Below are 144,179 nucleotides of genomic sequence, written 5' to 3'. Positions count from 1 at the left end.
TAATGGGAAGGAAAAAGAGGAGAGTAGAGAATCAGACACATTTAGACATTAGATTTGCTGTGGCATTGACTGTAACATTTATATTTCTATGTATTTTATTATGCTATTCTGGTTCTAAAAAGAGCTAAAAAATATATGTATAGCCCATTTCAGAATCATAAATACCTAATGAACTATACACTAAAAAAGAAAAATCTTAAATATGTACAATTTTGTTTTATTAATTGGTTTAAAAAATAAATTTAACATTTTAAAAAATGATGTATATGTTCAAAAATTAGAAACAAATAAATAAAGACATTTTACTTCCAGGACCCTTGAAAAGGAAAATTCTTAAAACTCATTTTAGAAATCTTCTTTAATTACAGAGGAACAAAACAATGATACATCGAATGTCTTTAATTATCAAGAAAATTCAAGTCAACAAGTTTTGTTTTTTAAGTATTTTTAAGGAACCACGTCATGTGCTATAAGAAATACAAGAATGGATTCCATACTTTTAACAATCTTTAAATCTAGCAAGAGAGAGAAGAAATCCCAAGTAACCCTAAAGGAAGATAATATAAGACAATGAGAAAGAGGTAAAGTGCCACAGAGATTCAGAGAAAGGAGAAATTATATATTGTTCAGATTTAAGGAAGTCCTCATGAGATGATGTTATTTGGGATGATCAGAAATACACAGGAAAAAAATTAGCATATGTAAAGATGGAGGGCAGAACTTTCAAATAAAACCAAACTGCATGAAGAAAATCCCAGGGAAGACACATGGTACGCATCTAGGCTAGGATGACGTGTCCAGTTGATAGATACAGAGCCATATAGGATGGAAGTGGTCACAGTGCTTGGGAGGGGGCAACACCACTCTAGTTAAGGTGGTAAGCTGAACTCAAGGACAACAGAGACTCAATGAAGGTTTCCCTTGGAGTGGTATATCTGGAATTTTCTTTAGAAAAAGGCACCTAGTTATCAGAAGGATAGATTTAAAAAAGAGAATTCCAACTTCATGTAAGAACTCATCTTTTCACCACATTTCTTTCATAAAATTGAAACTCACAAATAATTTAAAGGCACTTGTTCCCAAACGTCAACATGATCAGAACTCTCTGAAAGGCTAATTCACACATAGATTGCCACAAATATATCTGGGGACTTCAACACCCTCCTCATCAACAAACAGAACTACTCAACAGATATTCAGCAATGACGTGGGAGAGCTGAAGAATGCCCTTAGCCAGCAGGACCTCAATGGCATTAGTAGATCTCTACGAACAAAAGCAGAAGCACATTCTTTTCAAGAGGCCATGGAACATAGGCCAAGGTAGACCAGATGCTGGGTCACAAAACCAACTTGCACAGAATTAAAGGAATTGAAATCATTTATATATATTCTCTGACAAAAAAATAAAATCATACTGGAAGTTGATAAAGACAGACAACAGATAAAGCTCCAAACACTTGGGGAAAAAAAAAAAAAAAACATATTTGAAACAATCCATAAGTGAAAGAGAAAAACCTAAAATAAATTTTTAAAAATTCACAGAACTAAATTGAGTGAAAAAATACAACAAAACAAATTTGTAGGATGCAGATAAGCAGTGCTGAGAGGGAAACATAAGAGTACATTAGAAATTCCAAAGATCTCAAATCAACTATCTAAGCTCCCACCACACACACACACACACACACACACACACACACAGAACAGAAAAAAGAAAGGCAAAATAAAGCAGCAGAAAGAAGGAAATAATAATGAAAGAGAACAATGAAATTGAAAACAGGCAAATGATAAAAGAAATCCATAAACAAAAGTGTTTCTTGAAAAAAAAGAAAAACAGTAACATTCACAAACTTCTAGCAAGACTAAAAGAATGAAGACACAAATCACCAATCTCTGGAGTGAAATACAAGATCCTGCAGCTATTAAAAGGACAATAAACAGATAACACAAGGAACTTTTCTCTCATAAATTTGACTACTTAGAAGAAACGGAACAACTTCTGAAAAATAACACAGTACTATTTCTCAATCAAGATAATAATGTGTATAGTCCTTTAACTATTAAAGAAATTAAATTTGTAATTTAAAATTTCCCTCAAAAAAAAAAAGATAAACTACACCCAGATAGTTTCACTTGAAAATCGTACCTTCTGTTTAAAAAAAATGAATACTTTCTTGATTCAACCATTTTCAGAAAATTGAAGGGAACAACTCATTTTATGAGGGCAGTATTACCCTAATACAAAACCAAACAACACCAAGAAAGAACCTACAGACAAATATCTCTCATAAACTTACACATAAAGTGTCCTCAAGAAAAGTTTAGCAACTGGAATCCCATGATTTATAAAAGAAATTACACACCACAACCAGGTGGGATTTAGTCTAGGTATGTAATGCTGGTTCCTTGATGCACAAATCAAAGAATATAATCCAACAAATCAAACAGCTAAAGAAGAAAATCATGTAATCATATAACATATTATAAATCATATAAATTGATATAGGAAAGGCATTTGACAGAATTCAACACCTATTTTTAATAAAAACTCAGAAAGGGGCTAGGGATATAGCTCAGTGGGTAGAGTGCCTGCCTCGCATGCACAAAGCCCTAGGTTCAATCCCCAGCACTGCAAAAATAAATAAATAAATAAATAAATAAATAAATAAATAAATAAATAAATAAATAAATAAATAAAGGCATTCTGTCCATCTACAACTACAAACAAAATTTTGGGGTTGGGGTTGTGGCTCAGTGGTAGAGCACTTGCCTAGCATGTGTGAGGCACTGGATTTGATTCTCAGCACCACATATAAATGAATGAATAAAATAAAGGTCGATCAACAACTAAAAAAATATTAAAAAAATAAAAAATAAAAACTCAGAAAACTAGAAATAGAAAAGAACTTTATCAACTTGATAAGGGCATCTACAAAAACATCTACAGCTAATGTGAAACTCCATAGAAGACTGACTACTGTCTTCCCAAGACTGGGAACAAAGTAGAGCTGTCCACTGTGAATTCTTACTTAACATACTCAACTCAGAAAGGATCACAGTCTTAGGTGTAAAATAGAAAACTATAAAACTTTTAGAAAAATAATATAAAAAATCTTTGGAACCTAGAGCAAGAAGCACAATCCATATAAAAGAAAAAAAAAAAATCAATGAATTTGGAGACTGTCATAATTTAAAACTTTCACTCTGCAAAGACCCAGGTAAGAGGATGGAAAGATAAGTTAAAGATTGGGATAAAATATTTGCCAAGAACCTATCTGAAGAACTCCTGAAACTCAACAGTAAAAAGCAAGCATTCCAAGCAGAAAACAGGCAAAAGACAGCTCAGCATTTCACCAAAGATACACAGATGGCAGAGAAGCACATGAAAAAATGTTCAAAATCACTACCTACTAGAAAACTTCATATTAAAACCACAAGAAGATGTCTCTACACACCTATCAGAATAGATGGTTAACACTGAAAACAGTGATAACAGGAAGTGATGACAAGACACTGATTGTGTGGATGTAGAATAGAAAACAGTTTGGCAGGTTGGGTTTTTGTTTTTGTTTTTTTTAACTAAATGCAGAACTATATGTAATCTAGTAATTATACTCTTAGACATTTATTGCTGAGAAGTGAAAATTTATGTTCACACAAAAAATCTATAAGAATGTTGATAGTTTTTACTTTTATGACTTTATTCATAATACAAAAACCAGAAACAGCCCAAGTGTCCTTCAGTAAGTAAATGATTAAGCAAACTGCAGTCCATCCTCACCATGGAACGTCACTCAGAACTACAAACAAACTATTGATCATGCAGCAACGTGGATGAATCTCTAGGGGTGGGAGGTTATTCCAAAAAGTTACATACTCTACAATTCCGCTTAAATAATGTTTTAGTCAGCTTTTTTACTGCTATGACTAAAAGGTCCAGACAGGAACAATTGTAGAGGAGGAAAAGATTTGGGGGCTCACAGTTTCAGAAGTCTTAGTCCATAGAAGGCTGCCTGCATTCCTCTGGGCTCCAGGTGACGCTGAACATCATGAAGGGAGAAGGTGGAGGAGGGAAGCAGCTCACATCATGGTGATCAGGAAGCAGAGAGAATCTCCACTCTCCAGATACAAAATATATACCCTATAGCACACCCCCAATAAACCACTTCCTCCAGCCACACCTCACCTGCCTCTAGTTACCACTCAATTAATCCCATCAGAGATTAAGTCACCAATCATTTTAAGGCTATAACACAATCATTTCTCCTCCAAACCTTCTGGCATTATCTCACACATGAGCTTTTGGGGGACACCACATCTAAACCATAACAAATTATGGAGATGATGAGCACACTAGTAATTGCCTGTGGCCAAATCTGGGAGTACAGGAGAAGGGGATAGAGAGCTACAAGAGAGAGCCACAAGAGACTTTGTGGTGATAGCATAGTTTGGTATCTTAATTAGGATAATCATTACACAAATTGGTATATGTGATAAAACTGCATAGAATTTTACACACACACACATACACACAAGTGTGTGTAAAACTGTGAAACCTGAATAAACTCTGTGGACTGCACCAATGTCAATATCCTGGCTTGACATTATACTATAGATATGCAAGATGTTAGCACGGAGAGAAACTGGATAAAGGGCACACAAGACCTCCCTGGACATTTTTGTCGACTTCCTGTGAATCTGTAATTGCTTCAAAAAGAAAGTTAAATAAACCCTTTTATTTAAAAAAAAAAAAAAAAAAAAAGGCATCCAGGAAAGTGGAAATGGGCAGTTGGATGGACTTTTTCTACTTTGTACATTTCTGTGAATGACTAAAATGAATAAATGAGTAAAAATGCAGATCTCAGGGGAGAAAAAGCCCACCCAGATTGTTGGGCTCCACTCAAGAATTTCTGATCCAGGAGATCTGGAATGGAGTCCAAGAACATGCATTTTAATCAGTTCCAAGTTGAATTAATACTGCTGGTCTGGAACCCACACTTTGGGAACCACTGATTTTAAAAAACGGAAAAATCAATTCAATTTTGCTTGTCTGATCTCATCTAAAAGTGCTTCTGGTTCTGGTGGGTAAACAATGCAGAAAGTAATCTTGAGCTATCATTTCAAATTTCATTTCTTTCAAATAGATAAATATCAGTTCAGATAAAATGTCTTCCAACTCAAACACATAGTTACTCAACCTGATCTTAAAAAGAAAGAAACAAAAGAAAATCAGTTTGTAAAAGGAGATATCCCCATCTGATCTGTATCTTAAAATGAATCAGCCCTTCCAAAATGCCATGCAGAGGCAGACTCTGTGAATCTCCTATTGGACCTACGCTTGGTGATTTGGGACACCATATTTTTATATCTGCCCCCAGGGAAGGACACCACCTTCTCAAGGAGACAGCAACCCAGGGTAGCACAGTGAATAAAAAGTGATTTTCTTTTCCAGTTCCTTTCTCAGTCACATTTCATGCCCTCTTCTCTGAATGTTTATCACCACCAAGAGTCATATTTCTGTTTGAGTGTCTGGCAAGTGATTCCCTGCTGAACAGGCAGGAGAAAAAGCCCATAAATCAGAGTTCTGCAGTCCACATTGTAGCCTCCCTGACCAGTAGTGGGACCCTTGAAAATTCTTCAAAGCTAAGTGTTTCAGGACAACACTCTTAAGAATATTCAATTATTCAGAACTGGATGGCACTAGAAATACCCCAAATCCCCAAGTGAGCAGAACCTGGAAGAGCTGTGAGTTGTTCCCTTGGCTTTCTAAAAGTCCTAATTGGCCACTAACCTAGAAGTTCAAGGAAAACTTGCCTGTCTGCCATGGCAGCCGTCTCCAAAATGAGAACGAGGTACACACTGGGACACCAGGAGATGGAAATAGAGTGCAAAATCATGGGCCTACAATCACCAGTAAGAGATAAGATGTGTTGATTCAAGGAACATTGGCACATTGGCACATTGGCAGCACTTTCACCTTTAAAAACAACACTCTGTAACATGAACACATGATTCTCAGGACTCCCAAGTCCTTACAACTCAAGGTGTGCCTCTGACCCAAGCAGCATCTGCACAAAGCAGGAGCTTCTGTAAAATGAAAATCTCTAGACCCACCTAGCCCTGCCCAATCAGAATCTGCATGTTTATCAAACCCCAGGTGGTTCCTGGCTCTAAATTTGGAGTACTGTTATTCTAAGGAAAATTTAGCACATACCTGTGAATGGCAGCCGGGCAGAGGCTGGCAAAGGAGTGACTGTGGAGACAGTGTCTCATGACTGACTGGGTTAGCTCCACAAATACTGCAAGACCTTGCTGCAGAGCTAGGTCCAGGCCTCACCAATCAGGACAATTGCTGAATCCGTGTGCTTCTCCCTCATCAAGTGTTCATCAAAGCTAGAAAGTTCTAAGATAAATTCAGACCTCACATGCTCCCAGAGAAGCACTAATTTAACCCCATTTATCATTTCCTAGTTGAATTTCTCACTTTCCAAATAACTGATAGCTTGGTAGTTTGCAGAGATTTATTGTTGGGGAAAGTTTGGAATAACTGAACAAATTACCAAGTCTGGTATTCTGGAAAAACTGAAAATCTATCAGAGAATCATTATGATTGTTGCCTGTTCTTTCCACCCTTTCATTGTTAGTGATGAAACCATAGTACATTATATATGCCTTTATGTAAAAATAAAACTTTGTACAAGTCACAGTACTCAGAAATATTTTTGAATGACTAATGTAATATGAACATATTCAAATGTATTTTGAATAACTAAATTTTAGATGTTAGTTTCAGCATATGGTTTAAAACATTAATTACACCAATATTTTTAAATATATGCCAAATGATGTTTTTGAGATCATTAGGATGATCCTTCCATCTCCTTTTCTTTTGGAAAGTTATCTTTTGATAAGAAGATACATTATCAAGACATATTTGCTTACAACTTTGCAAGAAAATTACATTCACACATGCACCCTGTCTTTCTGGCCCTTGCCATCAAGATGATGAGGCAGGCATATGAACATGAGATACTTTACAGGAAGAACGGATAGAACTTTAAGTCAGAATATCAGAGAGCAGGTAAAGGGGACACAGGCATCTGCCTTGGAGATTAGAAGTGCTACCAAGAGAAACTGGAATAAGTGAAGAAAAGAGAGAGAGATCGTGAATGGGCAGATGATGGATCTGGCTTTGGACCAATGAGTTGTAGATGGCCACAAGGCATGGAGTAGTACAAGTGGTGGAAAATTAAGTATGAGATGGATAATTCATACTAGAGGAACAAAAAGGCAGAAACTAAATGACACAGGAATGAATAGTGAGTCAAAGCTTCATGAAGGAGTTGTGAGTTGTACCGAACCTTAAAAGAAATAAACTTGTTCAAGGTGAAGCAGGGTCAGATAATGGAGGGTTTGGAAAATACACTAGGCATTTTAAATTTGAATGGCTAGGAAATAATCACTGAGGATATTTTAGGAAAGAAGTGGTGCAAACTGTGTATAAGGAATTTTGGAGCAGGGAGAGTTTTTGTTCAAGGCTTCCAGGTTTAAAATCCCTGTTGGGAGTAATTAGAACAAACCTAAAAAAGAATAGAAGAGATAAAAGTCATAATTTAAAGGAAAAAATAGATAAAACTTTGAGTCAGATTATCTGGGAGCTGGAAAAGGTGAGAAATGAATCTGACAAGGAAATTAGCAGTGACAAGGACCAGAACTAGAGGTAGGGAAAGAGGGAAGGATTGTGAACAGAAAGATGGTCAACTAGGTTTGAGATGTTTTAAGTTGGAGGTGAAACTGAGATAGCCTAGGTGGAAATGGATATATGGTAGCAGGACTAGGATTCAGGAGGGGAGAGTAAAGTAACTAAGGGGTCAAACTTAAGGAGGTACTTATGCTCAGGGTATCAGGTGGCACTATCTGAGAGAGGGTGCCTCCTGGAATTTTGCATTATGAGCCTCAATTGCTTCTGGCTCATCTCTGCCCTACTGGGCAGGTGGAAGTATGGAATTTGAGTTTAGGTGAAAAATAAAATCGGAGATACAGTCTTTGAGATAAGCAGCATGAAAGCAAGTATTACATTCCTGAAGTCTTCAAAGTAGGCACCAAAGAGAAAGGAGAACATAAGGCTGAGCCTTAAGTAACTCTCCTTTAGGAACCAGAGAAGAAAGAAGAGAAACCTAACCTAAAGACAACCAGAGATGGAAATATGGACATTTCCATGTAAACATGATAGATCTAACAGGTTCTCTTACTCCCTTCCAAATCACCATTTAAATGGAAATTAAATGATTTTTGCAAAAGCATTCATATACAAGGAGTAAGAGAACAGCTGAGGAGATGGAAGCAATAAAACTGTGGAAGCTGGGGCACAGGTGGGCAAGTCATAAATGTCTAGGTAGCATCGAGAAAACAGAAACTGGAGGCAGCATTGAGTGAAAGTCCAGAGGCAGACCACAGAACCCAAAAAGCTTGGACACTCGAGGCACCTGATACCTCTGCAGGCAGGGCTGGGGAGTAACTGAAACAAAAGGATTGGTTTACAATCCATCTGTTATATAGCAGTTACACACAACAGATATTCTCCAGCCAGTACTGTTAAGCACTAACTAGCCTCTGCCTAACCTGGGAGGGTTCTAGAAATGTACACTCTAGAAAGTTAAATTTGACTGAATTTGAACCCCAAAATACAGGTCACAACAAAGGGTCTTCTTACTGCAAACAGAAGGTTGTAGTGAAAGTCTCCACATGGGACAACACGTTTCCCCTACTGAAGTCCAAGAATTCTGGGAGCCTGGCTTATGGCTTCCAGGCAGCATTCCTCCCTGAGAAAAACAAACCACACTAAAGAAAAGACTAGTAAATACAAGCAGCTTTGATACTCCCTCAAATGAAATCATGTACTCAGGTCACCCGATAGTGAAGCCTTGTGGGGACTTGAGCACACAAGCATGTGCATATAGCTTTTTTGTTGGAGACTCACTCTTACAAATAGCCGAAGGGGTCATTCAATAATTTGTGTGTGTGTGTGCGCGCGTGCCAAGGATTGAACCCAGTGGGCTGAGCCACAACCCCAGCCCTTTTTATATTTTATTCAGAAACAAGAGCTCATTAAGTTTATTAGGCCTTGGTAAGTTGCTGAGGCTGGCTCCTGCCTCAGTCTCCGGAGCTGCTGGGATTATAGACGTGCACCACTGTGCCAGGCTGGGTCATTTGACATTTAAAAATCACTTCTAACATGAGAGATAGAAAAGGAAGAAAGGAAGGAATGGAGGTAGGTCGAGTCTGTCCGACTTGGAGAAAATAGAAACAATGTATAAACAAACAAACAAAAAAAACCATATTAAAATGAACAAGAAAGATCCTCAAAAATATTTTCTTTTAAGAAAAGATGAAAACTTCAGATAATCTGCATAGGAAGTCCAACATTTGACAACAAGCAGCTTCACAAAGAAAAAAATGGGGCAGGAGGTGAGAGGGAATCATCAAAGAAATAACGCAAAAATAACTTTCAGAAGAAAAAGACAAGAGCTTCTATGTCAAAGGGACACTTTAAAAACATAAGCATAGTAATTGAAAGTGTCTGATGTCAAAGCCCATAATCATAAAATTTCAGAACTCTGAAAACAAAAAGGACACCCAGAAAATGTTTGTAATTCAGGGAAGGGACACATGTAAGGGAAGCATAGGAAATCTTAATGGCAACATAGGACTTTAGAAAACGATGGAATAATGCCTTCAAAATATTGAGGGGAAATCATTTGCATATGAGAATTCTCCTCTTGATCAAATGTAAGGATAAAATAAAATCATTTTTGGAAATGCAAAGCTAAAAAAAAAAAAAAAGAAAGCATCTCCTCCTCATCTTTTTATTAGAAAGCTCATTGAGCAGATGTTTCCTACCCAAAACAATGGTAAGACACAAAAGAGGAAGATATGGGACCCAGGAAGCAAGGCTCTGAGGAGAGAGGCTAAGAGAATCTTGGAGATGACGGTAAAGGGAGCTTCAAGGGTAGCAGCAAGCAGTCAGTCTAGAGCAGAACAGGTGCAAAGGAACTCCGGGGGTGTTGTTCAGAAAAAGGGGCTTGATGTGCTTGATTATAGTTGGGAGATTTGTCCCTCTGCCCAAGATTTGGGGATAAACTAGAGAAAAACGAAAGGAAACAAATGAAAAGAGTTATTACTTCCAGGGAAAATGATAACGTATGCAATAAAGGAAGTGGTATCCTTCCCTAGGGCTGGCTTGAGAAAAAAGGAAGGGTGCAGAACAACACTGACCATCACCACAGGTAGGAAACCAATACATGACACCTACAGCCATTTAATAACATAGGAAGTGTGTTTTTCAGAAAAATGATCACAAGTACTGACATTTTTGCATTTGAAGTTCAAAGTTAAAAATAGTTGCCATTGAAGAGAACTCAGAAGAGAGGAAGGAAGATTATTAATTAAAAGTCTTTAAAATACTTTGCCTTTTAAAATTGTACATTGTATACCTTTATAGAGTATAGCTTTTTAAATAAAGGGATAAAAATTAATAGTAGTGATATCAAAATAAATTTATATTTTAAAAGCAGATACATTCACAATAACATATCTCAATTGTAATGGCAAAACTTGTTAAATTATCTTTCAAGTTTTATAACTTTAATACTATTTTTCAAAGAAAAAAATAATGTGGCCGTGATGGGTGTGTATACACACAGTGTTGAAAATTCATTTTAAGATATTTTCAATTGGGTTGAGTATGCTTCAAAATCTTAAGTATTTTCTATTGTTTGTAACATGTATCAATTGCTCTTTCCTAAGCATGTGTTCATTCTTGTGTGCAAAACCGACAATGGACAGATGACGTCTAAATACAAGATCCCCAATGCTCAGAGGTTTAAAAAATTCATTTCTCATGTTTTCCAGATGTCTATCTGGTAGAATCCTGCACTGATTTTTTTTTTTTTTTTTCAATTCAGGATTTGAATAGTTTTTCCCATGTGTAGTTGTATCTCCAAACAGTGGCTCACAGCACATTTCAACTTAAATGCATAAACATTTCAGTGGGACAGGAAACTGCACTTTATTCAAACAATAGATTAGGGATGAAATAGTAGTTTTAAGGTTGTTTTTGACATTTAAAAAGGGCTGGAGTATTTTTATCCCTTTGCTGCCTATTGTTTTGCTATATAGCTAATAACTTTGAAGAGACAATGCCAGCACATTATATGCACTGAAACCCTGTCCGATGCACAGTGATATTTTCCTTTCTATTTTTCATTTCTGGATGCTGGCTCCAGTCAACAATATAATCATTTTCTTTTATTGATTTTCTTATAAAATGTATCCTTGTTAGATTCATTGATGACTATACATTACTGAGGCACCTGATAAAATTTCATTGTGCTATTACACTGCACAGGAAATACATTTTGCTAGATGAAAATAACTACTTCTCAAGGTGCCAATGAAACTGGGTTTGAGGCAAAATTCCAGAGAATGGCATTCTTATTTGAAAACTAATCATCAAGAACTCCCACCCTCCCCTCAAATCAATTCAATGTTATTCTCTGTTGAGGGGACGTACTTTATCACTCCAGCATGACATCCACTTTCTCATTAAAAAAAAAAAAAAAGTTTTCCCACTTTAGATACTTAAAAATTAAAGCTTTAGCTATTCAAAAGAATTCAGATTCTCTCATGACTGGCCTGGGTAAGTGCATCCCCTATATCCCTCTAGACAGGTTTTGGTGGTCTGTAGCTGATAGCTTGAATTAATGTGAGCCAAAAGTTTAATTTTAAGACAAAGTTTTATTTTCTTAAATCACACTCAATAACTCACACAGAGCAAGGCTCTGCTAAACTTATTTAGGGATCTGGTTAACAAACAAATAATTCATACTTAGCATGTCAATTATACTTGTGGCTCCTTCCCCAGACTTAAAGTACACTGAACTTTTCTCCTTTGTGGATTACTAATTTGCTTGGCAAATCCTTTCTCCAGTCCAGAGGCAAGAGCCTGGTTCTTAGCTCACCTCTTAATCACTTCTTCTGACTAAGAAGTTTTCACCATAGTTTATAGTCAGTCAGCACAGGCTAGGTTTTCAAATAACCTGAATTGTATTCCTAATAACCCAGTTTCCCTTGACTTACACTGGGGCAAGTTATTTGTATATCAGCAAGCCTTAGTTTCTCCACTTGAAAAATGGGGCTGGGGTCTTTGCAAGTTCAAGTGAATTAACTATTATAAAAAGAACTTGATCCTAAAAAAGACAATCAGGCAGATAGGACTTTTCTCCATGCATCATTTTAAGGGATTTCTGACTGCCATAACATTCCCCTTGGCCATTGTAGTAAATGTGTGTAAACAAAGCTACTCTTTCAGCCATTCTAAGAAATATGCACTTAGGGACTTATAAACAGCATATTTTTACTCATTAAATCATTTTTAAAATAGGCTGTGAATGACAACTTAAAAGTGCTTAAGAAAATATTATTCATTCTGCAAAAGAGTTACTGTGGCCTAGGATGTAAACTGGTCATTTGGGACTATTTTAAAACTACAAGCAGGAAGAGGCAGGGGTCACTGCCCTCCTCCCTCTATGACAAGCCAAAGCTCCGCAGAATTGGCCTGTCCATACCTAAATGAGATTGGGTTATCCACTGGGGCTTTTGCAGCCAGGACATGAGCAAGATTTTTGATTCAAACAAGGCAGACAATCACAAAACGAAAAACAAATTTGCAGTAAGGAAAAAGAGCATACTTTGTATTCCAGCTTTTATTTTAAAACATTTATTTGGGCTTCTCTATGATTTCAAGCCCCACAGCCCAAAGGCATTAAACTGTATTGAAGCTTAATGGCCTGAAAAGTTTCCTTTTGAATTAAAGCACATTCGGTTACGAAAGTGGGGGATGTGGAGGAGGGGGCATCTGTAACTAATCTGAGAATTTTATTTCTGATCTTGGACTTTGAGGACATAAAAATTTCACAGTACTTTCAAGTCATATAGGGGAGAAACACATTTATGGGACCTGTGTTTCTATACCGGCGTCCAGTTAAAGAACTTTTCCATGAGGAAGGATGGCCTATAGCTCAGACAGATTTAGAGGGATGTTGAGGAGGAAAAAGGATAACTTGCATATGTTTCTCCAGACCCTGTTATTCTTTACAAGTGCTTCACTTACTGTAGGTCATTTCATTTTATAAATGAAATGGTGCCCTTGATTCCAGACCTGTGTATTCCAAAATAGGACTAATTCACTTAGGTTCGGGTAGAAATGTCTAATTTTTTTATTCACATTTTCCGTTTAGACCATGTTTAATTTTCTGTTTGGTTTATGTAATATACATGTGACATAAAGTACATTAGCATATGTGCATCCCTTAACTAAATATATGTACTTGTGTTGAGGTTCTTAGTCATCAAAATCCAGAAAAAAACTTCTATAAACACTATGCCTAAGGCACAGCCTAGACTGGCCATGAACTGAAGGCAGGCTAAAACTGGAAGTTGTTCTCTTGGTCTATAAAGGTGTCCCCTGAACACTGTAGGCACAGCCCCACTGCCTGAGAACCTGATCAACAATAGCTCTACCCAGATGAATTTTTCTGCTCTTACATCTTGTTCTTGTTCTTTCATTAAAAATTAAAATTACTACTTTGCATTAGTAACAATAGGACTTTAACTGAAGTATAAAGAGCTGGGACCTATGCAAATCTTTATTATCAACTCTCACTATAAAACATGGGTATTTGTGTTATTATGGAAGCAACAGTTATCTCACGTAGAAAAACACAAACGTACTCCCTATCAAAGTGGTCATTTTTAATATCCACTTCAACCTGCTATTTTTAAACAGCGCTTTTTGTCTCCAGGCAAACAGGATATCAAGTACAAACTTTCTTTTGTTGATTGTCAGTGTTTCCTTTCTTCTTAAGTCTTTGTTGCCTGAATAGTTGTTTAGTAAAAGGAGCATGAGGTAGTCTCTGAGAAATATGGACTCTCTCACTAAATTTTGGGATGGTCAAAGGAAGAAAGAGTAACACAAACTACTATTTAAGGATTTGAAAAATTTATTTTTAAGTATTTGGATAACCTAACATTTCAAAGTTAAGAAAATCTCTACTCTCCAAAAACATAACTTTGTGTTAAAGCATTCCAATGTTCATTGCCAATTCATATTGTGTTTAAATAGGTTTTTCTTTCTCACGAGTTTAATGCATATTATTTTAAGGACAAAATGCCAGCGAAGTCTCTCAAGGCTCAAGGAAAACTAATATCAAGATGATCAGTTTGCATCTTGGGTAACAATTCATGTACATTTCTTGCTCACCTTACCCTCCTTGCTCAGGTGACACACATTGGTAGGTTCCTGGATTATAAACCCTCTTAACATATTTCTTAAAACCCTTATCATATAGCCCTTATCTAGAAAATCATAGTAATTGATATGAGTATATGATATGAAATATATTTAAGTAATTGTACCAGTTTGATTTGATATGTGATATACACTTAAATAACTAGTCATCCTGATTTTGAGCTATTATAGACTGACTTGTTCTTCCCCCAGTATCATTTTTGAAAACCATCCCCATAACAATAGGAAAAACAAGAAATACAAGCTCCATCCTTGATGAAAGTAGAGTTATCTGAAAGTCCCAGTCATAACAGACACATGGAAAGCAGATAGAAGAGGGAAGAGATCCAACTGGGTGGAAAGGGTAAAAGCTAAGACTGTGCAAGGGGCATACCAAGAAGAAGCCAGTCAGCAAAATCCCCAAAGCAGGAAAGCCTCAGGAATGGGAAGTCCAGATGCCATAGAGGTGGGGAATAAATATCAGGTCAATCTACACATGGAGCAGTTGTTCACCTACCCCTGGATCCTGGATCACCACCTCTGGGTTGAATACCAGAGAAGGGAAGTATATTCCCTGAAGAAACAGAAACAGACTTAGGGACATACGACATGGCAGAGAGCAAAGGAGAGATGGGATCAACTGTTCATTAACAATGGGATGCTCCTTTCTAAACTTCCTTTTGAATGCCAAAGTTACACTGAACAAGAGATCATACCCCCTTATGTGTCCATCTGTTCTGTCCAGTGCACAGATCAGATACATGTATTTGGAGGTTCGCCAACGAAAAAGGCAGCTCACAGTTGGATTAGTCTACAGTAATTCTCCATCAATTGATAGGCTCCTTACGTGCAAACGGTGCCACCAATCATAAATTCATACCTAGTTTTCCTAACAATCTCCCTTTTCCTAAGGGAGAAACGCATGGACAGAGATGTGTACACAATGATGCCTAGTACAATATTCTTTTTTCCCCCAGTACCAGGCATTGAACCCAGGGGTGCTGACTACTGAGCCACATTCCCAATCCTTTTTATTTTTTGAGTTAGGGTCTCACTAAGTAGCTTAGGGCCTCGATAAGTTGCTGAAGTTGGCTTTGTACTTGCAATCCTCCTACTTCATGAGTCGCTGGGATTACAGTGTATACCACCACACCTGGCTCCACATTGTTACTTTTAACAGTGACAAATCAGAAATCTGAATTTTCCAGCACTAGATGATTGGTTAAATAAATATCATGGCCATTAAAAAGAATATGATACATGTATTGACATGAAAAGATATTAATGCTGTAGTGATATGGAAAATGGCAGATGTCAAATAGTGTATATTATGATTCCATTTATATAAGTGTACAAAAACTTTACCATAAAAACTATTTTAAGAAAAATAATGGTTAGAATTCTGAAGGAACTTCAATTCTTTCATATTGTTTGAATATGTTATCAAACATGTCAGAACACTAAGATAATTCCTGTTTAGGAAAAATAAAATATTATAATTTATAATATGGCTCTTGCTCTTTATTATAAACTTACAACCAAGAAGTACTAGACATTTGAAGAAATTCTCCAAATAAAGGACAGAAATCTAAACCAATAAATTTGATAGAGAATGTTAGCAATAAGAGAAACAATGAAGAGAGAAGAAAATATCCCAACACTACAATTCATATCCTCAGGAGAATAAAAGAAAACATTACATCCATGACATGAAAAGGAACTATAAAAAGGAAAAAAGCAAATAATAAAGAAAAGCTTTTGGAAGTGAAAAATATAATAGCCAAAAGAAAAATTGCAATAGAAAAATGTAAAAAACAAAAACAAAAAAAAAACTCTCTTAAGGAAATAAACAACAAAAGAAGAATATAAGAAAATTAAGAGTATCAATCCCAAGTATTGATAGCTCATAAATAGAGCTGTCAAAAAAGAAGAAAAGAGAAAATGGTTGGTAGAAAATTGTCAAATAAATAATATAAGAAAGATTCCCAGAACGGAAGTATATAAATCTAAAGAACGAAAGGCCCTCTGAGAGCCTAGCATAATTAATGAAAAATGTCCACATCAGGAAATTTTAGAATGCTGGAGATAAAGAGAAAATCCTAATAACTTTCAAACGGAGAATGGGAGACCAAGTGCATACAAATGATCAGGAATGAGAATGTGTTCGACTTCCCAAAAGCTACATAGGAACCTAGAAGACAATGAAGCCATGAAGATCATTTGCAATGTAGAACCCCATAGCCAAGCTACTATTCCGATGTGAGGATGGAATAAAGAGATCTTAAGAGCTACAGGATATTAAAATAACTACCACCCCTGTCCTTTTTTCTCAGGAATTCTTTTCTTCCCCCCTTACTAAACAAGGCAGGAAAGAGGAAAATAGGTGCTTCAAAAAAACAGGGATCCATGGAGGAAAGAAGTAAAGGAAAATTCCAGAACTACAGGCCTGTAAAGCAACCCAGCTAGATTGGAGCAAGAAGACACAGGATCCAGGAGAGAGGTTTTCAGGGAGAAAAAAAACAGGGCAAGGGTGTAAGGGTGGGGGATTGGTATAGGGGAACCTAATGGAGCATCAGATAAGTGACCCTGAAGGACATTGTACTGAGAGTGCATTAGAGTGTGGAAAGACATACTGATGGGTACAAAGAAAACAAATCCAATGAAAATGGAGGAGAGTGAAAGCTCCACAATTAGAGGAGGGTGCTTGTGGTGCACTGCTTTGCTCAGGCATCAATAAACTCTGAAATACTGATAAAAAAAAAAAATAAAATAAAATAAAACGTGGGGGAAAGGCCTGGGGAGAGGTAGAGGAGAGCCACATTCTCAGATATAGCAGATCTGCACTGCGTGATGAGTAAAACAGATGACTGGAGAAAGAGCAGTAAGCATTCCTATAGAAATATGGAAGGCACACAGAAGAAACCGCTAACTAACCCAGCTAAAGAGCTAAGGTAGCTTAGGGATAAGGTGCAGAGCTTCGCCATGTAGTGAATGAAAGAACTCCTCTTCACGGGAGATTTTTGACAGTCTCCGCCTAAAGATGAACATCAGTTCTGATAATCTAGTACCAACTGCCTCAATTCTATACTTTTAAAGTTGATTATGTCTTTGTTAAACATGCAATCTCAAAAGGCATGGAAATTCGTCGCACCCAACCCTGTTCATCACAGGCCTGAAAAGTCCTCTCTGCCAAGATGAATTGGATCAAATTAGACTCTTTACTGGCCCACATAAAATATGGACTGTCTCCAACTTGCAAGTAGATTTGTTTCAGAAATTTCTGAGCTAGTTGCTTGGAACATGGGCGCGGTTTATCTTCCCCACCCTATCCCAAGGTATGGGTCTTACTTAGACGGTTACTCAGCACAGAATTCTGGAAGACAACTTCCTCGGGTGGTAAAGCCAGGGACAAGGGATGGGAGGAACTAAAGTGAGATGCAGGTGATTCTTGAGATCTGAGCTTTTGTGTTGGATATGGGGATGGATACTAATTGCTTCCTAATATTATACTGTAGTTAATACGTAACCAAAGCAGGGCCAGGGCTGAGGCTGTAGCTCAGTAGCAAAGCACTTGCCTACAATGTCTGAGGCACTGGATTTGATTCTTAGCACCATATAAAAATAAACAAATAAAATAAAGGCATTCAGTCCATCTACAACTACAAAAAATATTTTTTTTAAGTAGGGCCAATTATGAGAGTGTTTCATGAACTAAAACTTAATCCATTTCTATGCACCTGAAGATGAATGGAGATAAAAGAATCCTGCAGAGGATACAACAGATGGAACCATTTGCCTGTATATTTAGCAATTGCATATGATAAATATTTATTAAGCCTCTCCTAAGGATAAGACAGTAAGTAGGTACTATGGTTATGGTAATTAACAGAAACAGAGCCCACGACCTGTGGATATTTGGAGAATCATTTTGACAATTCAGAAATTTGAAATCATATTTAAGTGTATGGACCATTTCAAAATATTTTTAAAACACACACATAGTAGTGTCAAACAAAAATGAAAGGCAACTATAAAATGAATAAGGAAAAGTATATTTTATCTTAGGTGTCAGCACTTATAAAAAGCAGATTTAATAGAAATATGGAGCATTCCAAGACAGTCTGAGCGGGTTCTGAAGGCACACAGGGCTGGTCAGGGCTCTGTCGGATTTGGTGCTGGGCCTGGCCTCTCCCAGACACATGAATCCTTGGGGACAAGTTTATACTGGTTAGTCAAGTTTAAGGATATTGTTAGATCACAAAATACACTGAGTGCATGTTGTCAGTACTAAGAAAAGTGCTGAAGTCTCTAAATGTTCTCCAAAAACCAGTTTTTCCATTGTTTCTTGTCTTCCTCTTTTTTCACTGATGTTTTTCTCGAGTTTCTGTCCAGCTCTCCAAATTGCTTTCTTTCTTTCTAAAAGTGTCTCTGGTTGTCTCTAATACAAAACACACTTTAACCCAGAGAGACACACTCATGCATACACACCTGACGGCTCCCTTTGTCAGCAGGACCCTAGGCTGGGAGGACCTAGATCTGAAGTTCATGGTTATACTTCAGATCCAAGGTGGGGAAAGCATACTAACCCTACAGTTGCATCTTTGCCAGGGGCTGGGAACCACAGACAACTGATGCTTGGTTCCTGAAGCCCAAACACTCAGCCTCATCCCCTTGCTGCCCAGCATAAAATGCATAGCAAAAAGCAAGGTACCTAGAGGAAGGATTGAGGGGAAATAATTTCTCACGGACTAGCACTCACATTACACTTCTGCCCAGGCTGTTCTAAGTCCTATACTTATATTAACTGATTAAAACCTTACTACAAATCTATGAGGTAGATACCATTATTCCCATTGAAAGATGAAAAGGTAGAGGTCAAAGAGGTTAAGTTACTTATCTAACATCAACAGCTAAAAGTGATGAAGCTGGAATTTGATCCAAGCAGTCTTCTTCCAGAGTCTGTGTTCTTAATTATGACTCAGTCAGCCCCTTAAAGCCTGAGCTAGAAAACTACTCTCTACCCTTCTGATCTCTAGGGTAATTAATAAGTTGATTTTTCTATCCAAAGCTATGAAGAACATGAGTGGGAAAAACCGCTTCAGAAAAGCAGATGCTTCTTTTCCAGTCAAGCAGAAGGCAGAAGCAAGAGCAGGGGAGTCAGGGAGGAATGGCCCCCAGGAACAGTATCTTCAGACCCTGAGGATTGTGAGAATTGGGCACTTCCTGGCCAGTACATGGATGGGGATGAATAGTGCTGGTAGCCACGGTAGAAACATGTGACTCCAGGTCTGGAAGCCACTCAGAAACAGAAATGAGCCAGAAGTAAGATTGAAGACTGCCTGTTTTAGTAAGAGGTCGCTCTGGTTATATGTGGATAGAGTACATTTGAACATGATGCCGAATGACTCTCATCAGAAAAGAACATAAATAGCTTTTGCAGACCTTGATTTCTTTTCCCATTCAACTCAGCAAATGTTCACAAAAGGCATACTGCAGGAGAAATTAGCATGCAACCAAATGGAGTATGAAACATGGGACAGGTGTTTGCACCTCAGTGGAGTTCTTCCATGTAACTGGGCTGTGGGCTTTGTACACAGGAGATGTCTCATGGGGCCCTCAGCTACTAAGAAGCCTTGAGGGAGCCTGATGGTACAGTCTCCAAGACCAAGGCTTCTCAGAAGCACCACTGGTTGAGGCATAAATAAATAGGGAAAAGGCAGAGGAGCCAACATTAGCCATGATAAAAGAAATCCACAAAAGGAAGGTCAGCCATACTAAGAATAACTGTCCTGCAAAAACAAAACCAGGCCAAATATAACATCTTCTACCTCAGCCAAAATCATCTGCCTTTTGAAGTCAGTGTTATGTTCCAGTATTTTGTTTTCTCCGTTATTCCCTATAGGTTCTTCTAAGGTAGGTCATTCTCTGTGAGAAGATATATGTGAGAAAGGTTTTATTTGACATCTGTTTGGGGTCTATTAAATTTGAAGTGGTTATTTTTAGAACATAATACAGTTTAAGATATAATTAGGTGCCCATATGTGAGATAGGCTAGATAGTAGCCAGGATTTTTATAATCATGTCTAAAATTTTCAAGCTGACTGAAAAGTAAGAAAAATCATGTGGATTTGGAATTTATTTAAAAGATCAATTTTTTAAAATCAAGCAATATAATGTATCTGTACCTCAGTTTCCCAAACTGCATATTATGCTATTGTTTGCATAAAGAGATTCACTGTCTCCTGCCCCCAGTCTGGGAGGCTGTCGTAATCAGTTGAGTTTCCAGTACTGCTGATAGATTTGCTCTAATCCACCCTCACCCCTTCTCCTGTTTCCACCCATGATGAATGGACACCATTACAAGATGGCGACTGGGGTTAGGCGGGCAGCCTGGGGGAGCTCACCCCCACAGGGGAATCAAATGCTGGACCTTGGCCTTTCTTTTGTGATGCTTTAACCTACTGAACTAATCAGACACAGAAAAATAAGGAAATAAGGATGCTTGTCACCGACTTGCCAAATTGAAGTGCTATGAGAATATATTAAAAAATGGAAGAAAGAGATGTTAGAAGCTTTGCTTCCACAGGAAAACAGCTATTTAAATATCAACTAATATTATTATAAGTCAGGAACAGAGGCAGTGGCAATAAAAGCTGTTTCTCTAAGTCAACAACTGGCTAGAGACTACATGTGTCTACAAAATGAGTTTCATAAGATTATGCTTATTTTAGAAGCATCAATACTAAAGCAGCAGTAACAGTTTTTCCCCTTAGTTTAAGCACTGCCTGGATATGCATTATATCCAGCCAAGCAATAACAGAACAAATTCCTCTCTTAAAATTCCTGAAGTTCAAGTATATGGCTTTGAATATGCCACAAGCTTTATAAAACAGCCTAGTTGTAAGTATGCAATAATCGCTCATTTCCTGGTCATTAATTCAGACATCATGCAATCACTCAAAGGCATCCATTTTCCTTTGCTGCTATTTTGGGGACTGCTGCCCTATTGTCATCCCTGCCTTAGACCCCTGACTTAGTCGTCTTTTAATTAGAGCCAGCGAGAACGACAGGCGGAGTCAGCCTGCTGTGGGTGATCCATCACATGGCTCACTTTGCTCCCTGGCCTCTTAGACGATTGTTTATAAACAGGACATCTTGGGTACCAAGATAGCTGCTTAAGGAAACAGAAGAACAAATGGTGACCAATTTGTAAACTGCTTCCCTGAATTATAAACTCTGGTTCAGGCCTATGTTTACTGACACTATTAGGTTAAATATCCAAATAGACTTTACCTATGACCATTCTTTGGAAGACATTTTATCTAAATGTGCCCTCAAAAACACTGATGCCATAATCTAAGAATTGCACAAGGTATTAACTAATAAACTTACAACTTAGCGGTTAGGCCTATTCTTAATGCATATGCTGTTTAGCTGAATCCTTTCCCCACTGTTCAATAGCAGTAGTCCCAATCCTGGAAAATGGGGAAAAAATCCCCTCAATACTGCTTTTTTCATTGTCATAACAGAAAGCACTACAGAGTATTACTATTCAATATTTTCCTGGTAAAACTGATTTATGCCTGCTGAGATCTAAACCTATTATCCTGGGGAGAAGACACATAAGACCCAAAGTTATATTAGACTGTAATTCAAATTTACACCCATGTGGTGAGCTGGTGCACATGCTAGGTGCTGGGGTTACAGACATCCAGCCCCGTGCCGCTGGAGAAATTTTTGAAGCAGTGGTGCTCCCGAGACTGCTGACAGCATGACCCAGGCAGAAGCAGCAGGTGTCATGCAGAAGATGTTTCAGCTAGAGCTAGGCAGTCCAGACTCCACACAGCTCCTCCACTGAGCAGCTGTGTGACCACGGGCAGTTTACTTAAACCATCTGCTTTTCAGTTTCGTTACTATTTTAATGTGTTTCGCTCCAATTTTTTCAAAACCTCACGACAAAGTCAAAATCATATTTTTGCATATTTATATATTATTTTACATACTTACAATATATTAGAAGCATTTTCCCATGGTAATAGTTGACCCTCTGTATCACAGTTTACACATTGAAAATATTCAGAAAAAGATAATGGTGTCTGTTCTGAAAAAGCTGAGACTTTTTTTCTTGTCATTATTCCTTTAAAAATACACTATAACAACTATTTATACTGTATTAGGTATCATAAGTAATCTAGAGATGATTTAAGTTATATGGGAGGATATGCATAGGTTATAAGCAAATACTATACCATTTTATAAATGGGACCTGAGATCCTTGGATTTTGGTATACAGAGAGAATCCTGGAACCAATAACTTGGGAATATTAAGGGATGAATATTATTTTTCATGACCATGTAAGAATACAGTGTATGGATATACATTAACTTTTCAAGCAACTTCTTATTGTTAGACATCTGCATTGTTTCCACCTTTCATTATAAAAAATGATGACAAATATTTTCCTAATCTTCTAAAAGTTCTTCATAGTACAAGATTGAAATATATGATGAAAGATTTTAAAATCTCAATAATAATCTAAAACTCAGTAGTTTAGTAAGGCAATGATTCTGTAACATTTTTATTCTTCCATAGCTAAGTTCTATTCCATTTTTTATAATAATGTAGATTTTACAAATACTGAAGAATAGAACTTAATTCATTATTGATCAATGAGTATTATTAACTGACCTTCTAGTCTATTGCCAAACATTGGCCTATGTGCTAAAGGTACAGCAGGGGAAAAGACAAAAGACTTCACCTTCATGGAGTTTACCTTCTGGCAGAGGAGACAGACAAAACACACAGATAAATGAACAGTGTATCAGAAGGTGACCCGTGCTTTAGAGAAACATGAAGCCTGAGAGCAAGCTACATAGCATCTGATAGAATGGGGAGGTGATTTTCTTAAAAAGTCAGGTGGCCAAGATGTAACTCACTGAGAAGATGATAAGCGAGCAGAGATTGAAGGAAAAGAAGTGGGAAAGTGAAACCAGGTTGAGTGACTAAGAAATTTCACAGAGGCTAGAACTGAATGAGTGAGGGGAAGATGCTAGGAAATGTAAACAGAGAAGTATCAGGGGTCAGACCAAATAGTCTAATGGGCCTTTGTAAGAACTTTAAGCTGGTAGATATATGTTCTTAATAGATTCTTTCATGCACATTCTAAAAGTACTTCTTTCTTTCTAAGGTGCAGTTCCTAAAATAACAATCCCAATCCTTACATTTGTATATTCTTTCTTCCCATTCCAAACCACCAAAATATGTTCTATTGTAATCATTCATATCCAAATGCTATTAATGAATTTAAGAATTCTGTTCTTAAAAACCTGATTTTTTTTTTTTTTTTGGTTTTTTTTTTGTTGTTGTTTTTTTGGTTTTTTTTTTTTTTTTTTTTTTTTTTTTTTTTTTTTTTTTTTATCAAGGAGGGAAATGTATGAAGCATAAAAATTAAAAACCAATAGATTATCTTTCTGGGTCCAGAAGTGGGTTTCCCCAGAGATCAGAATTTGGGCCATAAGTATCCTGCAAGAGAGCACAAGAGAAAGCTCCCAGATTATAGGTGATGCCAAGAAATCCAAGATGTGAAATACTGACAGGGACAGGACAGCAGAAGGACCTCTCACAATTGTGATTTGATATAAAATTGAGAAATGAGTGTCAGCATTTAGGAGTAGTCATGAGAAGTGTATCTATGAGACTCCAGGATGTGGACTTTTAGTTCTGTCAGATTTCAAGGGCATTCTCCACAGGCGTGCCCCTGCCATGTTTCTGCAACCTAAGAAGCACTTAAATGTTGGAAGACATTTAAAAATATGACAAATAAACATTGTTTCTTTCAATAAATATACATTGAGCACAGACCACATACCAAACACTGTGTTTGCTGTTGGAAATGCAAAGCTTATAGTGTAATAGGGTGAAGGAATTTAAAAAATTGGATTAAATAAATTTCATCCATAAACTGATGGAATCTGGTGAATTCTGTCCTATGTATGAATTCCCTCTCCACATGATGCGTTATAGAAAAAGAACACATAGGACGAATGGAAAGTTCAAGTCACTTAAAAAAAAAAAAAAGTGGTGGACGTTAGCTGGATGTGGATGGAATAAGAGGATTTGTTGTCCCAGAAGGAAAAATAACAAAGGCTCAACAGGAGTCCATGAGTCTTGAGGCCCTTGTGTGTGGTTAGAAAGCAGAGAAGGAGAGATGAATTCTGAGTGATAGGGAAGAGAGGGGAAGACTTCGCTCACCCTCCTGTGCACGACTTACATCCAAATCTGGGAAACAGCGTTGTCATTCCAGTTCTGGTCCTCACTCTCAATAGCCACACATGCCAGAAACTTAAACAAAAAGCAACTAAAATGATTACATGGGGAAGTAGTTTCACAGGCAGAAAGACTAAAAAAGAGTTTGGCTTCCTAACCAATAAGAGATCAAAGGGAAAATGTACCAATGTCTACAAATTTAAGGTAGGCAATAGAATAGGGTAACATGATATTGTTCATCAAATTCTAGCAACTGAATTCTAGCCGAAATTCATCCAACTAAGCATTTATACATGAACCCCTTCTAAAGGAAATGCACTTAAACTTGGCCAGCCGAAGAATTCCCTGAGGTGTTTGTTAAATACACACATCCCCATGCCTCACCCTACTTGATCACGGCCCCACCTCACTCTCCTACCAATCTCCTGAATCACTCTCTCCAAGAGACAGTCTGAGAATTTGTATTTTAACAAACATCTCCAGTGTTTCTTATGCTTTGGCAAGTTTATGAAACACCATTCTAAAAAAGCATAGGCTGGAAGTTCCTAGGGCCAATAGTATGAATTGCTAAAGGGGGTCTCACCTAGCCAGAAGTGGATTTTGCACATACCACTTGGCAGTACCCCAGAGAGCTTTAATCCCATTGAAGGGTGGCACTGATGAAAAGCACCGATGTTCACTGAAATGGGAGGTCCCATGGTAGCAGGGGCTAACCCCCGACCTCACCAGCTTCGATTGTGGAGACCGAAAAATTCAAGTAACATTAACATTTGACTGTGGCCAGCTCAGCATTCCAAGGGCTTATGCAAAACCTTCATTCAAAACTGCCCCCTATTGTTTCCCTAGTCTCTACTTCCAGGATATAGTCCATTCCTCTTTGAGGTCTTCCTCTCAAAAATCATCAGGGAAGTTGCACAGCCATTCAAGGGAGTGACCACATGGTGGTTACAGCTCCTGCTGCCCTCGAATCCTCTTCCTCTCTCCCTCCAAATGCCTTTTCTACCCCCTCTTCCTCCTCACCACCGGTAACAGCTGGAGGACGGTCTTCCCATTCTGGCTTTAACTTATCCAGGACTTGCTGCTACAGGGCCATCCCCCCTACAAAGGTGTGACTTTCACCTGCTTGTCATTTAAATAACGAGTTTCACATCCACCACTGTCATTATTTAGATAGCATCTCCAAGGACATTGAACAGGGAAAGTTTTAAAACCTATCTAGAGAAGATATTGTTTTGCCAATTTTTAGTTTGATCACATTTGAAATACTTTAAGTCAGAATCAATAAAATTATGGAACTTCAGCATCCTAGGAATCACTACAAGTTCTGGGAAGGAAAATGCCTTTTCCTGGGATTGACATAAGTCACCAGCATGTGGACAACATATGCAGCTTAATGAATATGGTGCAGAGATGCTTCTAAAATGCTCTTGCATTTTAATAGTTTATAATAAGTGAATGTATTCTAAGTAAGTGATCAATTAATTCAAACCATAAACACGTATGTTTCACAAACCAAATCCAAAACTCCAAAGGTTTAGGATAAGGATAAGATTTTTATTAGTCTAAGTCAAATTAGATTCCTTACTCTTTGGTCATTTCGCTGCTTGCTATAACCTTCAGCAAAACACAGAAAAATCATAAATCAATGAATGACAGATGTTGGTAACTATATGGTGATATTGACAGCCCGAAATGTCTAGAAGTGGAAGGACTCCTTTCTAAGTGATATAGAAGACCAAAAGAAGTTTCTTTGACAGAAAAAAAACAAAAAGTTCCATATTCTGGACTCGGACAATTATAAAAATCATGTTTACAACTTATTAAAGGTTGCCAGCAATTTGGTTCAAACCAAAATCAGCTTACTATAGTCTATAGTGACTTCTTAGAAGAATTCTGTGAAGTTCTTGCAGAGAAAGAAGCCATCACTAAATCAGAGGCATTCATGAAAACACCCATGCTCTCATGAGATGGTGCACAGGCTCCTATGCGGAAGCTCGCCCAGGGGTGGGCTATGTTCCCTCCATCACTTCTGTTTAGCCATGTGCTTAAGGTTTGGCCACTTGTAGATGAGACCCTTATTTAGAAAAGGGGGTAGTTCTCTAGAGAAGATGTCAGCCCAATTCATAAATATCAACCTCTTTTCATTATTCAACATTTTATATTACAAGACCTTTTTCAAAATAAATTATGAGCCAATATATTTGTCCATCTGGCATACTTGTGAACCCTAAACACACAACAATGTTATTTTTTTTATTTCCCCTTCAATTTACTGAATAATAGATCTTAGTGCTGAAATGTTTCTTTCAATTAAACTTGCGCTAGATCTAACAATTTGGATTGTACGCTCATTACAATGGGAGCAACATAGAACAATACCATTGCTGGTGGCCCTGACTACCCAGACCTAAGAGAGAGAACTCTTTATTACAAGTTTCAAACTGAATCTTTGTGTGAGTGGATTTAATTCCTATGAAGGAGACAGATGCAAAAACATCAAACCGCAATAAAAGAAACCTTTGAGCCTGAAAAATCAGGAGTTGTTGAAATATTTAACAAAAGTCAAATATTAAACTTCAGCTTGAAATTTTGTTCTTATTGTGACCTGTTGGAGGTAAAATGGAATAACCAGTCTCATGATGAGCCAGACAACCAAAAGAAGCTGTGAGATTAACTTCTTGTGACCTGGGGTGAGAGAAAGGCAGGGAATCTGAGGGTGTTTTCATTCACAGAATATTTTATTTTATTTAATATTCTAAAGGTTCTAATGCCCAATAGATAAGATGCACCAAGGACTCTGATCAATATTTACAGACCGATGTTTATAAAAATTAAATAAATAAACACACAGGTCTGAGCTTACTTTAGAAATACTTCTGTGCTAAATTTCATAGGTATGTAAATAATGAATAGTGTAAAAAAAGATTCCATAAAGCCCAACAACTAGGGTTGCCAGATCTATCAAATAAAAATTAAGAACATCTTCAGTTAAACAGAAGGAATAAGCTTTTTTGATATCTATTGCACAGCATGGTGACTCTGGTTAATAATAATGTGTATTTCAAAATTGCAATCATAGAAAAGCTCAAGTGTTTTCACCATAAAAATAAGTATTTGAGGTTACGAGATATGTTAACTAGTTTGATTTGATCATTCTACTTTTTATATCTTAACATCATTTCCCCCTATAAATTTACATAATTGATCCATTCACAATAAAATTTTTAAAGAAAAAAATTATAATGAAATTGTATAGAACATCAGTAAAATTTGAATTTTGGTATCAGTACATTCCATATAATATCTGGGACATAAAACATGTGAATTCTTTATCTGAAATTCAAATTTAACTAGGCATCTTATAATCTTGTTCCTCTATTAGCTCACCACTGCAAAAGAAGACTACACTTGAATCTACAGATCAGAAACTAAATTTGAGCTATTTTTTCTGTCCACTGCCACTGCAGACCATGATTGCTTAGACCAAGAGCGAAAGATCGAGTACAGAGGAAAAGCCCCAGTGATAATCTTGTTCTTGCTTAAAATAGAAGGACATTGCTTGTCGTGGTTATGCTTTTACCTTTGTTATATTCCCTGGAGTTAATGGAACATAAAATCATAAGACTTGACATTTTTTAGTAGCCTGGGTAAAATAGGAAGAAAGTTACTTCCGTTGCATCTCTAATAAGACTTCACTTATCAGTGTAGCCTCCATTATTCTTAAAACAGGGAAAAAAGAGATCACCAATGTGACCCTTAGGCTTAGAAATGGGGAAAATTTGGGTGGTCATATTTGTTTGTAGAATCTGGGCTTTGATATGTCTGCATTTGAGGGCTGGGGTTGTGGTTCAGTGGTAGAGCACTTGCCTAGCACGAGTGAGGGACTGCACATGTGAGGGACTGGTTTCGATCCTCAGCACCATATAAAGTAAATAAATAAATAAAGCGAAGTTATAAAAACAATTGATGAAAAATATTTTTTAAAAAATGCATTTGAGGGTGTCACTCCTTACCAAAGGGTACATCACAGAAAGCCACTGAATATTCCCCGATCTGAAAAAGTTATTTTTTAAAGTCAACAATAAGATTATAAATATTTAGGGCTACTGCAGAACCTATATTTATCTTTTCATAAATAGGTACCTGTAAAAATCACAGAACACCTCCAATTAAACACTTGTTTAAATTAAAAAATTAATTTATAGCAAAAATATCAAGGTGACTCAATATTAAAGATTCTCATGTATCCATTTCCATATGCATGGGATATCTGAGGACAAGGAAATTATTTGATCATCAGCTATATTTCTTGAGTATGCTGAGGGTTTTCAGTATATGCAGAATTCTATTATTTCCCATCAGGCAACAAGAAATCAAAAACTGATTTCAAATAAGAACCTGAAACTTAATCTCTTTATTATATGCTTTAGTCTCCCCATATTTATTTGGAAGTTGTTAAGCACAAGAACTTACCCTGCATTGCTTTTTACGTCCCTGCAGCTTGGCAGTGTTGACTTACAGTGGGTGCCCAGTAGTGATTCCAATAGGTTTATTTTTTTGGAAGAGTTCACATATTATCTGTAGTACTAGAATGTGTCAACTGTCTTTTAGCTTGGGTTTCATCAGATCAGATTTGAAGGGGAAATTTTTTTTTGAATCTCTATAATTTGAATCTGAGAAACTGAAGTCAATCCCTAGCTTGGCTTTAGGCTCCAGCTCTAAGACCTTTGAAATAGTGTCCTGGTTTTCTTTGCACCCAGAAAGGATTCCAGTGCATCTGCAGGAGGAGAGTCACAGATATCCCTGGACCTATTCAAGTCCTCAAGGAAACTCATCCACAAAAGGAGAAGGCTTGCCTACCACTCTACTTCTCCACATCTTGTTTCTAACACCATTCTATCAAAAAGACAAACACATTCTGTTTTACATACTAACTCTAAAAAGAATGAGATATAAATTAAATATGTGTTTCTTTAGAAATTCAATGATGATAAAACCAGGATCACAGCAGTGACCCCTGAATATATTTGCTGGCATACTACAGAGAAACACCAGAGAAAGACAACACTGATGTTTTCATAAGAGACAAGGATGAGAAGGGAGAGACTGCCACACACTCCACGTTTAACCACTCAGCACCTATAATGTAAGCATTTGTATGCTCATTTTATAAATAAGGAAATTGACTTCCCCAAGGTCACATGACTATGAAGCAGTGAGGCTAAGATTTGAACCCAGATCAAATAAATCCCAAAGGTTGAATTTTTACTACAGCATCATGATTCTCCCAGGGCCACCCCCTCCTCCACCTCCACCCCAAGCAGATGGTTACAGCAGGCATCACTGCTAGTGACTAGTCATTCAGTACACATACCTAAGACTGGGCCAGGTGGGTCTTTTCTTGTATAAAAGGTCAGCAGAAAATGTTGTTCTTTCATGTGACAAGAAATGCCAAAGTTAGGACAAAACTCCTCTCACTAAGAATTGCAAGGGGGTACATAAAATCAGATTATTACAAAAAGAATAAGATATATCATCATTTCTTTTGTTGTTATTTTTGAATTTCTGCTCTCTGCATTTTTCTTACTAGGTTGCTGAACCATCAAGGTTAATGTCTCAGTCAGGTTCCAACTTCCCAAATGACCTTTATCCCAATTACCCCTCCATGCAACACCTGCTTCAGAAAAATTAACCTTCAAAATACTCCTGAAATGGAACTTTCTCTATAGATCTTTACCCTCTGAATAGTAAGTGCCTCCTACCCATTCTTCATTCATGTCTAGAGTTAAATAAGTTGATTATGAAGTTCATTTGAGAGAAAAACAAACCAAAATAGCCAGAGAAACAAAAAACAATGTTGAGGTAGCTAGTTCCACTAAATAACAAGTAGCAAAAAGCCTCAAATATCAAAACAGTGCAGTTGTGGTGCACAACAGGACAATTAAACAATATTGAAAATTCAGAAGTAGACTCAATTGCACATGTAAATTTAGTATAAAATGAAGGAAGATAGCATTTCAAATCTCTGAGGGAAACATAAGACTTTTAATAAGGTAGTATTGAGATAACTGGACAGTAATATGTAAAAAATATAAAACTGAGTACATTCTTCATACCATACACCAGAGTAATTTCCAAATAGATAAGAGATTTTATAATATCAAAAAATAAAGATATACAAACACTAGAGGAAAACATGGATGGAGTCCTCCATAACATGGGTAGGTTTGGTAAACTATATATGTTTACCAAATTATGTATCTTTGAGCAAGATTTCCCATAGTAAACAATACCATCAGAAAATAAAGATATGAATAAGAACATAGGGAGAAATTAGCAACTTATTCAATAAAGGGTTAATAATCCTCATTTTAAGCATATGTTTAAGCGTGTGTGTGTGTGATTTTAAATTACACACGTCAACGTGGGTATAAATAGAGGGGTTGGGGAGAAATGTCCAAAAACATGATAGATGAATGGGCTTCCAAAAGAAAGGCAAATCGCCCTTAACCATATGAAAAAGTGTTCAAACTCACTCATACTAAGAGAAGTGAAAGTTAAAAGTAAATGAGAGAAGAATTTCCTGTTTCTGACCCTAAGAAGTGTCCTCCCACCATAAACAACTAGAAAAGTGAATAAAAATATGAATCAACTGTTTTCAGACACTGTCACTCCAGTATCATGTGAATATGATCCTGGGGAGACAGGAAGCAGTGAGGGGAGCCACTGTTGCCTGGAGACACATCAAGGAGTGAATCACAAGGACAGGGAGCCAAGCAGAGCAGAGTGGTTTCACCAGGTTAAAAAGACAAAGACCAGAGGTCAGAGAGGTAAGGAAGCAAGAATTGGTGGTCCACTATCCTTAAGAGGCAAGAGTTGTGCAGAAGAGTTTTGAAAATTTCCCAGGGATTCCCCTGAGTCTTTACTAAGTACACATGAGGAGGGTAAAAAAGGCAAGACCAAGCAAAGAACTAATGGGGAGTTGTAAGCACAATTTTAGAGCTTCAAAAGAGCTAAGAGATTCAAATCTAACCATAGAATTTGAAACCCTAGGCAATTCAGTAAAACCTCCAAAGGGTCACAATTTTTAAGTCACATACTAGCCCTAAGGTTAAGACTATCTCTGGAACTTCCCTAAGCAAGCTTAAAAATAAACCTCAAAAGGATCAAGCTGATCCTCATTCACTTAACTTTGTGCCAAATCAAAATTTAAAACTCCTTAGAGATTGGCAATAAAATCCACACACTTAATAATGCAACATTCAAAATATTCAACATTCTGTCAAAATTTGCAAGAGATGTAAAGAATACAGAAAATAAACAGCCACTAGAAACAAGACCACTAATGACAGAGATGATGAAATTAGCAGAGAATTTTTTTTGTCATAGATTCCATAAATTTTTTTCTTCATTTCAATAAAAGCACTAGTTAAGATGTTATATTCAACATTTTTCATAAAATGTGTAATCTACAGAGATATGTCGGAAGAGTTAAAATATTGATACAATTATATTCAAACATCTACAAAATTTAAAATTTTTATTTTTACAGACTGCATTTTGATTCAATGTACACAAATGGGATACAACTTTTCGTTTGCACAATGTATAATGATGTCTGTCTCATTTCACCATCTTTCAGAGAATGATTTTAAAAAGCAGGTCTTACAAAAAGGTTCAAAAAGATTAAAACTATGAAAGTGATGAAGAAGAATAGTAAAGCTATTTTTCAAAAGGACCAGGAAAACTTCTACAGCTTAAAACTATAATACCTGAAGTATTAATTCACTGAATGAGATTAGTAAAAAAATTGATTTGCTGAATGGAATTAACAGGAAATTAGTAAACTCAAAGACACAGAAATAGAAGCTACCCACATTGGGGTATAAAAAGAAAACTGAGGAAAAAATTAACAGGATGTTGACTTAAATATCAAAAAATTCAACATACATGTATTTTGACCCCCAAGAAGGGAAAAAAAAAAAGGGAAAACAAAAATCATTATTTGAAAAACAACATATCTGACATTTTTCCAAACTTGAGAAAATGATAAATCCGGAGATATTAGATGTCCAATAAACCCCAACAAAATTAAGAAAGCTTGTGCAAGCATGCATGGGTGCATAACATACACACACTCTACAATCCATAACAACATGAATACCATCACACTGTACACAAAAATAAGTGTAAAATCCAAGACTCGACAACTTCCAAAAGAAATCAATAAATAAAAACTTTGTGAACTTTGAGTAGGGGAAGATTTTAAATAGGACACAGAAACCATGAACTTAGAAAAGATAAACTGAGGGCTGGGGAGATAGCTCAGTTGGTAGAGTGCTTGTCTTGCTTGCAAGCACAAGGCCCTGGGTTTGATCTCCAGCACTGCAAAAAAAAAAAAAAAAAAAAAAAAAATTAAATTAAATAAATAAATAAATAAACTGAATTTCATTAAAACATAATTTTTGATATTTTGAATACAATTTTTATAGTATGAAAAGGCAAGTCACAGCTTTCAAAGTATTCAAAACACAGACAAGAACTTATGTCTTGACATTGTCTCTAAAAAATGAACTCTTAGAATCCAACCGAACCTAGGCAAAAAATTTAAAAAAACACTTCACAGAAGAAGACATATAATTAGCCAATAAGCCCATTAAAGACACCCAGTATCACTGTCATCAGAAAATGCAAAATGAAAGCATAGTGAGACTCCAGAACTCATGCACCATTATTATTTAGCTATTAGAGCTAAATTTTAAATGGTTGCCAAAATCTGATAGTAAAGTGCAGCAATTGCAAAGCTCATATGTTGTCATAGGAATGCCATATGGTGCAACCACTTTGGAAATTTTTTTTTAGTTATTCATAAAGTTAGACATACATTAACCATATGAATGAGCAATTCTAATCCTAGGTGTTTTCTCAAATGAGAATATGTCCACATGAAAACTCATACATGAATGTTCATAACATATTTTTCTCAAAATAGCCCAAAATTTGAAGCAACACAAATGTCAATCTATGAGTGGATGGATAGACTATAGCATATCCATATAGTTTATAAAGGAATGAACAATTGATATGTGAATAAACATGGGTTGATTCAAAAACATAATGTTAAGTGAAAGAAGTCAGATACAAAGGAGTGCATTTAGTTATGAGTCCATTTATATGAAATTCTACAAGAGAAAAATTAATCTATAATGATAAAAAGCAGATTAGTGGCTACTTGAGTTCAGAAGTGATGGGTGAGGATTGACTGCAAAGAGTCATGGAGGACTTTTGGAGATAATTGGAAGGCTCTGTTGATTTGGGTAAGAGTGACAGAGTTATACACATTTTTCCAAACCTGAATAATATATACTTAAAATTTACATTTACTCTATATAAATTATATATCAATAAAGTTGATTTTAAAACTGGACTAAGATACTATTTCTTACCTATTAGTTAAAATAAAAAATTTAGAAAACATACTTTGTTGGTGAGACTTTGGGGAGACAGGCAACACTCTCACATATTACTAGTAGCTATGCAGTATGGGACTATTCATAGGGAATTTGTTAATAAAATCACACATGCATTTACCCTGTAACCCATTTATTTCACTTCTAGGAACATAACCCAAAGATATATATGCAAAAATATGGGGAAAATATACATGAAGAGTTCTTGCCTAGTGTGTTTAAGGCCTTGGGTTTGATCCCCAGTGCTGAAACAAAAGCAAAACTGGGCTCAGTGACACACAACTGTAACCCCAAATTATTTGGGAGTTTGAGGCAGGAGGATTGTTTGAGCCTGGGAGTTCAAGGACAGTTTTTTTGTTTGTTTGTTTGTTTGTTTCGTTTTGTTTTTTTGGTTTTTTTCCTCCAAAACAATTACACACACACAGATACAACTTTTCACTGAAGCACTGTATGTTCTGCAATGGAGTGCAGAAGAATGGGAAAAAAACCTAAACACCTAAGGAAACATGGTATATTCAAGACAGGAACACAAACTAGAGTTCTCTAAATGTGCCTCAATTTAATTTACATATACAAATACATTCATGCTCCTAGAAACAATGATCAATTTCAGTAGCAATGAGTATCTGAACTGTGATAGCTAAATAATATTTTCCATTAAAAAGATCCAGACTTTTAAGAGATATAGCTGATTCCAGTGTAGGCAAATAAATGTGTAAGACAGATCATAGAAAAGCTACCAAATAGTACCCCAGTGAAAAGCACTCAGAAGAAGTGAAAAGCAAACTGAAGAAGTTCTCACTGACCAAAGAGAGGACAATTTGGGCATCAATAAATATGAGAAATACAAGGATTGAACTAACATTTTAAACAATCTATGCATTCACAATAATACTATGAAAAAAACACTCATAATCACCTTTGAAGGGTGTTAGGGAACCAATTCATTTGAAAACTGGTGAATAAATGAAAAGAAGACACCTTTAGCAAATTCAGACTGCAGAAGAATCTACAGGACAAACGTCTGTTTTTTTTTCAATGACTGACTGCCAAGAGAAAAAGGGAGAGAGAAAGAGGAGTTCTCTAGAGTCTGTGTAGATAAGACTTAGAGACAAATCCACCTGACAGTAACTTGTGGAGCCTAGTTTGGATCTTTATTTGAACAAACTTAATTTTAAAAAAAATTTATGAGACAACTTAGGAATCTTTTGAATGTTGACTGATTATTAGAGGGCGGTAAAATGGTTTGCTAAGTGTTATAATAATATTTAAAGTTTCTTATCCCTTAGAAATACATATTACATTTGAAGTTTTTTTTTTTTTTGTTTTGTTTTGTTTTTGGGCGCTGGGGATCGAACCCAGGGCCTTGTGCTTACAAGGCAAGCACACTACCAACTGAGCTATCTCCCTAGCTCCTATATTTGAAGTTGCTGTGTGCTGTCCAGTACCTGATAAAGCACAGGGGAAAGAATGTTCAGATGAAATAAGATAGTCCACAGGTCATATTGGTTAAAGCAGGTAATGGATACAAGGAGCTCATTATACTATTTCCTCTATATACTATTCCTCATTATACTATTTCCTTTTTGTATGCTTAAAATTTTTCATAATAAAAAGGTTTTTTAAAGTATTTACTACATGCAAATAGTTGTAAGAATAAGAGAAGTCTAGATCTGGACATGTGAGCTAAAAATGGATGTCAAATACATGAAAGGTCAGACAAGTTTATGAAGGCAACACCTCAACGTAAAGAATTACACGGAAGGTATGAATCTACATCGTGTACAACCATAGAAACAAAATGATGAACCCCATTTGTGTTCAATGAATCAAAATGCAGTCCGTAAAAAATAAATTTTTTTTAAAATTACATCTAAAACTAAATCTATGCCAAAAGAAAAGCCATAATGAGGTTAACAATAAGATATTTGATACATTCTATTAAGTAAGAAATAAATAAGTAAATAAGTATATGGGAACATATATGAAGACCAAAAGGTCTCCAAAGTAGGAAGAAGAAAGCATCACATGAACCAGTATGACACATGAACCCAACTGGAGCAGAGGGCAGAAACAGGGAACTTATTATGGAAGGAATAGTTAACAATGAATAACAGAAGGAGGGTGAGGGTCTGAAACCAGGGAAAAGAAGGAAGACAAGGGAACACATTGTAGAGATGATTCAGAAGAATAATTGATAGTACTAGATATTGAGATGAGGAAGGAAAGGGAAACAAAGATGATTCAATTCAATTCAACAAATATTTACTGAGCATCTGTGTACCTGACATGGTCTCAAAGACCCAGAACTCTAATTGTGTAGATAATAACTAAAATAATTTGTTATAATAGTATGTATTACATATATGTAGTGGTGTACTTTATAACAAATTAGCATAAAATTTTGTAAGGAAACATCAAGGAGCAAGGGACTACATGGTGATATAACTGAGTTGGGGCAAATACTGTAAGAACTGCAGTTTAGAAAGGACATGCAGAATTTGAAATTTTTATGGGACATATAGTTGAACAGGTTCAACGGGAAGTTAGACATGGAGATATAGTGTTCCTATCAACATACAGGCAACAACTCCCAAAATAGATAGAATAGTTAAATTTGTTGGAAGACAGCAAAAAATAAATCCATCTTTACAGTGGTCCTATAAATATATTTACTTTATTTGCATTTCCATCAAAGTTGAATTTCTATTTATTTACATTTTTCCTGAGTTTTAAGCATATTCAAATTTAATGCTAATGTAAAGATCTTCTGAAATCATCTGAACCTAATATCAAATACCCTGATGTATCTTTTAAGTGTATCATTTAAGACAGATTAAAACAATTTATTTTTAAATACTTTCATCCCTGTTACTTATCATATAGATATAAGATAGCATAATGATAATGGCTACCTTCAATAAAAACAAACATTATTTCAAAGATGGAAATATAACAAATCTTTGTTTTAAGGATCATATAATGAGAAGAGGTAGATGCAGCTTTGTTGATATTACTGAATCAAAGTAACTTTTTCAAATGAAAACAAATCATATTTCTTTTCTGAAATTTCTGTACTCAATTTCTGAATGTCCAATTTTAGAATTTACAGTTTTCTTGGAAATGCTGGGAAAGTGAGAAACTCTAAGGGCCACTTACCAATTGGTCCAAATATATTCAATAGAGCAACGAGTTATACACATTTACAACATTTGCTATGTATGGTTAAACTGTAAAACACAGTTTTCAACATCAATTGGCATCAAGTACTTAATAAGTAAAACATGCCATATGGCATTATGTTCATACGATAGAAACAGGGACAAAACAGTCTACTATTTAATCATCATTTACAGTCATTTTCTCAGGTTGAGAAAGAAATCCAATAATACCATATATAAAATTTAAAGATGGCTATGATGTATCACTGAATGTTTGCATACTAACTACAATTTACTAGGAAACGTACTTAAGAAATATCCTCATGGCGGACCAAATTCAATCTTATACACATTCTATATAGCTCACTAGAAAGGAAAGTTAACATTCTCTGGAATAACCTCGCTAACTTGAAAAATGAACTAAAGTTGACTGATGGTATGGATGGGAAGTTTTATTTAACTACCGCCTCACAAAGATATGAAATGGAAGACTGCCTTGAGATCCCCATCCCATGGAACGCACGTTTTTATTTTTATCTAGGCAATGTGCATGATACAGTACATGACTAAACATAATCCAATATGATTTGTGTTGCTGTGGTTCTCCAAAGAACAAATCTGTAAAATTACAACATGTGAAAGCTTAACACAGTGATATAAAATGGCAGTGGCATGGTTCATATCTTAAACTGACAGACTGATGGTGATTATTGCAAGGACAATGCCCTGCATATGTCAAACGATTTGCAAATAATTTATGTCACCTTCCCCTCCATTATTGTTTTTGCAGAGGACATAAACTGTGTCACCAATATTAAACTGTCTGCAAAAAGAGCCGAGCTCAGCTTTCTCCTCTCTCAGAACGCAGAGCCATCTGCACCCAGACAAACATGCATATGGCCATCATTTGTCCAACATCTTACACAGTGTGAAGGTTTTTTACTTGAAATGCCAACCTGTGTGGCAGATGATGTATGTGTTTCCTCAGTCCTGTGATTACCAGGCCCGCGCCGCTGTGCTGCGCTCTCACCTCATCAGTTCCACAAGCCGCACTCCAAGGTGTGTGAAGCATTTGCAGCAATATGGCTTCTGACACACAGGGAGGTGGAGGCAATCCGGTGCGAATATCTGACTCCAGATTTTGTTCCAATCAGGGTCAAAGTCTGACCCACAGAAATTAGTGTGGGTAGAGATTTAGGACTCAAAAACATCAATTTGAAAACTAGAATGAATATATTTTGATAAAGGGGGAAAGCAAAGGATACCTTGTTGTCCCTGGTTGACTGGTGTGCCAAATGCCTTAGAAATGACCTGCATTTTGTTCCTTTGGAAGAGAACATAGTGTAAGTTGTATTTTTTATCACCAGTTGTAAACGGAAAAGGTTACAACTGCAACTAGCAGGTATAATTCATTTTAGGGATTTGCTATTACTATAGCAAGAGGGAATGGTCATTCTTACAAAATGACATGACAAGGCAGCCTTTCTACAGATCAATATAAAGTTTTAGGAACCCTTCAATAAGATTTTCTTTACACACACAACACACATAGAAGGAAAGAGTGAAATAAACATGATTTCTAAAATACCAAAATAGCAATATTTTGCTTTTCAGAGCTCTCCAAAATTCAGACATTCGATTCAGGTGGAGCACAATATTTTTCTCTTACATTAGGAGCCTGCTTTATTGGGGAGGGAACGGGAATGACAGAAGGACGACGACTAGGAAATTTGGAGTGTCCCAAAAGGATCTGTTTAAACATCAAATAGCTTTTACAAAAACCACAGATTTTTGATGAGTGAAGTGTAAATTCATCAGAAACATATGGATTTACTTTTCTATTTTACATGGAAACAAAAGTATTCCCCCACCTTCCTTTCTCCATGACAGAAGGGCAGGATGTTCATTTTCCTATAAAATTCACATGAACAAAAAATATCCCCTCACTTCCTTTATCAGAGATGAGAGGATGTGAGGTTTAGTTCTCATCTTCTACCTCCAATCATATTCAGACATAAACAAAAAGGTTTCCAAACATGCACTTTGAAGATCTGACCAAAAATATCTAACTTAATAAAAAAGTATAATTCCTGAAAATTAATTTATAAACAAAAAGCTATGTGTCCTAAAACAAAAGCATATCCTACTTAGGACCAATCATGCTTATAGGAACAAGAAAAAAATGAAGCCATGAAAGCCTTGGTAGTGACTCAACAAGACTTCTAGAAATTGAATACTCTCTATTGAAAATAACAGGCAGTTAACAAAATTTCCATCAATTCTTGCCACTTTTGATTATCTGCAACTCTTTCAATTAATGACAAGATGGGAGAAAATGGAACATACATACGCTAGCACGATAGATTTTTGTGTGTGTGTGGTGCTGGGGATTTGAACCCAAGGCCTTGTGTTTATGAGGCAAGCACTCTACCAACTGAGCTATGTCCCCAGCCCACATGATGGATTTTGTGAATTTACATTTGAAGAGTTTTGTTTTGTTTGTTTCTGGTACTAGGGATTGAACTCAGGGGGGCTTAACCACTGAGCCACATCCGCAGCCCTTTATTTATTTTATTTACAGACAGGATCTCACTGAGTTGCTAAGTGCCTCGCTAAATTGCTGAGGCTGGCTTTGAATTTTTGAGTCTCCCACCTCAGCCTCCCGAGTCGCTGGGATTACGGATGTACATCACGGCACCTGGCTGAGGAGTTTTGAAGATGTGGCTAGCAGTCCCATAGGATCTTATCCTGTTCAATTCTCATGTCGTAAAATGAACATTGTCAAGATTGGCACAGCGCAATTACACCCAGTTTTCCCCTCTCCTATTCCCAGGCTTTTTGGTTTTTTAAACCCTAAAAATACTAAGGACATGATTATTAAAAATCTCACACCACAGAAGATTCTTTGGGAGATTTATTATTAGACTATGAAAATTAATCCTGTTTAAAACCACCTACTGTACACTTGCAATTGCATGTCCAATTCAGCATGTACAAAACTGGCCTCCAAACTGTCAGCCTCTCATAAGTGTCCCTTTCTACCAACTATACCTTCTGCCAATGCAGCTCAAGATCTTGGACTCTACTTTTTCATTTAGCTGTCAGCCCTGTTTGCTTTTCTTTCTAAATTCTCAGATCTACCCCTTTATTTCCTTTTTCTTGGTAACTTTCCTAATCCAGGTACTCATGACATGAATTTAATGAAATGCCCTTTCATTTTTGTCTCCTAGTTACAGATGCCATGCTACACATCCTTTCCTGTTCAATCTTGCTCAACAGCCAACTCAATCACATAGCATTCTTTTTCCCCAGTAAAAAGAACACTTTGGATTTGTGGAGTGCTTCATAATCTACAAAGCACTTTCACATTTATTTATTTGATCTTCACACCAAGTCTGTGAGGTGGACAGAACGGGTATTAATATTTAATTTTGTAAATGAGGAAGCTAGAACTCAGAGAGGGAATGAACCACCTGAGACATGCGTACACAGCAGCCGACTGGAGCCAGGAGTCCAACTTAAGTATTTCAACTCCAAGCTCAGAGTTCCCATTACATCATTATGTGGAGGATAACTGTATTGCTCAAATGTCAAAATTACTTAAATGACCTCAAAGCCTTTTGTAATCTAGACCAAATTCATACTTAAAACTTCATCTTGAACAGCTACTTCACAGAAACCTTCTGACATACACATTGATGTAACTACTGTCCAAGAATATTTTGGGCACTGTTTATTGTGACATTCTAACCTGAATCTTCCCCTATTCAAAGTCAACCTACCTTTTAAAATGCAATTCAGTTTATTTTCTCCATGAAGAAAGTACAACCATTCATTCCATGAAATCTGAATAAATTTTCAGTTAAACTACCATTTTTTGAATACTTAACTATGACCTGAGTCCCTTCTTAAATTACTGCCTTTTGCAGTCTCCTTAAACTTTCTACACACTTTGTTCTTATCTACCCATGTTGATTGTAACTTCTTGAGAGCAGGGGTTGCATCTATTATCCTATGCCCTTCAACATCTAACAAATGCAATCTAAAAGATGTTCAGTAAATATTTGTTTGCATTAGATTCTTTTTTGGCTTAGTTTTGTCAATGGATGGCTTACATATTTGGAATTTCTATTCTGGCCTTATAATAGGAGGCCAAAAACAAACAGACTACTCCTCTACTGAGTGCTTTCAACCTGATTTGATATATTTTAAATTTTTTAGCTACTTTACTATATATATTATTAATCAATCTCAAAGAAGGAGCTTAAAGTAACTTTTTTTTCTTAAACTATTTTACAAGTCATCTTTCATTTGACACATTATTTTCTGATTAAGTGTACAGAGATGATGTTCACCGACTTCTATTAGAAAATCACTTGAAGCAGAAATATGTCATTAACAATAATAATTATTAAATATATTGTAAAGCTTTGACAACATACCAAATGAAAAGGACATAGACCTGTACTTTTGTTTATTCCCATGTGTGTATATGTGTATATATATGTATATAAATATGTATATATATATAATATCATATGATGTCTAATATAGCATAATATTATAAAGCTCAGCAGTAGTTTGCCATTAAGGATTATTTTATTTTCCTATTATTTAAAACTACAAATAAAAAAATTTTTGCAAGACCTTCTATACTTATTGAAATCATCTTCTGAAAAGTCAGCCCTACTAATAATACTAATTATTTGCATTTGTTCATTCCTTTGGCCCACTTTCAAAGTCCTAATATCAGTTGTACATCTGGAATAATGCTTGTTTTAGTTAGCATTCTCTTGTCTACTTTTCAAACAAATGGATTCATGATAGCTGCTTTACATTCTTATCTACTAGTTCTGTCACATGCATCAATTCTGGGTCTACCAATTGATTTCTCCCAATTGATTTTTCTCCTCATGTTTCTTTGCACACCTGGCTATTTTTTTCTTGGATGCTAGACTTTGTGAATTTTACACTATTGGAATCGAGTCCAGAAACTTTTATTATGTTCTTTAATTTTTGTTCTATGATGTTAAGTTGCCTGGAATTAATCCATTTGAGGCTTGTTGAAGCTGGTAAGTGGGTCCAAACAGTCACTATTCTAGGTCTAATTTGGCCCGGATACTGAGGAATACCCTAGTGAAAACTCTATTTGACGCCATGTGTATTGAGTAGATGGTCTTTCCACTCTGACTAATGAACATAAACTATTTCCAGTCTGATGAGCTCTAAAGATTTTTCTGCTTGCTTTTCCAACAGTTCTTTCCCCAGTCCCTGGCAGCTTCTCCCTGAGCATGTGATGATCAATACTCGGTTGAAGACAAAAATCTTCTACAGATCTCCAGAATTCTCTCTGGAGAGAATGCTTCTCTCCAGTACTCTGGCTTTGGGGATTCTAAACTCAGGAACTGTTGAGTCCCCCTTCCCTGGGCTGCAGCCTGAAAATCCTAAGCAGAAGCTGGAGCAGTTGGAAGGATCACTTTGTTTCCCTTCACACAGGCATCATTGTAGTGAACTGTTGTTCCATGTGTGAAATCATTCTTCCATGTATTTTGTCTGGTTTTTTTTAGTTTAAAGCAAGTGAATCAATCCAGTCCTTGTTACTCCCATCATGACTGGAAATGGAAGTTCTTAGATAACATTATGAAAGGTAAAAACTTCTACTCTAGAAGTCAGAGTGAAAGTGAGCTTTTCTTATTTGGAATTGTCAAAGAACAAAAAACAAGAACAGAACAAAAGTAGAAGACCCTTTTAAAAATAAGCCATTCAGCAATTATATTCAGTTCAAAGTAGAAAAAGATACATTGATACTTTTGAGTAAAATTTTTTAATGAATATATATATATATATATATGAGGAGGTGATTGAACATTTTAAAGGTAATTTACCTAGCCTACTTCAAAATCACAATTTAAGGATCACAAAATCATTGTTTCAATAGTCAGAAATATTTTCTGATATAATATCAAAATACTTGATTACTTGATTTCTCCATTTCTGTTGCTTGGTAACAACGGCAAAAAGTCCTAAAAATTTGACTGTAGCATAAATCTCTACAGAGAGAATCAGAAAGAGAAAGGACTGAAATAAATAGAAAAATTGGTCTGAGAAAGCTGTACTTTTTTTTCTTACATGTCCCACTTTGTATTGGTAAGACCAGATAATGAGTAGCACTTTTTCTTTGTAACAATTCATTAATCAGAGAAATGATCCTTGCTAGTGTTTAGATGTTTTACTTAATTTGGTACCTCTGGCCTGCTGCCCCACTCGTGCCAAAATTATTATTTCTCACCCAGCAGGTGATAAATAACAACTTCAGTCGTGATTAATACCATGAATCCTTCAACCTGACTAATGCAAAAAAACTTGAGACCTACAGAACAAGTGGGTGATAATTGTTGTGAGAACTGTTGAAGCTCTGCTCAGCTTGAAAGGGAAGAAATCCATAGGAAATGAGGCGTTCGCCAGCAGTCCAGCTGATCCTCCGAGGCTTCATTAAGCCCATCTCAGCGACATTCGCCATTTGAATACCAGTGCTAGGGTTTCTCACTCCCAATGCTAAGTTTTAAGTATCTTCAGAGAAAAGAAACCACTAACTCACTTTTGCATACATTTAAATATTTATTAAATGGATGAATGAACAACTGAATAATAAATGAGAAAACAGAATTCTTGCCCAAGTACTAGACATTGTAATATGGGTCATTTGAGAGCTACATACAAGTTGTTTCATCATTTCTCTAATAACACAATGGTGCACAATGTAGTTTTGCTAAAACTCAGCAAAATTAACATTTTCTGCTGGCAAAAATGAAACTGTTAGCAATGGTCAGTAACTAAAGCCACATGATGCTATCAACTTGATTATTATTTAGCACTAGATTCAAAAGCAGAATACGAGTGGTCCTCAATTAGACAGATGGTAAAGAGAACGGGTATTGTTTAAAAAAGAATTGCAGGATATTCCCCGCCTCCTAACCGAAGAATGCTTTAAATGGTACTACATATTTTAAGTCACAAGTCAGTGGATTCATATGGTCAACCAGTTGACTATGGCCTCCAAACAAGTTTGTTCAGCAGGCAAGTTGTTTTAATTTTTTATTTTAATGCCTGTAAATAGAGAAATGCAATCTCCAGTACGACTAATCTGCAGTACGACGAGCTCCCACTATTTCCTTTCATTAGTCTGTCTCACTCTATTCATTACATGCCAGGATTCTGCACTAAGTTTGTGATTTGAGTCTAAATGTCATACCAAACAATAACAAAGAAGTGAAGTATGAGAACAACTTGGATAGAGGTGTGTGGCTATATCCAGACATTTTCATAAATCACAAATGAAGCATCAGTTTCTTCAGTTAAAAAATATTTTACCTGTGCCCTTGTCTAAAGCAATGCCTGACATGGTACCAAGATCACTTGGAAAATTGAACAGAAATAGAAGCAATATGGAAACACAGAAGAGGGAGATGTGACCCAACCTGGATCTCAGAACAACTCTTAAGAATAATCTTAACCAAAATCTAAAGTGAGGAAAAAAAAAAAAATAAATAAATAAATAAATAAAACAACCATATCTTTCCTCATTAACCAAATCAATCATAATTCTTAATAAAAAGTGAATAACCTTAAATTGAAATTCTAGGTTACTGATTTATCAGATTCACTCCTTAAATTAGGAGGAAACAGAGAATCTGAATAAAATTACAACCAAAAAATAAATTGAATTGGCAGTCAAAAACCTACTCCTCCCCAAAGTCACTGACTATTGAAGAAGAAGCCCTACCTTATATTTTTCAGAGATTAACATAGAGGAGGTATCACACAATTTATTTATTTAAATGAACTTTACTAAGGTATAAATTATACACAATAAAATGTAGTTTGATGAGTCTGACAAATTATACATTTTAAAATCTTCAAAATACAGAATTTTTATTATCCCAAAAAGTGCCCTTCTGCATTCAATCCAAACAATAAAAAAAAATAAATAAATAAAAAATGACTTTAGGCAACTATTGATTTGCTATCACTATAGACTAACTTTGTCTGTTCTAAAATTTCACATATATGTAGAGTATGTACTTTCATGTTTGGCCTCTTAGCCTTACCATATGTAATGATTTTGAGATTCACTTAGCTTATTGCAAATAATACTGTATTCCTTTTTTTTTCTTCTTCTATTGTTTAAATTTACCATCACTTATCTGTTCACCCTTAGGCTGACTTTTGAATTTTTTTTTTTTTTTTTTCCAAATTCTGGACTCTTAAGTGCTGTGAACACTTGGGTATAAATCTTTGCAGGGACATGACTTCATTCCTCTAAGGTGAATACTTAGGAGTGGAATCTAATTCATAGTAAATGTGTGCTTAAGAAACTGTCAGTTTTCCAAAGTGTATGCAGCAATTTATGCTTCCACTAGCAGTGTATGAGAATTTCAATTGTTCTATGTTCTTGTCAACACTTGATATTGCCAAGTTTTTCAATTTTAGCCACTTTACGAGGTATATGTGGCATCACTGTGGTTCTGCATTTCCCTGATAATGACATTAAGTTTTAAGTACTTATTGACTACTTATATGTTTTCTTTCATATAAGGTAAGACTTTTGCTCACTAAAAAGTAGGGGTTTTTTTTGTTTTTTTTTTTATTAAGTTCTAAGAATGTTCTGCAGAAAGTCCAATATCAGATATAGTCTGCAACAATTTTATTCTTGCTGTGGTTTCTTCATTTTATGATGGGTTTTTGAAAGAGAAATTTTTAAGTTCAATTTTTCAATTTTTTTTGTAAATGTTTTCTGTGTTCTATCTAGAAATCTTTCTCAACTCTAAGATCACAAAGTTTTAACTTTTACAATTAGATCTACAATATATTTTGAGTCTTTTTTTGTGTGTATGGTTAAGGGTTGGAGTTCATTTTTTTCTATAGTGCTACCAAGTTCTTCCAAAAGTATCTTCCTGAAAGATTATTCCCCCTCCCCTACAACTGCTTCTTGAATTACATAGGGCTTTAATGATTTTCTCTAATGTTTATTTTCTATGTTATTTGGGTTTATTATCTCTATTGCTTGTACATTTACCTTGTTTTTGATTTTCATTTTTTACTATTTCCTTCATAGTACTTATTTAGAATTGTCCTTTTTCTAGATTCTAAAAAATAGAAACAGAACTTGATGGTAGTGGTCTTGTTCTTTTCTAATATGAACATGGAAAGTTAGCTATATGTCTCCCTCGAGGCACTCTTTTGATTGAATCTCACAAAATAATATATATGTATTTTCATTATTACTAAATTCAAAATATTTTCTAGTTTCCTTTGTGATCTCATATTTGGTCCTGGGCTATTTTTGAAGTGTGTTATTTAATTCTTGAATATTTAGGGGTTTTCCATAATCTGAATTCACTTAGTAGCTATTTGTAGCATACCTATTATATGCTCATCAAGTAGGCTCCTAGAGATGAGGCAGTGAATTAGTCAGCATTCTTTTATCCAGAGTATTTACCCCACACAATCCCTGACCAACTAACATTATCTATTGAATGAATGAATTAGAACTTTGAAAGATATAAACATGAAACCTGATTGGAACTGAGCTCTCAAAAGTGATTAGTCTGGAAATGAAATAAGAAAGTGATACTGAGAAACAAAGACTACATGAATATTCATATTTGCTAAAGCAATTCCTCTTGTGCTATTCAGTGAGAAATTCAGCATTTCTAAATTCTTTAAAGGAACAGATAATGGAAGCATAATCAGTTTGAATCAGTTTGAATATTAACTTTTAACATTATAAAGTCTAATGATTGCTAATGATACAATGGATTTGTATGAATAATGTGTTATGATTACACATGATGGTGTTATATCAAGGAATATTTCAGGCTGCTAATTTTTAAGTTTATTTAAAATATCAGCTATTTATTATGATAAACATCTAGACAAAGAGTGAACTTTCTGATTTAAAAGTCTAGACATTTTTAAAAATTCATTAATTGCCTTAATTTCATTATTAGCTTTGCCTTTTTACTTTGGGATTCCATGTACAGTCAAAAGATTCTTTTATGTTTTTCTTCATAACATTTTCACCTTGTCTTTCAGTTTCTCCATCTGCTGTACAAGTTTTCAATAATATCCTTAAATATATAACTTTTTTGCTCCAGCTGAAAAAAAGTAAAACAAGGAATTCAAATTAAATGTGTATAACAAAAATCTAAAAATAGCAATATCTTTTAATGTTTTATTTTTAATTATCTCCAGCAGTTTTATAGGAGTGAAATCTTACACTTATGAAAGTGTTTTGCACTAAACTTGGTAAGCCGACATTTCTGATTTAAAGGAAAAGATCATTACAAAACTAGTAGTTTTTCTGGCCTGAGTTATAATACAGGGTTTTTTTTACATATTATTTTAAACTACTTTTGTTAAATTTAATTTTAAACCCTAGACAGTGAAAAACGGTATAAGGAACTAATCCTCCAGAAACAACACTATGCCTACCAGGAATGGTATTTCTTTGAATATATAATTAAACCAAAATAAAATTACATGTTCAACATTAATAAAATACACATTATTTGAGAACAGAGATTTAAGCTTGCTCTCTCCTTAGGAACATGCACATTTCAACTCAGTGATCACTGAAACTTCATATATTAAGTAATTAGTTGTGAAAAGCAGAAAAGTACCCAAGTAGTATCTAATACATAAACTGAGACATTGATCTTAATAGTCTGATTAAATTTATCCACCATCTAAGTTAATATTTTAAAAATCTGATATACTTTATAAAGTTTTCAAAATATTTAGTTAAGTACAACAGGTTGGTTGGTTTTCTTCTTTGTATTTTAAGATATTCTCTTTGGCTATCCCTCACTAATGAGTGGAGTAGGATACAGGACAGAGAAACATTGCTTTTCAAATTGGAATCAATAATATTTTCTTCCAGTGCGTCTCGATCAGAAAGTAGGTGAAGATAAAATGAATCCTACATATTTTTAGTATTTAAACAAGATAAAAAAAAATAAGGTGCAATTGAATCAACCATGTTTTAGAATTTTATAAAGAAATATTAATGATTATGGTGGAAACATGAATCTAGCTTTCTAACAAGAAGATATATTAATAAATTGGAACTAAAACTTGTCATTCTAATTACAACTGATTTTAATAAGAACCACCCCCAAAGAATTACAATATTCTAGAATAGTTTTTTCTTTGTTCTTTGAAGATATACAGTGTATTTTGACATATACATACATGGAGTAAAACCTACCCTAATTGGGATCCCATTTTTGTGTTTGAACATGATGTGGAGTTACACTACTCATGTATTCATATACGAACATAAAAGTTATTCTAATTTATTCTGCCTTTCCTATGCCCATACCCCCTCCCTTCCCTTCATTCCCCTTTGTATAATCCAATGAACTTCTTTTCTTCTCTCTTCTCTCCTTATTGTGTGTTAGCATTCGCATATCAGAGAGAATATTTAGTCATTGGTTTTTTGGGATTGGCTTATTTCACTAAGCATGACAGTCTCTAGTTCCATCCATTTACCATAATTTCATTCTCTAGAATAGTTTTTGATTCACTAAAAATTTTTTAAAATTCTTTTTTTAATTCTTTTTTTATTTTTACAGACTGCATTTTGATTCATTGTACACAAATAGGGTCCATCTTTTCATTTCTATGGTTGTGCACGATGTAGATTCATACCATTCATGTAATTTCACAACTAATTACACCATATTGCATTATGATTTGAAATTTGATAATTCATATAAAAGAAATACTAAAACTTTGGGGGGTTGTGGGAATTAAACCCAGAAGCCCTTTACACTGAGCTACATGCCTAGTCTTTTAAGTTGCTTAGGATCTCCCTAAGTAGCTTAGGGTCTTGCTAAATTGCTGTTCTCAAATTTGCAATCCTCTCACCTCAGCCTCCTGAGTTGCTGGAATTATAGGTGCGTACCACCAGCTAAGAAGTTCTACAACTTTTTATAGTAACTGAACTTACAGCAACACTTCTGAACAAAAATTTCAAGTTGGAATTTACCATGACAAATATGGAATTTCTAATCAACGAATTCATAAAATAGTGTTAGGATTAACTGGCTAGTCACTTATATACATAAGTAAACAAACATACAAATAATAAACCAAAATCCTTAGCTCCCTTATTTTTTCCCCTCAAAATTACTGTTAAATAGACCAAAACAAGCACACAGATCAGAGAACCATAATGGAAAAGAGTGATTGTGTTAATCAGCTTTTTATCATTGTGACAAAATACCTGAGATAATCAACTTAAATGAAGGAAAGAATTATTTTGGCTCATGATTTCAGAGGTTTCAGTCCATGGTCAGTAGGCTCTGTGTTTTGGGACCTGTGGCAAGGCAGAACATCATGAGGGGGAGCACATACTCACTTCATGGTGGATTAGAAACAAAAGAAAGGAAGAGTTCAGGATTTCCATATCCCCTTAAAGGGCATACATTCAATGACTCAACTTCCACTATGTCCCAAGTCCCAAAGTTTCCACCCCTCCCCCAACAGTCCCAACAGCTGTGGACCAGGCCTTTAACACATGAGCCTTTAGGGGTCATTGAAGATCCAAACCATAACACAGATACAACTTGATTCATTAAAAACATTTAAATTTATTTCTAGAAAAATGAAGTTGTATGTGTATGAGGAAGTTGAGGCCAGCAAAACACCTGAATGAATTAGAGGGCGTGGTACTGACAGATCACACAGGGAAAGAATAGTGTCTGTTCCCACCAGTGAGACTCAAAAACCTCAAAATTGATAGGGTGTTAAATATTTAGAAGGGTTTTATCTTAGAAAATAATTAGCCTTAGAATAAACATCGTTCTGTTACAGATTTATTACTACAAATCATAGTCACAAGATGCAAAAAGTTAAAATAGTTTCTAGAAATTTAACAATATCCCAGAATGAAGCTCAAGAATATTCACAGGAATAGAAAAATATACAGCCCACCAAAAGAAAAAAAAAAAAAAAAACATAGTGTCTAGCATTAGATTTAAAAAAAAAAAAAGTGAGACATGCAAAGAAACAGGAAAATACAACTTATAATAAGGAGAAAAATCAGTAAATAGAAACCAACCCCAAACTGACACAAATGTTACAAAAATACAACCTACAACAGACACAAAGACATTACAGCTATAGCTCTAACTATATCCAAATATTTAAAATATAAGAGGAAAGATAAAGCAAGTTGGAGACATAAATTATTGGGGGAAAAAAATCAAACTTCTAGATATAAAAACTATAATAAATGAGATGAAGAATACAATAAATGGGATCCATGGCAGATAAGACACTGCAGAAGATAAGCGAATGTGAAGACACAGCAAAAGAAGCTATCCAAAATGATGGTGAATCCTAAAATTTAAAAGCTTATTCTAAATTTTACATGGAAGTGCAAAAAGTCAACTTCAATTTTCTACAGGTAAAGAATAAGATGGGGATTGTTTGATATCAAAACTTGTTATAAACTATTGGAATTAAAAGAATTTGATTTTGATGCAAAATAAGATAGCTAATGTAATAGGCCAGGGTAATGAGAGAGCCAAGAAGAAATCCTATAAATATATGGCAACTGGACAAATATGAACTGGGATTGCAAATCAGCAGGAAAAGGTCCAATCAGCTAATCAACAGTATTGGGGAAATTATCCATTTGAGAAAAGAATAAAATTAAGCAACTACCTTACATAAAGAAAGTTATTCCATATCCAATAGACACACAAATGAGGCCTTTGTCCCCCAGAACATTTACACCTTCCCTGAACTCTATTCCACTTCTCTCCGAGTCTGATCCTGTGGAATTACTTTTATGTCTCAGTCTTTCATGCTCACTCAGTTCTATTTCTTCACAACAAAAAATCTTCTAAGAATCAAAATTTTTAAATTTATTTTCTGTGACCAAGACTTTGTTAATAATCTCTCCCAGATTGTTTTCAAAGTACTATCAGTTCACAATTTTTCAAAAAATATGAATATATTACATTGATAACTACTACATGAAGGCAAAACTTCATTGAAAATGCATCTCTTAATGAGGTGAGTAAAGCAGTTTTTCCAACCAGTTTGTTCTGGTGATCAACAACCAGGACTCTCCTCTAAGGAGACAGGATTCAGCCTCACTTACATTTCTATTTTGTTTTTCTAGACAAGAACATTAGGAAACTTTGCATGAATATATAGATAAGGAGATATATTACAAAGACATTCAGCTGTTTTTTGAACAACTTCAAAGTAATATCCCCTAATCAGAAGGGGATCTGAAATAAAGATTGCAAAAACCTGGGCTGGGATTGTAGCTCAGTGGTAGAGTGCTTACCTAGCAATGAGTGAGGCACTGGGTCAATCCTTAGCACCACATAAAAAAACATATAAATAAAAAATAAAGGTTAAATTATTAAAGAAAAACAGCAAATAAAAAGATGGCAAAATAATTTTTAAAAAACACATATTCCATGTAAATTAGATAGAAACTTTAAGATCAAAGGCAAAACTTGCACACAAAATAATGGAATAGCTTTATGACTTCAGGAGTAATGAATATAGTGGATTAATGTCCAACATCCTTTGCCTTAACCTTTTAGGGCACTTTCTTCTCCTGCAGGAGCTGGAAAGTTAAAACCTGCATTTTCCAGACTCTACAAATAGGGTTCTGTATGTTACTTATGTTCAGTGTTCAGTCAGATAAATTCGTGAAAGATGTGAAAAGCAAAAATGAAGCAGAGGGTATAATTCTACCACTTCTAATGGAAAGCATTAGCATACAGACTTTGATGTTTGGTTGTTCTTTTCTCCTATAGCAATATCAGCAGAGATACTGCCTGGTATTTAGTCACTAGCTTTGTTGCTGGTGATGTGTTTTAGTGGTAAAGCTCCTGCCTAGTGTGCATGAGGTCTCACATATGACAGCAACAATAACAAAAAGAAAAACAGGCACATAGGCCTTTTTCTTCTTTCTTCTTTTTGGTACTAGTGATTGAATGCAGGGGCACTAAACCACCAAACCACATCCCCAGTCTTTTTCTATATTTTATTTGAGACAGAGTCTCACTGAGTTGCTTAAGGCCTCACTAAGTTGCTGAGGCTGGTTTTGAACCTGAGATCCTCCTGCCTTAGCATCCCCAGTAGCTGGAATTACAGACATGTGCCACCTTGCCTGGCCTTCACATAAGCCTTTTCAGGTTCCACAAGAACCAAAGTGCTTCCCAAGATTTTGTCCACCCGATAGGTTAAAGATGAATGAGCCATAGAGCTCTGGAGTCACTTCCAATAAAAGCCAGTAAGGCCTTCTTAATTTAGAGTTCCATCAGTGACTTACATGTGAGGACGGAGAAGGATGTCTTAAAACACAAAAAAGCTCAAATCTTAAGGAAAAAGATCAATCACTACTTTGACTATATTAAAAGTAAGAACTTCTAGACATCCAAAGACACCTTAAAGGGAGTAAAAAAGAGAAACCACAAACTAGAAGAAAACATCAAGAACACCTACAACCAATTAGGAATTAATATTAATATCTGTAATACAATTGGGATTTCCAGAAACCAAGAACAAACAAATAACCCAGCAGAAAAATAGGAAAGGCCATTATGAATAGCTATCCCCCCAGACACACACGCAGAAGAAAGAATGAAATAGCCAATAAAAATACAATCAGCTCAACAATACTCTGGAAAACACAAATTAAAACCACATTCAAAAATTTTTAAATCTAATAATTCCAAATGTTGGCAAAGGAGTGGGTAAGTTTAAGTATGAAAAATGATACAAACATACAGGAAAACAATTTGGAATTATCTACTAATGTGAAATACACATACATTTTACAACTCAGCAATTACACTCTAAGTACATACCCTGAAAAAACCCTTGCACATTAGTACCAGGAGATGTGCACAGGTTTGTTCATAAGCAGCTATGTTTATAAAAACAAAACTCCTCCAGATACAACCCAAAAGTCCACCAACAAAAGAACCCAGAAATAAAGTATACATTTGCATACAAAAGATTACTAGGCAATAGTGAAAGTTAACCGTCACTAAGTTCAATAAAATGGATGAAATTCAAAATGCAATACTGTGTGAAAAAAGCCAAACACAGAAAACATACAGAGTAATCCCATTTACATAAAGATTAAAAACAAAAAAATTAAATCATGGGAATGATTAACAAAATTCAGGATATCAACTTCCAACATGGAAGGGAGCTAGGATTGGATAAAATTATTAAGTGCCAGATAAGAATTCTAAAAGATACTAGTAATATTCTTTTTCCCCCCTTAGGTATGAATATGATGTATATAATAACAAAATATTAAGGAAAAACAACATGTTTGTATATTATATTTCCATAAGAAAACAAACGAACTGACATGAAACACTTATTATTGAGTGAATAAAGAAGACAAAAAAGAATGAGGGTATAGATTGGCATTGAGCTGGTAACTGCTGAAATAAGGCTGATAATGGAAGTTCTTGTTATTACTTTCTCTACTTTTTGTATGCTTGAAATTGAACATAATAAAACCTCTTTTTAAAAATTTAGTACCCTTAATTCAAAGTAAGCCTTTTTTTTTTTAATCACAAGAATAAAAAGCAACCTAGATTTCCAAATTCTCTTTAGACTGAAGAAAATTTAAAGAACATTGATCCTACCCTTAACAATAATCACAAACATCTGCAAATTCATTTAGGTTCTTAACCCCATCAGAGAGCAGAGGCCACAGGGCAACTAATTAAAAATCTAAGGGGAGAAGGGACATACATACTTGCTTACCTGAAACAGATATTACAGGACAATGACAAGAAGAACCAAGCTAAAAATTTTTAACTAAATAGTAAAGGCTGATTGTGGGCTAACAAGAGATTATAAAAACCCTGGAGGGTCCCCAGACAGAAGGGGAATCCATATTCATTCATAGGTTGTTCCAGGAACTTCACAAGTAGTTCACTCAAAAAAAGGAAAAAAAAAAAAATTAGAGACATTGTATGAATCCTGGGAAAGTAACCCTTCTGGTCCCTTACATAGAAGAACAGTAATAGCTGCAGGAAAAGGTAAAAAGACCCCCATCTGGTCTTTTTTCTGTATCTGTCATATGCAACAAAAGGTGGCAAGGAAAAATCAACGGTATAGTCATATCCAAGAAAGACGCCTGAAGTCTTATAATACACCATACATTGAAATGAACTCAAAATGAATCACAGATCTAAAGAGCCAAAATAATAAGTCTTCTAATAGAAAACATTTAAGAAAATCTTTGTGACACTGCATTAGGCAAAGATTTCTTAGATATGACAACAAAAGTGCAATCCATAAAAGAAAAATTATAAACTGGACTTCATCAAAATGGAAAACGCCTGCTCCTCCCAAGACATCACTGAAAAAAAATGTAAAAACAAGCCATAGACAAGGAATAAAACAGTAGAGATGCTCCTAAATTTACAATGGGTTATATCCTGATAAGTTCATTAGAAACTGAAAATAACACAAACTGAAAAAACATTTATGATCTACTGTAGATCGTAGTTCAACAACACAGTACAGCACAGAGTATTGATTTACCCTTATGACCACATGTCTGACTGGGAACTGCCACTGCCTAGTACCACAAGAGTATCATACTATGTACCAAGAGCCCAGGAAACGATCAAAATTCAAAATTTGAAATGTGGTTTCTACTGAATGCATATCACTTTCTTGAACCATGATAAAGTAAAAGACAAAAACAAAAACAAAACCCTAAGTCAAGTCATTATAAGTCGGGCACCTCTGTTTATATATATTATTTGAACATAAGCTGTGATTAAAGATACATATTGTAAACATAGGCCACTACTTTAAAAAAAAATTTTTTTAAAGTATAAATAGAGCCAGGTGTGGTGGTATGCACCAGTAGTACCAGTCACTCAAGAAGCTGGGGCAGGAACATGGCTTGAGCCCGTGAGCTGAAGACCAGCCTAGGCAATATAGCAAAATCCTATCTTTAAAAAAAAAAAAAAAGAAAGAAAAAAAGTTTTAAATAGCAAATAACAGAGACAAACTGGACAAAGTGGCTCATCAAAAACACTCAATCCAAAAGAATAAAGGGTTAAAAGAAACAAGGACTAAGAGAAACAAATAGGAAATCTGGCAAGATGATGTATTTTAATCCATCTGCATCAATAATTACATTTAATGGCAACACTCTATGGATACAAATTAAAAGACAGAGATTATCAAGATAACCCAAGACCCAATTATAGACTGTTTATACAAAATATTTTAAATGAGAAAACTTAAGTAGGCCAAAAAGAAATCAGCAAAAATATATAAATCTTACAACTATTAATCTAAAGAAATCTAAAGGAGCTATATCAAACAAATAACTAAATTAAGTGAAATAGTTAAATTAGTATCAGAAAAATTACTCTAGAACAAGAAATATTGTCAGGTACAAAGGAGGACAGAACATATCAATAAAGGGATCAATTTTTCAAGGATAAATGATAATCCTAAATGCGCACACATCTAACATGAGATTTTCAAAATGCTTGAATCAAACTGATAGAAATGACAGGAGAAAAAGAAGGTACACACTACTACTCTCAGTAATGAAGAGTAGGAGAAAGAAAATCAATAAAAATATACAAGACCTAAAAAGCACTATCAACCAACTTTTCCAACTTAACGTTTAAAATATATTCCACCCAACAATAGCAGAATACACATTCCTTTCAAATTGCACATGAAATATTCACCAAGATATCACATTCTACACTATAATGAAAACCTTAACAAACTTAAAGGAAGAGAAATTTTTAAAAGTTTATACTCAGCCTTGTAATGGGTATCTATGAAAATGTACCTTGTACTTATATGGTGAAAAACTAAATATTTTCCCCCTAAGATCACTAAGAAGAGAAGGATTTCCACTCTCAGGATTCCTACTCAACACTGTACTGGAAGTAATAGTGCAATAATGCAAAATAAAGACAAAATAATAAAAGCAATACAGACTGGAAAGGGTGAAAAAACTTTCTATTCACAGAAAACAGGACTATCCAAGTAGAAAATCCCAGAGAATCTATTACAGTCTTATCACAAATTCAATTACCAGTCAGATACAATGGTTTATGCCTATAATCCCAGTGGCTCAAAAGGCTGAAGCAGGAGAACTGCAAATTCAAAGACAGCCTCAGCAACTTAGTGAGGTCCTAAGCAACTCAGTGAGACACTGTCTCTAAATAAATACATAAAAGGGCTGGGGATGTAGCTCAGTGATTAAGTACCCGTGGGTTCAATCCCGGGCACCATAAAAAAAAAAAAAAATTCAATTACTACAATAAAACATTGGTACAAATTTGATACCAATTCTTAGGAATTTAAAAATAGATTAGGAAAACTTTACATCAGTCCACTTATAATCAAACTTTTTCATATTTTCTTTTATTGAAGGGTCAATAAAATTTACAAATTATTTCACATTTGTCAATATAAATGGATATAACATGCCACAAAATAGCTTCTAGTTGCTTCTAGTAACTGGTTAATACTTTTTTTTTTTTTTGCCAAGCTGGAGATCAAACACAGGTCCTTATGAATGCTAGACAAGGGCTCTATCACTAAGCTATTCACTCCAGATCCATAATACTTTAAAATTAGAAATTATAATAAGTTCAAAAAAATCATAAATTTTATAGAATGTAATATTTTGATATGACTTCCTATAATGGTCATATCATTAAATGACAACGATATACAAGAGGAGAGTAAGAAAAACACTACATAGTGTCCATTCATCAAGAAAGCATTAACAAAGTGAATTTCTCAGACTGACATCCTTTATCATTTATATTTTTACTGGATTTAGGGTACATAACGAATTAAAACTATAACAATTAGAAATTAAAAAAGTAACAAGTTGACTTCTAAAGGATTTAATAGAAAATAAATTGTTTTCAGCTTGATAATACAAACCATCAGGTAATCAAATATGATACTGTAGACCATCTGTGTTGATTTCAAGTTTCTCATGTATAAAACTGTCATTCTGAAAAACTACTTATGATTTAAATTTTTATTTTCATAGGGTACATTCTACTTATTTTGAGATGTACAACATATACACAAGTACTTTGACAATAAAACAACAGTGAACTCTTGTCCCACAGTGGCTTTTCAATAATAATTTTTAGTTACTATTACTTGGATTTATAGACTTAAAGGATTTAAAGGACAAAGGCAAGAAACTAAATCATCGAAATGGGATATAAAAGTTTCTACTTTCTAATGCATTTGATTTTGACAGTGATTCACTTTAATACTAGAAAAAATTAAGCCCTGAGAATAATCTACATACATTAAGTATAAATATCTTACTTTGGAATAAACAGCCAATGTCTCCCAATGTTCCTCATATTACAATAAGAATACCCAAGTGTAATTATTAAGATTAAAATATCACAACCCATGTTGATGTGGTATCATTATGCAAAAAAAATCAAAGGAAAAAAGCTAAACTCTGCATACTAAGGTATAAATAATATTTGTTCAATTAAATAAATGTGATGGCAATAGAAGAAATGCATTATATGCAAAATATATAAACAAAGACCAGTTATAAAAATTGTGCAATAACACGGGTAACAAGGGATTTTTAAGATTACACATTACAAAATTATTCCAGAAAAGACAGTAATAGCACTACTGTGCAAAGAGTACTCAAAGTTTATGTGAGATTTGAAATTGATATGGTATAAATCTATAATTTTAAGAGGAAAAAAAAAAAACAGCAAAAAGGGTCAAATTGATATAAAACTGCCTGGGTTTGAATTCCAACTCTACCACTTACTAATTCTGTATCTTTGGGCAAAGTTATCCTGTGTCTCCATTTCCTTATTTGTAAACTGGGGGTAACCATAATAGTGTTTTTGTAAGGATTAAATGAGTCAAAAATCCCTGATACATAAAAAAGAAAATATGACAGTACCCTTATTTAGACATTTTTAACATTTTTTTTACATCTGATTCTTTTTTAAAAAAAATACTTTTCGTTGTAGATGGACAAAATACATTTATTTTGTTTAGTTTTTTATGTGGTGCTGGGGATTGAGCCCAGTGCCTCATGCATGGTAGGCAAGCACTCTACCACTGAGCCACAACCCCAGCCCTACATCTGATTCTTTATTAGTATCACTGGTTTTATCAAAAACAAAATATCAGAAAATTTGAGCAAGCACAACATATAATTCTTACTGTCTATATATAAATCCTCACTAATACTACTGTGAAAACTATCCTTCCTTTTCCAAAAAAGGAATAAAAAAGCATTATAATCCTCTTGTCTCAAAAGAAATAAGGTCCTTTAACCCATTTTTTATCAAATTACATCATAGCAGTTCTGATGAAATGTTCTTTAATTCAATTCAAATTGGATGTGAAGATAAGAAAATTTTTTTTTAAATTTTTTTTTTATTGTAAACAAATGGGATACATGTTGTTTCTCTGTTTGTACATGGCGTAAAGGCATACCATTTGTGTAATCATAAATTTACATAGGGTAATGTTGTTTGATTCATTCTGTTGTTTTTTCCCTTCCCCCCAAAGAAAATTTTTCACATGATCAGTTTCATCATGTATCTAGTGAAGTAATCTCAGAATGTGTAACACCAAATGCTTGCTGTAGAAGACACTATTCCATATGTATAAAGCCCAGTGAGTAGCTTCAGAAAGATCAAAAGAAAGTAAATATAACAACCATACAGTTGTTTAAGCTTTATTTTTAGTTTATAAGGAAACAAAAACTTCAAGATGCAGAGTACAATATGACAAATGAAATATTTCAAAACTAATGTGTACACAAAGAACAGTATAAAGAACATGTACAGGATACATTATATAATTGGTTTTAAGGTTTCGAAAAACTGATTTTGGTTTTAAAATTCTGATATCAATACCTATTATAACAGTCAAGTAACACATATTTCAAAAGTTAGATTTTTTAAAAAATAATAACTAAATGAACATATATCTCTAAGACAGCCTGCCTTTACCACGATCTTCGAAATAGTGCTGTTCAATTCTTCTACAGAAAGCAAGGAGGTTGCTATAGTTTTTGACCTTCTCAGACAGTTCATCATTGGTCAACTGTGTGGTAAGAATGGTATATAGATGGCCAAATACCAATGCATCAAGTTCAGTAGGCCTAAAACAAAGGTAAAAAATGAGAGTAATAAGAGTGATGCTACCATTTATTGTTTTTAAAAACATTTTATACATCAATTTAAAAGAAAAATGTAGTGGTGGCACGTGCTTGTAATCCCAGTGGCTGGAAAGGCTGAGACAGGAGGATCACAAGTTCAAAGCCAGCCTCAGCAACTTAGCAATACCCTAAGCAACTAAGCTAGACCCTGTCTCAAAATTCTAAAAAATAAAAAAAGCTGGGGATGTGGCTCAGCTGTTAAACGCCCCTGGGTTCAATCCCTGATATTAAAAAAAAGAAGAAGGAAAAAAAAAAATGTAAAGAATCCTACTATGACTTGATGGAATTTATTTTAACTATGACTTGCTAGTTATATGATTTGCTTTATGAAGTAATATTACTTAAATATGTTAAAAATATACAAATATAATAGATCAATTTTATTCATTGTTAGTCACCAAATACATACAGCAGATCTTCAATGTGTCAGAAAATGTCAGGTATTAGAGATTATTTTTTAAAAAGAGAGATACTCTAACACATTGACAAAAAATATAAATCACTACAACATAATTTTAAAATGTTTTAATAGATTTATAAACAAAATACCAGCAAAAATCTTGCCAGGTTTCACTGTGGTGCTGGAAGGAAAAAAAAATGATATCTAATTACCCAATCAAGCATCAACAACATGATATGAATTTAATTATACTGCTTTTAAAGCAACTTAGATTTTTGGAGGTGATAATCTTAAGGTTTCAACATAAAATATTCTAGGTTTTTTTTTTCTCTTTAATCATATAGTACAACAAAATAAAATTTACCCCAGAACTAATGTTCTATGAACAGAGCATTACCAATCTATGCTATATTAAAATAATTACTAATGCAATATTATTAAAGAAAAAAATGCCATCATAATTAATATTCTATTTCTAGTCCACTTTTACTAAAATGGCAAACTACCTACTCTAAGTGTACAAGGGCTGGCCTCTGCCCACCTCTTTGGCTTCATCTACCATTTTCAACATATAATCAAAACTGGTCTTGCTTTTTTTATTTGATTATGAAACACTCAAACCAATCTTAGGGCCTTAACACCAATTATTCCTGCTGCCTGGAATATTCTTCCTCTGACTTCACATTATTGGTTCTGGGTTTTTCAGAATAACACTCAAATGTCTCTCAAATATTAAAGCCTCTCCTGACCACTCGAACTAAAGTAGACCCACAGTTACTTACTGTCACATGATTGTCTTTTAATTCTCCAAGAAGCATTTAATACCATCCAATATTTATTGTGTATTGTACATCTTCTCTACCAGAATGAAGGTTCTATGACAGGAAGGACTTTGTCTATTTCTTTCCTGCTGTATTCCCAATACTTAAAACAGTGCCTGGCACAAAGTAGGTTCTCAACATGGGTTGATACACTTCTCATATCGTACTATAACTGCATTTGCTAAACTGTATCCCTCATCACACTCTAAGTTCTTTAAAGACAGACAACATTGCACATATTTATATAGCCCCAGTTTGTAGCACAATATCTAAGGATCTGAAACAGCATTTGCTAAGTGAATGCATGAAATAGATAAGAGAGTATCTTGCCTAAAGAGTGTGGGATAATTTATTTTTTGATAGTAGTTATTCACATTCTTTCAAAGTCTTCTCTCTTTTGACACATTCATGAGGTACTAATTAAAGATGTGCAGTCTATGGTCATGTTTAAGAGGGCAATCACCAGCACAACTTTTTAAAACCACAAATGTCCTTGGACTCAATAGCATAATCTTTTCATCACAGATGAAGACTCAATAACAACACAGATCCCTGCGAGGAACCAAGGATGGACATTGAATACACCTACAGCTGAGGTATGCTGTGAGAAGTAACATAAACACCAACTCTTCAACATCCCTAAACATATTTCTTAAAATTTATATCTTGTCTTACCAGCAGGGGACTTTCCCCCCAACCCGAATCCTTGTTTAGTGCCAACTACCCTTTGCTTCTTGTACCAAAGTTTAAAAAACATGAATACATTCACTGATGCTACTTCCAGTGGCATAGCTGAGCCCTCTTCATCAATAAATGAATGAGTTCAAATATGAATGTATGCTCAATTTAGAGTGTACCTCCCATTTAGTTTCCTTGATATACTATATTAAGAGAAAATAAACTTGCCAACCTTATGCTCACCAATGGATTTGTTTGTGTTTTGTAATTGGAATTTCAATAGCAATTCTCCTCCTAAGAGCTCTAAGATATTTTCAAACATATTGTCACATTTATCTTTATAGACTTTTTATTAGAAAGATATTCTAAGATGACAAAAAATATTTTAAAAGTCCTGAGAAATTTGTTGCCTTGTCTTACACTATCAGTTTTCCCACATTTCTGTTGGTCATCTACTGTTCTTTCATTTGAATATCAAAATAAAAACAGTACAATAAATGTGACCATTTTCCTGATCTTTCCCATTTCGAATTTTTGTAGCACGCATATTTTTGTTTGCATATTTATTTGTATTTCATATTTTTTGCTTTCTCTCTGATACCTTTTTTAATATCTAGTCAAAAACATTTATTTTGTCTAGGTGTTTCCCTGGTTTCTTTTTCTAATATAATATTAATTTCTCACCTCTGTACAAACTAGGAATAAGCTACATATTCTTTCTATATCTTTAGAAGTATGACTTAAGTTTATAAATTAGGCCCATTGCTTCAATGTCCTCTTTTCACAATTACTATTCTTGCTGCACGATCTCCCTTAACTATCCTTTTTCTTTTGTATCATCAAGTAAAGCCATTTGGTTCTTTCATGAGTCTTCTCTCAACATCCCTAGTAGGTAATCTAGGAAGAAAGTTGATTTTAATTTTAGGGGGAGGAAGGATACATAGAGAAATTAAAAGAACCTGTCTAAACTCAACAGATGTAAGAGCATGTTATAGAATTCAGGACTCTGACTTGGAGTCTAACATATATCTTAAACTAGCACTCCATTAGCTAAGGTATAGCGAGTGTCTCACAAAGGAAAGACTCTTGGTACAGATAAAGGAAAAAGAAAAATTTTCCCACAGCAAAATGAAAATGCAAGTTACAATTTTCCTAAATGTAGTTTATTTGCATTTTAATATTAATTAAATGATTGGCTAAAACTAAAATTTTAAAATTAAATTTATTCTTTAGTCATTATTATTGGTTAGGGAAAAATCTGTTTTAACTGTTTAAGTATCATTTACATGTCACCTACGTTTTAATATCTATTAAACAGTTCCTAAATGCAAGGTTTTGGTTTTTTAACTGTTCTAAATTTGAATTTCTTAGTATAAGCTTAAATATAATGTACTTTTATGAAGGACAATAATATTTTGATAGCCTCTCTGAATCACATGCCAAATGATCTCTGGTAACTAACACTTTGACAATGAATTTAACTGAGAAGAAAACTGTTAGATATATTCTCCAGGCCTCCCGTAAAGACAGTATGCATAACAAAACTAATTCACTAGTAAAACAGAATAATGCACTTCAACAATAAAACACGTTCCTTCTGAGCTTTTGAACACCTAAAGGTACTACATATTATAAACATTTCATACATTTCTTTCTTTTAGGGACTAAATAATAGAAATAGGAATATAGTTGAAGCTTTGCCTACCATGACTTCCCGGTTTTAACTGTGTAACCTTTCTGCCTCAGAAATCAAGAAGTTCCAAGCTTTATCTTAATATGTTATATATAACAAACATCACTTGTATTATAAAGTAATATAATTTGAATGTTCCCAAGCTGTCATTGTAGTCATTTTTACAACAAATATAAATATCTTTACCAAAAGATATGTGACATGGCTATAGATGAATGCCTATGAAGATATAAAGTAGCATTAAAAAAAGTCTTTCAAAAATTATCTAAAAAGCAAGAAATACTTTTTCTAGAAAGCCAATTAAAGGTTAGACTTTCTAAGCGAATCACTGGGATTAAAATGCTTGGCTAAGCACATTTAATTCTGAATCACTGAAGTGCCACTTTTTTTGGCAGGGGGAGGTGGTACGGGGGGCTGAACTAAGGGGCACTTGACCACTGAGCCACATCCCAGTTCTATTTTGTATTTTATTCAGAGACAGGGTCTCACTGAGTTGCTTAGCACCTCACTTCTGCTGAGGCTGGCTTTGAACTCGCGATTCTCCTGCCTTAGCCTTTCAAGTCACTGGGATTACAGATGTGCACCACTGCGCCCAGTTGAAGAGTCACTTTTGATATATTAAAACTGTAATCTTCTAATAAAAGGTGAAGTCATTCTTTGCCTACATTAGTGATTTTTTTCAGAATTGCAAAAAGTCAGTGAAACATGAATTACTCAATTTATATGCATACATATATTGGATCTATATACTTAAATATTAATTTTGTTTTATAAATACTTGCATAGATTATAAAAAAATTAATAATAGTACTTGTCTATCCAACAATATTATTATTTAGTTACTGACTCTTCTAGTCCTCAGGAACCCACATAGATAGTGGTTGTGTGAAGAGCATCTTCATGTTTTTTGTAATAATAGATTTTAAGATTTTGCAGTTCTATACATAGAACCTTGAACTCCCTCTATTAGAACCTTTATCATATCATACAATAATGACTGACTTACATGAGTACCCTTAAGGAAATTTCCTAATGATAGGACCACCTTTAGAAATCTTGGTTCCCCAGAGCCTAGCAATACACCAGAGAGTCAAATGCTAAATGTCTAATTAATATAAAAAATGAATTTTAAAAATGTCTTTTTACTAATTAAAAAAAAATTTTTTTAGTCATATATGGACACAATGCCTTTATTTATTTTTATGTGGTGCTGAGGATCGAACCCAGTACCTCATACATGCTAGGCAAGTACTCTACCACTGAGCCACAACCCCAGTCCCTAATATTTCTTGAAAAAGCAATTCCTTATGATACAAGAAATCTACAACCTAACAATATAGAAAAGAAATTAACAGTAATAATAATGATAATGATAATGACAAATGTCTTACTGTTTATTGAAGAAATATGGTTGTGTTCCCAGTCTTTGAGAAAGAGCCTGACAGCACTGGTCTACATCTTCTAAGACCTAACATACACAATGGAACCCAAAGAAAAATTTAGATTAAGAAAAAAACAAAACAATTTGTATCACAGCTTATAACAAAAGTATACATTTAGTTTACTTTTTATATTTAAATAAGATTACAGACCACATACATGATATTAGTAATGTTTTCTTTAAAAAAAGGAAGAAAATTTGAGAATGAATTTCCTTTAAATACAAGTACATTTAAGTTACTGATAAGGATTACTATCAATTTTTTTTCTCAAAACTTTGCTCCCTGAGAAGTTTCCCTGAATCCATATATTCAGATTATTTTGCAAATGTTAAAAATATACCCAATAAAAATGATACTGCTGACCCACCATGAGTAAAAGCATTTAAGTTGTTTTCCCGCTAGTGGAGATGGACTTTATTTACTCCATTCCTATTCATTTGCTTAATCCCCCTTGTGGCACACATCAGGGGGAGACTTGGCAGAAAGAACATTGACTTAATGATGCTCCAACTGGTGACCTTGACAAAATATTTTATCTTTAAATTCTGCTACTTTAGTAAATTTAAGACCCAAGAAAAACAGATATAAAAAGTTATGTACTTCATTTAAAGCCCTGATGCTGCACATCTGTATTTGTTGACATAAAGATGGCCACGATGTACTGTTCAACAGAAAAAAAAAATCAGATTATAGAGTGTCAGGCATAATATGATCCCATTTAAGGAAAATATTACTAAAAGAGATCAAGAAGAATGTTCTCCAAATAATTAAGAGTGACAATTTTGAGGTGGCAGGATTTCAGACAATTTTTATTTTTTTTTGCACTGTTCTGAATTACATAACTTTTTGACCATAGGCATGTGTGACTTATATAAAACATAACTACTTCATGAGAGAAAACCACAGCAAATGTTTGCTAATATTATATTATGTTGCAATTCTTTTAAAGAAGTATCCTTTTCAATGCATAAAAATTGAGCATTTTGTCACCTTCAACCTGAACTGACCTGGTCCAGAGTCTTGTTACCCCATCCAATGGCTTTCATCTTACGTTTTACTTCCCATTGTTTCTGATAGGCCAAAATATGATTCAGAGGCCAAGGGTAAGGAGATCCATACCTAGCATGAGTGATCTAAAGCAAAAAGATTTTGTAAAAAAGCATGATCATTCCTAAAAACAATGCTTGTTTTTATAAGTAGAATTCTAAAGAAACAGATTCTCCAAGAACATAAATAAAGCAATCTGAGGGGAAAAAAACATAGCTTGCAATCTAAAAAATTAAAATTTTAAACCATTCCCTTTAAAAATATATAAACTTTTATGTACTTTACAACCAGTTATATCAAACAATGACACATAGCTTCCCTAAAATGTATGTGCAAGCAAAATTAAAGTAAGTGAAAAACTATATCACTAATGGTATAAACCACAATGTTTCATTTATGAGCAGGGACTTGCAATTCTGAGCAAAAGTGTTTTCTCATTAAATTTTAATTAAGATAAATGCTGCAGAACCACTCACCTCCCCTACTGTAGCTTCATCACACCACTGAAGATACAACTAGGAACAAAAGAACAGTCACTAAAACTTTAGAATACCAAAGAGAAAAAAGATAAAGTTATTTCTTACTATAGTAATTTTTTATAAGTCAATTTTATAAGTCACATATGTGAGGGTTTTTTTTCTTAGCTAATGTTGCTGTACAGAATTATTTAATTTAATGGTGGTACTTTATAAAAATATCTCTTATTCACATAATACCTCTCTAAATATCATTAAAGAACTTTACAGATATTACTTAAATTAAATTTAAAAGGCCAAAATAAAACTAGAACTGAAAATATAAAGTAACTTATTTGAAGATAATGATTAAATAATTTAAGCAGCCATCTTACTTGACTGTTTTCCCATTTCTTAACAACTTTAAAATAAGACATAAAAAGTTTATATTTTATGAGAGAATAAAGATTATAAAATATTTTATTTATAGCCCTATTAGCTTATCTTATACCTCTGCAGTCAAGAGCATATTGTTGACTAATTCCATGTAAGCTTTCATTTCCGCTTTTTGGACTTCATCCAACCCATCGCTAAGAGAATGGCCCTAAAGGGAATTTAAAAAAATCTGAAAGAGCATCATATTAAATATACAAAAACTTACAGTTATCATACTAACAAGTAATAAAACATGCAAGTGTCCAATGGATTAATTCTAAAAGGCCTCCTAAAATAATTTTATATAAAAACATTTTAAAATAAGTAGTATTTATTTGTCATTATACAAATGTATCTTTCAGTGGACAAAATTATGGGTTATCACAAAGAAAGAAAACAGAATTGTTAGTAAACATTGTTTTTTTAAGAGATTAACCATTAATTTTTAAAAATGCCAGATGATTGACATATATTGCTTATAAAGTGATTAAAGATGAAAAAAATATTAGTAAAGATACAGGGGAAAAGACACTAATTTCAACATTCTAAAAGAATATAGTAATGAATGTATACTAAAATGATATAATTTAATCTTCAATATGTCATAAAATTTTAAAAAAGCATACGGCATGACACCCCAATACCACTTGTAGGCTTTATTCTAATGAGACAATTGTAAAAAAAGTTGTATGTACAAAAGAACGTAATAGCAAAAAATCTTGACCACAACCTAAATGCCAATCAATAAAGACTTGAGTAAATAAAAGTATAATACATCCAATCCAATAGAATACCACACAACAACTCAAAAGGATGATGTATATCTATACATCCACAGTCATTAACAAGGCAGAATTTATAAACATATTGGTGATCTGAAACGTAGGCTGCAAAATAACATGATAATATGATCTATGTTTTTCTATATATGCAAAAAGAAAAGTCTGATGAATGTTGTCCAAAATGTTAATGGGCATGGTTTCCAGGTAACTATTAAAATCTAAACTAAATAAATGAAAAGAAGAATCATTCAAATAAACTAATGCTTTCAACTTCTAAACACATCCTGTAACTCCCTTCTTAAAGGTAACCAGATACTTTATAAGAACCTAGAAGTTTTCATTTATGATCAAAATTTTTACGAGCATGTTAGAAAATTATCTACCCTCTTATAAAGATCAAAATACCTCTTTTGCCACTGATTTATATTATGAAAAAATATCAACTTATATTTTAGAAATATATCCTTGAAGTTTATATCATTTTATAAAACTAAGTTAAAATTAATATAAACATTAAGACATGCTAAAGAATGATGGATGACTTATTTAAAGTGTGGCAAAAATATATTTAGTATTTTTTATTACCTTGGCTTTAACAAATTGAACTATTGGACCAAGTTCTGAGACTACTTGATTTCCCACATGAATAAAAGGTACTTTACCTGTTGAGGGAAAAAAAAAAAAATGTGTGAATCACTCTCAGTAAATTAGTTTGTGCTAATAAAAGAAACAATAAAAAACTGAGGCATGTTTTATGAATGCAAAGATTTTACAGTTATATATAATTTTTAAATATTATAGTCAGATATGTATTAAACTCTACAAACGTTTATAGACTGATTACTAATCAATTTTAAAACAAAAGAAAAAAGAACAAGTAGATTCATTTCTAGAGTTCTCACCTGGATATAATAACAGATCACAATATTCTCTTTTCAGTAACCCTAACAAATCACTATAAAACAGCAAATACTAATCATCCAAACTAAGCCAGGACATGATTCATGAACTGACAAAGTTCAAAGAAATTTAACTGGGCTTTCTCTATGGAGTACTGTACAATGAATCAATCTATATTGTGAACTACATCTAAGAAGCCTTCTTTTTACGTTTTCGAATTTTAAATCTCTGATATCCACGAAGGTCAACATTTTGAGTACATAATGATGCATTACTAAATGTCTCTCACTTAAAATATCAGGAATTAAAAGAATTAACAATCTATGAAGGTATGATAATTTTTGAGTTATAACACAAAATATGTTCCCAAGATAAGGGCAAAAGGAATAATATGCTTCTAAAAACGGACTACTTTAAATAAAGGCCACATTTTAAATATAATAGTTCATTTTAATAAATACTAATATTTGATGATATTGTCCGAAAAGAGAACAAAATTAATCTCCAAATAGTAGGGACTACTCCAAACACTAAAGGATGAAACCTGCTGTCAAATCTAGTTCAAATAGAGTTCACACTAACAGCAGGCTCCTTCCTGCTCCCTTTCAATGGACTCACTTCTTGGCTCAGTCAGCCTGGGGGTAATGGATGAGGTGCACAGCACCAACAAAAGCGTCATCTGCATCCACAGGATAACATGCATTACAAAGGAAAGGCAGGCCTTTTCGAATATAACAACCCAATAGATGTATTTAGAAGACATTTCCCTGTTAACAACTGTGCATTCCTTCCTTCCAGAGAACATTTCCCTGTTACCAAGTGTACATTCCTTCCTTCTATTGCTTTATAAATCTTGTTAAAAAAAAAAAAAAATTCTTATCAGGGCAAGCATTAACCCATAGTTTTTTAACTTGACTAAAATCTTTGTAACTATTGTATTATTTCAACGAGTACAGGTCATCTGAGATTTAAGAAACAAAACAAAACTAATGCCTAGACTAAAGGGTGTTTGGGGGTATGACATTTTGAGAGGAAAATATATTTCTCCTTTTTAATAACTAGTTTCAGGTTCTTGGAAAAATAATATTTTATTTCTTTTCTTAAAAATTTGCTGAGCATTGTAGATTCTGAAGCAGGGAAGCAGTTTGGATACTAAACTGAGTACTCTTGTATCTAATCATAAAGAGATAGATAAAAATCAAGGCAACAGATTAGAAGTGAACAATGTTTTCTGTCACTTGACCTAAAATGGAACCAACGTTAAATGGTTATTATTGCAGGTTATCAGGCAAAAAGCACAGTGATAGTTATTCTCTGGCACCAAAGGTCATAAAAGAAAACTGAAGGTTGTTTTTCATTTTAGATAGAATAGTCACTTTTAGAACTTTTATTTCTGCAAGAAAGCAAGAACGTATTGCCAATCAAGTTTGTAGATTCAGAGAATGTTAGAAAACGGAAAGGACATCGGATGTCATCTAATCTGACAACTCATATTACAGAGAAAGATACTGAGGCTCAAGGAAGAGAAGTCAAATTTTCCAAGGAATTGTTTAGTAGGTGACAGTCACGGATTAAAGATTTAACTCTTAAGACAGTCTTCTATTTTTGTTTTGTGCTTTAAAAATCTATCACAACTCAATAAGAAAATAATATTTTTTAAATGGGAAAAAGATTTGAATAGAAGAAGAAGATATGTAAATGTCAAAGAAACATGAAAAGAAACTCAATATCATCAGTCACTCAGGAAGGCAAACTAAAACCACAATGGGAAACTACTACACACATATATCAGAATGGCTAAAAAATTTTTCTATATTTTTTAATTAGTGCCTTATAGTTGTACATAATAGTGGGATTTGTTGTTACATATTTGTACATGCATACAATATAATTTGGTCAGTCATCATTCTTCAGCGTTTCCCCTTTCTCTTCCCTTCTCCTATCCCCTGGTCATTTCCATAGATCCATTTACTCTACTGATCTTGCTTTGATTTTCCCACCTTTCTTTTCCTTCTTCCTCTCTAGCTTCCACATATGAGAAAAACACACAACTCTTGACTTTCTGAGTTTGGTTTACTTCATTTAACAGAATATTCTCAAGTTCCATCTGTTTTCCTGAAAATGACATAATTTCATTTTTCTTTATGGCTGAATTAAACTCCATTTTCTTGATCCATTCATCCACTGATGGACAACTACCATGGTTCCATAGTTTGGCTATTGTGAATTTTAATTTCTGTATATGGTGCAATGTATAAATTGAAGTTCTTTTTTACTATTCTTTGACTATGGATAACCAATTGGTCCAACACCATGGACTTCCTTTCTCCATGGACTTCCTTTGCAACTTTGAAAAAAATAAACTGACCTATGCACTGAAAAATAAATAAATATATATGTATATAATATATATACATATATATTTATCTCAAAGGTCAAATAAGTAAATAAAAATTTTAAGCATTGCCCTTATCACCTCACCTCATATGAGGAAGGGGAATACTAATAAGAAATATGATTAAATGTAAATATCTTAGTAGAAAGTGCCATTTTCAAATACCTACAGGAGACTCCACCTATGAGTAAAAAAAAAAAAAATATATATATATATATATAAATATATATATATATAAAAATGTATTGCATCTCTCCCTGTTGTCTTTCATGGAGTATAAAAAGAAGACAAACATCTACCTAAATGATATTAAATATAGTAACAGGTGGATAAACCATGACTTATTATTTTTCCAAAGATTTTAATTTTGGTATTAGATTACTTATCTTTTTTTGTGTATAGTCTTTCAGTATGACTACAGAGAGGAAAAGATGGAAAGAATATTGTGTATTCACCAGAATTCAGTAAAGTTTATAAAAACTTTGCCCTAAATTACCTCAATTCATTTTTTATCTATAAAATCAGCCCAAAAATGAGTCAATGAATGGCCTCTATGAATCTAAAATATATTTACATTTAGAAGTCTAAAAAATTCTTTTGGAAATGTTTTCTAAATGTATATTCATAAGTCTAATAAATGCATAAGTATTCATACAGAATTTTCAGTGTGTTTATGATGGGTATCTTTATATCTTTTGACAATTACCACTTCCCATAAGAACTTAAGGTGGAAAAAAAAAAAATAAAGCTTAACAAGTCATTCCTAAGTTACCATATCACAATGAAAAGATTGGTAAGTATCTTCCTAAAAAAGCAATATAGTTATATTCAACAATTTATTCATAAAGGAGTGATCCTACATGCTACTACTGCTCCAGCAAAACCATAATTAAAATAATCCATGTCAATTACATCTACCATTTTTTATCAGTTTTGTGATATTTTTATAGTGAAAATAATTTGAATATCTACTTAAAATGGTACTTGAATCAACTAAAATATGAAATACAGAAACAAAATACTGATCATAAAACATAAAGTGACATTTTATTTAATAAATAATATCTTAAAATCTGTTAAAATAAAACATTATAATCTTCCTTCCTCTTTCTCTGTTTCCCTCCCTCCCTTCTTCCCTCCTTCCCTCTTTCCCTTCTTCCCTCTCTCCCTCTCCTCTTTCCTTCCCCACCTCCTCCTTTCTGGCTACCATGTGAATAGCTCTGCTCCATCACATTCTTCCCACCATCATATAACTTTACAAAATCAATCTTCTGGGTTATCTACTACAACAAATAAATAAGTAAATAAATAGTAAGAAACTAAAAAATGTCAACAATGATTTTAACCAAGATCTAGTAACAAGTTAATTATTCCATGATCTCTCTTCTTCTCCCTAGTATTATGGGACAAGATAATTTAGACAAGTGTGTTCAATAATGCATAGATTAATTAATATTAGAATCTGTTTTCTGAAGAGGAAATACCTGTATAAGTAAAACTAGGAAAATCTGAGATTATGTATTTTCTTAATATTTACTTATTTAAAATAATTTTCATAACATATCAGCAACCATCTCTGACCAGAGTTGAAATCTACAGATTGATTCCAAGATTGTTAAGATTACAATTATTACTTTATAAAACAATGGGAAAATTCTTCAAAAGTAAACAATAACAAAATCAAGCATTTTTAACATTCAGACACAAGCTACAATTTTATCAATCCGGAATGTAAACAGAGAAGAAAAGAACATTCTTACCAGATGGAGACATATATTCTGCATTTGCCCTACAAACCACTTTGACAGGCAGATTACACATTTGCAAAAATGCCTATAAATAAGAAGAAATACAATAAACCTAGTGAAAGCATAAGTATATTTGAACAGAACTTTTTTATTTCTTTCATAAACTTAATAGTCCATACAGCAGTAGCTTCCTAGAAAAGAATAAATTGATTTAAAATTAAGGATTTGTTTTCTAAACAAAAATAAAACATCATTTCATTACTAAAAAGTCAATACGACTTAGACATTAACAAATGTATGAAACAGCTGGGTGTAGTGGTGCACACCTGTTATCACAGGAGGCTGTGGAGGCTGAGGCCAGCCTCAGCCATTAAGTGAAACCCTCAGCAATTTAGTGAGACCCTGTCTTAAAAAAAAACAAGTAAAAAAAAACTGGGATGTGGCTTAGTGATAAAGCACCTGTGGATTCAATACCCAGAACCATAATAAATAAAGTCTAACTTAAAATATATATACTCAAAGAAGCATATAAATTATCCTACTTGTTTTACTATATTAGTTTAGGTAAGTAAGCAATCCTATATGTTGTTTTACTTTAATAGATGACTGAAGTCCAAATTTTATAAGGTACTGACTGCTTAATTCCACTACTCTCTGCAGGATCACCATCTCGCTCATCTGCTACTTCAACATTCTCTCCAGTAATACTCAAAATCCTAACTAGGTAGTTCTGTGATCACTAATTCACATTTTAAAGGTTTAAACTGTTGGTTTATAAGAACAAAAATTTTACAAGCAACTTAAATGTCTTAATAATAAGGGTACAAGTAAATCATTATAGGAATTCCAAACCACAGAATATTATACAATCAATTTAAAAGCTCATGCTTTTGAAGACTATTTTGTGATGAAGAACAAATGTTGGGCTGGGGTTGTGGCTCAGTGGTAGAGCACTTGCCTAGCATGTGTGAGGCACTGGGTTCGATTCTCCATCACCACATAAAAATAAATGAATAAAGGCCTATCCATGTCTAAAAAAACATACACAAAAAAGAACGAATGTATACATTACAATATTATGTAAAAAATTACAAAGTTGCATTACTACAGAATACTAATTCACTTTTACCTGTTAAGACATCAGTGAACTCTACCAAGTCTTCTATTTCTTATGATAAAGTTTACTCTCCTTGTTTCTCTTCTGTGACTTTTTGGATTCTTTTTCTCTACACACAAAATTTACCTATGTTCTCTCTATAAAACTGTTTAATTATTCAACTGGGACATCATGCATTATGATGGTTCTATTTCCACACACAAGTTAGAAAACAAACCTTTTATCTTCTTTGAAACTGAGGAAACTATTATAAATATTAGTCAAATGTAATTTGAGATAAATTAATAAATTAAGGCTATTACTTATCATACATTAAGATTATGAACAGAACAGCTTACTCCCACCCAATAGAGATTTCTCATAAAGTTACAATAATTCCTTAGTTCTGGATCAAAAATCAGTCTTAAGACACATAAAGTAGTTAAGAGTACTGAATAGGGCTGGGGAGATAGCTCAGCTGGTAGAATGCTCGCCTCACAAGCACGAGGCCCTGAGTTCAATCCCCAGTACTGCAAAAAAAAAAAAAAAAAGAGTACTGAATAGTGATTACTACTTTGTACAAAGAATTCCATTTACCCAAAATTACGTCAGTTCCCTTCTTCGAATACATCTTCCCAAAATTCAAGTCCTCTAAAGAATGCTTTCCTATAAAAATAAATCCCAAGTCTGAACCCTCACTACTTAAGTCTCTGATTGCTACATTGCTCTATAACTTATATACACACATCAGATCTCCCCAGGTGTGTGACAATTTTTAGAAAGTTAGGTAGTAGGTTTTACCATTTTTGTATTTCTGTCACCCTCCCTACAGACTCCATTTTCCCACAGCTAGCCTAAGATAGTACAGTACTTATGAAGCATTCAACACTGCTGATGGGCCAACCAAGTTCCCAAAAGTTTACTGTACAGAGTCTGTCAGCCAACCTCCCCTTTACCCCCACAGATGTTCTCCCCTTTCCCTATAGTGAATGAACTTGGAATTATATCTGCACACAGATGGTGCCTGATATTAAAAACCTGTATTCCCAGTCTACCTTATAACGGAATGTCTCAATTGGTCAGTGGAACTTGAAGTTCTACATAACTACTGGGAAGTTTCTTTAAAAGAAGAGGATATGTCTTCATTTTTCCTCCTGGCTGACTGGAATGTGAAAAGGATGATTATAAGTATTATAGGTATAGCCAAACTAAACCATGAAATAGAAGCTGAATGCTGGGGATGATAAAGCAACATAAGTAAAGGAGTCTAGGTTTTGATAATCATAGTCACTAAACCTGGATTACCTCCTTTTATAAAAGAAAGACATCAGCTTCTTTTTACACTGCTACTATTCTGGGTTTCTGTCACTCACTGCCAACCCTAATCCTAACTTATTCACCTATAATTACTGTTCCTAGGTTTAAATACCACCTCACCTGACTAAAAGTTGATTCTTCTACCTCTAAGTGTAAACAGTCTTCTTAATACTATTACCTGTGATCCCAATTTACAGTAATAGTTTATTGTTAACCCCCAAATATTAGGCTAGGATAGCAGTTCTCAAACTTCATCAAAATCATGCGGAAGGCTTACTAGGAAGGGAAGAATTAAAATAAATACAGACAGTTCATTTTAAAAGTTGGATCAGTAGGAAGAAGGGAGTAGAAAAATTGATTCCCTTCTATTACTTATGTATCTATACTGGTGATTAAAAGTAGAGTTCTTCACAGAGAGGGGACAAAAAGGTAGAGGTGGACTCAGTGATGGAGCACTTGCCTACCTAGCATGTGCCAGGCCTGGGTTCAATTCCCAGCACTGCAAGAGGAGGACACACACACACACACACACACACACACACACACACACACCATCAGAGATAAGCTGAAATTATAAGAAACAAGATCCACAAGGAGGTCAACAGGGATAGAGTAAGAACACAGCTGGAGTGATGAGTTTTTTTCAGGAAACAGGACATTTTTTCCCACTGCAATGCAAGGATGTTGAGGATCAATGATGTTGACTATAATTTGATAGGAGAGGAAAAGAAAATGAGTGCTTGTTCACATTCAGTGGAATGGGAAGAGGATTCAGTTGAGAATAAGAGGCTAAGAGAGTTTAAGGTCTTTTGGAGAGCAAAGGAGTATGAAAGAACTGTTTACCTTCTCAAAGGTCTGAATAACATTTAATGCTAGTTGACAATTATAAAACTATATAAAATATTAAATATGTTACATTGCTAGACTACAGGCATAATGATAACTATACTAATCAATAATCTATAAAGTTGTATTTCACTAGAAAAAAGATTAAACAATAAAACCACTCCTATATTTCATAATCAGTCCGATGATTTTTTACTCCTTTATGAACTATAACTGACTTAATTTTGACTAATTTAACAACACTTCACTTACCAAAGACCTCAAGAGATGGCATAATTCTCGCTAGCCTTAATTTTACAGTATTTACTACAATTACTCTTCATCAAGAAATTTTCCACATTGATCTGTAGATTACAAATAAGTCTGATGGTACAAATAGCATTTTTATCTAAACATAAAAAATCCAAAACCATGACTGTTTTCAATAATGTAAAAACTTCAAAACAAAGCAAGCTTTAAACAGTATTTCTCCTTTCTCTCCTAGGATGGAAAAAAGTTTGAGAAGTTCCAAAACAGTACTTTCACCTTTCATTGTTTTCTTTATTTTTAAATATTCTTCACTGTTATTTTCAATCTTATCAGTGCAAAAAAATACCCTCCAAATAATAGGCCCAAAACACATTTTTATTTTTGGTTTTCAAGTAACAATCTGCATATTTTTATTCTTATGTAAATCCAAAGAAAAATGTAGCTCTAATTATAGTAAACTTAGGATAATTCACTTAACTCATTCTCCAGTTGGATACATTATTCCAAACCAACTCAAATGAATGGCAACATAATTAGAAAGAAAACAGCACATCCTATCAGAAAAATGTTTTATAACTATGCTGTTCAATATGGTAACCACCAATTACATGTTGCTATTTAGGTTAAATTTAAATTTATTAAAGTTGAATAAAATTTTAAACTCAGTTTCCCAAACTAGCCATATTTCAAGAACTCAACAGGCACCTGTGGCTAGTGGCTACTACACTAGCACACATACAAAACCCTTCCTTCATCACAGTGTGATGTGGTGATGTTTTCTGGATGTCTATAGGACAGCATGAGTCTGTAACAATAGCAATCAACACATAAAAGAGGTCCTGTATGAGAGACTGACACCACCTGGAAGTGATTAAGCTAAATATTATTTTAAAAACAATCTTCACAATAATACAGTGCATAAAAATAAGCAATTAATCAACTTTTGATGCTAGTGACACACTAAATGTCACAATATTTCTAACTTCAGAGGGAATTAATATAGGTTACTCATCTATTGAATAACTGGTAAAATGATCAAGCAAATTAACATGTAAAAACTAAGAACTACAACCTCAAAAAATCAAAGGACGAATGATCTCATTGATAAGTGGATGATGACACATAGTGGGGGGTGGGGGGGCAAGAATGGAGGAAGGAGGGACTGTATAGAGGGAAAAGAGGGGTGGGAGGGGTGGGGGGAAGAAAAAATAACAGAATGAATCAAACACCATTACCCTATGTAAATGTACGATTACACAAATGGTATGCCTCCACTTCATGTACAGAGAAAAAACATATGTCCCATTTGTTTACAATAAAAATAAATTTTTAAAAAACTAAGAACTAAAAAATTAATTAAAACTACAGTCAATAAATATATTTATTTTTTAAATATAAATATACTAAGTATCTAAGCATAAGATGTGGTAGGGAATGCTTTAAACACACATACACACACAAATAGACACACATGAATGTACATAGAACCTGACTTTTAAGACCCTGAAATATAATAAGCTTGAGGTAGTTTCAACACTTTTAATAAATTAATTGAATTCTTAATGTCAAAAAATTCACTAAAGGGATAGGGTGTCAGGATATTTTTTACTTAAAAAAAATAACTAAAGAAAAAAGTAATACCAAATCATCAATAACTGGTTAAATATTAAGGAATGAAGTTACAACTTACCTTGGCAATCTTTAAAAAAACTACTGAAATGACAGTGAAGAAACAGAAATGGTATAAACCCAGAAAGATACAAAGAATGGCAGAAAAAAAAACAAAGAGAGATTAGAGATGTCAACCCATTTTTGTAAGATGGAAAGCAGATTTAGTGGGGCAAAGGAAACTGAAACCTAAGAGCTTGCAGAGGAGAAAAATCAACACACTGACATCACAGAAATAAAGTTACACACTTGGAGGCCACAACCAGCACAGAAGGCAGAGGAAAGGCATGGAACTACAAACACAAGAACTGGAGGAAGATCTGTTTAAGTGTCAGATGATCAGCACTCCCCTAATCTATGCAGGAGACAGAGGTTTATTCTTTGGAGAAACTGAATCAGAGACTCCTAATTCAGGAATCCAAACACAGAATAAGGAACTGGGTAAAGTGTCACACAGAAAAGACAAAGGTTAAGCCTAAGCGTACATATTAACTGAAGAGATTCTAGTTACCACTCTCCCTTTTCAGTTCCCAAACACAGGGTATCTCTCTGGAGGGGCAGGGAGACACTAAACACTTAAATACTGACAGTTTTAGTGTGGGTAAGGGTGGGAGTAGACAACAAAAATGGCAGCTCAATGTTTAATCAGTCTCAGTGACACCACATGCCCAAATACTCCTTATCGCCCCATCAACTTTTTAGTGCCTCACTCTTAAGTTGGCAGAGATCAATACATACTTGAGAAAAGACTCAAAATTAAATAAAGAACCAAAAATGTAGAAGAAAGAACTGGGGGACTGCAAATTGGTGCAACCACTCTGGAAAGCAGTATGGAGATTCCTTAGAAAACTTGGAATGGAACCACAATTTGGTCCTGTAATTTCACTCTTCAGCTTATAACCAAAGACTTAAAATCAGCATACTACAGTGATGCAGCCACACTGATGTTTATAGCAGCTCAATTCACAATAGCTACTAGGTGCACTTCAACAGATGGATAAAGAAAGTGGAATATTACTCAGCTATAAAAAAGAATGAAATTATGGTATCTGCTGGTAAATGGATGGAACTGGAGACTATAGTGCTAAGTGAAATAAGCCGGTCCCCAAAATCTAAAGCTCAACTGTTCTCTCTGATATGTGGATGCTAACCTATAAGAACAAAGGGTAGGGAGGGGAAGTATAGAAGTTCATTGGATTAGACAAAAGGGAATGAAGGGAAGGGAGAGCGGGTGGGAATAGGAAAGACAGTAGAATGAACTGGACATAGCTTTTCTATGTGCACATATGAATACATGACCAGTATATCTCCACACCATATTCAACCACAAGAATGGGATAAAAATTGTAATGGGTTGCACCCCAAGTAGGTATATGTCAAAATACACCCTACTGTCATGTATATCTAAAAAAACAAATAAAAAAAGAAAAGAAAAAGGAACTGGGAGGAAACAAAATTCAGAGAGCACAATACAAATTCAAAGAAAAATTATAATGGATAATATTAATTAAAGATTAGTATATGCCAGATATTTGCATAAGAGCTTTACCTATGAGAGAGATCTATACAATAAGTATCCCTATTTTAAGGTAAGAAAACAGAGGTACAGAGAGGTAAAAGATATCTCATAAAAGCAGTAGAATCTTCTGAAAATTTACTAAGAAGTAATATAATAAGGAAGTATTATTAGCAAGTCTTTAACATCAACTATAGTCTAATCTTGAGGCCATCAAAATAAGCATGCAAGTCTTCTAATTAATAGACATAAACAGAATAACATTAATGACCAAATCAAACAAAACAAAATATCACAAATATTACACACATCAAATTTCAAGTCTTTTATTCCCAAATACAATAGTAATATTCTAGAAAGAAATCTGAGGGAAATCAAATTAAAAATCAGAAAACAATAAATGATGGTTTCTGACATGAGGAACATAAACCTTAAAACATCAAAATATTCTTTGTTTTAGTTGCAGAAAGTTTAAGGGAGATGGGGGCAATATTCAGTGCAGAAAATGGTGAGAAGGGCTTGACATAGAAACAGAGAGCCAAGAGTAGGTCTGCCTTGGCTACCACCTTTGCCCAGGGAATGCTCTCGCTGGGATTGCTGTCCTTAACCATCACTTAGAGTAACTTTACTTTTTGTTGCCAAATCCTCAGTCATACCACTCATGACTGGACAACCATGAGCAATTCCTACTCTTTAACTCCCACTGGTTAAGTACTCTAGATGAATCTAATGGATCTTAAGAGAGAACAGACAAAAAGCAAGTTGCCTAACTCTAAGACTAGACTGTACAAACACTTGGAAAAATGGGAATCCTCACTGGCAGGTTTGGGAGTCAATATAGACAGTAAGAAATTAATAGACCAGAAGCCTCCGAGTAAAAGCCTTCTGAGGGAAATCTTGATGACTGTCAGCTTGAGAAAGTTGTTTACCTCATAAACTTTCTCATTTTTAGAATGAAAACAATTGTTAGAAGATTGAGGTGCTATAAGTAAAACACCTTATACACCATCAGGCACAGCATAGTTCAATAAGTACAAGGTATTATTATTAATATTAATAGTAATAGCATTAGTAATAATAAATACTCATTTGCACACCTGCAAAGGGAGAAAAACAAACCTTGGTAACTTTAAAAGATAGCTGACTTTGCTTGTTTAATGCCTACTTACAAGAAAGGGGTAAAATTTTAGTATATGCTATAATTTAATTGTATTTATTTTTATAAAAACAAAGTAGCAAAATTGTGCACTAAAATAAAAATATCTGGGCTGGGGTTGTAGCTCAGTGGTAGAGAGCTTGCCTAGCATGTGTGAGGCACTGGGTTCGATCCTCAGCACCACATAAAAGTAAATAAAATAAAGGTATTGTGTTCATCTACAACTAAAAAATAAAAAAAAAATAAAATAAAAATATCTAAATAGATACAGAAAGAATAAATAAAAGAACCAAGAGCATTTTTAAAAATAATATAACCACTAAGCATGTTTTCAGTATATGATTTTACAGTAAGAAATATTTTCTCACAAAGCAAAAACAAGGGAATAAAGGAAAGGAATCAATACATAAATTCTTTATAATTTTTCAAAGTCATACACACTGATAAAACTGATAAACTGATAAGCCCTATTAATAAATACAGACTATCTTATTCACAACCCTGTCTTTCAGCATAGGTTCTTGATAAACAATTGCTTAATGAACAAGTCATAAATACTCAATTACAAATACAAATCTAAGTTCATATGCTACAATAATAAAAATGAGCATGTTATAGATTCAAAACTCACTGTTTTAAAATAAACATAATTCCTAATAAATTAAGAGATGTTTTAAAAAATCAAACTTGTAAATATCAATGAGCAAACACTGCTTTAGAAAACTGTACAGGAATTCAACTTAAAGAAAAAAATAATTACTTATGCAATAATCAGAAACCATAATTCAAAAAGCAAGAAAAGCTTCTGTTACCAAAATCATGAAATGCTATTGGAGAGCACATACCGAGACAGATAACATCACAGAATGGAACTTGCCTTGGTACAACTCTCACCTGAAAACTACTCCTGGAACATGACTCAGTTTTAGATACACTGACATCTGACAGCTACAGAAAAAAAAAAAAATCAAATTCTTTCTGAAAGCAACAAAAAAGACAATCAGAACAGGAAAAGATATAAGCTTTTCCTGTAAGAATTACATATAAATAAAACTTGGGGATAAAAATTAAGCAAAAGATTTATGAAATAATCAAAGGTGCAGAAAGAATAATGCTTACAACCCAAGACTCTAATACAATTACCAGGAGTAGGGTTGGTGCTCAAAAAACAACTGGAGATTAAAGGAAAAAATCTTTTTTCCTAAGCTCTATAATTAGTTTTTAAAGTTGTTATTTATAGACTAAAATAATATTACCAACTAAGAAAAACAGCAGCAAAAAAATTTAATTCTTATGATAAGCTAAATAATACATGACAGGGACACAAAATTTAGTCATTTCATTTGTGTTAACTAACAGAAACCCAATATTAAATCATTTATGAATAAGCAACACCAACTATCTTCTTTCTTTTTCTTTTCTTTTCGATGCTGGGGATGGAACCCAGGGCCTTAGCCTGCTAAGCAAGTGCTCTAATGAGCTAAACACCCAGAACTTTCTTTCCTCTTCTTTATTTCAAAAACAAATCAACAATTGTCTTACAAGTTAAATACATAACAATTCTCTCTCTTATAGCACATAAGCAATAAAACCAGCACAATGTCCCAATAAAAGTATTAAAGTAATTCAACATTTTTAAAAATCGTCCTTAATAAAATTTTAAAAGACTGGATGCTTTACTAATACTATGGAATTCAAGGGGTTATAAATATAGCTTCTAAATTGATGTTAATAAATTAATAAACTAATAATTAATTAATAATTAATATAAAGTTATCAGAATTCTAGATAGGATACAATCCATTTGCAGTCAACCAGGTAAAGCTATACTTAAACTCAGGTTTTCTTCTTTTTGGACAAAGCTTCTATTTATTTCATAATTTAATCAGAAACATTTTATGTAAAAATTCACTAAGGACAATTGTCAAGCATGCAATGCCATTCTCAGGGTAAAAAATGAAAATGATTCTGAATTTTAAATCATATCCTGTTTCACCAGGACACAAAAGAAAATCTGTGACAACTGAAGAATTATTTTCCAGCTTACTGAAGAAGCATGTTTTAAAATTAAAAACCATGAACAAATCTATCTGCAAAATAATTCATTTTTATATCAAACAGCTGCAGGCCCTATAATTGAAATAATGTATCTAAGGTTACAAATGAAAAGTGTTAGGTATCATTCTTGAAGTGACAGATTAAGTTCCTAATCCAGTTACAGTAATAGCCATATTTGTAGTTTAACATAAATTAAGACCTTAATTATATTTGTGACTATTTTAAACAAAATAACAAATTCCTTTGTACCTGTGAATGTAATTTATAGCAAAGCCAGGTTCATTTTCCAAACCAATCTATTTCACACTGCAGAAGTACTCTGGTATAATGGCATAATGTAATTCTTGTAGAATGTTGAAAGAGTAGATTCACTAAACGCACAGAAGAGGTTTGAAGATAAATGAAGATGCTATTCATTCAAGGGTAATTTCATCTTAGAACTATATGAAAGATGTTTCACTCACACAGGGTAGTGTATGGCCTCAAATTTAAGTGTATTTTCAGCTCAAATATAATGCTGCTAGATCGATTATGTTCATACTATAATAATGAAGAATTCTAGGCTTTTTCTGAACAATTGTATTTTTTTTCATCTTACCACTATGTCTTTATTATTCTGTTTAACAGCAACCAATTTTAAAATTCTGCTTGTTATTTACCTTTTTAAAAAGTATACAGCTGACATTTTAATTAGTAATCTTTCAGAATTTTTGCTAAGTTAAATAAATATTTATATTAACAGACTATTACTCTGTGTAACTATTTTGCATTATTTCACTAATTAGTAAAATGACAACTCAACCACCTGTTTCTATTTTGAATAGAAAATACTTCATTTCCTCAAATTCTACAAGACAAGTTTAAATGTTTTACATATACCATATTGTTAATGTATGGAGGGACTAATATTAATGCTAAGATTTTTTTAAAAAATGTTTTAGTTGTAGAAGGACATATTACCTTTATTTTATTTATTCATTTTTATGTGGTGCTGAAGACTGAACCCAATGCCTCACGCATGCCAGGCAAGGGCTTCACTGAGCCACAACCCTAGCTTCTGAGAATTATTTTAACCTACTAAATTCTGATTTCAATTTAAGTTCAGTTATTTTTTATAAACACATTTTATATATTATACCATGCCAATTGCTAGAAGCATAACCACCAAAATGCTTTAATACTTCTGGTATAAAAACAATAATATAAAATGAGACAATTAGAAGATTTTAAATTCAGTGATAGAAGTCTCCATTTTGCTCATTTTAGAATACTAAAAAGATTTTTAAAGTACCCTGTTTAAAAAATGTTCACCAAATTCTTTTTCCTCTTAGTTTCCCTTTCCTCCTCCCAACTCTCAAACACTGATGCCTCATTTTATAGTTAGAGCATGAATAAAAATTTTAAAAAAACTAAAATTTCACAGTTTATGAAATTTTAAGGAAGTTCTATTGATATTTTAAATATTTTCAACAAAATACTACTCTATTAAATCTCTATTATAATATATCCATTGTATCATCCTACCTGTATTTATGTCAGGTTTAAACTGACGCTTTAAATTACATATAATCCTAAACAACTTTTTTTAAAGGAAAATTGTACACAACCAAATTGAAAACTCAAAATCCTTTCCTCTAAAATTTGCAGGTAGGCTGTCTACTGTGACCATCTGAATGACAATGACAAGTTGACAGCAGCTGTACTTTCATACTCAGTTATTTCTCCAATATAACAACTGCAGGCCAAAGGAGAGATGCTCCTTCTCTGCTCATCCCAAACACTACATTAGGATATTACCATTTAACCACTAATTAATATGTCCACCTAAAAAGCACCACTTGCTAAAAGGGAAAAGCAAGGGTCAGCTAAATATTTATCAGCAGACCTGACATGTAAGTGTTATAGTCCAGCATTAATGGGGCCTTCAAAAATGCTGACTTTTCAAAAAGTTAAAAATGATATAACACTTTGAACACCAAGTAAGGATTTTTTTTCCCCCTGGTGTCATCTTTCATTTTTAGAGATGGAATATTTATTCAAAAAGGGTAAGGAAAAATAAAAATACTAAATATAACTCCCTTTAATCTGAGCTTAAATGTTATTTTTGAAGTAAAAAGTAATATTTTTCATGCAGCATTCTAGTAATGATCATTAGTTTGAGACTGTCTAAAAACTACAAATTTTTTAATCTAAATTAAGCCAATCAAAAAGAAAAAGGTTTTGATTGGTTTCATATATTATATAATATTCTTTTTCAAACTTATTAGAAAGTAACATTTTATTAAAGATGTTCACAAAATATGTACATAACTCTTTAAAGTAAAAATAGGTACTAATTCATTCAACATCATCTTACATTTCTACAGCTTTCACTTCTTTCTAAAGAATTTCTCCTTTATTACCCAACATAAACTTCAAAATAACATAATACAGATAAGACTGCTTTTATCTCATTTCAAAAATACAAAAACTGAGACATGTTATCTTTTATATCTTAATAAAAACTATAAAATTTAAGACATATTTGTTAGGAAATGGCAAAAATAATGTGATTAAATGTTCACTTATTATTGGGTAAAAATCCAAAGATCTTCATCACTGCACTAGACTAACATTCAGCAAAGTGTTCTGCATGTGTGCTGTCAACTCAAGACTCCCTAAATTTGTATTCTACCTCTGCCAGTACAGCCCACGTAACTTTGGGCTAATCATTTCACCTCTCCACCTTACCTTCCTAATGTGTGGGAACACTGGAATAATAAAAGCACCTAACTCATAGAGTGACTGTGGGAGAGGATTATCATGGTACTTACCTTATATACCACCTACTTCATACAGTTGTTGTAAGGATTAAATAAATTAATAAGAATTAGGTGCTCAGCATAGTAACAAGCATATGTAGCATTCACCAATGCTGTTGTTTTCTGTTTAACTCCACAATTTGTGGGCTCTATGGTCTTGGGCAGAGCACCTCTGAGTTTTAGTTTATACATCTTTAAAATGAAATTAAGAATGTTACTCCACAGTAGGATTCTGGTAAGAATTGGATGCAATACTCTACATTAATGATCTCAGTAGACCATGTTTTATAATAAAAGCAATTAGTAAATATTAACTTTAAATAACAAATCTTATTCAATATTATTAAAATAACATGGTACTTGAATTAAAGCATTCGATATTAACATTTTTTAGGTATGGCATAACATTCCTCTTACTGAAATTAATTATGTGTACTTCTGACAAAAAATTAAGAGAAAAGAAAATAATGACCCACATTCTTGTGTATTTACAATATACCAGGCATTTTTCTAAGTGTTTTACACATTGCATATTTAATCCTCACAGCCCAATGGAACAGCATCTATTATATCTCTATTTTACAGATTAGAAAACCTGAAATAAAGAGTCCTATTTCAGGTCTGCTGTATTTGGAAAAAGACCAATTGCCTATATTTCATTTGTGGAATCTGCTATAAAAGCATATACCAACTTCAAAAAATTCTTAAAAAAATTTTTTTGCAGAAAACTTTACAAAGTTCACATGCATTTGCTCTTTACACCTGCACTCTTTAGTACAAGAGCCATCAGCTACATGTGGCTATTGAACACTTGCAATGTGGCTAGGACACACATATTCCATCAGATTTTTAACTTTATATGAAAAAGTATAAAATATAAATTTTGGATTAATGATAATATTATTTTGATGAAATGAGTTAAGTAAAATATATTATTAAAATTAACCTTGCCTGTTTCTTTTACTTTATTAAATGGGGCTATTTAAAAATTTTTTAAAATTTTCTGTTGAGAGTAGTAAATTATTATCAAAGTTGTTTTTCCAGTCAATATAAGTTTCAAAGTCAAATTATAGAATGAAAAACTTCTTGTTCCTTCTTGTGTGTATGTGTGCACATATATAGTATCACACACACGTGCACAGAGCTCATAGGAATATACTATATTAATATTTCATTATATTCAGCATACTAGGTGATACAACCATATAAACATTTCAGATAAAACCAATACTTTGTAGATGAGGAAGGAAAGAAAATCTAAGGGAAATAGTCACAGGGGAAAATTTTTTTTCTTTTAAACTGAAAACATAAGGTTCCTTTAGCCAAAAAAGAGCTAACCACTTAGCTTCAGGGACATAATGAATACCAAGTATATGAAGTAAACAAAATTTAAATTCCCTGATGTCTTAATTGGCAGACTATTAAAGTATCTGTTTGATATTTGGTATCTTATAGAAAATATCCAGTTTATGGATACCTGTCACACTGTGTTGATACATCAAGCAAGGCCTTTAAATGATTCTTCTAAATGGATGTTGATCCACTATATTGAAGAAAATTACTCTATAGCGTTTACATCAGATATGTGAAAAAGTCACATTTATAGTCATGGCTACTATCAGCTGTCAAGTCAAAGAATATTGAAGAAAACCAAGAATTTTTAATATATGCTGGTTAATTTATCATCTAAGTGACATATGTAGGATAAAAAAAATGTAATGGTTAAGCAGAAGTCTGCATTTTAAAAGATCCTTTTTCTGGTTTTGTTTTTAATTACAACTGATTAGAGAAACTACAGTGAGAAAGCAAATTAATAGAAACTATAAAAATAGAATTGATGAAGTACACACTAGATGTCTTTTTTCCTTCCTTCCTTGGAATACTTAAAATGTTGATTTTTTTAAAGTGATAACATACTTATATCTGCTTTGTACTAGAAACTGGCTAAAACATTTATTCTAGGGTTCCTCAACCTTGACATTATTTACATCTGAGGTTGTGCATTGCAGGATGGTTAGCCGCAACCCTCATGTCTCCCCAGTAGATGACAGTTTTAACAACTAAAAATGTCTAAACACTGTCACATGTCTTTGTGGGGGGGGGGGGGGGGTAAAAAATCTCCCCAGTTGAGAAGCATTATTAGTCTATTCCTACCTAAAATGTCTTCCTTTTGGTGAAAATTACTTCAGTATTTCCTAAATTACTATTAGTTTTAGGGCTCTTCATAAAGATCCCCCGAGAGCTTGAGAAGGGAGATCATAAACCTATGAAACCACATGTAGAATAACCTGGTCATATTTTTATTTCTATGTGTACAATATAATGTTTTCTGGGAAAATGTTCTATAACTTCTGTCAAATCTTGAAAGAGTTACCCCGCAAAATGGAAATTAAAAAAGGATTAAGAATCAGTGCTTCAACTAAAATATCCACTTCCCTAAAATTTTTCAAAAATACAAACATTGAAAAATACTATTTTACACAAATCAAATAATTATTTGTGCTGTCACTTATCAGGCAAGAGTGCTTTCACCACACTTAAAAACCATTCACACAACAAACATTTACTGAGTACAGGCAACTGTTGCTAACACATGAGAGTTCAACTTAAAATTCCATCTAACAACAACAAAAGGGTGGGGTAATAAGCAGCAATATAAAATCCATAAATATGCATATAGTTGAGAATTTGTTTATCAAAAGTTAACATAAAGAAATAAAAACTAGTTATAATACTAGTATCTAAAGACAAAGGTAAATGAACATAATGTATATTTCCAGTAAAAAAAAAAAAAAAACAAATCAAAAAGAAACAAAGATAAAGATACTCATAGTAATACTGTCCAGCCACATTTCTTTCCAACTTTCCCTTCCTTCCCTGCTTTATAAAGATGTACTGAATGCCATACTGTTATATTGTCAAACTGAATGACACTGTTATTAAGCCTAGAGGATATGAAGTTGAATAAAAAATACAAATGAGATAACCTAAAATTAAATGCTTAGCATTATGTCTAGAACACAAGAAAAGCTTGACAGTTACTTTCCTACCCTTTTTTTCTGTCCTCAAGGAGGCTCGGTCTCACTTCCAATAAATGTCACCTCTTAGATTTCCGCTGAATTATCTTTTAGGTGTCACACAATAAAATCCTCTTTGTGATTCAAACTACATAAACTAAGTAGATAAGTGTGTAAAATGTTTTTATAACTATAATCTACACAGCAATTCTTCTTATTAAGTAAATAATCTCCCAAGTATTCTATTCTTCCTATAGTATAAAGTTTACAGGGCCACTAATCTTTTTTGGATTACACAGCTGTGATTATACAACCTAAAGAGCAACTGCATTCAATAAGTGGTTTGGGATAATAAACACACTTGTAATCAATAAGTATATAAGGAGCAGCTAGAAAAGAACACGTGTGCTTTAAGATTACCAAACAGATTAAGGCCAGAATGAGTGCAAAGAGCAGAATGATGCTTAAAATATGTAGTAAATAAATCTTTACGAATATGTTAGAAAATAATTCTGAGTTCCTAAATGAAACTCTTTCCCCAAATAGTCAATACCATCATATCTAACCCAAAGCAAAACAACTGCTTAAGACACAGAATGTTACTAAGAGTTTTTTTGTTTAAAAGAATAAGTAATTAAGACTTCTATTTTATATATGAACAATTAACTGATTAATATTACATAATAAAATGACACCTCACAGAAAAGCAATGATATATTGATAAGAGTAAATCACACAGAAAAATTTCAAGTATTTAATACTAGATTTTCTGGAGGGGAAAAAATAATTGCAACTTCAAATTATATAAATAAAATATGTATTATTTATATTTACCTGCACAGCAAGAGAAGCTGCATTGTCAGAAAGCAAAATTTGCTCTCCTGTGGAAAGACAATGAAAGATCTCATTCAAAATTAACTGCTAAACAAGCAAAGAATACCTACAATATTCTTATTTTTAAGATCTATTCCTATTTTAAAAAGAAAAGATATAGCCTACACTAAAGTGATTATGAAGTTCTCTATCAAAGTTGTATAATCACAATTTTTATTATTATACCGTGCACATAATAATAAAATAGAACTATTTCCTCTGAACTATATGATCACTTATCTCATTTTTATCAGCAATATGTAATTAAAATAGCTCCTTTAAGAATAAATTCATTTCTAAGTATTCAAGAAATATTCCCCTTCTTTTCATTAAAATTAAGTAAAATAGTTATCTATTCAAATCTCTCTAGTTAAAAGTAAAAGCATTCACAATCATATAAAACCAGCTTGCAGTTAATATTGCACAGTGTGTCTAGGTCTGTCACACAAAAGAAAGATGACAAGTTCGCTGCAATAAAAATTCCATGCTTAGAAGACTAGGGCTGCTGCCTATTAGTCTTCATTACTTTGCAGTCTTCTGACAACTGTAGCAGGCTGCTGAGCCCCAAATGGGGTCCATAATGTGATCTGATGATATATGAAGAGCTGCTAAAGGGAGCCTGAACCATTCTAGCCTATACATTTTAACAGTTCCTTTTTACTGAGAGCCCACTTTACCACAGGACTTCAAAAAACTGCTGTCTCAGCTATTGGTGCAGTAAATCTGCCAACTGCTCCTGCAACCACATCATTTTACATTGCCTAGAGCAGCCAATATAATGAGTCAATAATAAACCAAGAACCTTATAGGCCATGAATAGTTGGTTTACACTGGCAGATACAAGTTTAGGTAAAACCTACTAGACAAATTGTACAAGGGAATCCCTCTTTTATGTTTCATGTTCTCCTTGCAGTGAATTATATTAGTGAGAATTTTTTTGTAATAAATATATTTGGATACAAATCACTCTTAATTGTGAATAAGAACCTACCTTTCAGTTGCTGATATAATGTAGCATTTTCTGGCCAAGGTTCTGTAGCTGCAGAAACAAAGCAATGGTAATTAGACACATAGGGCAAAAAAATAACAACAATCTACCAAATTATTAGGTATGTACATTGGTCTATAGCATTTAAAGTCAATTGTTAAGTAAGTCTACCTTATATACAGCACCTAATCACAATATCTTAGAGTCTATGGTACCTGTTTAAGTAGGTGAGACTGTTTTAAATTCATGTTTGCTTATTATTTGGTGATAACTTGTTTTTTTATGGGGAGAAATGAATAGACATCATGCCCAACCAAAAAGGAATTTGAATAATTAATTCCTTTACCCTCCTTTGAACAATTACACCTAAAATGTTGCTCAAACATATAAAAAGATACTGATGTCTGACCCACAACAAAAAAAGATAGTGAAACAATATTTATGATAATTTACAAAGTGAATTTTCAAACAATACTATATGAATCAAATACATCTTTATCAGGTTGTCTATTTCTTCTTTTAAGCTGGTAGTATTTAAAAATACAAAGGAACCCTCTTTTTTTTTTTTTAACAATACCAAAATTTAATGAAAAACAAAAGTTAGTTATTCAAAAGAAATCAATGAAATTGGTAAATCTAGAAATATTAACAAAGATAAGAAGGGGTGAAAATACTCCATTTGCAAAGGAACCCTCTTTTATCTAGAACATTACATTGCTTTGCTTCTACCACCACTACCCCACAAAAACAATTAAAGCAGAGTTGTGTGATGAAGCAGGAAGCACCTACAATGTGAAATAAAGCCAATAAAGCTAATTTTAGGTCTGAAGTAAAGCTGGACCTTGACCCTTAGTCTTTCATTTAGAGAAGACTCCAAGATTCCAGCTACAAAGAAAATATCAGTAACCTACCAGTGCTTAGGAAAAGCACTGGACTTGAATTTTGTCTCATCAACTGCACTCTAGAAGCAGTGATTCCACTGATAGAATATACAAGATTATTATACAAGGACATCATTTGCTGAACTTGTAAAAAGCCATAAAACAGCAAAATAACCAATTCTAATAGAGCAACTACATTTGTCCTCAGCAAGAAAGTAAATTAAATATATGTAACTTGATAATAATGGATATCTTTCTTATTATGCTTATACTAATCCAATCTGTGGCATAGCAACAAATGATTTTTCATATATAATTATGGCTGATTTTTTAAAAGAAATTTGTAAAGCATTTTTTTCTTAATATTGTTCACTGAAGAGGAGGTAGGAGAGAAATCCTTTAATTTGCTTTCATTATGTATAAGAATGAAAAGAAAAGCAGTAATATTATTAAAATACTCAAAATCTTACTTTTGGTTTGGTTTGAGCTGCACAAAATTAAGTTCGTACTTAACAATAATACCATGAAATCATCAAGCAAAAAAATGAACCATACATAGTTCTATATGCTATTACCTACACATTACACATATATGTAAAGGTTACTGGACATCAACACACACACCAAAGGCAGTGAAACTAAATATTAATTTTACTGTAAACATTTTAACAAAGTAAATTTGAATAAGAACCTAATTAACCTGTATAACACAGGTTTTAAAATAAAAGTCAGGGAAACAAAAACAAGCTGATATCAGCAAATTACTCAAAAGTAACCTTTTAGGATAAACTGTATGGTCAGCATACCTCCACCATTTACATTTCTACTAGAAACAAAACAATGAGGTTCATTCATTATAAGTTCCTAAATCCTCAAAGATTCAATTATATGCATTATATTAATCTTATTAAAACAATAAAGTATAGAAATTTATAAAAATTTCAAAGAATGAATATTAACACTAATTTCCTTGAGGGAATACATGTGTCCTATGTATCTGTGTAAGGCACAGTATACCTGCTTTGCATATAGTTGGTGTTCATTAATTGTATGTGGAAAGAAAGAAAAAGGAATATTTGATTAAAGCTACCATTTCATTTCCTAAACATTTTGACTATTCAAAGTTTTATGAAGTTTAATTTTATCATCTATGTTGTTAATGCGGTTTTCTTTAAATACTCTGGTAATTTTAACTTTTGTTTATCCATTTTGTGTCTATGTAAGGATGGATCACAAATTTTCAAAACAATGTAATAAGATACACTTAGCGTGGTAAATATAATCTAAGTGTTCTTTGATAAATAAGAAGCTACTCCAGTACTTTGTAACAGAAGCTCTCATATGAACAGCAAAAAAAAAAAAAAAGTTAATTCATCATCACTCCCATGAATTCTTCAAATCTAATCCAACAACAGATATCAAAGTAACAGAAATTTTGCAACATGATTGCAAATCAAACTAAAGATGTTGCCTACAAATACCAAAAACTGTTTTTAAGAGCCTAAAGCTGGAAAATAGGGTAAAGGGGGTAAATGTTTTGCTTGATCCAAGATATAAACTATGTTTTCACTCATAAATTACTGAAAATAGATTTTCAGAAAGCAACCCCACCAAAAAATTTGATGTTTTCTTTATAAATAGAACCTATCATTTTAAAAGAGAAGGCAAGAAGACTGACAAAAAACCTATATAATCATGTTACTTTACTAGTTAGGAATTCTAGAGTATCATGGGATCACAGATAATAAATGATAGTGTATGAAGAAAATGGCCAGCTGCCCATCTCACCCATAAGCAGCTCAGAATATACAACATCACTGATTTTTAGAACACTGCCTATGTGTACAACTTAAATAATTACATCTAAAGCATGACATGGGAAAAGAAATAGCTAGTATGTTATTTTGTAAGAGTGCCAAAAGTGAAAATCCCTAGTTGAGTGGCCTGGCAATGGATCTGCAAATCACCTATGAAGGTATCATTCTAGAAAATAAACTTCTGTCTCAGAAGCATGAATCATAACATTTTTATCCACACGAAACAAAATACAAGGCCTACTCTTGGTTGGGTAAATACTAATGAAAGTCTTTTATTTGAATACCTATTAGCAACAGCTGAAGTCCCAAAATACACTTCTTCCCCCCCTTCCTCTCTTTCCCAAGGTTAAAACACGTAAAATACCCCCAACCCCTTGCCTTCAGCATATATTAAAGGGAGATTCAAACTTTTAATAGTTTTTAATAGTTTCTGACAACAGCCATTTAAAATATCTGTAGCATTTAAAAAGAAAAGTCATTTTCAAACAATAAAAGAAATTTTCAACCTTTTATTTTTTTTTCAGCTGACCTGAAATGTTTTAGACCCCAAACTACTTCAATAGTAAATAAAATTCAGGATCACCCTACCCTATCCATTTTCGACTCTCTACCAACCCAAAGAACTCCCTGATTGAATGCTGTTTCAAACACGACTTAGGGAAGACACGCCTTAGAACAATCACAGCAAGTCAGGCTGAAATTTCTGAAAAAGAGGTTGGTTAGAAATGAAGGTGAGGGAGAAAGTTGTCCAATACTATCAAGATCCGATTTACTGGTATTATTAGCACATTACAAGTAATTTTATGCTTAAGACACCACTGATAATTATATGTGGTTTTGGAATAAAGACCAAATCATTGAACATAGTCTATCAAGTTCTACTTGGCCTTGCACCCTTTCCTCTTCATCTCACAAATCCTCAACCCTCCACTCTACACTCAACCACACTGGCCTTCATCCAATTCTGAAAACACCCACAATCCTTCCCGTCCTGAGAGACTCATGTTATTTCCTTTGCCTAGAGCAATCTTCTCCTTGTTTCCTCACATCCGTCAGTTCAAACATCACTTCTTCAGGCCAGAGCCAGGTTCATGGACAAGTAACCTGTACAGTTTCACAGAAACTCAGCACTTTAAAACGGTCCATGCTTGGTAAAGTGTTTCTGCTGTCAGTCTAGACAGTCTTAGTAATTTTTTGGACAAGGGATCTCAAATTTTCATCTTGCACTGGGTCCTACAAAATTATGTAGGCTGGTCCCATGCCCAGAAGTTTTCACTGACCCCCTGAATGGTCCAAATACTTCCTTTACACACACACCACACACACACACACACACACACACACACACCACTTATCTCAGTCAACATTTTTATGAAATGAGTGATTGCTTTTCTCTGCCACCAGAAAATAAGCACTATGAATTCTGCCTTCATATCTGAAGTTTTACTTACCACATCATCCCTATAACCTAGAACACAACAGGTAATTAGTAAATACTGACTGAATAAATGTTCATTTTTATTATTATCACTATCATTATTGTTAATGCTCCCTACCATTTAGTCTGGGAATGCAGCAGGGAAGATAAGAAAAATATTCTGCAAGGCAAAACATAAAAATCAAAATAAACTTTCCCCAGACAAGTTTAATACTACAACCAACAATACAAACAGCTGCCTAAAAACAGTTGGAACTTAAGGTTTCAATTTCTTTTTTTTAACTTCCAATTTTCTTTTTTGATCTAATTTTTTAATACTCAGGAATTAGCAATCATATGATTTCTAAATGTATTTGGGCCTGCATGCTCAAATACTTTATTAATAGGGACATGAAATTTTTAAAAATGGTGAACCTTAAGTTAAGAGTCATAGGATAAAGAAAGGAGGACACTGGGATGGTTTGTCAAGTTTAGAGCCTTAACTATTAGGCTTAGGAGTGGTCGAACAATAATATCTAATGAAAACTATATATTTGATACAAAACACCAAATAGAAAATTTCAGTTTTAGGGTTAGAAATAAATTACTAATTTATAGATAATTTCTTCCTATACTTCAAAGGATTGTCTTGCATACTATAGGGTACACATATGCAGCACCAATTTGGAGAATACTGGTCTAATTTAAATAACTTATTTGAGCATGAACTAGACATTATATACTCTCGAAAAAGAAAAATCCTCCTCTCTCCTGGTAAAATTTATCTTTGTTGACCAAGGGAAAAAAACGGGGGAAAGGAATATACAAGACTTACTGAGGAGACTCAGGGGTAGAGTGCTTGCCTAGCATGTTTGAGGCACTGGGTTCAATCCTCAGCACCATATAAAATAAATAAATAAAGGTATTGTGGTCCATCTACAACTAAAATAAAAACAAAAAAATTAGTGAGAAGATCCACCACAGACCTACCATTCCTACAGAAAGATCCTTTTATCCAATCAGAGTATATCAAATTTCATGTGCACATTTAATATTTCCTCAACTTTGTGATTTTGCTCAAATTATTCCCTCTGGAATACTCCTTTACAACCACATACACAAAACCCTACACCTTTTTAAGACCAAGTTTAAATGCCACTTCCATCAAGAAGGTTTTATAATGAATCTAATTTTCTCTTGTATCTATACTAGTCCATAGCAGTTTATACTTGTCTTATGGCCATATATTATTTTCTACTCTATCATATTGTTATGTTGACTTCTTATCTCTTTTTCTAGGAGTGTAAATTCCTAGAATGTGAAAATTTCTATAGTCCTGAAGTTATTTATTAAATCTTGCTTCTCAATTGCTCCAAAATTGAAGATGGCATTTTAAGTTATATGCCAAAATGTGAAATCTAAATTAATCAACTTTAAATGTTTTATCTAATTATCATGGGCTAATATCATTATTGCAAAAATTCCAAATTAAAATAGCCTACCTTTCAGAAATTAATTCATCTCTGATACAGAAAACTACCAATACTTTCCATGTCAAAGCAGTAACTTACTCTAAGCTATTCTCAGTGACTTATATTAATTCACTCTTTAAATCAGAGTTACTATTCTAATAGTATTCACTAGCAAAACATGCATTCAATTTTTATCATTTCCACAAAGAATACCTCAAAATAAATATCGGAGCACCTTAAAACCTTAAGTACAAATCCAATTGTTATTAAAAATCCAGTTAGTCCTTGACCTGCTTTCTAATTTTGCCTACACCTATGCCCTGATTATTTTACATTTAGTGTCTTCTTTACCAGATGCAAAAGAGATAACCTCTTTAGGTTTCAGTCTTTAGGGAGATAAAGAGTTCTTTTAACCAAGAAAGTAATTCTTAAACCTTTCAAAGAAACTTTGTATATTCTTTTAAGTATTTATGTTAAGGAAACAAAGTAAAATTTAAAAGGGGACATATACTCTTTGACTTTTGAAAAGTTGTAAGACAAAATAAATAATGCGTAATTAGAAATGCATGCATGGTAAAGCAACACTCACAACCCAGATACATATATTTCTCATTCCTTTTTTCCCACATGAAAATATCTGCTGTATTTGAATAGTATACAGAAAAAGATTATCTTTCTAAAGGTTAGGCAGATTCCCCAACACTAGCAATTACAAAACTGACTCTTATTTACAAATGTTCTTTTTATATGATGGTTTAAGTAATCTACAAGTAAGTACGAGTTACTTTTATTACAAAAAGAAGTTTAAATGTATGCTACTACAAATACAAAGCAGTAAAGAGGATATACTGATTGCAGGAAATACTGTCTCATTCCTTTTAACTCTCTTTAGGCCTATTTTACAACTTCATCAACCAATAATAACACAAACATATGTTTTGTATTACTATTTTAAAACTTCATCAACCAATAATAACACAAACATATGTTTTTTTATTACTATATATTATAATTTTTAGTGAAATGACTGCTAGTTAATGAATTTATATATGTTTACCCACCAGCATCTCTGAAAGACTATATATTACTTGCAATATACTCTTCTGTATCCAGTTAGATGATGAGTCATTCTGGTAGCAGATGATCTATCCCACTCAACTATTGGGTCATAGTATGAAAGTGCTATGACCTAATATACAAGTCTAGATTCAAAGTCTATTTCTTGATGATCTAATCTAAGAAGACAAGAGAAGGGCCACGAAAAGAGGTGCCCTCTGTTGTTGCCTTCTTCTTTTTTTTTTTTAAGTTCTGCATTTTTAATGTACAACATGACTCCTCTGGCATATGAATGTAGGTGAAGACATAATTTGTAGAATAATAGGCACTAATATTACACGCTGCTTCAGTTCTGTCATTTTTCCAATCCATCAAATTGATTAATGCTATAATAACTCTACACAAACCTATCATTTGTGCACTAATGAAGTCAAACTCAGTTTATCCTTAGGCAACTAGATTTAAAAGCCTCATAGATTGTCATCTCTTCAAGCCCTAGCAAGACTATTTAGACAGTGTTATATTAAAAAGAATAAGAAACATGCGGACCTATCTTCCAATTTAGATGGCTTTTTGCCCAAAGGTGTAAATGCAAATACTACTAATATAACAAAAATGCTCAAAGAGCATTTGGCAGCTCTTAAACATGAACAAGTTAACTGCAAGACACACAAGAAGGAAATAAATTTGCTAACTTGACACAGATACTATACTGATGAGCTCAATGATATCAAACATAGACAATAACTCTAAAACCCACCAAGTTTTAGGCAATTATAATATTAAGACCCATTTAAATAAATTTTTTAAGATGTTAGGCTTTAAATATGATACAGGACCATCAAAACTGGAATTTAGGAACTATGTATTAGATTCATAATTTAACCTGCAATCTACAGTAGAAATCAAAGTAGCATTGTGTTCCAGATACTAATAATCATGAAATGATTAAATAATAATGCCAAAGCTACTGTTTCATAGGGGATGTTTAAAAATATTAAACAGGATGCTTAAGAAAAAGTGACTTTTCCCACAAAAGGAGTTCATCATCATTCTCCAGTCACCTTGACAGAGGTCATCAGTTTGTCATAAAGTGGCTCATGATGGAGAATGGAGAAGTACAGTGTCACACTGTCATTTCCATAAACCTTACCAAACAGGCAGGTAGTCATGCAGCACAGTGATCAGACAATTTAATGTAGTGCAATTAAGTGTAGATTCAAAGATAAAAAACTACATTAGGTTAAAACAGGTGAGGGCGGGTCCCTCAAGCAAGAAGGGTGACATTCTAAGACAATCTGGAGAAGCATAATCCAAAAGGATTCCTAACTCTGAAAGAAGATTCTTCTGGAAGAAGATTCAGATCAGATCTATTCCCTTGGCTACATGTTATTCTAAGTCCTTAAGAAGAAGAAATTTGTTGGCTGACATCAGAGTCCACTGCAGAACCATTATGGCTTGTTGTACATAAATACATATAGTATATTATACATGGCTCTCATTTCAGAAAATAAATTTAGCCAGTCTCAAATCAATTTTATCACTCATTCAATATATAGTCACTGCATGTCATGTGCCACACACCATTCTAAGTGCTAAAGATATAATTTATTTTAAAAAAATTGCCCTTAAGGAACTTATAATTAGAGACCTATCTCCACGTTACCTTTATAATCTCTCAACTTAAAAACTCAACAGTACTGTAGTCTGCCTCATTACAACAAAAAATATTCTCAGCATACCTATAAGAAGGCTTGTTTGGATTACACATTACATAAGAACAAAGAAAAATATATCCACAGAGCACAATCTCCAAAATATCCAAAAGAAATGTCACTTTACTGGCAAGTAACTCAAATTAATATTCCCTCAAATCACTCATCCAATTATCTCCAACCACCCATTCATTTAGAAAAAAATAATAAAACAAAAGGTTAGAATGATCCAAAGCAAGTCACATGAATGAATGATACAGCAGAATTAATAACCAGGACAGATAGGTCCAAATACCCCACCCCTCTGAAAGCAGAAGACACAAAGCCAAACAAACTGAACATGCAAAAAAACTAGTACAGGGCAGAACTTCCCCTTCACAACCCAAGCTAGAGGCCAAATAAAACTAGATAAGAATAAAGATCAATTTCCTTATGATCAAATACTTCCTAGACTTCTATATAGGCAGGGCATGATGACAACAAAAGGACACAGGATTCCTCAAGACTCATTACAGTTTATTCAAAGAATATAAAAAGAACTTATACCCAATGATAAAAAGACAACGTAACCCATATTTGAAAACTGGGCAGAGAATATGAATAGATATTTCTTTGAAGAAGATGCATGAATGCTAATAAGCACAGGAAAGATATTCAACATTATTTATTAGGGAAATGCAAATCAAAACCACAATGACATACCACTTTGCACCCATTAGGAGGAGCAGAATCAACCACACAGACAATAGCAAATGTTTAGAGGATGTGGAGAAAGCTGAACTCAGAGTCTCCTGAGTTTTGGGTTTGGTGGGAATATATGACTTATTAAGTTCCTCAGGTGGTTCTTATACAGTGAGAACTGAAAACTGTTGGAATATGATTTCAATTGCTTTAATTGTAGTAATGATGACCCAAGAGTTTGTTAGTTTGTATGTTCACTGATCCTGGAGCCAGACTACTTAAATTTAAATCCTTTCATTCATTAGCACTGACTCGTCAAATTACTTGTGTCTCAGTTTTCTCATTGTAAAATAGAGATGATGACAATAATAATAGGGTCTACATTATGAAGTTGTTTGTTATAGTTCTTATGTATCCAGCACTTCAGTATATATAAATGCAGAAGTTCTGTTTATCTCAGCTTATTGTGGTATATTTGCATACCCTTCAGTGTATTATTTCATGATTTTTTAATGGTTTATTTACAATTGTTATCTGTTTTCCACATTTAATTTTAGATTTCCATCACCTCCACAAGAAATTCCTTGGCCATTTATAATAACCCAGCTCCACCCCCCATTTCCATTTTTAGCCTGAGTCAACTAGTAATCACCTTTCTGTTTCTATAAATTTTGCCTATTTTGGATATGTTCATATAAATTAAATCATACTATATATGTGTATATGTACTTTTTTTGTCACTGGCTATTTTATGGGCATAATGTTTTTGAAGTTTTTCAAGTTGCAGCATGTATCATTGTCGTAGCATGTTCATTTTTGTAGCATGGAGCTGCTTGGTGAAATAGTATTCCATTGTATGGATATCATGTTTTGTATATCTATTCAGCAGTGACTGACGTTTTGGTTGCTTCCACTTTTTGGCTATTGTGTACTAACAGTGTTGTAAACTATGTATGTGTTTGTGTGGATATGCTTTCATTTTTCCTGAATAATAGTTATGAGTGGAATTGTTTGAGTTATATAATAATTCTGTTTAACATTTTGAAAACTTTTTATGGTCCAAACAGCAATATCTGACACTGTAGACATCAGGACAGAGAATGATACTGTAGCAATCATTCCCAGTAAATTCAATACAGATAGTCTGTGAACCGCATAGGTGGCGGGGTGGGGGGACTGTCCAAGAGACACAGATAGCACTTGAAATAAGATTTAAGTTCTTTTCACTTCTTTCATTCATTTGGTTAAAAGAAGAAAGTGTAGATTAATGTGTAGATAAATTTTATTCAAAAGGTTTCTGACTTTTATTTGTGGATGTGGTTTAAAGGTATGCTTTAAGAAAACTTCAAAAACATGATGTTAGTTTGTAGTCTTCAAGATTAAGCTTTTAAGATTAATGAACTGTACCTACAAAGATTTTAGAACCAAAGTGGCTAAATGACAGTTTTTTATATTACATATAATCAATAAGCAAAGTAAAAATAATAAGTGTAAGACTTGAACATGAGCCATCTAAACCTATTTAAGTGAAAGTAGAGATCAATTTCCAAACGGTATTCCAGGATCAATTTAATAATATTGACAAACTTCTGGAGGTTAACAGGATCAGGAAAACAAATTCATAGTATCAATAAGACAATAATTCAGGCCAGAGCCAAATTTAAAGTCTTCCATTCTTTTTTAGAAAGTATGAATATCATGTTCTCAAATGGTTATGTTTAGACTTTATTTCAGCATAAAAAGGTCCTAAATTGGTCAGTAGAGTGGTACACACCTGTAATCTCGGGGATCTGGGAGGCTGAGGCAGGAGGATCACAAGTGTAAGGACAGCCTGAGCAACTAATCGAAATCCTGTCTCAAAATAAAAAAATTTAAAAAATGCCTGCAGATGTAGCTCATCAACTGATTATCATCAGTTAAAAGGTAAGAACCTTGAAGCTAGGTCTTAAAATCTGAATTCTCTTTTTTAAAATAAAATCTGAAATTCAAAAAAGTAATTGTTCAGACACCATTTCTGAGCTCTCTCAGAAGTCGAAAATAGTATGAAATCAATAGCAGAACTACACAAAAACAGCTGGTTAGGATTTAAAGTACAATATGGTCAAAAAAAGACATTTAAAAAACCAGACCCACACATCTACAACAATCTTAACCTTCAAGGTGATAAAGTTCTGTGGTTCTCTGAATTTAATCCTAGAGAATGGAAAACAGATATCCCTCAAATTAAGTAGTTCTCCCCACTAATCAAAATTAAATACAATAATTGTACCAACAGCCCTTGTTTCATTAAGTATCTACTATGAGCTCAGTGTTCTAAGTACTTTACATACATACTTGTTATCTAATCTCAAGCTAGGTAACAAAAAACTTATTCCTCTTCCCTCACTCCTTAGGCTAGTATGAAAGAAATGATCCCCTATAGAGGATATGACCTGTCATTTATGATCTGACTTGTTATTTGTTCCTTCATAAATACATAAATGGTGGTAGAAAATTCTCAAAGATTCACCCTAAAAATTTCAAAGGCATTTAACCGAACAAACAGGTTATTAAATGTCCAAGATATACTGTGACTATAATGAAATAGACAAAGATGAATGTCAAACTGTCATCATGCTCTATGAGATAATTTTGTTGAGTGGGTGAAGTACAAGAAAAGGAGAAGGGAAGAAAGGGTAACAACCACTTACAACACAAATCGGTAAATACAGGTAGTACAGGGGAAAATTGAGGTCTTTGAAGACACACATGATTCTCCTACATCATCTGAATGACTTTGGCAAAGTTACTTAAACTCTTCTTGCCTCAATAACCTCACTATAAAGGGAGGAAATATTTTCTAAGGTTATTGAAAGAATAAAATTAGATTAACTATGTAAGTGCCCTATACAGTCTCCAGCTCACAGAATGTATTCAATCAATAGTCATTAACATAAACAATAGACCAGCAATGTGTATAAAGCCCTATAGGGGGCTTGAAGAAATAACTACATCTGCCTGAGGAAGACAGGAATGCAATCCTAAGAGGAGATGAAATCCGAATTGGGTCCAAAAAAATAATTGGAAGAATTAGAGACAGGAGGTAAGGGGTGGGAACAAGAGTTGAGATGTTTTCCAAAATCCTAACACTCCTAATTTAATTCTAGAAATTAAATGCTCAGCAGAGGTTCCTGAATTAATTCTCTAGATATTTCTACAAAATATACCACTTTATACTGAAATTACCTATTTTGATAGATATAGCCTACACAAGAATCTAAGTTCATCAAAGCAAGAATTGTGACACTCATTTTTGTAGCCCCAACATCTGGCCAACTAACTATCACAAATAAGGTATTCAATACATATATTTTCTAGGAAATATAAGCAGGTCTTCTCTCTCTAAAGCCTGAAACAATCTTAACCTTGAAAAAATTTGCTATAACTCTGAAAATAAAAACACTGAAACAAATTAAGAAATGATAATATCTTAACAACTAAATTCAACAGTATAAACTCAAGAATTTACTTTCTTCATCTATGGAGTGTTTGAAAAATAAACCTGCCTTAGTGCCCCCCTCAACCTTTCCATATAATAATCCTTTGATGAGCTAGAGATGTAACTCAATCATAGAGCACATGCCTAGCATGCGTAAGACCCTGGGATCAATCCTCAGCACAATAACAGAAAGAAAAAAGAAAAAAAGAGGGAGGGAGGGGGAGACTTTGGTGAGAACAAAAGTGAATTACGTGCATGCACGCATGTTGGGGCAGGGGTACCATGTAAGGCAGGCCTCTTTAGTTTTAGAGAGTTTCAAGATAATTGATTTTAATAGGCAATACTACTCATATACAATACTCCATTCATTCTCAATTCCCATCCACCCCCACCCCATTTTAGAACCTCTATTTTGTCATGAATAAGACTAATCAGCCCCCATCTCTAAATAAAGCAGTAGTTTAGCTGAGTCCTCTATACCAGTAAATTACTGCCTTGCTTACTATAGCAGATTATATTTCTTAAAAATGGCCACAGCATATCTCTGGTCCTATAAGCCCTTATAGAACCTTACCACTTCCACATCAAGAGATGAAATCTAATTCTCCTCCCCTTGAATCTGAATAGGCTTGTAACTGCTGTCACCAACGAACGATATGATGGAAGTAATGCTGCAATGACTTCCAAGGCTAGGTCATAAAATACGAAGGCAGCTTCTACCTTTCTAGCTTGGACACTTGCCTTTACAGAACTGAATCATCACATAAAAAGTCTGACTATTCTGAGGCCATCAAGCTATGAGGAAGCAGAAACCAGATAAAGAGAGAAGATTGTATAGGCATTCTAGATTACAGCCTCAGTTTAAGTCCTAACCAAAATCAACAGTCAGACATGAAAGTGAAGATGCTCCCAGATGTGTCCAGTCCACCGATCACTTCACTTCTTTGGGTCTTCCAGATGAGAACTCAGACATCCTAAGGTAGAGGTAAACCTTTTCCTGTGTCTTATCTGAATTACTGACCTACAAGATTCATGAATATAATAAAATGGCTGTTCTGCACCCTTAAGTTTGGGGTGGTTTGTTAAATTGCAGTGGCAAATTAACAGTTAAGAGTTTTGATAGTTACTGTTAGTCACATGTTTATCACTAAAGATAAAATTAAATGCTGATTCATCTAAAGCCACAGAAGTTCCTGTTCACCTAAATCAGTTACCAAACTCTTGACCACATGATGTTTATAAATTCCATTTTGCTGCTTTAGACATGATTTTGACATTTCCACTTTCCCTCCAGTTTCATATTACAAATTCATTATCTTTAAACATGTATTTCTAACTTCCTACCCAAATCACTAAAACTCCTTGGCTTCTAGTCTTCAGAATTTGGTACTCAGTGACTATAATGCCTTACTTATATCATTAAAACTGGTCTGAATGGCAGTTGCCCTATTACTCAGGGAGTAAGGAAAAAAAATTTAATAAAAAATATGATTTAGTGATTATCTTAACTCAAATCTTACATCTTTTCATAAAAAGCAGACCAATAAGGCCAATTACCTATGATATAAAGATAATCCAAAACAGTAAATAAAACATAAATATGTCTTTAATTTATATTCCCCAATTTTTAAAACATATCTCCCTTTTTAAATGTTTTTTAATACTAAAATGATTTTATATTCTCCAAACAGTCACCAAATAACAACTGTATGGGAAAATCAGTATACAAATATATGGCAAGAAGAAATCTCTTTGGGGTGTATAATGGTTAATTTTAGTTGTCAACTTGACCAGATCAAGGAATATTGAGAACTGGTAAAGCATTATTTCTGGGTGTACCTGTGAGGGTGTTTCCAGAGAAGACTGGTGTTTGAGGCTAAAGACTGAGTAAGAAGGATCTGCCTTCAATGTGGGCAGTCACCATTCAATCAGTTGGAGGGTCAGATAAAATAAAAAGACAGAGGACAGAGTTAGGTCCCCTCTTCCCATCTCTACCACCTGCATTGCCCCTCTTTCCTTGGAGCTGGGTCCTCTTTCCTTCATCTTCAGACTGAAGGTTAAAACATGGGCTACCCTGGTTCTGAGGCCTTGAGACTGAGTCATACTATCAGCACCCCAAGGTCTATAGCTTGCAGCCTACTGTAGACATCTGAACCTCTAAAATCACATCAGTCAATTGCCCTAATACATCTCTCTGGAAAACCCTTACTAATAAAGAGAGAAAACAGCCAAGAACTCAGGTAGCTGAGACAGGAGGATCACAAGTTCAAGTCCGGCCTCAGTAACTCAGCAAGGTCCTAAGCAACTTAGCAAGACCCTGCATTGAAATTAAAAGGGCTAGGGATGTAGTTCAGTGGTAAAGCACTCCTGGGTTTAATCCCCAGTGCCAAAAGAGAGAGAAAATACATAAAGAATAATTCAGAGCTCACCTGAAGAAGAAAGATCAATTACCAGTTAATCTAATGTAACTAGTTCTCATCACTAGCCAAATAAGAATCTTAAATTGATGAATAGTAATGGTAAAATAATAATGATAACAATATCTAAAGAAAACACAGCAACTTTTACTTTTGTTGTTTCTTACTGACATTCTTTTTTAAATTCATAAAATAAACAAGTTAGAAATATTATTTATAATTCACAAGGCCAAAACACTTTCTGATAAAGACTAATGATCAGAAACAAAGGAGGTTAACAAAAGTTCTGCTAATTAGTTTACAGAAACAAATACTTAGGTAATCATGTCCTCTTCATGTTATACAAATGACACAACTTATTTGTGTAAAGTTCTAGTCAGTGCTCTAAGTCGACCACGTAAAGAAAATAATACATGAGGGGAAATTCCATTGTATCTAAGAATATTGTATCCACTAGGATAAACATAAACACCAAAAGTCTTATTTTTAAATCCAAAATTTCTTTTGACATACAAAATTTCTTAGGATAAAAATATACAATCAGCACAAAAACACCGCTAAGTGAACAAGCACAATGAAATGCATTTTATGTTTTCTATTTTGCTAACTCGGTCACAGTAAATGGGAATTGTCATGACAAAATGATTGCTTTTATGAAAAGAACCTTCTTTATTACTAACCAATCAAATTTTGTTTTTATTACTGATGTAAAAAAGTTCAAACCCATGATTCATTTAGAGCATACAAAAATAAGAAAAGTGTTCAAGAACAGTGTAGAAGATCATTTACAAAGCAATAAAAAATTAAAGTATGCATTTCTTTTACTGGCAAGGCAAACGATTCTCTTCTACATATAAATGTCTATAGTTAAATTGCTGAATATTATAAATTCTGTCTTTAAACAAAAATGACTGCCTGGATTTTCAAGATCTCATCTCTATTTGCTATCTTCAGTCTATCTGATAACTAACTGCTGATCAAGATATTTTTAAATGTCTGAAAAATGTTAAGTAGTTTGACGATATTTTCTTTCAATTTTCATTCAAATATGCAAGACTTGAACTAACATAAATAACTCAAAGGTATACATAAAAGTAGAAGTGACAAATTTTACAGGTCACCCATCACCAAAATCTTTTAAGTTTAAATCTAAAATTCATGAACTTGTGGTATATAGCTCAGTGGTAGAGCACTTGCCTAGCATGTATGACACCCTGAATTTGAGCCCCAGCACCACAGGGGGAAAAAAAAAGAAGAAGAAGAAAGAACTAAACACACACACACACACACACACACACACACACACACAAAACCAGAACAAATATTTGTCCAAATTTCAAAAGGTTAGTAAATTACAGTGTAACTTAACTGATAGGTTTCAAATACAGCAAGGCTAGCGGGGCACAATGGCGCATGCCTGTAATCCTAGTGACTTGATGCTAAGGCAGGACAGTCCCAAGTTCAAGGCCAGCCTAGGCAACTTAGTGAGAACCTATTTCAAAATAAAAACAAAAAGAGGGTGTGGTATATAGCTCAGTTGTGGAGTACCCCTGGATTCAATCCCTAGTACTGTAAAAATAGATTAATAAATCTCTAGATAGATAGATAGATAGATAGATAGATAGATAGATAGATAGACAGACAGACAATCATTTGCAAGGTACTGGTGAAGTACTAATTCAGAAAAGATGATATAGGAAAAAATAAAAATAAGAATACTCTGAATATTTCCTGCTATACAAAATGGTAATGGAATACCAGACACTCGAAAGTAACATCCTCAAAAGACTCCTTTACTATAAGGTAAAAGGCTTTGGGGCAATAATAGAAATAATAGGAAGTTTCATGTACTAAGTATTTATTATGTATCACCTTATACGAGGTGATTAATATACATCATAAGATATAGTATCCTCCTTATACAAATGAAGACTAGAAAGGACTACCCAATATCATACAACAAGAAGCAAAGCTGAACTTAGAACTGTTTCCTCCAAAGACTTTGTTCCCTAACCTTTATACTCTAGTATCTAACTGAATCTCACTTTTCTTAACTATAAAAGAATAACACCTATCTAACAAGATTAAATTGCTAATATTAGCAATCATGAAAATAAATCTTTTAGCACTGTAGCTTTAAAAAAAAAGGACGGTTACTCTTATTAGTAACCAGCTATGTCTAATTAACAGGCCTCCAGTACAACTCATGCCGAGATTCAATTTTATAATGAAGATAAATATGGCTAAAGCACATCAAATATAAAATCATGAAATAAATATCCTATAGTAATTTATTACCCAAGGATAAATTACTAAGATCAACTTTAGTAACCATAATAACTGTCGATGTTTCATGTTATTGAAATAAATTGTTTCCTGTTTACAAATAACTTTTAAAAGCTTTACAGAAATTGCATCTATACACAAGAAGATGGAGGCAAAACCAAGAAGAAAAAAATGATAGGAAAGAGCTAAAAATAATATTCATGAACATTAGGTACTTCCTATATGCCAGACACAATGCCTAGCATTTAAGATATTTCTTCATCTTATCTTTAAAAAAATATATATATACTATTATCTTTACCATTTTACAAGAGAAAACTAAGGCTTAAAAAGGCAGGTCCTTTGCCCAAGGTCATAGAGGAAGTAAATGAATAAGAACCCAGATCTGACTTTCACTCTGTGATCCACCAGGATCACAAAAAGTGAAAGAAATCCCAGGCATAGGGGCACACACCTTTAATCCCAGCAGCTCAGGAGGCTGAGACAGGATGATCACCAAGTTCAAGGCCAGCTTCAGCAACTTAGTGATGCCCTAAGCAAACTAGTGAGATTCTCTCTCAGAATAAAAAATAAAAACGGTTCAGTAGTTAAGCACCCCTTGTGTTCAATCCCCAGGACAAAAAAAGGGGAGAAGGAAGTGATTGATATTGCAGGAGATTTTTCAGTATCTCTCTCTCTTCTTTTGCGTATATCTGTTGGCCTTGTGAAATCCTAATACCTACAGCCATTCCTGGCACAGGATGGGCAAGTCAGGTCTGTCAACCACAATACTCCACCCTTTTGGATAGTGACTGCTCCAGAAGTGGTCATGAAATCCGAATGGTGTTACTCAATCCTCCCCTAGGACATATTCATACCCAACTAACTGTAAAAAGAAAAAAAAAAAACCAAAAAGACAAAAACTTATTTACTGGAAAAGCTTGCCACTTAGAAAAACAAATCAGGTGAAAGTGAAAATACACAGGTTGTTCAGAAAAAAAATTTAAGACAATTCAATATCCATTTTTGTTCTCTTTTTAAAATTCTAAATTCAGCCTATCATCAAGAGAGTCAAACTATTCATTCAAAATCATAATTTACCATTCCTTTCCATTCTGCAAAGCTAAAAGAACAATTCAAATTCTTCCACTTTAAGAAATTTATCCCAAAAAACTACTGGATATGAGGTAGGAGTTTAGGGATGTCAAGACGGTAGAAGCAATGTAGAAGAAAAATGCCTCCAGATTATAGGACAAAGAGATGAGTCATCATGTCCCTATTTATGATATAATTCCATTACCATGGTAACTCCTACCATAAATGACTTATCACCATAGTTACTTCCACCACAAGTTCTGTATTCTAATTAGGCAAAACCAATGGGAGCAAATAGTACAAGGTTTTCAATCAGGTTTGTGGGAAGGGAATGAGACACAGGACAAGACTCACTGAGATGGGTTCCTTGAGTCACTCTCCCTGGGGTGGCTCCCTTCTACTTTATGGAGGGAACTTTCATTTTCAATAAATCTACGCTGCCTGTTACCTCCATGTGTCTTGCTCAATTCTACGTTCAGGATGCCAAGAACCTGGACCCCATGTGGATACACCATACATACACTGCTATGATATAGTTGCAAAAATATGTATATACATGTGCTGTTTACAACAGAGAAAAACCATATGCACAGGTAATGGCTTTGGCACACATCAAGCTGAGTAGACTGGCTATATTTGCCAAAATTCCCTTTCCAATAAGTCTCTAGTTAAGATAGCCACAAGGAATATTTTACAGCAGGTGTCAGGAAGATAAGAGGAGACAGCCATTTTGTAGCACATAAACTCTTTCTCCCACTTAATCTAACACAAATGTAGATGCTGTTATAAAGGAATTTTGTTGACATAATTAAAGGTCCTAATTAATTGACTTTGTTCGAAAGGAAGATTATGCTGAGTGACCTGATTTATCCACTATAAGCCTTTAAAATAGGGCCATCTTGACTTCCTCCCTTATGTACTTTGAACTTACTTGGCTAGCTGTACAATAATAGCATGACCCAATATCTTGTGTATGAATGAAGGAGTATGGGGCAGTAGAGATGGAGAACCTACTGCTTCTGCTTCTCAGGTTGAATTAACTAATATAACACATTAAAATCCCACATTAATATGATCTCATTAAGTAAATTACAGTTCCATCACTACAATTAAATACTATATAACCATTCAAATATGATGTATAATTCCATTCACAGACATGAAAAAAAGATCCCAATATGTTATATGACAAATAGGTAAATAGGTTACAAAAAAGGTATTCACATTATATATTATCCATGTCAGTGTATTTTTAATTGAGGAATGATACAGCTTTGTTCACCAAAGTTTTTTAAAGTCTTAATCTAAGAGGTAGGGCTATATATAGCTCAGCGTTATGACACTTGCCTAATGTACACAAGGCCCTGAATTCAATCCCTAGTACTGAAAAAAAAAAAGGCTTAATATTAATATTTTCAAGGGGAAAAAAACTATAAATCTTTCTTCTTTGAGAGGGGGAAAAATGTTACTTATACATTCAAATGGTGTCCAGAATCTTAAGAAACAGGAATTGCTCTAAATAAAGAGGACATTTTGGACAAAGAACAATATGTGCTAAGGTTGGACACTACAAACAGTTTAGAAGGTTAGAGTTCAAGGAAAGGAATGACAAGAGATGAAGCTAGAGAGATAGACCAGGACTTAGTAATGGAGACTCTTATATGCCACTTCATTCTACTGACCCTGTGAAATCAATGGAAGTATTAAAACAAGAGAAGTTACAGCAATATTTTAGGAACATAGAAATAAAACAAACAAGCAAATTAAAAAAAAAAAAAAAAAAAAAAAAAAAAAGAACTCACTGAGGTTTGCAATATAGACTCATAGACTCTTTAGGAAGGAGGCCAGACCTAAAACAAGGAAATCAATTCAGAGACTAATACAGAAATCCAAGTGAGAAATAACAAAGCCTTGGACTAAAGTAATAGCAGTAGAGATAGAGCAAGTAAGTCATACTAAGGAGTAAGAACTGAAAACTTGGTAAGGGGCCAGCCACAGTGGTAAAATGCCTATAAACCCAGGGACTCAGGAGGCAGAGGCAGAAGGATTTCTAGTACAACGCCAACCTCAGCAATTTAGCAAGGTGCTAAGCAACTAGGCAAGTTTCTGTCTCAGAATAAAACAAAAAACACTGTGGATGTGCCTCAGTAGCTAAGCACTCCTGAGTTCAATCCCTGGTATCAAAAAAGGAAAGAAAAGAAAACTTGGTAGGGAATGCACTGGTATTAAAGAACCAGAAATGGTTCACTAAACTGGGAAATTCTGAGAAGGTAGTGAAGAAACAGAAATGGTTCACTAAACCGAGGAATGCTGAGAAGGCTTCTTTGTTAGTCAGTTTTCCATTACTCCAACAAAATTCCTGAGAAAATCAACTTATAAAGAGGAAACTTATAAAGAGGAAAATCAACTTATTTTGGCTCACAGTTTTGGAGGTTTCAGTCCATGGTAGGGCAGCCTTAATACTTTTGGGCCTGTAGCAAGGCCATGTATCATGGTGGGGAACATACAGAAGAACAAAGTCATTCACCTCATGGCCAGGACAAAAAAGTGTGTGTTAGTCAGTTTTTCATAGCTATGACCAAAATACCTGACAACTTAAAAGAGGATAAGTTTGTTTTGGGCTCACAGTTTCAGAGTTCATTTCATGGCTGGTCGACACCATTGCTCTAGGCCTATGGAGAGACAGGACAGCAAGGCGGAAGGCCTGGTAGGGAAACAACTCAGCAGCCAGGAAACAGAGAGGAGAAGGGGCTGCAGGGAAGATGCACACTCCCACAGCCCATCCCAAATCACCCAACTCCTGTAACTATGCCTACAGTTACCACTCAATCAGTTCATTCCAACTGGATGAACTGACTAGGTCACAGCACTCATAATCTAATAATTTTACCTCTGAATATTCCTTCTTTGGGGGAACATCTCAGAAATAGAGATGGAGAAGGTCTCACAATCCCCTTTGAGGGCATAACCAGAAGACCTCCCACTTGGCCCTACCTCTTAAAGTTTCCACCACTTCCCAAAACACACAGTCTGAGGATCAACCAAGGCTTTAACATGTGGACCTTTGGGGACCATTTCAGATACAGACTATGACAGTTCCAAAAAGATGTCTTTATGAATAAGGCTCTCAAGGAAGGCACTAAAAAAAAAAAATCACAGATAGATGGAAGATGACTTTAAATGTTTCCAAAAGAAATATAAAAAATCATGTTATCTCATGTTCATTCAAAGAATAATAAAGTGAATGCCAGGTATGCTAAAAATTAGTGTTCACCAAACAAAACCAATTCCTAATGACTTATTTAGTTATAATAGGACTAATTTTATATATACATATAAGCTAATTTACATATGTATATATGTGTGTATATATATGTACATATAAATATATACATATGTGTACTTAACTATCTCAACCTTTCTGAGGTTCATCACTTGAAGAAAACCATATGACTACCAGAAACAGAATTCTGTAAACAGTTGTTGCTTCTAAGTCATATTTATAAGTCACTTACTTACAAGCCAAACCCAAGATTTTGGATGAATGACTATTTTAGTCTGCCATACAGAGAAACAACATGTATCCCATTTGTTTACAATTAAAAAAAATTTTTTTTCAATTTAAAAAATTATACTCATTTAGCTTACAAAAAGTAAAATATGCTATTAAAGAAATTTAAACAATTCAGAAATAAAGTTCCTACACTCTCCATCAACACCTTATCTTTATTTCCCTGAAATTCCTAGTGAAAATTAGTTGAATATTCTTCTCTAAGTTTTTCTGTTTATGTAAACATAAACATGTCTACATAAGGTTTATTTGAGTTACAATGAGTTCATACAAGATTTATACCACTAAAGAACTTTTTACTTAATATGATTCTAACCTTGAAGTCATTATACTTAACAGGGTGTACCCTTCATTTTTAGCAATCTGACAAATATGACTGTTTTGGTCTATGTTTATACATTGTAAAAAGATTAAATAAAATGAATTAATATAGCTATCACCTCAACAAACTTTTTATGTGTAATGAGAACATTAAAATCTATATTTAGCCATTTTGAAATATACATTAACTGTGGGTGGTCATCATGCAATACAATAGATCACTAAAACGTACTCATCCAGTTAAATGTACTCTTTGATCAACATCTCTTCTTTCCTACCCCACACCTCACCCCTTCCCCACTTCTAGTAACCACTTCTCTACTGTTTCTACAAGATCAGCATTTTTACATTTCAGACATAAGTGAAATCATACAGTAACTGTCTTTCTGTGGCTTAACCCCTGATTTCACTTAACCTAAGATCTTCCAATTCCAATCATGTTATCAGAAATCATGGAATCACTTCCTTTCTGAAGGCTGTACAGTATTCCACTGTGTTTATATACTGCATGTTCTGATGCTGGGAATTGAACTGAGGGCCTCACACATAACAGGCAAGCACACTACCATTGAGCTATAGTCCTAGTTCCAACATGCCAAATTTCTTTATCCATTTATCTATTGATGGACACCTAGGTTGCTTCCCTATCTTGCCTATTACGATAGCACTGCAATGAACATGAGTACATATAACTCTTCATTATACCAATTTCTATTCCTCTGGACAGACACTCAGAAGTGTGAATGCTACATCAGTACCCTAATTTCATATACATTTAGGACACTTCTAGTTTTTTGCTATTTCCAACAGTGCTACAATTAGTATCGGTTATATTTCTTTACATACTGGTCCTCAGATTTCTATCACATAAATTCCCATAAGAGGGATTTCTGGGTCAGAGGATGGCATTTTAAAAAATACTGCTATGTTAAGTTTCCAAAGATAATAATTTAGACCCACCAACAGTTTCGGGGTAACTGTTTTCCCCATGCCCTTATCAATATTAGAAATTATCATACTCGTTTTTATTCATCTAACAAGATGAGAAAATTATCTATTAATGATGGATAACCTATTCATTATCTACTTGCTTCTCCCCTTTTGTGAAATGCTTGTTCAGGTTCCTTGCCCTTGATTTTGCTGTTTTCTTTCTTTCTTTTTTTTTTTTTTTTCAATTAAATTTCTTATTAATTTGTAGAAACTTATTATGTCCTTCATTATGCAAAGCTGTTGAAACTTTTCCACAACCAACTCTGTCAATTTTATCTCTTCTGGAATCTGGCTCTGTGACCTGCTTAGGACCCTTCTGTTATCCAATACTTTCTAAATAATCTCCTGCATTTTCTCCTATTTATTTTCTTCCAATTATATTATTACAATTTGATTTGTGTTGCTATTTGACATTTAAATCTTTAATCCATTTGGAATTTATTTATGTGGTGCTATGACTTAGGAGCTGTTCCAACACCATTTATTGAATTATCCATCTTTAAATGCTTCCTCCTAGGGTAACAGATCACTATAAATAGCTTAAAATGGCAGACAAGATTCATAGTAATTCTTAAACTAATTGATGAAGAATTCCACACTTACTATAAGTTTATTCAAAGACATTCATCATTTTCTCTTTAAAATAAAAATAACAATGGGAGTGATCTACAATCACATGCCTGAAATCTCTACTACTTGGGAGGCTGAGGCAGGAGGATTGCAAGTTCAAGGTCAGCCTGGGCAACCTAGTGAGACCCTGTCCCAAAGTAAAAGGGAATGTAGCTCAGTAGCGGAGTGCCCCTGGGTTCCATCCTTAATAGCAGGGGGTGGTCACATATTGAGATACGTGCATACAGTATGTCAATATCAGCATACACTATGAAATGATTTAATATAATAGTAATCCAAGTCACTGATCTAACTATATGAGCCAGATTTTTTTAATTTTTTCAACTGAAGTGGCAAAAATAAAATAATTTTTGCTTGAAATCTCAAAGAGTATTCATTGATTCGTTACAGATATTTTAACAGGGGTTCTGGATACAATGGAGATCAAAGTCAGTCTGACCTCTGCTTTAATGACGTTTACCATCTAGTGGGTGTTTATCTCTCTTAGAAAACAATGTATTCATTTTAAGTGGAAAAGAAAAAAATGAAACGGATGTTCACACAAATGCAGAGAAAAACATTTTGGCAAGGTATAACGCATTCTTACTTCCCATTTCCAAAATGTTACTTTCTTCTTTCAAATGTACTATTTATCCTGGTAACTGTCTCATTACTATTGTCAAGTTGAAAACACTGCTAAAGTTTATTCCATTAACCTACACCTACATACACATGTCTAGTCTTCTCACTTTCTCAACAATATTTAATTTCTTTCAATACAATAAATAAAAATCCTCAGTAAGAAAATAAATATGATAAATCTATTTACAGCAGTCACGTTCGGTCCAACAAATCAAAGGTATTTCTTTAAAGTACATGTACATTTAAAGATGTTTCAAAGGATCTTAGACTTAACCGCAGTATTGTGTCTATGGAACAGGAAGTTAAGAACGTGGGGGGTGGGGCTCAATGACAACAAGTAACAAGAACAACTCACTGACAGTCACTTTAAACTTGTGGTCCCACGACCGAAAACACCGCCCCCATTTGAAGTCTCGGGGCAACCGGCTGTGACCACGCCCCCCACTAAAGCGCAACCTACCGCCGCCTCCACCCACCCCAGGCGCTCCCAAAGGAATGGGGAGCTGGACAAAGCACCGCCCCGGGAAAGCAGACTGGGCTCATGCCCCTGCAGGGTGACCTTGGCCCCTGTGCCCTCCTCAGTTTTCTCATCCGTAAAGTGAGACTAGTACTCGGTGGACGCCTCCACCCTCGGGGCCGAGGTTCGGCGTCCAATGCCACAAGGCTGGAAATTGTACAGCCCTAAATCCCACGCTGCTTCCTGCAATTGCCCCGCACGGTCCCAGCGTCTGTCCCCGGCCACGCGTGCTACCTGCGATCTGGGAGACGAAAGCTTCCGCCACCAGAGACATGTCGGCTGGGCAGCCCCGCGCCCGGGTGCCTGCTCCCGGCGGCCGTCAGCGAACTCCCGGGCAACCCCGCGGCTCTGGCAGCTAACGAGCCTAACCTAGCTGAGGCGCAGACTCGTTAAACCCACCCAGCAACTGCAGCCGCGGCTGCGAGGCCCCCAAGGTTACCGCCAGACGTGGTCAGGAACTTCCGGCGCAGCTGACAGCGGCGCGCTAGTACTTCCGCCGTCTCGCCCCCGCGCCGGTCCCGCTTGCGCCACACTCCCTGCCAGTTCCTGGCGGGTGAGAGCACCATGCGGACTTGGCCCCTGCATTTCCCGCGGGCTGGTGGTTGGACGGAGGATCCGGAAATTTCGGTGTCCTTTCTTCAAGCAACGATTTTGTTAAGCATATAACATTTATATGCTCCCATTAGACGGCAGGCTCTTCAAAAATGGTGTATTTATATTTATTTCGTCCTTTCAACAACCCATCAAGATGATATTGTTATCGCCCTGTTAAGGATAAGGAAACAAGCTTAGAGAGTTTAAACTGCCTGTTCAGGGACGGCCCAGAAACCAAATAATTCCCTTTATTCCACTAAACTGCCGGGTTGATTGGTCCATAGACAGACATTAGTGTTAATTATTTCTTTATTCAAAAATGCTTGCCAGAAAGAAGGATGTTTAAGCAGCTTGTAATTTGAAAGTGTGTGCTTCGACTCAGCTCTCAGCTTGGAGAATAGGATGCTTTGCTTTCACCGGCTTCTCACCCCTTGTGAGGTGGGCAGGAGAAGGAGGGGTTACTAAATCCCATAAGTGAATCCTTCCCCCATAACCCAGCCACTGCTTAAATTATATATACACTATTGGCAAAAAAAAAAAATCATGTATGCTACAGATTTAGAAATATATAAGATTACAAGTGGAGCAGACTTCAGAAGTCATCTGTTGAGCCAAAGCCCCCTTTCACTGATTAAAAACAGGTTCAGAGAGGTGAGGTGACTCGTTTTAAATCACACAATATATCAAAGAGTCAGATTACTAAGTTTGTACAAAGGAAACCTGGTGTTCTAAGAATTACTGTCCATGGCATTGAGAAAGCTGTGCCTCCTTTCTTCATATCCATATATCTCTGAACCTCTATCACAGCTTATTGTTCATATTTTGGTTTTATTAACTAGTATATTAGTTTTCCAAAGCTGCCATACAGATTACCACGAACTGGATGGTTTTAAACCACAAACATTTATTCCCCCAGTTCTAGAAACCTTAAGTCTGAAATCAAGGTATTAGTAGGACCACCCTTTCTCTCAAGGCTCTAAAGAGGAATCCTTCCCTGACTCTTAATTGTTTCTGGGGATTGCTGGCACTTCTTGACTTATAAACTCATATTTCTGGTCTCTGATTCCATCATCACATAGCATTCTCCCTATGAGTCTTTGTGTCCAAGTTTCCCTCTTCTTGTAAAGGAACCAGACATTGTATTAAAGTAGACTGTAATAGAGTGTGACTTCATCTTAACTTGATTTCATCAGCAAAGAATCATTTTCAGGAAAAGTTGCATTCACAGGATTTTAGTCAGCTTTTTTGCTGCTGGTACTTAAACACCCAACCATCAGCTCCAATGGCCATCAGGAAGCAGATAGAAAAAAACTCTACTCTCCAGTTACAAACTATATTCCCCCATAGCCAAGCCCCCTGTGAACCACTTCCTCCAGCCATGCCCCACCTGCCTCCAGTTACTATTCAGTTAATCCCATCAGGGATTAATTCACTGATTATGTGAAGTCTGTAACCCAATCATGTCTCCTTCAAACCTTCTTGCATTGTTTCAGATGAGCTTCTGAAGGACACCTCACCTCCAAACCAAAACACACAGATACTAGGGGTTAGGATGTAAACATATGTTTTGGGAGGACAGTTTTATCCACTACCTTGGATAATAAGTTTTTAAAGATAAGTCTTATCAATATTTGTATCCCCTCAGCAACTAGAAGACTAATTATTAAACTAAATTTGAGTTTACCAAATAAATTACATGGACATAAATACAAAAATGTCTTAAAAAGCAGCAATATGTTGAGCTGGGGGTATAAGTCAGTGGAAGAGCACTTGGCTAGCATATGTTGGGCCCAACCCCCAACACTGCAGGGGGCAGAAAAAGCAGCATCTTCTCTCTGACTGAAATTCAGAGTTAACAAGAAGCTGTGGATGGGTAGAAAACAGAAAATGGGTTGTTGTACTGAAGGAGGCAACACCGATAGTAAAGACTATGTGATGCCCAATTTCCTCCTCATCCTGCTGGTGATATTGACCAAGAGAAATGAACTCCAGGTGTTTGGGTGTCAATCAAAGAAAAAATTCAGTTATTCTCTGCACTGTGAAGAATTTACATATAATTATAATAATAGAGATCTATCATCACTTCAAGTTCTACTAGCAACTTGTCACCTTTATAAAGCTAAAGATTCAATGTTTTTTGCATGCTCCATGTCACAGAGGCTGTGTGAAAACTCAGGCCAAGGTAGAGAGTACTGAAGATTGGACTGTGGAAACCAAGATCAAACAAGTCCAAGGACTAGAAGTAACCCTCAAAGTGGAAGACAGTGGCAAGATCCAGGAACTGGGCACACATGCAAGAGAAACAGAGTAGGGCTGAAGCAAAATAGAATGTGTCCTCATGATTCAGGTTAAGCATCCATGGTTTGGCCTGGTACAGGCTGGCTCAACAGTACTGGGTTGGAGCTAACACCAACCTTTGCTAATTCAGCAAGTGTCCTTGTCTTTAGGGTGCTAGGACAGAATACCTTAGACTGGGTCATTTATAAACAATAAATTTGCTTCTGAAAGCTGGAAAGTCCAAGATCAAGGTACCAACTGATTTAGTATCTGGTGAGGAATACATTCCTCATATTGTTCCTATTACATATCCTTGCACAACAACATAAAGGCAAAAAGGACTAATAAGATCCCTCGTGCTACTTTATATGGGCACTATCCTATACCCAAGGGTGGAGCCTTTGTAACCTAATCACCTCCCAAATGCCCCACCTCTTAATACTTTTGCATTGATGATTATCTTTCAACATATGAATTTGGAGAGGGAACCAGCATTTGACCACAGCAATAAGCTTTTTAGCAAAAAACAAACATCTGCTGGGGGCACTGTCTATACTCAACTCTTTCTTCATTGCAGCCAGGAAAGCAGATCATCAGCACCATATGGATTTACTTTTTTTCCCTGACTGACAGGTTCTTTTGCTTCCCACACAGGCAAATTCAGGCTGGAAAAAATCTGTAATGTGGGAGGTCTTTATTACTAAAAATTAAGTCCAATAAAATGCAGATGTCCTGACAGTGCCCACAAACAAGCTGTCTTCGTAATAAAGAGCCAACTGGAGAAAATATATTTATGCATCTATATTAGAACAACTGGCAGATTTGAAACTGAAGATCTGTTTAAGATCACTACAATTCAGGGAAATACAAGAGAACCAGCCACTGGAATTTTTAAGATGAGGTTATAAAACAAAAGTGCTAGGGAATCCGTATATTAATAAAAAAAAAATCACACAATTAAAATAAAATATTAATGCATGACATTAACAATCTTATTGTTTGCCCTAATAAAATCATTTTTCTTGAAGAACTGTCATAGGATATTTTCATATCTGTAGTCTAGATTTTATGTTACTATATTAAATAGTAAAAAAGTCCTTATGAATATATACTTTATTAAAATTAAAATAGCAAGACATTTTATCTTCATTTAAATTTTTGTCTGGCAGAATATTAATATTTTAATGGAAATATTCTGTTTTAAATGATCCCTGCAACAGAAAACTTTTGTCTAGGATGCCTTCAAAATTATACTTTTTATTTGACAATGATATGGTAAGGTCAGACTTTCATATCGTTAGCCCTTTTTTGCACCATCAACAGAATTAGTTAATTCACTTAACCCAAATGGAATACAGTTAAAAACACATTATACCCCAGCTCTTTCTGTCCATTTGTTAGCAATCTTTACCTCATTAAAAACAGGGGAATTAAAGAAACTATAAGCAATCTAATATTTGTGATTTACAGAAAAAAAAAAGTTTTTGTTGTTATTGTTGGCACTGGGGATTGAACCCAGGTCTGCTTTACCACTGAGCTACATCTCCAGTCCTTTTTATTTCTTGTTTTGAGATAGCATCTCTTAAGGTTGCTGAGGCTGTTCTCCAACTTGCCATCCTTCTGCCTCAGCCTTCCCAATCTCTGGGGTTACAGGCATGTGCCACCACACCCACTCAAAAATATCTTTTAGAGGATATAGAAATTTGGCAGTTATTCATCCTTATATCTCTCAACTCCTTTCCTCCCTTTTCTAATTTCTAAAAAGTCACAATAAGGACTATTAAATTCTTACCCTTTTTTTTCCACTTTCTGATCATATCCTCTTGTATTTTAGGCTAGCAAACTATCAAATAGACTACACTTTGAGAAATATTCACATTACTGATTGTAGTGGACCAAGATGTTTCAAATATTAACTGATTTTCCAAAAGAAATTAAAATGCTAATTTCCAAAATGTTCTTCTCAATTATTGCTCACTTTCATAGTTTATTATTAGAGGCTAAGAGGCTAAGTTTGTTTACCGGATCTACTGACTATGCTCTTCACTGGAAGAGATAATGGCTTATCTACAGTCATAGCAACTGTATCAGTGGACTTTTATGTTTGCGAGTCATAAAAACACAAACTTAGCTCAAGCAAATTTAAGTTTATTGCATCATTATGGTAGAAAAGATATTGGGGAAATTCACAGATCTGAATGAAGAGCTCTGGGAACCAGGAGCTTAGAGCTTCAGCTCTCTGTCTCTCCACTTCTCATCTCTGTTCAGCTTTATTCTTTTTAATTGAAGACACATCTTCTCCCAAATGGCAGGAAAAATAGCAGCCAGCAACACCAACTAGATATCTGCCCAGCTTGGCGAGTCCAAGAGTAAAGAGAATTACTCTTCAGATTTCCATGTATTAATCCCAGGGAAGAATTATAATTGTCCTTGTTGGATGTTCTCATCCCTAAATTCAGTACTTAGTCCTAGCAAATGGGTTGGCTTGACCAGGACACGGGGGCAGTGGTCAACGGATAGACCCTGTCTCAAAAAGGAAACTAGGAGAAAATTCTGTAAGCAAACAAAACCATGCTATCACTGTGCACAGTAAGAATGAAGAGTGCTATATTGAACTTACTACTTCTTTTAAAATGAAGACAAGTCACTTAAGCTCTTTAATAGTTTTCATTTCCATAAAGGGAGTAGTAAAATGTAATGATGCCTTAATTACAGCTTCTTGGGTGGGGGATGGGGGAGGAATTCAGATGATTGCACTAACTTAAAAACAGACCTGAGGACCCTTCCATTAAAATTACTATATAGAATTTCTATGTACTAGTATTGAGCTAACTCAATTCTAAAACACTACAGCAGTGAACTCACAGGTTTTTACACAAAACAAACAAAAAAGAAACTCATACAATTGTCTCATCCTTCCACACCTGGCTAATAAGAGCATATTCATTCTGAAGCTATAATTAACATGTGTGAAGTCCATATACCAGCATGGAAATGTGAATAATGAAATGGTATGTAAAAACAGCAGAATAAAAAATGTATTTTATTGTGAATACAACTATGTTAAAATATGTATAAGAAAAAAATTGGATGAGATTTCTCAATGTGATAAAACTGTCATTAGGCAGGAGGAGTGGGATTTTGATTTTCTTTTCTTTTCCTATCTTTTGAACTTTCTGTAATTTTTTAATCCATTTTCACTATTTAGAAAAAATTGTTTTACATCCTAGGTAGAACTTTTTTAAAGGTGAGTAATAAGGTGAGAGCTTTGACCTGTCTATATCCAAGTCTTGTATCATACAGGTCTCATTAATTATACTGCTGAGAATTACCTTAAACCAGCTCCTCATTCCATGAAGAGATTCAATGTTGTGGTAATAATTAGAGAAGAACATGTGCAGACAGAACAACCTACAAAATGCATTGCTTTTTGATTACCTGGCCATATTTAAGACTGTCTACAAATGTGCAAGACACATCTCAATGTGTAACTTCTATTGTTGAATACTGAGTAATGTGTCCAATGGAGAGAAACTGGCAAACTTTGTGAACCAGTTGTAGACACTCTTGCTTTTGAGTATGATCTGACATTGATTTTAAATCTTATCTGAGTGTCATATTTTAATGTATAACCCTTAAAGGTGAAGGGATGGTAATGATGATAAAGGAGTTTCAAACTAAGAGTGTCCATATGTGTGTCACAAACATCTGGTAAAGAGGTAGGCCTAAAACACCAGAAATTGGAAAAGATTCCTAAGTACTTTGAGACACTTTGAGAGAGAAGATTCCATAATGAAGAAATGATCACCTCTGAGGTAAAGCCAGAACCTTGAACATAATGCCATACAACAAGGTTTTCACCATTTTCCTTTACCTTCTTTTCAAATCAGAAACTATATGGGCACATGGAATTCATTCACTCATTGGTTCATTCATTCATCAGGCAACTACTGAATCCCACTTTGAAATGCTGGGCCCTCAACTAGACCCTGAATAAATATTGTGAACAAAATTCAATGTCTGCTCTCTGGAAGCTTACAATTGAATCGAAAAGATGGACAAGCAAATGTGCCATTTCAATACAGTGTAATAAGTGCTAATGAAATTGTGCCCAAACCCATTCAATGCCATAGGCAATGTTACCTAAGAATGGTTTAAAGTTGCTATGTTGTGACAGCTATCACAACTCCTTAGGGTAAGCAAAATGCCTTTGTTAGGATACCAAATGCTTTTCTGAAAACTATATATCTGAGCTGGTAGGAAGTACACTTTCAGTGACCCGAAAACTCTTCAGATTTTTTAGCCTTCACAGGGTTTCTGAACAACCTTATTTTAGCACATGCTTGAACCACAGTATCCCTCAGAGGCACAACATGCTTCTGGTCACAGCAACTCTTTGCCCTTTCTGGATAAAATGATAATATCAAACCATTTAACTCTTCAAAATTATCCAAAATAATCATTTTAAGATGTTGGTCAGTATGTAATATTTTGCTAGCTTCCTTTATTTATTTATTTATTTTTTTGTACTAGGGATTGAACACACAGGTGCTCAACCACTGAGTCATATCACCAGCCCTTTTCATTTTTTTTATTTTGCAACAAGGCCTCCCTTATTTGCTGAGGCTGGCTTTGAACTTGCTGAATCCTCCTGCCTCAGCCTCCTGAGCCACTGGGATTACAAGCAAGTGCCACCGTGCCTGTCTTTTTTCTTTTCTTTTCTTTCTTTCTTTTTTTTTTTTTTTTTTTCATTTTCTTATTTTCTGGCACTAGAAGATATTCCAGTCTCATTTTGTATTTTCCCTGCTGCAGCCATAGAATTAACCATTTTCCAAGAGTTCCTCATTTTTTTTAGTAAAGAATGATATTTAGAAATCAAGATCTGGTTACTAGGTATGCCCAATTCTCTTGGGTTCTCATTGCTTCTGGGCCTTCTCAGCCAACAAAGACAGGAAATACATGTTTGTGTACAAACATACAAGCACACACGTGTACACTTATTTTTTAAACTATGTGTCTATGTGTGTATATAAAACTATGAATTTGGAGTGGGGTTGTAAAAGATAAAGCACTTACCTAACATGTGCAAAGTACTGGGTTAGGTTCCCAACACAGCAAACAACAAAACAAACCAAGACATAAGTTCATACTGATACCCTCAATTTTAATCTAATACCATACAGTTCATTCTAACCCTTTATTCATTTGTAACTTCTTTCCCTGATAGTGAGACACCTGGCTCTCATTATCCACGATCTGTTTTCTGATTTATTCAATCATAGTACACACACAGATAATTTCAGAATCACAAACCATCTCCCCATGAGAAACAAATTACCAACTAAAGAACAATATTTATGTGCAGTTTTTTTGTCTTATGGTTTATAGTCCTAATAATATTTTCCAAGTTACTCAGGTTAGTTCTTTCCTTCTACACACACCTCAGGTTATTATGTTATTCATTTAATACACTTAGGTTTATATATTGCTCTTCATATTCCATTTGGAAATTTCCCCACATCCTGACTGTTGTTAATTATACTTAGTAGGGAGCAGGTGTGTGTGTGTGTGTGTGCGTTTGTGTGTGTGTGTGTGTGTATGTCATTACAATGTTCTAAGAATCAGAGGTATAAAAAAGATCTGTGCAGAGAAGTGTCACTTTCTTGCTATACATTCTCTCCACTCCATTCCCATTCTCTCCCTGTAGAAAACAATCTCATCATTTCTTTTATCCTCCTGCATTTCTTTGGCACAAATGAGTAGATAAATGTTTTTTTTTTTTTTTTTTTTTTTTAGATCCTCTTCTTTTCTACATGAAGTATTTTATCTTCTTCAATGTCTTTCATGCAATTTTTGTTTTTCAGTGTTAACCTAACTATTCTTACATGTTTATTTTTCCACATGAACTTTGTATCAACTTATATACCTCCATTTTTAAAAAGCTTCTTGGTATTTTTATTGGAATTGCATTAAATCTATAAATTGATTTAAGGAGAACTGGCATCTTTATAATGTTGACTTACCCTGTGCAAGAATAGAAGATGTCTTTCGGTTTACTCAAGTCTTCTTTTCTGTCTTCCAGGAATGTATTAATTTTTCCACATCTAGGTTATGCACATTTTTTATTCTGTTTATTCCTGAGTATTTTATCTCTTTATTGCTATTAAAATGGAGTTTTCTTTAAATTTATAGACTGTAACTGGTTATGATGTGAGTAGATGAGGGCTATTCACTTTTGGCAAGTCACTTAACATTTTAAATGTTAAATAATAACCTTGATGACTAAATCATGGTGACTGTGATTATAAAGGGACATTTAGAGTGGTATCCTGTCTACCACAATAGTTTTCCTAAACTAGAATTTATAGTACATTATGCAGGTTTGACCCCACTAGGTTTTCAGGGACTCTTTCTCCCAATGTCAATGTCAATGAAATTAATGCCAAAGGACACAATTCTATTAGAGTGAAACCCTTTAATATTTATAAAAGTACATTTTCCACCAAAAATCAAAACCCTGACCTAAGTGATCAGGGAAGGAGAAAGAAGTGCGTTCTGTGGAAAGAGAAAGGTAGACATGTTGAATTTGAGGATGGCAGCAGAATATACAAATGAAACATTCTGGAGGGCATTTTGTCAAGCAGAACTTAAGCCAGGAGAGATGTTAGGGAGTAAGAGATTGTTGAAACCAACAGCTAGGATGTGATTCTCCAAGAAGAGAATATAAGAAATATTCAGGCTGAGGCCTAAACCTTGGAGGACACCCGGTTTTAGGACACAGAGGAGGTAGGAGAAGCATTCAAAAAAGGGAAGTCACAAAGGTCAAGAAGAAAGGAAGGTCCTGAGAACAAAAATGGACCTCTACGACAAAGAACTCAGAAACTATGAAGAAAGCACTTTAACCAATCTTTTCTACCAACTGGATTTCTCAGGACAAGATACACCTGGGAACTCACTTCAGCAATTTTAAAGCACACTAAAACCTAATTTTCCTTAGCCTCTTCCCTGCCTTCAAAGTCAAACATAGCAACTGATAATTTTTTTTTTTTTTTAAACAGGAAACATCAGTTTCTAACTCTCGATAATCTCCTCAAAGTATTCCTAGTGTTTTCAAACCACAGTCCAAGCAGGGACAGACAGAGGGGACCATAAGGAAGAGTAGAACCCTGCTGCAGGCAAGGGAGAAGAATAAGCAGTCATTTGAGACAAAACGTATAGAAGCTTTTGGAATCTCAATGCAATTAATTGTTCAACATCAGTTCCCAAGAGATCTCACCTGGGTGGGTGGAAAAGACCCTGTGTCTCTCAGAAGCCACCTCTCAACCCTTGGTGTAGGGCAGCTGCAGACTCTTTCCCGAAGGGAGCAGCTTATTGAGACTGAGCCTGAGAATGAGCAACAGGGCAGGCAGTTCTGGTAGGGACAGGATTCCATCTCTCAAACAGAAAACATCTAAACTTGGGGGAAAATCTCTAGAAAATTCAAAGTGAATTTTCCTAAAATGAAAGATCACTTTCCTGTATCAGTGAAGGAAAAGGTGCTTTTCTCTGTAAACACCTTAAAAAAATTGTAGTGACAGTGGAAGCCAGATAGCTAAGAGTTAGATGAATTCACCATGAATGGGTTCAACACGATGCAGTATTCATTTAACAGGAAGTCATGGTAAGTGCAAAAAGAAATATTTTGCATATTTTGTAGTAAACTAAGGGAGATGACAGTTATTTTATTATTCAAAACTGATTAAGGTTCTTCATTTTTTTTTTTTTTTTTTTCTTTTTGGTGGTGCTGGGTTTTTTGTTTTGTTTTTTTGTTTTTTTTGTTTTGTTTTGTTTTTGCAGTGCTGGGGGTTCTTCATTTTTTAAATCTTAAAGGTATTGCACCATCTAGAGATAAGTAAATATACAAATACAGTCAGTAAGATCTGTGCCTGCCTTGGGGAACTCCAACCAAATTTAGGCCCCACTTTTGCTCAAATTCTGAATGAATCCTAACCAAGTCTGAAGGCATGGTGGAAGCTCAATTCCTATCAGTATCTGGGATGCAGAGTTAGTCTTATGATTTTATGTCTGCTGTTGGGGGCCTCATAGTTCCAACCCTGAACTTTGTCTTTCTGCTGCCTCTTCCTTATGCATGCCTAACCTGAATTACAGGACTTCTTTTCTAATTTATTTGTCACCCATTTCTCTCTGAGGATATCCATCTACCCTGTACTCAAGCCCTCTTGACTCCATCTTAACAATCACAGTAGTCCTTGTCAGCTACTATCCTGCACCCTACAACCCATCAACACCATCCCTGCACTCTACCTGGTGACTGGGGTCGTGCTTCCAACTGGACAGAATCTTACAAGTACTGTTCTTGGGTCATTTGACTTACATTATCACCACTTTATGGGTGTCCCTGCTACTGTGCTTCACCCCAGAAAAATCTGACTTTTTTCTTTTTTATTTTGCAGTGCTGGGGACTGAACCCAGGGCCTTGTGCTTGCGAGGCAGGCACTCTACCGACTGAGCCACATCCCCAGCCCAAATCTGACATTTTTAATGCCAGCATTAATTAATCAGGATGGACATGCACTAAAATAACCCCTTTGACACTATGCTTTGAGTGCTGACAACTCTCAATTATTAGTCTTAGCCCTACTTCTGCCCAATTCACTCTGCTTTCTCAACCGCTTGCCTGAAATAAGGTCAGAAAATACCTTTTAAAAATGTTAATGACTTGTTCTTCTCTTTTGTTTAAGTTTCTTCCTTGAAGTCTATATATTTGTATAAATCAGCTATTTTATAATCTCTAACTAGTCTGCTATTAATTGAACTTCTTAAGATCTAATAATGCCAATTAATATATCTGCTAAATCTTGCTCATTGTACAATATTTTCTTGTGTATTACATAAATTTTAATCTGCACAACTTGCTCTATGGAACTTATATGCAACTAAGGTTAAGTGTATACCCTTCCAGAAAATCACCCTATGGAGGTCATGATCAGTCTAGTTTTCACTACTTTTTGTTAGCTTGATTTCCCAGTGTGGAGAATTCCTGGGTCTCTACTGTTGGTATAGGTTCAAGTGACAAATTCATACCAGGTCTCATGGTTAGAACTTTAAAAGGATACTGTTTGGATACACTCAGAGCACAAGTAAAAATAAAACTTTCTTATTGCCTCCCTACGTTGGTAGGCACATTTTGCTGGCTTGCCCTTTCCCTAGAAAAGAGTACAAACTTTCTGGGTTTCAGCATTATGAGGGGGAACCTAATATGTCCCCAGATGAAGGTCTCTTGTACTCTACATGGAATAATAAACCCAAGTCTTTAAGTTAACAAGACCAACAAACTCTCCAAGGCAGACATAACATCCTCTTTCACCACACATTTTGGTTTTCAATTCCCTCTTCGTTTTTGATGCGTGCAACTGTTTTTATTTTATCCTGAATTTCCAAGTGCTTTGTAATGGAACAGGTTTTCAAGTTATGTAATTCACAACTTTGCAGGCGATAGAAGTGTCACTATAATTCTATACTGACAGTATAATTCTATACCAACACTTCTGATCAGTATAATTTCCTATCACTTAATGTTTCAATAAACAAAAAGTACCCTCAAGAAAAATAATACAAGATATTATTGATGAATAGTTCAGAAGACAACCCATTGTACTGTACATATTTGTTTTAAGTCAAAATGCCTAGGTATAATTTCTGATGTGAAATAATAAAATATCATTCATTTTCTATACTTTTATTTTCTTCATATATTCACTACCATTCTGATTTAGGTCTTATTTCATGTTAGGACTTGTAAGATACACTCTTTTATCCCTCAGTACTGGGGATTGGGCCTGGGACCTCACACATACTAGGCAAGCACTCTATCACTGAGCTACCTCCCCAACTCTTTTTTAATTTTATTTTGAGATAGTGTCTTGCTAAATTGCCCAGGTTGGCCTCAAACTTGTGATCCTCCTGCCTCAGTTTCCCAAGTAACTAGAATTACAGGCATATGCTACCATGTCCTGTGAGATCAACTTAATTTTCCTGCTATCAATCTCTCCCAAATCTATATCATGCCACAGATGATCATCAGGTTCATCTTGCCAAAATGTTGCTCCTGCTCTCATGTTCTCTGCATATCTGATACTTTTCTACATAACTTAAACCTTAGCTACTGTGTTACCTTTCTGTATTATGATAAAATACCCAAGAAAATCAACTTAAAGGAGGGAAGTCTTACTTTGGTTCACCATTTCAGAGGTTTCAGTCTACAGTTCTTGGCTTCATTGTTTTTGGGCATGTGGTGGGGTAAAACATCATGGCAGAGAGCTTGAGGAAGAACATAGTTGCTTACCTCCTGCTGGCCAGGAAGCAAAGAGAGAGAGAAATGGGCTAGAATACCCATATCCACCCACAAGAACACCCCCCCAATTGCCTAACTTCCTTCCACTGGGTCCCACCTCCTAAAGGTTCCACCACCTCCCAATAGTGCCACCTTCAACATATTGGCCTTTGGGGGACATTTCAGACCCAAACTATAGCACTATCCCTTTTGCTTTTCTTCTTAATTTTTCACTCATTTTGGACCCCCTTCCTCTTTCTCTCTGCCTTTCCAATTCCTGCCCATATCTGTCCAAATAAATAAATATAGGACTAGTTCAAGAATCTGCAGATGGGGGTTAGGGATATAGCTCAGTGAAAGAGTACTTTCCAGTAGGTAAGACCCTGGGTTCCATAACCTGTGTGAATGGGGTTGTGGGGGTGGGATTTGCAGATCAAAGTTCATGCCATCCAAGAAAGAAAATAAGTATGAATATTTATAAATCCCCTCCCCTTTTGACAAAACAATAATTTCCATACTTGGGCAAATCTCTACTTAATTTAACAAATTTTTACTGAACAATTACTAAGTGCTCGATAGTGGAGAAATACAATGAACAAGACAAACACACTTCTTGGTCTCTTAGCAGCCCTTTATCTCTACCCACTTCCCGTTCACAATCCTCCCCCATCCCATCATGCTTCTGTCCCAAGGCCTAAAATGTCTGAGCTGGTGAATGGATTGTTGGAAGTAGAATCCATCCACTAAAAAAGGAAGGTTTGGTTCACTTTGGTTTGATTTGGCTTGTTAGAGGTTTTCGGTTTTGGGTTTTGGATTTTGGAGTTGGTTAGTGGTAGTGATGGTGGTGTGTGTGCATGAGTGTTGAGATGGAAATGGCAATGGAAGTGGTTTCTGATTTTCTTGGATTTACTGATGGAAGGTAGAGGGAGATGGTGTACTGAGGAGAGAAGATCATATATTCTATTTGGAATAAAGTTCGGAGTGTTTGGGGGACACCAAGTAGAGCTCGACTGTGTGAAGAAAAGAAAGGAATATTGTCCCAGAGCTTGTGAGAAGTGGCCTGAACCAGGGCTAGAGGTTTAGGGGTCATAAGTATACCAAGTAATTTTTCTAATCATGGGTATGGATAAGATCACTTTTTAAAGTATTGGTTGCTGGCAGATTTACTTTTTAAAGTGCTAAATTGACTATAGGATCCTATATTTTATTCTGGTTTTTGTCCTTGAAGCTATTTTCTAATAGCAACTGCTTTGTTCCCTTAGGGCAAGAACCTTTCCAATGCAGCTTTATGTGCCATAAAGAGTTGCACACTATATGGATTCAATAAATATTTGTCAATTGTTCTACTGTGTCAATGTTACATTTTGAGACACATCAATAATTTCCCTAGGGTTAATAAAAGTAATTGTAAACAGTTGGATAGTCTGATGTACCACAGGCTGGCTAAATATAGCAATAATAGCTACCACATTCGCTAAAATAACAGCTAAGCTGCTGTGCACAATTTGGGATTAAAGGCTCATTAAATAATAATACAATTCTTTCCCAGCCAAACTGCCCTATTCATTATTCCAAGACAGGCATTGAATATTCCAGCCCCCATGTTTCCAGCGACTCCATTTATCCCATCTGTTAAGAACTTATCCCCTCTTCTACTTTGTTCACCTCTCTCAAGTTTCATCTGTAAAAACTTTCCCAAACACCCTGGTCCAAGTCATTGTTCCTACCCAGTATGCATTACCTTGTTTCCTTAATTGTATCTGTCTGACCCACGTTCTCAGCCAGATTGGAGAAGTGTCTTTAAAATGTTTTAGTATTTCTCTTGCCTGACTCAATATGATAAAATAATTGGCACCCCCATAAGTCACCATAGATGATGGAAGGATAGCACCAACAACTCATAGGATCATGGACTGTTAGAGGGGGAAGGAAACTTTGGGAATTTGGTGATCTTAGCCTAACCCTAATAGACAGTGTATGTTTGTCCTCAGATTGACCCCAGAGGTTAAGCAATAGTTCCCCAATTAGGAGTTCCCAGAAAAATGTTGAAAGGAAATTCTCCAGAGATGAAGCAAGTCAGAAAAAAACTAATCTGACCCAACCTGCTCATTTTTAAGAATAACTTTACTGTACTTACTTATTTTTATATGGTACTAAGGATTGAACCCATGCCTCACACATGAGGCAGGCACTCCACCACTGATCTACAACCCAATCCCCCAACCTAGTCATTTTTTAAATGACAAACAATAATTCCTAAGAGCTGAGAGTATTTCCCAAATTTGCACAGCTGGTTAGCAACAGAGTCTAGGAATCTAGTTTTCTGATCCCTACCTTGAAGAGTTTGCAAAATGTCAAAGTACTTAGAGGTTTCTCTACGTTACTAATATAAAAGACACACAAACTTGACAACTTTCAGGCTGGGGTTATAGCTCAGTGGTAGAGTGCTTGCCAAGCATGCGTGAGACACATGGTTTGATCCTCCATTCCATGTACAAATGTTTTTTTTAAAAAAGTATTATGTCCATCTACAATTAAAAAAATGTTTTTAACTTGTCTAACTTTCAATAATAATATTTTGATTTCCAAATCTTTCTAATAATTAAACTAGACAGTGACTAGATAAAAATTGTTCATTGGATTAACCTAAATAACTTTGCACTCAAAAATGTTCTTTGTGAATCACCACTGAAGCTCTATTCCATTTGGAATGATATAGGAGAAAGTTTCCAGAATAAAACTTCTTCTACTAGTCTATCCTTGCTACCAACTCCCACCAGGGCAAAGGTGCTATTAATCACTAAACCCTCCACAATATTTCTTTAATGTAGATGTGGCTTCTTTGAAGTTGTGAATTTACCATGTTTGCTTTGAATATTGTATATGGAATTCAATGAACTGTCTTATAATATAGGATGTTTTAAAATGGTGTATACTATCATTTCCCTCAAAAAGAGTTAGTAAATAATTGAGCATAGTAGCCTCTTTTGTGTGTCCTTAAGTTTCTGGTAATGGGAATAACCACTGCCAAAATGAAAAGCTGTTCATTTCAGATCCATCTATGCTTTTTAAGATTTCAGAGATACTCTCAATTTTTTAAATGCCATTTGATAGAGAAATTAGCTTTCTTACTCTCCCTTCCCCCACCTTTAAAATTAACAATAAAAAAAGAAATATGAATTCTACTTTTCAGACAATTTATTCAGCCTTGCTATTGTTATATCTCCAGGGATTAAATTTACATTTTGAAAAAATACTGTGATGTACAAATGTGCATTCCCTATTCAGCCAACATATCATAGATACTATATAATAACATCTGGGAATATTAAACTTTGCCTTTACTGGCAACCCGATTGGCATCTTTAATTTACAGTGCAGATGTTTTATGCTGATGTGTTTTGGAAATATTTGAAGTATTCTCAAGACAGTATTCTGAGGTTTCTCCAGTGGTCCACTTTAGTCTTTTGAAGTTCTCCATACAATAGGATACATACATAGATTTTCCAAAACACGCTTCAGTGAGAAAAGAAGAAAAGTTCAAGTTGGCGGTATACAAAGCTTCCTTGAGTCGTCTGTACCTAATTCCTTTTTGGCATGTTGTTTTGGCAGTCTGTAAGCTTTATGAGACCAGTCTGATAAAACTGTTCCTCTTTCCAATCAGCTTTGTAAAACCTAAATCATTTTAATGCCTTGTATTTATAAAACACTCATATTTCTAAAGTACAAATATACATTTTTAATTTTATCTCTGAGCAAATGATATTCTGATGCATTACCCAGAGGATGATGCCCCACATCAGTAGCCATTGCCTGTGTGTGCAGTAATGGCAGGCAAGACGGGTGAGTAAAGCAGAGTCTTTCACAATGCTCACACAGAGCTTGGTTCTTTCAATCCAAGCCTAAGTCATTTCTTATGGAGCTTGCTCCTATTTCCACAACTGGTTCTTCTGCTGGCTGTTGTTTTAAAGGAACTGCCTTCACCATCTGTTGCTGGTGTTATGAGTGGTACACTTGTGTGCCACACAGAAGTTCCTAAGACCTGGGCTTCAAACATCTATAAAGAGAGTTTACATCTCCCCTTTCCCACGTGATATAGTTACACATGGAAAGTACATAGACTTTGAAGAAACATACCTGGCTATAATTGCCAGCTCCATTACTTATCAACCATATCATTTTGAATAAAGATGTCTCTTTAATTTTCAGCTTTCTTCCCCTAAGATGGAGACAGTAATATCTTCCTGATTAGGCTGTGTGAGGATTAAATAAGAGGAGGTTTAATGAGCACTTTCTCCCGTGTTGGACCCTGTTGGGGAATGCACTTGTCATTCTCTGAATTCATTTGTATTAGCCAGTGTTAAAATGTATGCTGGTTCGATTCTTTTTTATGTAAAATATGCAAGCATAACATTTACATTTTAACCATTTAAGTACTGAAGGTCATTAGGTACATTCACATTGTCATGCTGCCATCACCACCATTCAGCTCCAGAAATTTTTCATCTTCCCAAACTGAAACTCTAGACCCAGAAAGCATTAACTTTCCTTTCTCCCTTCATCCCAGCCGGTAACCACCATTCTAATTTCTATCTCAATGAATTTGATTACTCTGAGTACCTCACATGTGAAATCATACAACATTTGTCCATTTTCTTCAACTTATATAAACTAGTTACAATTCAGGACTTAATTACTGATTACCTTGGTTTGGCATTAAATTATTAAGTTAATATTCCCACATGTATTAGTGCATTCACTAATGCAACTGTCTTCCTATTATTCTGTTGAGATATTAGACAAAGTGATGATGATGATGTTGCTGTATCCTTCTACTCTATCTCCCCAGCCTTCTTCTGTTGTGTGTCTTCTGGAATAATAATTCCACTGTTAGTAAAATCCTTTCACCCTTTACCTCTTCACAAAGTCTGCCTAACCTCTTGCCTATGTAGAACTTGAAAATTCACATTCTAGCAATCTTCTGTAACACTTCAGAGTAGAGGCTGCTCATTTTCCACCTTTTATATTTAATAGGTTAATGATAGTATTAGCATTCTAATATTTGTTTTGAACCTTTATGCAACCCCCCCCTTCATCCTTGAAATCTCCCATAAACTGAGATTAATGAAAAGATTTGCTAAGGGATTGAAGGTAGAGTATGAAAAAGAGATATATGCCCATGTTTTAGGATTTCGAAGGATGAAGTTGCTATTAACTAAAACAAGAGAGTGAGAAGGTAGTTGGAGATAGAAGGAAATAACATGGGACTATGCTTGGACCTGTTAAGATTTGAGGTGCTCAGCAATAGCCAAGTTATGGAACCAGCACAGATGCCCATCAACAGGAATGGATAAAGAAAATGTAGTATACGTATACTATGGTGTTTTACTCAGTCATAAACAAGAATGAAATTATTGAATTTGCTGGTAAATGGAGGGAACTGGAGAACATCATGCTAAGTGAAATAAACCAGACCCAGAAAGTCAAGGGTCAAACACTTTCTCTCATATGTGAAAGCTAGACTAAAATAAAGGAAAAGGGGGTCTGGGGAATACCATGAAAATAGGAGAAAGATGGATGGAGTAGAGGAAAGGGATTGAAAGGGAGGGAAGAGGAATGAGGAAAGAGAGGAATGGTGGAATGAAACAGACCAAACTATCCTATATATGTATATGAATATACTACAGTGAATTTCACCTTTAGGTGTATGTATAATGCATTAATTTTTCTTTTTTTTTTTTTTTTTTTTTTTTTTGGTGGTGCTGGGGATTGAACTAAGGGTCTTGTGCATGCAAGGCAAGCACTCTACTAGCTGAGCTATATCCCCAGTCCCAATGAACTAATTTTTAAAAACTATTAGTAAATAGAAGAAAGACCAGTAGAATTGAAAAACAGAAACAGGAAACTAGGAAGAGAAGAGGGGAAGTACTGGGGACTGAACTGGAGCAAATTATATTCCATAATTGTATAATTATGTCAAAATGAAGCCCAATATTATGTATAATTATAATTATAATGCACTAATAAAAATTTTTTGAAAAAGCAAAAAAAAAAAAAAAAAAAGAGTTGAGGTGTTCAAAAGCTTATCAGACATTCAATAAGAAATGGTAGTAGGCAGTCTGGGTACCAAGGGAGAAGTCAAGGAATCTGAAATTCATCAACCTATACATGGTATTTAAAGTAATAAGATTGAATGAGATCCTGTAGAAATGGGACACTCCAATATTTCCAGTTCAACCAAGGGAAACTGAAAAGAAAAGGCCAGGGAAGTAGGAGGAAAGAAATGGTATCCTGGCCCACAGAAGAAGAAAGTATTTCAAGGAAGAGGGTCATCAACTGTCAAATGTTGCTGATGGGTCAAGAAAAATAAGGACTATGAAAAGTTTGGAAATCTGGAAGCCACTGGTGACCTTAAAGAGGGCAGTTTCAGCCCAGTAGTGGGAACGGAAAACATGCCTAAAGCAACTCCAAGAAATAATTAGGGAGAGAAAATGAAGGTGTCTAGTCTAAGCAAAGTTTTGTGGGAAAGGGATAGAGAGATAAGATGATAACTAGAGTAAGAGAGCAAGCAGATCAGGAGAGGTTATCTAAGGTGGAACAACAGCATGATTATATGCTGCTGGCAATGATACTGCAGAAAGGATGGAAATAATGCAAAATAGAGGGGATATATACCGGAGCAGCACCCTGGGGATAAAAGACTTCACACTAAGGTACAGGCACAGGGATTTTCCTTGCTAGAAGCAGAGCAATTTGTCCCTAAGTGGTGCAAGAAAGGATAGTGTATATGGGCACAGATTCTGGTAGACAAGTAGAAATTTCACAAACTCCTCGTGAGATTTCAGTTTCCTTTCAGTGCCTTCAAAGTCTTCAGCTGAAAGTGAGAAAGGGCAAAGAAGAGGTGAAGATTTAAGGAAAGAAAAGGTACAAAATACTGTAGTTATTTACAGTGGCACTACTCAAAGAGTAGCCTGCAGACCAGTGCTTTTTTGCAAGTTCATCATTACCTTCTTACATAAAGTTGAGTACAGAAATTAAGAGAAAGCATTTAGAAAACTTTCTAGCATGCGGATAGAGTAGTTTTAGGACTGTTAAACATAGTAATAAAAATCTTGGACTTGTATGTTTTTCATTAATTTCATCTTTTCTGGTGGTCTGACTTTTGTTGTATCTTACAAAAGTATTTTTCTAAGATTGATTTGAAATTATAAGGAGCTGGCCCTTCCTTACACATAAGTTAAGAAACACTGATTTTAAAAGTGGAATAAGCAAATACAGTATAATTACTAGGAGGCATTAAGGACCCATCTGATAGTAGTAATCATGAAGTTAAAACAGTCCATAGTTGTTTTTCCCTTGTCTTATTCAACAGCATATACAAATTGTTATTGTATGGAGAATCAGATTTAAGCAGGGTGTTTGTCCAATAAGTATGGTTAAAAGGGACAATAGAGTTGGAATGTAGTAAGGAACCAATTATAAAGAGTAAGCACATAATGTGCAGAAATTCAGCAAATGTAAACTTTAAATGTCTGCATTTTGTCATATATAATTTTTACATCTAAAGAAGAAAACTGTAAACATTGACTCTAATGCACACCTGAAGTACTTAGGGGGAAAGTAGGATGTCCACGATTAAGATTAAAGACAGGCTCTATTGAGCATGCCTGTAACTCCAACAACTTGGGAGACTGAAGAAGGAGGATCCAAAGTTAAAGGCCAGCCTTAGCAATTTAACGAGACCCTAAGCAACTTAGTGAGATCCTGTCTCAAAATATAAAAGGCTGGGGAAGATGCCATCAAAAGCCCACCAACAAAGAAAAGCCCAGAACCAGATGGATTCTCAGCTGAGTTCTACAAGACCTTCAAAGAAGAACTAATTCCAATACTCCTCAAATTATTTCTCGAAATAGAAAAGGAGCGAACCCTTCCAAACTCATCCTATGAAGATAGTATCACCCTGATACCAAAAGCAGACAAAGACACATCAAGGAAAGAAAACTTCAGACCAATATCCCAGATGAACATAGATGCAAAAATTCTTAATGAAATACTGGCAAATTACATACAAAAACATATTTAAAAGATAGTACACCATGATTAAGTAAGGTTCATCCCAGGGATGCAATGTTGGTTCAACATATGGAACTCAATAAACATAATTCATCACATTAATGGACTTAAGGACAAGAAATCACATGATTATCTCAATAGATGCAAAAAAAGCATTTGATGAAATTCAGCATCCATTCATGTTCAAAATACTAGAAAAACTAGGGATAATAGGAACATACCTCAACATTGTAAAATCTGTATGTTAAACCCAAGGCCAACATCATTCTAAATGGAAAAAATTGAAAGCCTCTAAAAACTGGAACAAGACAAGAATGCCCTCTTTCACCACTTCTATTCAAAACAGTCCTTGAAACTCTAGTCAGAGCAAGTAGAAGAAAGAAATTAAAGGAATAAGAATAAGAAAAGAAGAATTCAAACTCTCCTTATTTGCTGACAACATGATCAACATGATTCTATATTTAAAGACCCAAAACACTCTACCAGAAAACTTGTAGAACTCATAAATGAATTCAACAAAGTAGCAGGATATAAAATTAACCCCCCATAAATCAATTGCATTCCTATACATCAGTGATGAATCAACTGAAAGAGAAATTAGGAAAACTAGCCCATTCACAGTAGCCTCAAAAAAAAAAAAAAAAAAAAAAAAGAAAAAAAAAAAAAAAAAAAAAAAACAACACTTGGGAATAAATCTAACAAAAGAGGTAAAAGACCTCTATAATGAAAACTACAGAACTCTAAGGAAAGAACACTGAAGAAGACCTTAGAAGATAGAAAGATCTCCCATGTTCTTGGATAGGCAGAATTAATATTGTCAAAGTGCCCATGCTACCGAAAGTGCTATACAGATTTAATGCAATTCCTATTAAAATTCCAATGGAATTTTTCATAGAAATAGAAAAAGCAATCATGAAACTCAATTGGAAAAATAAGAGGCCCAGAGTAACCAAAGAGATCCTCAGGGAGAAAAGTGAAGCAGAAGGCATTACAATACCAGACATTAAGTTATACTACAGAGCTATAGTAACAAAAACAGCATGATATTGACACCAAAACAGACATGAAGACCAGTGGTTCAGAATAGAAGACACAGAGACAAATCCATATAAATACAGTTATCTCATACTAGACAAAGGTGCCAAAAACAAACATTGGAGAAAAGGTAGCCTCTTCAATAAATGGTTCTGGGAAAACTGGAAATCCATATGCAACAAAATGAAATTAAACCCCTATCTCTCATCCTGCATAAAACTCAATATGGTTCAAGGACTTAGGCATTAGACCAGAGTCCCTGTGCCTACTAGAAGCAAAAGTAGGCCAAATCTCCATCATGTCAGCTTAGGAACTGAATTCCTCAACAGGACTCCTAAAGTGCAAAAAGCAAAATCAAGAATCAGTAAATGGGATAGTATCAAACTAACTTTTCACAGCAAAGGAAACAATCAAGAATGTGAATAGAGAGCCTACATAATGGGAGAACATCTTTGCCACCTGCACCTCAGAAAGGACATTAATCTCCAGGATATATAAAGAACTAAAAAAACTTAACACCAAAATAACAAATAGCCCAATCAATAAGTAGGCAAAAGAACTGAACAGACACTTTGCAGAAGACATATGATCAGTCAACAAATACATGAAAAAATATTCAACATCTCTAGCAATTAGAGAAATGCAAATTAAAACTACACTGAGATTTCATCTCACTCCAGTCAGAATGGCAATTATCAAGAATACAAGTAACAATAAATGGTGGTGAGGATGTGGAGAAATAAGTACACCCATACATTGCTGGTAGGACTGCAAATTGGTGCAACCACTCTGGAAAGCAGTATAGGAATTCCTCAGAAAACTTGGAATGAAACCACCATTTGACCCAGTTATCCCACTCTTTGGCATATACCTAAAGGACTTAAAATCAGCATATCACAGTGATGCAGCCACATCAATGTTTATAGCAAATAACTCAAATCACAATAGCTAAGCTATGAAATTAACCTAGGGACCCTTCAACAGATGAATAGATAAAGAAAATGTGGTACACATATACAATGGAATAGTAATTACTCAGCCATAAAGAAGAATAAAATTATGGTATTTGCCAGTAAATGAATGGAACTGGAGACTATCATGCTAAGTGAAATAAGCCAATCTCAAACACTCAAAGGCTGAAAATTCTCTCTATACGTAGATGCTAACTCACAATAAGTGGGGAGGGTAGACAAAGGGGAATAAAGGGAAGGAAGAGGAAATAGGAATGACAGTAGAATGAATCAGACATAACTTTCCTTTTTACGGTTTTATTTTTTATTTTTACAGACTGCATTTTGATTCATTGTACACAAATGGGGTACAACTTTTTGTTTCTATGGTTGTAAATGATGTAGATTCACACCATTTGTGTAATCATATATGTATATAGGATAATAATGTCTATCTCATTCCACTATCTTTCCTATGCCTGCCCCTCCCCCATCTCATTTCCTTCTACACAACCCAAAGTTTCTCCATTTTTGTCTTACCCTTCCACCCCCATGTTGTATCATCATCCACTTATCAGAGAAAACATTCAGCCTTTGGTTTTTGGGGGTTGGCTTACTTTACTTAGCATAATATCAGACATAACTTTCCTATGTTCATATATGAATACACAACCAGTGTAACTCCACATCATGTACAACCACAAAAATTGGAAGTTATTTGATGTGCCAAAATACATTCTATTGTCATGTATAACTAAAAAGAACAAATAAAAATTTTTTTAAAACAGAAAAAATGCAAGAAGTTCAAGGTATGTATCACCAAAACACATACTGATGCTATATGTCCTTTATGGAAATAGAGGAACATGGACTACAGTAAGGGAAAGACCACAGTGGATAATATTAAATGATAGATGATAAAGAAGTATACTAACTTTAAAATAATAGTTGACTTTGGAGAGAAAAGATAGAACAAAAGGTTGTGTTTTAGTTGAATGTCTAAATTTTTTATTGTTTTAAAAATATACATATAAAAAAGAAAAAATATATATACATATGTATGTATATCTAAAATAAATATATAAACATTTATATATTGTGGCAGCAAGTACTGTGTTGGTTATTCTGTCTTTATCTTTGTATGTTTGAAATATTTTAAAATTTTCAAAAATGTGTAAACTAAAACATAATGATTGAGAACAAAGAAGGAATTTTGTATAATGTCTACCATTCCATATCTTTTGATTTATGGTATTAATTTGTATCTTTATGGAGAAAGTATAGTTCAGTTATAGTGAAAAACAAATAAAACCAATTATTCCAAAGTTTTAAAAAATTAAATTAAATTAAAAAATAAAAATGCCTGGGGATGTGACTCAGTGGTAAAGTGCCTCTGGGTTCAATTTCCAGTATCCAAAAAAGGGAGGAAGCATTTTTGAAATCATGAATTGATGGATGGATGGAGAAATTGTTAGATAAATATGTGATAAAACAATGACAGAATTTAAGTGGTAGATACATAAGTGGTCACTAAAACTTTTTTTACATTATACTGTTGGAAATTTTTCATAATAAATATTGGAAGATTTATTGCCTTGAATTTTTTGTGACCATTCATTTTAAACTTCGCAGAAAGTTTGTTAGCTCCAGAAGAGAGTTTATTATCTGGAAGGTTATCTAGTCCATACTTCCTGTTTCACAGATGAGGAAAATGAGTCCTAAAGAAGCTAAGTGACTTCATCAGATGACCAATCAGGAGAGTATTTGACTCCATATTTAGTTTCTTCCTACTCCACTATAGGCAATTTACCACTAGAGAATCTGTGGAAGGGCATCTGGAAAGACCATAAACCCAAAAAGTTCAATATAAAATTTTGAGTATATATTTAAATGTGCATTTTTTTGTTGTTGTTTATTTGTTTGGTATTAGGGGTTGAACCCAGAGGTGCTTTACCACCAAGTTACATTTATTTTGAGATACGATCTTGCTAAGTGGCCCAGGACGGCATTGAATCTGTGATCCTCCTGCCTCAGTCTCCTAAGTAATTGAGATTAAGGCGTGCTCCACCATGCCTGTATTAGTGTTTTCATTTTTTTTTTTTTTTTTTAGTTACTGATAAACCTTTATTTATATGTGGTGCTGAGCGCATGCTAGGCAAGCGCTCCACCACTGAGCCCCAGCCCCAGACCACTGTTTTCATTTTTTAATTTCCAAGCAAAACACTTTATTATGTAGCATCCTTCAGATTCAGGATCTGAGTCATCCTGCCTTTGAGGACAGGGTAAGCATACAGGTTGCCTCTGAGGATAGAGTAAGACTTGTACGCCTTGGCCTGGTCCTCTACCACAAGTTGGAGGAAAAACAGGCTGTTGTCATCAGATTTTTTTTTAAATGTATAAATTAAATTTAATACCTCTTAAAGCATCCCACAAGATTTCATTAGTATTAAACTAATTATATTTTAAGTATTTTGCAGAATATAAGACATTAACTAAAATATTTGTTCAAGTCAAGGAAAACACACACACATGAATATATAGTTTGTATAATCTGAGACCAACAATACTCTAAACGATTGAAATAAATGATTTGCCAGGTCTTTTCTAACACTAGGGAAAATATTCTGTGCCTCATAGTACTTTACAGAGTGACTCTTCTATATACTTGTGCTTGAGTTTAATATCCCTCTTTTTTCTTCCCAACTTAGTCAATGATTACCTTGGTGCTCTCCATCTCCTCTTCCTCCTCTTGAATGTGGAACACTTCATGAATTTGCTTGTCATCCTTGCACAAGGACCACACTAAACTTCCTTGTATCTTCCAAATTTTAGTAAATGTGCTTCTGAATGGAGAGCTACATTGGTCTTTTAAAGGCCACAATTATTAAGAAAATACCACACAAGCTTATAAACGCTAACTCCCCAGGTTTCTCCTGAACCCCCCAAAACATACTAAAGTAGGACTGTATCTGTAAATCCACTTGGGCTGTCAAAAGAAAGAAGAAGAAAAGAAGAATTATGCAGGAAGTAGAAGAGTCAATGAGACAAATTAGAGGAAATAAAGAATTCTGGTGTGGATTGAACTGACAAGCAGAAGAACAAAATGATAAAGTCCTTTAATCACGTCAGAAAGTATAAAGCCATGTAAGTACAAGGACTAGAAAATGTTAATAATAAACTTTGTCCTATTACATAAGAGACAAAATGAAGTGCCAAAACTTCAGAAAGGTCAGATCTATCACATATTGTGTCTGTATTGAATGTTCATATTGAAACTAATTGGAAGTCTAATGAAGAATTTGTTTTACTAAAAAAGAACCTTCTCATAAAAGTCAGATATTTTAAAATATGGAGAACTCTCTGCTCCCTGTGGTTGCCACAAGATGGTATCTGGGATAGCCTTCTGTAGGATGAGACACAAGGAGCAGATGAGCTGTCCTAGTGGGAGTCATCCAACATCAGACAACCACACACTCAACTAGTGTGTGAGTCCTAGCTGAGAACAGAAAAAACAGATAGCCAAGACCACCCAAGATTAGCAGAACTGCCCAGCCAGTGCACAGCTCAGTCCCTCCTTAAAGGATACCTTGTATGGGTTAGGAGCAAGGGCACAGTGGGGATACCAGTGAGGAGGATACTGCAGTATGCTGTGCTGACATCCCCTAAACTACTGATCAATACCAACATCCCAAAAAGTAAGACCACCAGCATGATGTGCCTTTTGATGTGCTATGTAGAGAATACATGCCACCCAGGGAAATTGTTTTTCCTGCTTCCACTAACTACCAATTTCTAAGAAACACAGGGACAGAAAACATATTAAACAAGAAAAGGGGACAGCAATCATCAAAATGCAGACTGGTAAACCCTACAAAGCTAGGGCCCAGTTTAGTAGTAGAGCACCAGTGCATGAGGCACTGAATTCAATCCCAGCACTGAAAAATAAATAAATAAACAAAAAGGAAAACCCTAGAGGACAAATTGTCTGGTTTCTTAAACAAATAAAGGGAGGGGGGGGACACGAAATAGGGAGAGTATAATTGAAAGATTAAAAAAAAATCTCTGGCCGGGTACAGTGGTGCACACCTATAATCTGAGTTACTCCAGAGGCAAAAACAGGAAGATCACAAGTTCAAGGCCAGCCTGGGCAACTTAATGAGACCCTGTCTCAAAATTCAAATTAAAAGCAAAACCAGGACTAGAGATGTAACTCAGTGGTACAGCACCCTTGGGTTCAATTCCATTACTACAAAAAATAAGTATGTAGTCTAGAAAACCTAGCTGTAAAAAATGCATTTATGGGACAATCAGGTAAATTCAAATTATAACTTTATATTTGATAATATTAAGGAATTACTGTTTTTTTTAATATGTGATAATTGTATTGCTATTACTTTTTTTCTTTTTCAGTTCTTACAGAAATGCATTGTAAAATATTTATGGATGAAAACATACACTTGGATTTGCTCCAAAATAATTCACTTGGGAGGGAGAAGCAGGTAGGAGTATAAACAAAACAAGATTGGACATGAATTGATAATTATTTGAAGCTAATTGGTGAGTGTGCGCAGGTTCATTATATTATTCTCATATACTTTTGAGTATGTTTGAATTTTTCCATTTTAAAAAAAGTTTTAAGATTATTAGAGAATGTCATTAACACATAACACATGACAGGCAAAGGTGCAAGGACACTGCTGTTTTTCATGATTGACAATTAAACCCTGTCATTGCAAAAAGTCTTTCTCCTTTGCATGTCTTCGTTCCTCTGAATACCCTCACCCCTGATGTGATATTAATGGAAAGAGACTCCTGGACTAGAGAGTAGCCTGAACCAATTTAAGGTTCAGCCATCCCACTTCTAGGTATTTACCCAAAAAATTTGAAATCAGTATGTTAATGAGATATCTGCACTCCCACGATCATTCATAATAGCCAAGATGTGGAATCAAGTGTCTAATAACACTTAAGAAACTCTTGGATAAAGAAAATTGGTGTGTATACCTACAATGGAATACTATTTGACCTTTAAAAGGAGAGAAATCCTATAAATAACATGGATGAACCTAGAGGACGATTGCTAAGTGAAATAGCCAGGCACAGAACAATACTTTGTATTCTCACTTCCATGTGGAATTTTAAACAATCCATCAAAAGTTTCCGATACAAGGCTGGATATGGTAGCTTGTGCCTCTAATCCAAGTGGCCTGGGAGGCTGAGACAGGAGGATCTCAAGTTCAAAAGTCAGGCTCAGCAACTTAGTGAGGCCCTAAGCAACTCATTGAGACCCTGTCTCTAAATAAAATACGAAAAAGAACTGGGGAATGTGGCTCAGTGATTAAGTGCCCCTGAATTCAATCACCAGTACCAAAAAAAAAAAAGAAAAGAAAAATTCCCAACACAAAGAAAAATGATAAATGTTTAATGAGGCAGAAATGCTAATTATCCTGATTTAATTATTATGTTATATACATGTGTCAAAGTATTACACTGTACCCCATAAATATGTACTATTAGATGTCAATAACAAGAATTTTTTTCTATTTCCACATTTTTATTGATGCATTATAGTTGTACATAATGGTATTTTTGTTACAAATGCATGCATGCACACAAAATAACAATATAATTTAGCCAGTATCACTCCCTGACACTTCCCTCTTTCCTCTACTGATCTCCCTTTGATTTTCATGAGATCCACCTCCACTTTTCTAACTTCCACATATGAGAGAAAACATACAACCCTTGACCTTCTGAATCTGGCTTGTTTTGCTTACCATAATGGTCTCAAGTTCCATCCATTTTCCTGCAAATGACATAATTTCATTTTTCTTATGGTTGAATAAAACTGCATTGTATATGTATACAACATTTTCTTTATCCATTCATCTGTTAATGGACACCCAGGCAGGTTCCATAATTGGGCTATTATCAATTGTGTTGCTATACATATGGGTATGCATGTATCACTATAGTATGATGACTTCATTTCTTCAGGATAAATACTGATGGGTAGTACAGCTGGGTCATTAGTGTTTCCATGCCTAATCTTTTGAGGA

General features: G+C 34.5%; 1 protein-coding gene across 3 annotated transcripts; it reads right to left on the bottom strand.

Annotated features, from left to right (window-relative positions):
* Positions 1-59,031: 59,031 nt before the first annotated feature.
* MTX2 (metaxin 2) lies at positions 59,032-115,335 on the bottom strand. 3 transcript variants are annotated; one of them, XM_079131242.1, is made up of 10 exons: positions 115,093-115,334; positions 89,918-89,965; positions 88,888-88,934; positions 72,342-72,414; positions 67,872-67,948; positions 66,581-66,673; positions 66,091-66,129; positions 65,575-65,700; positions 64,517-64,593; positions 59,032-59,476 (listed from the first exon to the last, which is right to left on the bottom strand). In XM_079131242.1, the coding sequence occupies exons 1-10, from the start codon at positions 115,130-115,132 to the stop codon at positions 59,305-59,307; spliced, it is 792 nt and encodes a 263-aa protein (XP_078987368.1). In that variant the 5' UTR covers positions 115,133-115,334; the 3' UTR covers positions 59,032-59,304. The 3 variants fall into 3 exon arrangements, with proteins under 3 accessions (XP_078987368.1, XP_078987369.1, XP_078987370.1); XM_079131243.1 differs by having other exon boundaries at positions 115,258-115,318; XM_079131244.1 differs by lacking the exons at positions 67,872-67,948; positions 72,342-72,414 and having other exon boundaries at positions 115,093-115,335.
* Positions 115,336-144,179: the final 28,844 nt, after the last annotated feature.

This window comes from Sciurus vulgaris (assembly GCF_902686455.1).
Source record: "Sciurus vulgaris genome assembly, chromosome: 3".
In the NCBI taxonomy this organism is placed as follows: Eukaryota; Metazoa; Chordata; class Mammalia; order Rodentia; family Sciuridae; genus Sciurus; species Sciurus vulgaris.
The sequence above is the reverse complement of the archived record's forward strand: the minus strand, read 5'-3'. Positions and strand labels throughout refer to the sequence as shown.

What these genes read in the sequence shown, in the direction of transcription:
- MTX2 (XM_079131242.1), bottom strand. Translation starts at nt 115,132, where the DNA reads ATGTCTCTGGTGGCGGAAGCTTTCGTCTCCCAGATCGCAG. An exon ending in ATTATATCAGCAACTGAAAG is followed by an intron (nt 88,935 to 89,917) that starts GTAGGTTCTTAT and finishes GTCTTTCCACAG; the next exon opens with GAGAGCAAATTTTGCTTTCT. An exon ending in TTCAATTTGTTAAAGCCAAG is followed by an intron (nt 66,674 to 67,871) that starts GTAATAAAAAAT and finishes AATTCCCTTTAG; the next exon opens with GGCCATTCTCTTAGCGATGG.